The 142,859-nt window shown below is 36.3% G+C and overlaps 3 protein-coding genes and 4 non-coding genes across 8 annotated transcripts; 3 read left to right on the top strand and 4 right to left on the bottom strand.

Annotated features, from left to right (window-relative positions):
- The first annotated feature begins 10,068 nt into the window (after window positions 1-10,068).
- On the top strand, window positions 10,069-17,346 carry LOC126696981 (uncharacterized). Its single transcript, XM_050393767.1, has 7 exons — window positions 10,069-10,236; window positions 11,451-11,787; window positions 11,874-11,967; window positions 12,335-12,456; window positions 12,620-12,769; window positions 16,141-16,239; window positions 16,985-17,346. Exons 2-7 carry the CDS (start codon window positions 11,467-11,469, stop codon window positions 17,024-17,026), a joined length of 828 nt encoding a protein of 275 aa, XP_050249724.1. The 5' UTR covers window positions 10,069-10,236; window positions 11,451-11,466; the 3' UTR covers window positions 17,027-17,346.
- Window positions 17,347-18,301: 955 nt separating this feature from the next.
- LOC126698017 (small nucleolar RNA R64/Z200 family) lies at window positions 18,302-18,393 on the bottom strand. The gene has a single exon (XR_007646378.1). It is a non-coding gene; the product is annotated as a small nucleolar RNA R64/Z200 family (small nucleolar RNA).
- Window positions 18,394-18,752: 359 nt separating this feature from the next.
- On the bottom strand, window positions 18,753-18,832 carry LOC126698012 (small nucleolar RNA Z199). The gene has a single exon (XR_007646374.1). It is a non-coding gene; the product is annotated as a small nucleolar RNA Z199 (small nucleolar RNA).
- Window positions 18,833-31,053: 12,221 nt separating this feature from the next.
- Window positions 31,054-123,814, top strand: LOC126696980 (ethylene-responsive transcription factor ERF025-like). Of its 2 annotated transcripts, none has more exons than XM_050393766.1 (2): window positions 31,054-31,136; window positions 122,875-123,814. In XM_050393766.1, exons 1-2 carry the CDS (start codon window positions 31,093-31,095, stop codon window positions 123,494-123,496), a joined length of 666 nt encoding a protein of 221 aa, XP_050249723.1. In that variant the 5' UTR covers window positions 31,054-31,092; the 3' UTR covers window positions 123,497-123,814. The 2 variants fall into 2 exon arrangements, with proteins under 2 accessions (XP_050249723.1, XP_050249722.1); XM_050393765.1 differs by having other exon boundaries at window positions 31,093-31,292; window positions 123,031-123,814.
- On the top strand, window positions 80,562-81,687 carry LOC126696979 (ethylene-responsive transcription factor ERF025-like). The gene has a single exon (XM_050393764.1). The coding sequence runs from the start codon at window positions 80,663-80,665 to the stop codon at window positions 81,338-81,340; it is 678 nt and encodes a 225-aa protein (XP_050249721.1). The 5' UTR covers window positions 80,562-80,662; the 3' UTR covers window positions 81,341-81,687.
- On the bottom strand, window positions 110,609-110,700 carry LOC126698018 (small nucleolar RNA R64/Z200 family). The gene has a single exon (XR_007646379.1). It is a non-coding gene; the product is annotated as a small nucleolar RNA R64/Z200 family (small nucleolar RNA).
- On the bottom strand, window positions 111,042-111,121 carry LOC126698014 (small nucleolar RNA Z199). The gene has a single exon (XR_007646375.1). It is a non-coding gene; the product is annotated as a small nucleolar RNA Z199 (small nucleolar RNA).
- Window positions 123,815-142,859: the final 19,045 nt, after the last annotated feature.

The following is a 142,859-nucleotide window of genomic DNA, read 5'->3' as shown; positions in this document are numbered from 1 at the left end:
GAAACAGTTGGAGACTTGGAGGTGGGCCGTGGTATGATTATCGGTTAACGGGCTGTTTTTGTGCTGTGAAAGACGAAGGATCCCTAAACAATTGCCAGACTTTTTTATTCTCTCTCCCTATTTTAGCCTTTTTCTTGGTCGAAAAGCCAAACAATATGGTCAATATGCGCTGTAGGAAGGAATTGTTCCAACCTAAAGAAAAAGCATGACTTGCTTACAAGAATATGAAGATTTTTTAAATATAATAATGATAAAATAAATGAAGGAAAATTAGTCAGAATTGTGCTTGATTTTTTTTGTTTATAATACTTTACTAGGATGACCATAAATTTGGTGGGGTTTTTTTTTGTTTTTCAATTTTATTTTATAGTTTCTTCACACAATATTAACCTGACAAACGAGTTATGTCGAGCATATTCATATTCGATCCAGTCAGAGTGGATCAAACCAAATTTGAATTCAGAGTGGATCGAACTAAAATGGATTGCAAAACAATGTGGACTTTTATTGAATTTTTGACAAGTCAAGTCTACTCTGTATAATTTTTTTTTCCACGTATATGAAAACAAACCTATTGAAGTGGGCCCATGTGTGTGGCTTGAATTGCCACAAGCTCAAGTCAATTACAAGTAAACCAAATACAACTTGTAATAGGAAACCATAAGTCTAAGTTGGTCACAATTGACCAAATACAATTGATACAAGGAATCTTATATTGCCACTTAAGCATAGCAATATATAAGTGCTAGTGTGCAGCAATTATAATGGACAATTCCTAAAAACCTAGCAACAGTCGCATAAGAAGAAGAATAATGTTTTCCTGTCTTGTGGGTGAGAGAGAGCTAGGCTGCATTGGGATTTGAGTTTCTTGGGAGTGTTCTTGTACACTATTGTATTTTCCTATTTTTATAGTGAAATTTATCCGTCATCGTCGTGGAGGTAGGCAATTTGCTAAACCATGTAAATTCTTGTGTTCTTTGTGTGTGCTTGTTATTTAATTTCTGTTTATTTACTGTTATTGATTTGAGTCCTGAGGTGCTATCTGCACAATAAATGGTATCAGAGTCAGGTTAGGATTCAATCCTTTGAATATAGTAAAGATGTCAAGCACAAAGTATGATGTAGAGAAGTTTTGTGGTAAGGGAAATTTTTCACTTTGGCAAAGGCGGATGAAGGATCTCCTAATTCAACAAGGAGTTCATAAGGCCTTGCTTGGGAAGGAGAAAAAACCGGAAACAATGAAGGATGTAGAATGGGTAGAGATGGATGAGAAAGCAGCTAGCACTATTCGTCTTAACCTAGGTGATGAGGTCATTCACAACATCCTAAAAGCAAAGACCGCAAATGAGGTTTGGGAAAAACTAGAAGGTCTTTATATGAGAAAGAGTCTGACGAACAAGTTGTACGTGAAGAAGCAACTGTATAGTTTGCATATGAAGAAGGGTTCTAATCTGTTGGAGCATCTCAACACATTTAACATGTTGAACACCCAATTGTCAATTCTTGGGGTGAATTATGAGGACAAAGATAAAGCGTTACTCTTATTAGCATTGCTTCCTACTTCTTTTGATTATCTAATGACTTCATTGATGTACGGGAAAGAGACTATAGTACTTGAGGAGGTGACTGGTGCTCTCTTGTCACATATGAAGATGAAGAAAGATGGTGATGGTTCTCAAGCTAATGGACTTATTGTAAAATATGAGTCAAGTAATAGGGGTAGAAGTAAATCAAGAGGACGGAGCTCCAACAAGAACAAATCACAGTCTAAATCACGTGCAAAGAAAGATGTAGAGTGCTTTTATTGTCACAAGAAAGGGCACTGTAAGAATCAATGTAAAGAGTTGAAAGAGCATTTAAAGGATAAGAAAAATGGTAAAAAACCCCTAGAATCAGCTAGTATTGCTGAAGAAACATTAGATGACAGTGAAGTTGTTGCATATTTACTTTTAGTTTCATCAGGTAATAATGTTCTATTGGAATCTTGGGTTTTAGATTCAGCATGCTCATATCATATGACTCCAAAAAAAGATTGGTTTGACACATATAAGCTTTGCAACGGTGGTATGGTCCAAATGGGTAATGATGCTACATGCCCAGTTATTGGGATTGGTACCGTGAAGATCAAGATGTTTGATAGAGTTATGAGAGTTCTTAGTAATGTCAGACATGTTCCAGACCTTAGAAAGAATTTAATTTCTTTAGGAGTATTGGATGATTTGGGCTATTCATACTCATCAAAGGGTGGAATCATGAAGATTACCAAAGGTGCTTTGATGGTGATGAAGGGATAGAAAGTAAGTGCACTTTACAGATTGATTGGGAACACAGTTGTAGGAAGAGTTGCAGTCACCACTTCGATGGAGTCCAGCATTGACGACACAAAATTATGGCATATGCGACTTGGCCATATTGGTGAACGTGGTATGTTAGAGTTGCACAGAAGAAATTTATTGAAAGAGGTGAAGACATGCAAGCTAGACTTCTGCAAGTATTGTGTATATGGGAAGCAGCATAGAGTCAATTTCAAGACAGGCTCTCATACAAGTAAGGGTGTTCTTGACTACATTCATTCAGATGTTTGGGGTCCAGTAATAGTTTCTTCTCATAACGATGCTCAATATTTCGTTAGTTTCATTGATGACTTCTCTAGAAAGGTATGGATTTATTTTATGAAGTATAAGTTTGATGTGTTTGGCATATTTAAAAAGTGGAAAGTACAGGTTGAGAATCAGACTGGTAGGAAAATAAAATATCTTAGAACAGATAATGGACAAGAGAATAGAGATAAAGAATTCATAAGATTTTGTGAATTAGAAGGCATTACTCGTCACTTCATAGTTATAGGAACTCCACAGCAGAATGGGGTTGTAGAGAGAATGAACAGAACCTTAGCAAAAATAGCCAAATACATGAGATTGAATGCAGGATTGCCTAAGGTGTTCTGAGTAGAGACAGTTAACACAGCAAGCTTCATTATTAATAGATCTCCATCATCAGCAATAGATTTTAAGATTCCAAAAGATGTTTGGTCAGGTAGACCAGTTGATTATTCGAGTCTAAAAATCTTTGGTTGTCCAGCTTATGTGCATGTGCAGAGTGGAGAGCATTCTAAATTGGATTCGAAGTCAAGAAAATGTGCATTTCTTGGTTTTGAAAAAGGTGTTAAAGGCTACAGGTTTTGGGATCCAATCTCAAAGAAAACGTTGATCAGCAAAGATGTCATATTTGATAAAACCTTTATGTTGAAAGAGAATGAAGCAGAAACATGTGATGATAGTCCACAGGAGAAATTAACTATTGAGGTGGAATTTGATGAGAATAGTTCACCCAATGATAAGGGTGATGCTGAGATTGATCCATAGCAGCAATAAGAAGGGTCTTATTCAATTGCTAAAGGTAGAGAGAAGCGGGTTCACAAAGCACCACAGAGATATGGCTTTAAAGACATGGTTAGTTTTGCTCTCATAACTAGTGGTGGAGATCCATTCTCTTTCAAGGAGGCTATAAATAGGAAAGACAATGATAAATGGCTTGTAGCAATGTTAGAAGAGATGGAGTCACTACAGAAGAATAAGACTTGGGAATTAGTGAAATTGCCCAGGGGAAAGAAGGCTATTGGTTGCAAGTGGATATTCCGCAAGAAAGAAGCATTGTCAGAAAAGGAAGGTGAAAAATTTAAGACACGGTTAGTTGCTAAGAGTTACTCACAAAAAGAAGGAATTGATTATAATGAGATTTTTTCACCAGTTGTGAAGCACACCTCAGTTCGAGTAATCCTAAGATTTGTGACAATGCATGACATGGAGTTAGAGTAGCTAGATGTGAAGATCGCATTCCTCCATGGAGATTTAGAAGAAGAGATTTACATGCAACAACCCGAAGGCTTCAAAGAACCTAGCAAGGAAGATTCTATTTGTCTGTTGAAGAGATCATTATATGGCTTGAAGCAATCTCCCAGGCAATGGTACAAACAGTTTGATTCATTCATGGTCACACATGGGTACATGCGCTGTGAGTATGACTGTTGTGTTTATTTTAGGGTACTTGCTGATGGCTCATATATATTTCTTGCTTTATATGTTGATGATATGTTAGTAGCTGCAAAGAGTAAGCAAGAAATTGTAAAGTTGAAGTCTTTGTTGAGTAGTGAATTTGACATGAAGGATTTTGGAGCTGCCAAGAAGATCCTTGGGATAGAAATTCACTGAGATAAAGGGGCTGGTAAATTATAGTTATCTCAGAAGGGATATCTTAAGAAGGTGTTAGGGAGGTTTAGTATGCTTGATGCAAAACCTGTCAGTACACTGCTTTCTGCCCATTTCAAATTATCCTCACAATTGTGTCCAAATTCAGATGTGGAGTCAAAGTATATGTCTAAAATGCCATATGTGAATGCAGTTGGGTGTCTCATGTATTGATGGTGTGCACTAGGCTTGATATTTCTCATGCAGTCAATGTGGTCAGTAGATATATGGCAGATCCAAGCAAAGAGCATTGGAATGCAGTAAAGTGGATCTTTAAATATCTTACAGGCACTCGTGATTTCGGTATCCTATTTGATTAGAGAGCTAGTACAGAAGTTGTGGGTTATGTGGATTCCGACTATGCAGGGGACCTTGATTCTAGAAAGTCCATGACAGGCTATGTGTTTATGTTTGTTGGTGGCCCAATTTGCTGGAAGTCTACACTACAAGATGTAGTTACTTTATCCACTATAGAAGCAAAATATATGGCGATGATAGAGGTAGGAAAAGAAGCCGTTTGGCTTAGTGGACTGGTTAGTGAGCTTGGTTTCAAGCAAGATAGCATGGTGCTACATTGTGATAGTCATAGTGCAATTCATTTGGCGAAGAATCAGGTATATGGTGCAAGAACAAAGCATATTGTTGTGCGGTATCACAAGATCAGAGAATGGGTTTCGTCTGGTGATATTTCTTTGTCAAAGATTCTTACTAGTGAGAATGCCTTTGATATGTTAACAAAGCCAATTCCAATAGACAAGTTCAAGCACTGCTTGGACTTGATTGGTGTTTTCAGTTTGTGAGCCCTTAAGGGCTAAGGTGGAGGTAATGGAGGAGTTTGCTCGTGTAGCCTGATCAATTCAAGCTAAGGTGGAGATTTGTTGAAGTGGGCCCATGCGTGTGGCTTGAATTGCCACAAATCCAAGTCAATTACAAGTAAACCAAATACAACTTGTAATAGGAAACTGTAAGTCTAAGTCGGTCACAATTGACCGAATACAATTGATACAAGGAATCCTATATTGCCGACTTAAGCATAGCAATATATAAGTGCTAGTGTGCGGCAATTATAATGGACAATACCTAAAAACCTAGCAGCAACCGCATAAGAAGAAGAATAGTGTTTTCTTGTCTTGTGGGTGAGAGAGAGTTAGGGTGTATTAGGATTTGGGTTTCTTGAGAGTGTTTTTGTGCACTATTGTATCTCCCTATTTTTATAGTGAAATTTCTCTGTCGTCACCGTGGAGGTTAGGCAGTTTGCCAAACCACGAAAATTCTTGTGTTCTTTGTGTGTGTTTGTTATTTAATTTTCGCTTATTTACTGCTATTGATTTAAGTCTTGAGGTGCTATCTGCACAACAAAACCTTCGCCTCTACCAACCTCTAAAAATGTTTAAATAATTGAAAATTTTGGCAGTTTTAACTTGACGGATTGAATGGGTTAGTTTTAGTTATGTGTTTTATACTAAACTTTCAATTTTATTTTACAATTTACAAGTAAATTTAAGAAGTTGTATTTACTCTAAATTGTATAATTCGCTGAAATAAAATCATAGGAAGTGACCCACTTTCCCATAGATTAAAGGACGCATGTTTTAAGTTATGTGTACATTCTAACATTTTTTTTTTTCAAAAATTATGAGTACACCATTTCATGTCACTATATATATATATATATATATATATATATATAACAGGTTGGATTGGGTCTTTGGTGGTTTTAAAAGAACTCAACCACTGCTTTAATAGTTAAACCTGCTCAATTTGTTTGAAAATCAATTTCATATCCATGCAATGTCGGGGCGAGTCGAACAATTTGGGAGAATTGAGTGGAATTGTTGTGCATGCTTACCTAGTTATCTAAAAATGCATTATTATGGCAAGATTACACGTCGATTGTGGGTGATAGTGTTTATTTGGTCCAAGAGTTTAAAAAAAAAGTCATGTTAACGGATGCCTTAAAGCAGTTGTTAATAAACCATAATAGGAAAGTTTTGACATTACTTTCATAAGAAATATAAAAAGTTGTTAACAACATTTATTATTTTATCATTCTCCCAATAAAATGTTTTTAAAAATAGATCACTTAAAAAAATACAATAATATCTCACAAAAAAAAATAATAATAACACGAAAAAAAAAATGTATTACACAATATTATATTTACTATTTAACATTACAATATAGTATTGAAAACTAAATAAAAAATTAATATAAAAGTTGAAAAACAAAATAAAATAAAATAATATATATATAAAATTCCCTAGTCGCATGGAGAAATTATGTGGTATGATGTGCAACATTCTAGTCGTGAATGCAAGAATGTTATCCAAGCATGATGTAACCTAATAAAAAATTATGATAGAAAATTAAAATAACAAAAGTCAATTAGGTATTTTTTTTTAAACTTTCAACAACAAAATTTTGGTTGGACTAGTATTTTAAACCTTGAAACTTAAGCGATATAGTTTTACCTAACACGAAGTTTTATAAAAATAATTTTATTATACTTATGAAGAATCACATGATAGGAATTTAAGGCTAAGTTTGGATTGCAAGAAAAATGAAAGTTGGAGCGTCAGGCGTTTTTTTTTGTGGGTCCTGTGCACTGGTCACAGGACCTGCAAATACAGAAAAACCAAATGTTAAGTTAAAATTGGGTCTCACGGCACTATTCACACATTTAAAAATTATTTTTCTACAGTGTTTTCAGTTTTCAATAATAAGCGATATCCAAATAGACCATAAGTGTGTATAACCACTGCGCACTCGCACCAGGGACAGACCTACAAGGGGGGCCCAGGTGGGCCCCCCTAGCCCTAGAAAAAAAAAAGCAAACGAAAATTTGGGCCCCCTAACCCAAAGAAAGAAAAAAAAATCTTTTTAATAGTTATATATATATATATATTTATTTATTTATTTTTAGAGTTATGCCTTACTCTTCCAAAAACTTAGGATCCGTTTGGTACATGTGTTTAAAAACTGAAAATTGTTGTTTGAAAGCATTTGTGGAAATACGTGTGGGTGAAAAAGTATGTAGAAATACGTGTAATATTGTTTAAAAACTGAAAATTGATGTTTGAAAACACAAACCAAACACCCCCTTAGACTCTTTCCCTTTTAATTAGTCTTGCCCAACTAGCAACCGCCTAACTAGAAAACTTAACAAAAACAAAATTTTAAAACAAAAAATCTCGGTCAGCCCAATATTAGAGTATTAGCATTAGATGTTCTAAATGGTAAATATACAGTATTTAAAACACCAAATACCAAAAACACTATTGTATGAGACATTTCAAATGCTATGTAGCAAAAGTAAGTTTTGGTTTGTGAAAATAATTTTTTTCTTTTGCTTTTTTTGCAACAGTTGATACTCTTAAGAAACAATATTATTTTGTGTTTTTTGTCTTTGTTGGTAAATGATTGCATCTAATGTATTAAGAAACAACGATTTTGTGTATTGATCTTGGTTTATATATAGTTTGTTAGTACTATATGGATATCTATTTGGATTTTTTTTCTTATACTTCGGCCCCCTTAGCTTGAAATCATAGGTCCGCCCTTGACTTGCGCACCCTTGGCGTGATAGTCATTTCATAAGTATAAGTGCTTATGGGGCGTGAGGTGTGGGGGGCAAGGATCGGGGTTCAAGTTTTTAAGAGAGAGTTTCACACATATATACATTTAGATTAGACTAAAGTATGATTTCTATCTTGTATATATAAAAAAGAAAAAAAAAAAAAGGTGTGTACATATAAAATGAAGATAAATTTCTACATGGAATAACATACTTGAGAAAACCACAACGTAACTCTTGTTTTGGTCCTCACAGCTACCCTTTTATTTATTTATTTATTTTATATATATATATATATATATAGGAAACTTGTAACTTTATCATCATGAGTAATAGCCGACTCAATCAACGATGGATTTTCTTCTATCCAAGTTACAAAATTATCACTATTGACTAGGGGTGTCCAACAGACCCGGTGACCCGCTCAACCCGGCCAACCCGCCCGATTCCGACCCACCACCACCCGATCCGACGACTCCGGCGGTCGGACGCGGGTTTCGAACTGTCAAACCCGACCCCCGGCAGGTCGGTTGGCGGTTTTGCATTTCAAAACCCGTGAAACTCGACCCGAACCGATACCTTTAACGTTTCCGGCGAAATATTACGCAACCCAAACCAATCTCCGATACCTTTAAACGTTTCCGGCGAAATATTAAGCAACCCAGACCAAATCTCCAAACCTTTAACGTTTCCGGCGAAATATTCAGCATACGAGATCAAAGACGGCGAGATCTCGACGTTATCCGACGAAATCTAGGCCAGATCTCGTCGAATCTGGCCAGATTTCGGCCAGATCTCGCCGGATTGGCCAGATTTCGGCTTCGGCGATGAAACCCGAAACCGACAAGACCCAAACCGAAAAATCCGGCTAGTCGTCCGGGTCGGTTTCGGGTCAAATTTTAATCCACCCGACTAAATCGGGTCGGTTCCGGGTTGGGCACAAACCCGACCCGGCCCGACCCGTGGACACCCCTACTATTGACTATATCTTTAGCATATTTAGCCAAAATATGTGCTAGCTTATTACCTTGACACCTCACATGGAATACTTGAGCTACTCTAAAATCCTGGAGTTGATGATATACCCAACTAAGATATTTGAGATAATCATAGGTGATGTGCATAAACTGAGAGAGCATCAGACATGATCTTGGAATCACATTCAAGGATCACTTCCCTTATACCAACATCCCAAGCAAATCAAACCCCGACCTCCATAGCTTGGGGCTCAATTTCCAAAGGTCCTCACGGTTACCTTTGTTCATAAAATTTGTCGCTATTCACATATGTGATACAAAATTGGTTTACGGTACCTAACAAGAACTGTATAGACTGTAATGGAAGAAAGGATTAACTTGACAATATTAAAGTCTAAGGATTAAATTTTTTTTTAAAGTAAATAAAAACAACAATTTACCCAAACTTAAAATGTGCGATTTTGATTTTGGTATATATATTTCTCAAACATTACATGAATTAGCAATAGATTTTGTTTATATTCACAAAGAAAGGACTGAGATTAATAAAAGAGTATTAATCATATGGATACCATATATTAAGAATAGTTAATTTTTTTTTTTTTTTTTTTGGGTATAATTCTATAGTTGAGTGCGAAAGAATTTGAATTCTAGATGTTTTCCTTAGAAACACCAACATGTGCGGATGTGCCAATTGAGCTATTAAGGTCCTTAGCAAAAATGACTATAATTTAATTATGGTGAATTGTCACTTTTATCTTTTAAGTTTCATTGTGGGTTTTAGTAAGTTTAGCTCCTAAAGTCTTTCATCATGGAATAAGAAATCTGAAATTTATTGCCCTCTTCCATCAAAAACAAATTAACATCTTCTTAACATCTTCAACTGATAATAAAAAGTTATTATCATAAAGGATCGCCATGTATTAAAACTCGTTTTCAGGACAAGCTGAAATGCTAGTACACCAGAAGTTACAAGTTACAACAAGCTCAGATCTGTACAAACTGTGCACGCCACAATTCAAATTTGTTGAAGAAATACGGTGAGATTTTATTTACACAATTGATTCACAAGCCACGTGTACTATGACAGGCTTGGCACTGCCCAAACTATTCACATTATTTCAGACCCTGCAGGATTTGTACCATTTTTTTTTTGTTTTTTTTGTGTGTTTGACATTTTGCTCGCGTGCCCAATAGCCGTTTTTAACGTAAAAGGTAGCGGCAGTGAGTACTACTAGTGAATAGCGATCCACCGAGCCTGAGCTGATCTAAAATCTAAAATCATTATTTTAATAAGACTAGAAAAATAATCCCCCCAAAGCCAAAGCCAAAGCCATTGGACTGGTAGTTTACTTTAAATCACTTTATCCAGCTTCCAGTTTTCCTCATCAAATTACCGAAAGAATCATATTTCTGATATTCGTAGCCATTATTCCAGGTAAAATTCTAAGCATTTCTCTCTCTCTCTCTCTCTCTCTCTCTCTCTCTCTCTCTCTCTCTCTATTTTAAATTCCTACTTGTTCAGTATTAGTTGCCAGTTGATCTGTTTCGAATTTTTGTAACTGAAGACTTTTTTTTTTTTGAAAAAGTCGATTCACATTCTGTTTGGTTCCTGAGAAAAACCGAAGAAAAAGGAAATTGTCAAAGATAGTTGAGCTGCCTGTTGGTACTCGAAGCTATCAATATAGATCTTGTTGCTTCTTTCATTTTCTCAAGAACCAAACGGAGCGCTAAGGTGCGAAATCACTCAAGTGTAGTATTAATAGGGTTAAGACTTAAGATCACCTATGTGCCATTACTAACTGTGACAATTTAAAAATAAAAAATAAAAAATCTCATCCAAAGTATTCTTAAGATTAGATGACAACGAAAATCAGGGGGAAAAAATAAAGATCAGTCTCAGCTCTATCAGGGGGCATAGTGTAATTTATGAAAACAAGAGGGAAGTTTCTGACTAGTTTGTAGACCTGGTGGGAGATTGCTCAAATTTGTAATGTACTGTTTGATAAGCATTAGGAAGGAGTTTTGCCTGGTTTAGAAAAAAAAAAAAAAATTGGCAAGAATAAGGAAGGCATTTCATGTTATGTCTGCTATGCTTATGAATTTAAATCACTTCAGCTTAGCCAAAATCCAAAATATTAACATTCAGGTTTTTGTTTTCTGTTTTAATATTCATTCTTAATTTCACGGTTCAAGAGCGAATGTGGGTGGTATGAACAGAATATGAGGGCTTGAGTCACTCAAATATGGCCTGATTCTTTCTGGATTTGAAATGGTGATATGGTATGCAGTGTACTACCAAAATGTCTTAAAATACAATCTCTTTCACTCTCACTAATAATATTGTCTGAGAGCAGTTATGGTCCAAGAGTGAACAAAAGAACTTGTGAATCCAGTTTTATATGTCACTTGTGGGTGCATTTGATTATTGTAGGGCCTTTAAACCTCATTCCGAATCTTGATATGCTAGCATTTAGTAATGTGACAGCTTGATTTCTCAGCAAAATATTTTGAATAAGCAACTGATTGGACTGATCATTTGCTTTGTTGGTTAAAATGTTGCACCTAAAAAGGAAAATAATGTTGCATTGGTTATGGTATTATTACTATTGTTGGTTTTAGTAATGAATTTTTGTGTCTCTTAATATCTAGTTTTGAGCTGGAAGAAATGTTGATGGGTCATACGGATGGTCTATCAGAACGGAGGTCATCAAAGGATCATCTACTTAGTGATCCTGAATCCGAGTTATATGTAGATGAAGCTGCAGATTGTTCTGAACAGATACTGTACTTTGCTTCCTTTGAAGAACTTGCAAGAAATAGTGTTAAGTATGACACTGTTATATGGCTTTCTATATCACTGATGCTGGTCTTAGCTTGGGGAGTGGGCATCATTATGCTGCTATATCTGCCCATTAGGAGATACGTGCTTCAGAAGGATATTTCCTCACGCAAACTGTATGTTACACCTAGTGAGATAGTCTACAAGGTATGTGAATTGTTTGGATTGTTCTCTCGTTATTTTTTAAAGAAAAAATTAGTGTAGATGTAATTTTTTCATTTCTCTCTATGAAGGTCTCGAGGCCTTCTTATATACCTTTTCGGGGCACTGTGACAATCGAGAAGCATGTTCCACTTTCCATGGTAATTGATATCATTATTGAACAAGGTACCAGTGCAAGCCTTTTCAGATGCTTCTGTAATATGATTACTAAAATAACGATTTCAGATCACATTCATATACTGTTCTTCTCTGTTAATATTGATTCTGTACCCATGAAGAGTTTCTGATAGGATAGGTACTTAAGGAGAGAGAGAGAGAGAGAGAGAGAGAGAGAGATTTACTAACCCATTCTCTAATTTTCTTCCTTTAAAAAAATTGCATTTTCATCATTGGCATCTGCATAAATATCTTGATTATATGAGCTCATATGGATTTGGTTCTTTTGTCTGTTGGGTGCGCAATATATATTTTCTATAACAAATGCTTCATTTAGAAAGAGGTTTATGGTGTTTTAACATTCTATTCTCAATAGGTTGCTTGCAATCAGTATATGGAATCCATACCTTTAGAGTTGAAAGTATAGCCCAGGGAAAAGCTGCACCTGTGGATGAACTACAGGTTCAAGGGGTTTCTAATCCTGGACTTCTGAGAAAGGTAGTTTAAGATTTTTCTTCTTCTTCTAGTTTGTTATCCATTGGACTACTGCTAGTCTATTCTTCACATTCACTGTTTCATGGGTTGCAGATGTTTAGTATCACATTATTAAAAAGGGCACAGTTAATAGATAAAAAACTTAAATGAATTGCATGTCTTGCAGGTCATTGTAACAGAAGCTTCAAAGGTTATACAAGATGTTGGTAGAGGTTGGAAGCCTATGGTTCTAACCGTTGAAGGGGAAAACATGGGTCGTATGGGTTCTTTGTCTGAGGGACCAGCTGTTTTGAGATCTCCATCCAAAAATTGGAAGGTAATTATTAAACTCTTGAAGATCATAGATTCATCATTTTCATTTTTCCTCACTTTTTAAAATCGCTTGGAGGTAAAATCAACATCCAATCCCCCCCCCCCCTTCTTCAGAGAAGGCAAAAGAAAAGAAACTTAAGGCATTTCAACTCAATAATTCTTGGCCTGATGACTGCAGTGCTACCAAAACTCTTAACACTCTTGAATGCTACAAATAATGCTTGTAACAGCACAACTGCTTTAAAATTTTATTGGACTAGCATGATACTCAGGTTTTGGTCGGTTCATAATCAACGTCAGCCTGAGCTGATTTAAATTGGTTGAAATCACCTTGCAAGATGGGGGGCATGAAGCTTTATAAGGTCTCTCAGAGAAGCTCATTTTCATTATTAGTTCTTTTCCTTCTCCCATGTTGGTTGGAGAATGGAGCTATCATGGTTGATCCCTGAATGTGTGCTTTGGTAGTTGCGATTATATATGATGTATGACAAATTGGAGAATTTGTCTACAATGCTTGTGGTGGGTTAAGGTTTAGGAGGATTTATGGATCTAGGTTTAAAATTTTTTGCAAGGGTTAGGATTAGGGTTCAAGAATAAATAGTGTTTGTAGAGAAGAGAAAGATTTGTTATGGGGTTGAAAAGAGGTAAGAAGAAACGGAAACCAAATCTGCCCACAAACTGTGAATTGTGTGCATGAACAGTAGTGCAAACCATGCGCAAGAGAGAGAGAGAGAGAGAGAGAGAGAGAGAGGGACGAATAATAAGGCCAACATGTTTCAATACTCAAAACAAATACCAACTTATCCAAAAAAGAATCAAAACAAAATCAACTCCTTTTATTCTTTTAAGTACATTGAACACAAATATAAATAGTCTTTCTTGTATTAGTAAAATATTAGGACTCTTAGTTTGACTAGTAAACTAAAAAAAAAAAAAAAAAAATTATGACATGTAACTTCACCAAGGTAGGGCCCTTTGGACCCATCGTGGGGAGTAAACCAAGGATACACAATTCCACTCGCCAAAAACGTGTATTAGGTAATCCAGGAGAACTCCAAATAGTAGTAAACGAAAAACATAATAAGATAATAATAACAACTAATCTAGACCCAAAGTAAGAAAACCTAAGATACTTAGGATCTAATAAGTTATTCTAGGCTCAACAAAATTATCAAAATATTCTTTAGTCTACAAAATTGTTGAAATTAAAGTTTTACACCTAAATACAAAATTGGCCATAACTGTTAAATAAAAACCCAAATTAAAAGAAGGTTTTAACCCTAGGATACATCTGAACTTTTTAAAACCCATGACTTTTACTACAATTGGACTTCACATGTGGGTCCAATAAAATAAATCTTGAATAAACTAATTTGCAAAGTAGCCACAAATTAATTTTCCATGGTTACATCAAGATTGGTGCAGAAGCAGAACCGATGTTTATGGTAAAAGAGTCTGGTATTTAGTGCTTGAGGATCTGAGGAAGCAGTCTTTAATCCTATATGAGGGTTTTCATGCAATTTCCTTGCTCATATGGTGGACATTTGAAAATTTTGTTTCTAGTCAGCTATTATGTTCTAAAGATTTAGTAGCACAGGATCTGTTTATTCTACATTATATGATCATATTGAGGTGTTTCACTCTTTTATCAACTTCATAGAAATTTCAGTGGCGATGGGTGAGAGTTCTTGGCTTATTCCCTCTTGGATTCTTTGAATCGTAGTATGCATGCTGGTTGGGGTGTCCCATAAACATCCTGTTCCATATCTGACTTCTGAGACATGTCTGAAGTCTCAATAGTAATGAATAGGGAGTGATTGGTTTGAGTCCAGGAGATTAGAACTAACCTTCTGAACTAGGGAAGGTTAGTTTCAAATCAGAAATGCTACACATGAGAAAAGGGGTGTGGTAAGAATGGTTTTAAAAGAAAATTTCATGCAAGCTTTTGGAATGTTTGTTTCTGGGCTGAGTTTGTGTTTCATTCGGTCTATAGATGTGGACTTAGTTTGTAGTCGCTGAATCAAAGAAAAGATAAGACTGGCAGTTTTGAAAGTAGAAAATTTTCCCCTATCTTTGGTTCCTGAGAAACGAATGTATTGAGTGTAGCTGTGCTCATATATTTGGTTGGCATTTAATATATATTATTAAATTGCTTGGAGACCAAATAACAGAAAATGTAAAACAAGAATCATATCAGTACCTTATTCTAGTTTCTCAGTAACTTGTCGAATTTGTGACTTCTTGGTAGCTTGAGTGATTTTTCAAAAAGGTTTTGTCTAAAGAAAAAAAATGATAAAACAAAACAAGAGAGGTTATTCGTTGGTATGCTGGTGTTGTCTGTGCTGTTGTAGTGGAGAGATAGTTTATCTTTTTTTTTTTTTCATTGTTCTGTTGTGTGGGAGTTGTCGAGTTTTGTTTTCAATTCTTTTGGAATTGATTGGGTATTACTAGGAAAGGTCATTGATCTTCTATCTGGCTAGAGGAATTGGGTCTGTAAGCAGTCTTCAAATATCTGGAATATCGTCCCCTTATATTTGATGTGGATATTATGGAGAGAATGTGATTGGTATATTTTTGAGGATGTGAAGCATACTGGTACCCAAGTGCTAGATTTGTTTAGTAGATCTTTGCTGGATTGGTCCCGTGCCATAGCTGAATTCAAAGAGTCTCTAAGCTTGTGTACATAATTTTTGATTCTTTGTAATTCTTTTGGCTTCTCCTTGTTCATCTTGTTCATGGAGTGGTCTTTTTTGATAAAAGCATATTATTAGTTATCAAAAAAAAAATAATAATAATAATCTATGGGTCGAAGCTAGATATTTTTTACTTGAAGGAGTTGGAACACACGTACATGCACATAAAAGTCAATTCTTGCAATTGAAAGTCAATTGCAGCTATAAATATATAAAATCTGAAAACTCTTATTTTCTGGGGGCCACTAGGACAGCCTGAAAGTCCATTATAGCTATAAATCTATAAAATCTAAAAACTCTTTCTTTTGAGGTGGGAGGAGAGGGATGGACTAGCTCAAATTTTTGAGGAGCCAACTCTTAGATTTGTTGGCCTAACCCTAAGCATCAAAATGGTTCTGCCTCTATTCAGCTGAATCTGCAAGGTAATGGTTAAATTACCTTGTTTTTTTATCTTTCTTCTCTATCAGTCATCAATTAAAATAGAAGCACACTAATATCACATCGCCATACTGTTGCTTGTTTGTGGGTTTTTTCATTCTTTTATTTCTTCTAATTTTTCTGTCAAGAATGCTATATTGAAGATACTATTTTCTATCCACTGAGTTTTTTGTTTTTATGCAGATTCATGCATTCTAGAAAACTACACTTTATGCCACTAACCAAAAAAAAAACACTTTTTCAGATGACAGCTTCACCACGCCATGCCTCAATGGAACGCAGAGGCATACTTACTGGGGAACTGCTGCTAAATAAACTTGAAGAAGTCAATAAATCAGTAAAGGTAAAATACCTTTCCTTGTTTTCTTCATGGTGTATGGAGTTTATAAAAACAAATGGATTTTTCATGGTAAAAGTTAACAGACATTGGTTTAGGAAATTTTTAGAAATTTTTTATGGGAATAGAAAAAAGTAACTAAATTTTGTGACAACTTTTTATATTTCCCATGAAAATAGTATTAAAACTTTCTTAAAACGGTCCATTACCAAATGCCCTAAGGGCACCCAACCGGAACCTTTTTATTTATGACAAAAAATCGTCCAACCCCCCTTTCTCCGTTCAAGTCACTTTGCGCTTTCTTTCTGCATAATGGGGACAAGTTTTGGAACTCTGAAAAAGGCCTTAAATCAAATGTGAACTTACGTTAAGATGCATTCCAAAGGGATAATCTATGATGGGATGCTACCTCATAATAAATTATCAATCTTGAATGTATGGTGCTCAACTATATGTTATCCCCATTTTAAATCCCATACAGAAGAAAAATGTCACCATTTCATCTTGTTTGCAGACACAAACTTCCATCTTTTGGAACATTGTGCACAAGCAATCTCTCTAATTTGTCCAAGTTCAGTAACTGTTTAGATATATATATATATATACTGGGGGTCTTAAAAGTCACTCTCTGTCTCTGTCTCTGTCTCTATATATATATACACACTTTTTTTTTCCCGCTTTGAATAATTCTTTGTTGGTTTACATAATTCCCAGCATATACTTACATCATCTTTCTTAACTCCATGACCAGAAAATCGAGTTGCTTATAGAGAAGTCTCATGCCTCCCCTTAAGGCCGTTGAATTGTCAAGTATCCTTACTTTGCAAATCCCAAATTTTGGCAATCAGCAAACTGGAGAAGGAAGTGAATCTCGTTAGCTGTTACTTCATCTGTAACTACAAGCTTAGGGATATGGTAAATTATTATCAGATAATCACCAATCCAGTTGTGTCATTTCTTACCATGTGTATAGATTTACAATAGGAATTCTAAGCAAGATTTTTGTTTTGAACCTCAGCCATTGAGCTTTTACTTTCCTGAACAATTTTTTTGGTTACTGTTTGGTTTTGTTATTTGGGTTTAATATTGCAGAGATAATTCATATGATTCTCATCTGATATCTAACTTTCCCTTCCAACTTCCAAGTGCATCAATCAATTCTCTAGCCGCTGGAATGATGGATCTGGTCTGAAAAATCCCAACAGGAAATTAAGTTAAGACTGCGCTAGGTTGAAGTCCTTACAACTTACAAGTCTAAATCCAAACACAAAGTGGAAAGAATATGACAATTTCTTTAGAACAAAAAAAAAATTCTAAAAACTTGCTCATGAGGTAATTTACTTATTTTCATGCCAGACTGATTGATTGTAAACAAAATCTTCGTATGGCTGATTACTTGGGCTTATGGAATGGGATGTTGGTGTTAGGATTGAAGCTTGATTTGATCATTGAGGAGATTACCCTTTGAGAGTGGTATACGCAACTACGTAACTAAAGGTAGCAACTTTAATTCCTAATTCAGCCTCCTCCAGTAGGTACAAGACCAAAACTTTCAATGAGTTTCAAAGAACTAAATCAACTCTAATTATGGGTTTCAATTAGCTTAATCGGTAATTGTACAAGAGATCTTAAGTTCAATTTCCGCTCCCTAAAAATTGATTAAAGAGTGAACAATATAGATTGAAACTGTTTTACTCAAATGTGCTTCTTAGATACCTTAATTCCCTATTTTATTTTATTTTTGAGTGCTCTATATTCCTTAATTCAGAAGTGACAAGATTGGTCCCAAGCCATTATGGCCATGGGATATGAGGACTTCTGGGTAGCGAACAATATAGGTTCCCTATTTTATTTTATTTTTGAATGCTCTATATACCTTAATTCAGAAGGAACAGGATTGGTTCCGAGCCATTATGGCCATGGACTTCTGGGTTCTTATGTTGCTTGTTATAAGAGAGAAAGAAAGCCATTGTCAACTGAATTAGACAATACAAAAAGTCAATAAGTTGCAACTATGGTAGTCAGCTTCACATAGACAGCCAGAACAACAGTGCCAGCAGTTATATATAATCTGCTCAGAAACATGAATATAATCTCATAGATCTTTTAAGATCTCTGAAGTCTGACATGTGATAGTTTCATGATTCATCACAGCAACTCAAAACCAAAACAAACCAAACCAAACCAATATCAAACACACCAAATTATCTGTCTTGAAGTATTTCATAAAGGTCCCAATTTGATTCCTTAAAAACCATGTGCTTATCACAAAGGTTAGGGTTTAAAACAATAATAGAAGCACTAAAAATCTAAAACGTAAAAACATATATCAGAAATAAGAAGGTTCTTGTAGAGAGATCAGAGAGTGTGTGCTAAATGGGTTTGTCGGTCATGGTTAATCAGAAACATGGACCAATATTTTTCTCATCATATCTCGTAATTGATCCACCAATTCTGAACCAAAAAAAAAAAAAAAAAAAATATTAAAAAGAAAAGAGAAAGTGAGTGGAACGAAAAGAAATCATCAGAGACTTAAATACAAGTAATCACGAAATTAATCGATCATTTTGTTGCAGTTATTTCTATCCTCATCTGATTTCACTTCGTTCCCATGACCCAATAAACGTAATCAGTATAACACTATTATTCACAATTATCAGTATATCTACCAAAACCCTAAATGTGAGAGAGTGAGAGAGAGAGAGAGATGTTGGAGAGGACTGTTGAGGTTTAGAGCTAATTTATATATAGGCGCTGCTGAGAGCGAGGGGGTTTGCCTAGATCGAGATATAGTATTATAGTCATAGTTAAATTTACACTGTTGGATTAAACTGGGCTTTAATAGTTTGCATTAGTGCAGGTTTGGACTTCCAACTTTTCGTTTTATGTTCAGACCATCCCATTTGGGTCAACCTGGCCCATAAAAAGCCTCTAAATCTAGTTCTCTTATAGGGTGAAAGCCCTTTATGTTATAAAAAAAAATAAAAAATGACAAAACTTAAATACAGTACCTTAGACATTGTCTCTTAATTTTCCTCTTAAAATTCAGTCATGTGATTTTTTTCTTATGGAATAAAAGTTTATTTTAAAGTAAATATGACAATGGAGTGGAGTTGGATCATAGGTCCTTATTTCCCTCCTCGTCCTCTCTCTTCGGGATGAAAGAAGAGAGGTTGGGTCTTGGGTGGGTTTGAATGTATTTTACTAATCTTAATGAGATGGCTCCAACATTGATGAGTATAAATTTTCTTCCAATGTTGTTTTTGGTTGAGAAATCCATTACCCATTAGGGCTATGTAAAAAAGGCACCTAACCTACCAACCTGCACCGACCTAACCCAACCCAACCCAACTCATGCGGGTTGGCTTGGGTGAGTTAGATAGCTAATTTAGCAAGTTGAGTTGAATAACGGGATGAGATATTTCTAATCTGCCATAACCCAACCCGCGCGCACACACACACTTTGTCATGTTGCAAAAATCTACCTCATATATGCTCCCACTTTATTTCTCTCATCTCTTTCTCTTTCTTTTTATTTTTTCATTTTCACATTTCTCTTCCCTAATAAACTCTAGCCGCATTCTCTAATATTTTGTTATTATTTTTTCTCTTTGTACATGTCTAATTTCAAATTTTGAGAAGTTTTCTTTTCTGTATAATAAAATTTCAATCATTCTAATAAAAAAATAATGTAGTATTTGTAATTATTTTTAATAAAAATGACAAATTTTTCTTTCCTTTTTTTATTAGAGGGAGCAAACTATTATCCAGTTTAATTGAAATAATTTCATTTAGTCTCTCTAAAAAAAATTCAAGTCAATTGAATTTGCCAACCGGCTCAACCAGCCAAGTTGAAATTGTTAGGATTTTCAACTGACCCACTAGATTTATAGATTGGTGGGTCGGCGACAGATTGGAATTTTTCCAACTTGTCATTGGTAGGTTGGTTATAAATATTGCCCTCCACCCACCCATCCCAACCCATGCACACCCCTACTACCCATACTAGAATATTTATAAGTTTTCATTTCCTGATCACTTGTGAAACATGTGGTTTTGTTAATTTGTAGTACATATTTCTTGTAGCTTACACTTTAAAATTTTGGTTCAATTTATTTATTTATTTTAAATTTTTTGTTGCTTGTTCATTGTCTCCTATTGTGGCAGGTTAAATGAAGAGTAATTTGTATTATTGAATTTAGATTCAACTGGTAACATGTTTACGATAATAATTAAACAATCTCTCCCCCTTTATTTTGTGTGTGTCATGATTTAGGGATTTGAGATCCAAATTTAGTATCTTAGATTTTTTTTTTAGAATACTAAGTATTAACACACACACACACAGGGAGAGAGGAGAAAGTTTTTTAAAGAAACTTAAAGTGGTGTATATATCTTAAATTTAGATGGACTAAGATTTTTTTGTTTGCTACTTTTTTTAATAGATACGATAGTATTTTAAATTTATGGCATATGTTCCATATCAATTACTCTTTATTATTAGGTCAAGAGACACCAATTAGTGTTTTGTGTGGGTGGGAATTGAATTTAGATCTTTTATACAATAACAAAAGACTTAACTTTTTTTTAATAAAAATAAAGGCAATGTGGTAATTCACTATTAGTCATGCTCATATTTTTCATCCACTAATTAACTGTAGGGATTGTTTTAATATAATATCAAAAGGTTATGGACTATTAAATATCAAATTGATACATGATGTAATTGTAGTTGTACTCTGATTATGTAATGTATTATAAACTCGGCTTAAAACACTATTATTATTTTCATGTGTGTTTTAATAAGTAATACTGTTTACTAAAAAAAAAAAAAAATTGATACATGATGTAGACATTAAGAACCAAAATAGTAATTTATTTTACCCTTTATGGGCTAGATTCTAAAATAATAATAATAAACCGAATATATATGGGCTTAAAAAAATAAAATAAAAATAAACATATTTGGGCTTAAAAAAAAAAAACCTGAATAGATATGTTGTTGTTTTTTCTAAAGCAAAATTCAAAAAAGCCCAAATCCAAACTTTAAATGGGCTTTAAATATATGCATCTTCTTTTAATCTTTATTTTTTTTTCAACCACAAAATTAAGAAAAACCCAAATCCAAAATTGGAATTGACAGTTATCCACTTTGGTAGTTGATACCCAACTAACCCAACCTCTCAGTTTCTCCTTAGCCAATTGCCAGTTTGCCGCCTATAATTCTGTTCCCCATTTTCCCAAACCCATTGTGCCATTTCCTTACTTTCAGTCAATGTGAGAAATTCTGGCAGTGACAGGCCTCTAACTGACACTGGCAACAGAAGTTTCCCAAACCAAAATAGAAAAATTTGCAAAAAGAAAGAAGCCCGTCCCATTCCAATTATCAAAGAACCAATCATAATCTTCCAATTGCATAAAAAAAAAAGCTTAAAAAACAGCCCGAACATTTCCCTGGAGAGAGTTAATAGAGATATGAGTAGTAGGAAGAGAGTTTTGGCCATGGGAGGCACTGGTAATTTGGGACAACACCCATTGCAAGGCTTTTCGGAGAACTAAGGCAACCCATGTTGGCGTGAGTGTGTGTTCTAAACATTTTTATTATTATTTATTTATTAGTTGTTGAGAATTTATGAGTATAATAGTCGTTGGACAATTATGAAAAAAATAGCCGTTGGCCAATAATTGATAATATAGTTGTTGGTCTTTTATGGATCATTATTAACCAATAATTATAGACTTATTATTGTCATGAATAGCCTATATAATATTCATTATCACACCATTTCCTATAAGACTATTTTATTACTCTATATTTCAAATGATAAAATTTAAGTACAATACTTAGGTGATATTTCTTAGGTTCTCTTCTTAATACTCAGTCATGTGGCTTTTTTCTCATGGGATAGAAGTGTATTTTTAGTTAAGTACAACCACATGGCTGAATCTTAAAACGAGAAATTTAAGGAACAACACTTAAGTATTGTACTTAAGTTTTGCCCTATCAAAATATATTATTTCTAATATCTTTTTCTCTTACATATTTTTCTACAATTTATATTTGTCCTAAGAAAAGGAAATAAAGAGTTATTCTTGAACCTTCATTAGTGGAAGTGTGTCCATCACGAAGGTTGACTCTATAGCCTAATTCTAAAGGATTTTTTGGCCAGGAGAACCAATCAGACCGAGTTTTACTGTTGGTGACACGAATCAACATTTAAGAACAACACTTTCACAACGTGATTTTATAGCATTGTAAGATTGTTCCTTTATATATATATATATATATATATATATATGTTCTTGTTAATTTGCATTCTAGATAAAATATACTTGAGATAATATTTGTTGTATTAAACTTGTTTGTTCTATGATATAATTCCAACCCCCTATATGTGTATGATCTTGCATTCACCTACCACTCTAACCTCTTCCTCAACCTCTGGTTGATGCCATTCCTCATTTGCTTGCTTTCCATGTTGATTTGAAAACTGGGCAAGGATTTGATGCCAAATCACACTCATTTGGCCAGGTCTGTTCCGTTTTCACCCAAAACAACAACTATGTTTGCTATTGTTAGTTCACTTTTGATTGCTGGGTGTTTTGATGTGATCTAGGAGATCTATTTGTTTAAAAGAAAAATAGTAATAGATTATGGGCATTTTTTGCATGCTGCATGATGCGTTTAAAAGTGCACTAGAAACAAACAACTCAAGGTGCCTGTACCTGGGAATCTTTTAGTCTTTTTTATGGATTCTATTGATTCATGCCGCTTTTCTTTTTTGGTACCAAGAAATTTATTGGAAATAAGGAAAGTAGTATAACTGAATTACTATCTTCCTTTTTCACATTGTCATTGCCATTAGTGGTCTAGGCAGAATTCAGAAAATTTGAAATGGTAAAAAGTTTTGTCTACTGACACTTAACATAAATGTGATATGAATCTAATTTACTGTTTCTGGTTAAAAAGAAGAAGAAGAAGAAGAAGAATAGATTTTTAAATTTTAAATACAGATGAACTTCTATCTGTGTTTCAAGTGCTGACAAGTATGACATGCTCAATTCACTTGTCAACTCATCAAGGTAAGTACTGCTGAAATTATTGTAGGAAATAAAAGTAGATAATGTAATTACTATTAATTGTTATGTATTCTTATTGTTTGTATATATGGATTTTTATGTTTTAAATTTTGATGGATTCGGTTAATTTATACCATTAGAGTATATATTAATAATCTATTTTAGTTATTTTTTATTTTCCAATAAAAAAGTTTCTTAAAATAGTTTATTAATGTATACTCTAAGGACATACGTTAGTAAAACCTAACTTTTATTAATATTATTTTCATATCTATAAATAATGAATACTTAAAATATATGAAGTGATGAAAATCAAAATAAGTTCGTGAGTTTTTCTTTACATACATTTTACCTTGCTGAAGTCACTTTGGAAATGTTCTGCACTGTCTTGAACTACTTTTCAAAAATAAAATATTGATATAGCTTACAAGGTGATGATAATTGTTACAAACACAAAACACACAATATCTACTGTGAGGACACGATTTGTAACGACCCGTAACAGTGTTGGGTTCGCACGTAAAAAAGGCCCAAACAATATCATTTGTAGAGTGTGGGTTTGAAAGGCTAAGCCTTGGTCACCAGATGGTGGTTTTTCGTGGTATTCATACATAGTTAAATCGTGTTCGCCCTAAGAGTCTTTCTCCTGGAGGCGGGCTGGGAGGCTCTGGTTTTTGGCCATTTTTCCCAGCCCTTTTCTTGGTGCATTAACCTTTACATTATATAGCCCTTCTTTATTGATCTTAGCCCTCCACTTGTCGGTCAGGCAGGTGCCTACTTCTGTACCTGTCCCATCAGCTGTCCCTCCTTGCTTTATGTTAGTCGCGATGATCGAAGTTACCTTGTCCAGAAGTCTTTTCTCATTAACATGGTCAGGATGCTGGCGAGTGCATTTAATGTGGAGGGGACGTATTTACCCTGAACTAGTTTTGCACCGTACCCCCCATGTGGGTCCCATTCCACTCGTATCTCCTTCAGGGGGCTTTTTGGGGGCGGCCTTCGTCGAGAAGTTGCACTTCCCCTTGAAGTCCTGGAATGCCGAGGATAGGATCGTCCTCAGCTGTTCCCTTTGACACCTCGGCCTTTCACCATTTGTCCTCGGCACACACCCTCCTCGGCATGGGCCCTGAGCCCTAATAGAGCGTGGGCCGGATCATAAGATCCCCGGCCCCACACTTACTTTTTCTTTTATACTAGCATGTGTTCCTTATCTTTCGTCCACGTGTAGGGTCGACTTTTCCAAGACTGATACTTGTCCCATCAGCCCATATCCAGAGTGGTTGGGGGTGGTTGTAAAAGCTGGAGAGTATGGCTCTGTCAGGTGCAGAGTATTGAATGGCAGTAAGGGTAGCTTTCCCTGGTCGTTATTCTTTCCAGTGTATCCTTCTCTATTGACCTAGATATTTTAGATTTTTCCCAAGCTGCTCTTATACCGTTTTTGCCTTTTCTTCCAATGAGACCTCGGACATGCCGAGAACCGAATCGTTCTCGACTATGTCCCAAGACTATTTTGTACTTGTATTACCGAGCCTGGGCTATAATCCTCCTCGGCTCGGGCCTTTGGGCCCCAATGAATAAATGGGCCAGGGCCATAAATTATTGGGCCCCACATCTACAATCTAAATGCATTAATAGAAATTGATTGGATAGAGAGATTTCAGTGTATGTTGTCATCAACAACACGGCAACGTACACCTCTGAAACTTTGTCTGCAAAAATGAGTAATTGCACCCCATTTGATTTAGTTAGGTTGGGAAATTTATGTATGTTTTAGATAACAATGTTAACATCATGTTTAAAATTTTTGTAGCGGAAGCCCTAATTTGGTAACTAGAAAATTTGTGACTCGTTTTTGTAAAGTGATTTTTTTTTAATATACAAAAAGAAAAAAGAAAAAAGAAAAAAAAAGGAAGCTACAAAATTAGAATCTACATCTCATGAACTTTCGAATAACAAATGATTTATTTATTTTTATATGTTGGATGAGAATTGAGAGAGATGTGAAAAATCAAAGTTTTGGAAAATTAGGACTCTAAAAGTAGAAGATGACCCTTTAAAATTACACCCGTGATCTTTTGGACAAGAGAGACTGGGATCCACTCCACCATGTCAAAATGACCAAATGGTTGATCTAATTAGGTTTGTAAATTTTTGATAGATTTTAATAAGTTTTTTCCACGATAATTGTCACTTTTGGTTTATTAAAACCCACTTAGAGTTTTCTAAGTTTAGTTGGAGGTGAAATAGGAAGAATAAAAAAGAAATGAGAGAAAATAAGTTTTTAAGTTGTTTAGTAAGAAAAGAAAAATAGGATGATTTTTTTGTGACACCCAAGCATTTTCTTCTCTAACTCACCACCAAAAGCAAATCTCTCTAAAATAAAAGGAAAACACGATAAAAAAACTTGGTTATTGCCCCAGCCAATTGCTTTTACAAAATTAACCACATTCTTTAACTATAGTCACGTTACAATCTTCCTCTTGCTTCCGTCAATCTTTTTGTCTTTTTCTTCATTTGTTTGTTAGTCACGATAAGCTTTGTCTTTTTCTTCGGATGTTTGTCTTTATTTTTTAATTTTTATTTTGGCATGATTTTTGTTTTATTAAACTTGATGAGATTTTTTATTGATTATTTGTTTATTTTTTAATTGAATACAAATTTTTTTAATAAAAACAAATGAGTTAATCTATACTAATTTTATTTTTGTTCTTAATCAAATAAATAACTTTTTTATATCTGCCATTTAAAATTTATTTAAATTTATCACTAACAACCCGCTTAGAATTATCATTTAAATTTTATATTTTAAATATATAAAATTTCTCTATATTTTAAGATTGATTCACAAACAAAATAATGCTTCCTCCGCCATAATTTCACAACGAATCATACCTGGAAGCATGTCGGTACTGGTTCAGATTAGACACAAAACTGAAATTACTTTTTCACCCCTATCAACAACTTCGCACTCTTAGGATTTGAAATATTGTTTGCCGGTGCCTGGTTTATATGCTTGTTTACGCAATCAACGAGGGATGATATCAATCCTCCACATCCAAATTGGCCGACATGTGGTCAAGAGATACCCTTTTCTAGAATGAAAATAAGTCCTAGACTGTCTCAGTCTAAATAGTGTATCATGTGGCTCTTCGGATGTACCAGCCTCAGACGGTGGAGCACTCCACGGCTAGGGAGGACAAGAGTTCATGGAATAAATTGAAAATTGAAAATATTATAATAAAATAATTTATAAATATGTAAATAGTATCAGATTTATTTTTAATATTTTTTAAGTTTATAAACAGTATTAAACAGTGCTGTTGTCCCCTGAAACAGTACTGCCTGCAGGAAAAAATAAAAAAATAAAAAATAAAACGCAAAACGCAAAACGTGAGTTTCGGCCGAATCCAAACCCACACATAGAAACTGCCCATTCCTCCGAGAGACCGTAATTTTGTGTGGCGGGCGTGCTCAGATATTCTACCTACCTGAGCCAACCTTTTTCGTCAAAAAGTTCCGCTTGATCCGAAATGCATAGTATGTGGATAGGACAGTGAAACGGTTGGACATATTCCGTGGGAATGTCCATTGGCACGTAATGTTTGGGCAGTCGTACATGGAAAGCTGCAAAAGTGTGGGGCGGTTGTACAAAGTTTCTATCTCTTACCTCGAAATGGTGGAAATACTTGATCTGAAGTTATGGGCAACGGTGGGCATGGTCTATTTGGAATGCTATAAACTGGTTTCACTTCGAAGCAACTCAAACTCACCCCACTGAGATACTTAAAGGAGCTGCGACATTATGGGAGGACTGCTAGAGGCTAGCTTGAAGCTTACCTCGTTGCTAAGCTCCTCAGGGCAGAGTTGTCAAAACTTGAATGAGATCGTGAATTGATTTATGATTTTTTCGGTATAGTGTATCATAATATATACAAATACCTATTAAAAAAAAGTGATAGATATACATATATAAAAAATATGTTCTTTATAAATTTGAAATATATTTAACTAATGATCAATTTAACCATTACTTATTTCAAAATATTTAACAAAACTAACTAAACAAACCAAATTAACTTATGTTTATAACATACAAATTGAAATTGATTAAACTCGGAAATAATAATAAATGATATATGAGCCAAAATAATAAATTCTTTTCATTGTTTTGCCTAATCAATTTCGTCTAAGTCAATGTTATCATCATACTCATAATCTTGCAAAATTATTTATTCATTGACGTTTTTTCATCATCATCAACATTTACTATCTCTTTTCTTGTTCTTTTATTCCAATAATTTTTTATTGGCACTATAGCTTCTTAGACTTATAACAAAATATTAAAAAAAAAAATTATACTTTCATTTAATACATTATTCATAACATAGAAAATAAATTTGCAAATATGAAAGTGAATCGTCAAGTGTGTAGTCCAAATTTTGTAGGAGAAAGAGAATAGGGGGAAAAATTCTCATGTACATGTTATTTTATTGGACTCAATTAAGTATCCCAATAATCTGCGTTAAAAAAGAGTCCAACAACTTTTTAAATCAAATAAAAACACAAATTTTAATAAATTTTTTTTTTTAAAAAATTTATTTTAAACCCGCATATCTATATATCGTACTATAAGTAGGATTCAATGACACGATATAATTCATACGATATGCACCTATATATATTGAATGATTTGTAGGCACTTACGATACGCCCTTACAAACATAATTTTTTTGTACAAATTACGATACAAATCGCGTTTTGTATGATTATAACAACTATTTCTAAGTGCACTCTTTTGTTCCTTTCTTCTCATTTTTGACATAAGATTGAATTTATAGTTGTTTTTGTTTTGTACTCTTTCTTTTCTTTTGGTTTATGTTGTTTGGCAGCCACTTAAGTTGGCCACTGTGTTTAGACCCAGTCCTTTTCTTTATACACTTTTTCCCTCGTATCAGTAAACTTTCTATCTTTACAGTCAAGAAAGAAATGAAAAATGATTTTTTTTTAGAAGAATGACCTCAAAACGTTATTGAAAGAAAAATTAGTCATAATCGACTACAAGAACATCATGAAGGTGGGAGAGAACATCCTCCATCCACACTGATAAAATTCTAACATGTCTAACATGTTTAGCTCGGTTGTGAGCTATAGTATCACCTACTCTACAAGTATTAAAAAAATAACTATTGAAAGCTACTATGGTAGGTTACACAGCTGTTATGGTAGGTTACACTGTTGCAAGGAGATGTCTAAAGGATGCCAGAGACTCATCTTCGCTGTTGAGATCATTAATAACCACCACAGGACCTCCCTCAAGAATTAAGGAAGAGAGACCAAGGTCATAAGCAAAAAGGATTGCTCGAACTACTGCCATAGGTTCAATATCATTGGACATGGGAGGGAGAGGGGCTTTCTTCAAGAGGGATGCGCATGAACTAACCCTTGGTTGTCTCGAACTTCAACACCCAAACCTACCTTTTTAGGAGATTAGGCAGAAGCATGTGGGAGTAATGCTAATAAAATTTATAGAATCTGGGTAGCAGAGGGAATAATTTGAGATATGGGTTAATCCTTTGAGCTTGTTTTGAGTTGGTTTCTATAATAGTGAATAGACCAAACTAGCATAGCAAACCAAGAAGCTAGTGAAAGTTTTATTTTGCCGAAACAACCATGTCGAAGAAGAATTCCAAATCATAGTTACTAAATCCAAACCACTAGTTAAACCATAAAACTCGTGAACCAAAGCACTATTTGGAATGTTTTGGTGTAAAATACTGGATATACAATCACCCATTATCAAACCGTGTAAACCGATGGATTGCAAGGGTTACTATTTTTAACTTGCGAATAAAAAAAAAAATACCTTGTATATATGTGAAAGAACTCAAAAAGATTGAACTAAACTACTGATGTCACTAAAGTTTGAAGTTTTTTTTTTTTTTTTTTTTTTTTTTTTTTTTTTTTTTTTGAGAAACCACTAAAGTTTGAAGTTATTGGTTGTATTTGGAGATTTAAATAATTTTGTTATTCTCTAGGGTTTAATGATTAAGCTAAATATTTATTTTGAATTTCTATGAGATATTGGGGTATGTTGTTTCAAGACTTTTGAATTATACAACTTGATTATTGGATGATTTATGTGAATGGTGTGTTTATTTTTTTTATTCTCTAACTTTATGTCATATGATGTAATTTTTTTATTGTTATAATTTATTAATTTACCCAAATGAAATATTTTTATTTAATTTTAGCTCATTTTCATAATTATAAAATATATTATTTGATTAATTAATAAACTTACAATTCAACTAATGAACTATTGGTTGAACCAAGGAACCAATTATTTAGCCAAGTCAACCTCCGGCCGGTACGGTTTTGATATGTATGTTCCAAATAGGTGTGAGGTCTGGGCAAGACCAAATAGAATGTAAAACATCTTCTAAAGATTATTTAGAGTTGTCACACTTGTTTTCAAAAAGGACTCTATGCTGACACAAACTCTATTTTACTAGGACAGCTTTCTTATTAGCTCTCTATACTTATACATGAACTTACTATTTTTTTTTTATCAATACATGGTCACATTACCATTATAACAAAAAATTGTGAAAATTTTTATAATTCCAGCATTTTGCAATCGCTGTTCCTAACACAGAAACAGGATCGGTCTGCCTCGTACCAGTATCAATCAAAATTAAAAAGTAGAGCTCGTCCTTTTCCATTCAAAAAAACAAAAAGAAAAAAAGAAAAAGAAAAGAAAGTAGAGCACTAGTGCACTAGAGAGGAATTCAGGAATTGATATGATGCAGATCACAATCACAGCTAATCCCCGTCATTGTGTCTAATACGTGTACCCACTTTCAGCCAAAAATGACGTCGGACCAATAGCTTCAGCCAAAAGTTTCCTACCCTTCTGTCCCACCGTTTCACTTCCTCTATTTTTTTAATATATATATATATATATATATATATATATATATATATATATATATACCATATCCAAATTCTACACTGACTCAATATAAGTGGATATCTTTTGTGAAACTTCTCCCTCGAAGATTTGAGCCCGGAAACCTCTACTCTCACAAAAACTTTATACTCTCTTTAACCAAAAAAAAAAAAAACTTTATACTCTTATAATTTATAGAACCCCAATAAATTAATATAAAATACATAATAATGAAATCGATAGGTGAAGAATGTTAAAAAAATTACATATATGTCAAGATTTTTATATAACTTAATTGGTTGATATGTTTTGGTATTTTATACTGAGACATTTACGGTATAAAATCACTCTATTAAATATTAGATTATCAACATACAAATTTTATTATATAAAATTTACAAATTAAGGTGTTATTAATTATAATTGGTGAAATTATTATTATTATTATTATTTGTAGATATTTTGATTTGGTAAACTCTAAGTAGATATTTGAACTATTTTTTGCCGTTGATTGCACGCTAGTTTAACTTAATAGGTAAATATTTGAATTATTTATCAACGTTGATTGCACAGTAGTTAATGAACTCTATATAAGAAAATTTTGCGGTATAACCTTTCACACATTTTACTCACTTTTCTCTATAATAAAACTTTAAAGAGACATTATAAACCTTTTTTTTTTTTTGGTAATTATTATTATTATTATTTTTTGGTAATTATTCTTAAATCCGTACTAAACCCAAAAAATTATATGTATCCCAATTGAACCCAAAAAACCAAAAACAAAAAAAACCAAAAAACAAAGGGGGTGGTCAACAGTACAAGGAAAAATGGCCAAGAATCCTAACGTGCGCCGAAATAACCCATTTAGAACCTCTAATGTGCGCCGGGAGGAAACAACCCTGAACGGTAATACCACAGCAACAATATCTACTTCAATCACCACTGCCACGTCACCGATATCTGTATCGGAAGGGTTTTCGGGTCAACCCGGGTCGTCGTCCAGTAGTACTACTGCTAAGCAAAAGAGGTTTCGGGGCGCTCGGAGTCGGAGCGGAAAATGGGTATCCGAGATACGCCAGCCCCGTAAAGCCACGCGCATTTGGCTCGGCACGTACCCGACGCGGGACATGGCAGCGACGGCATACGACGTGGCGGCTTTGGCTCTGAAGGGGCCCGATACGGTTTTAAACTTCCCGGACCTGATTCTTTGGTACCCGATACCACTTTCGACGTCACCTGTTGACATACGCGCCGCTGCGGAGAAGATGATGGAAAGATCCTCGGAGAGCAGTCACGAAGCGACACATCTTAGAAGCACTGAGGATGAGTACTTCATTGACGAAGAAGAGTTGCTGAATATGCCGAGTTTGCTGGTGAATATGGCAGAGGGGATGCTCTTAACTCCGCCTAGAATTCAGTCAAAGTCGTCTTCTGATGAATCTGGCGATGATGGGGATGGGTTATGGAGTTACTCCTATTAACTAAACCTTATAGTGTGTGAAAAATCGCTGTACTGAGTATTGTATATGTGTGTTTTGATTTGTTTGTTCTTGTTCTTATTTTTTGTTTTTTTAAACTAGCTATCGGACGAACTTCCTCTATGTGCTGGGTATGTAACTATGAACCACTACAACATTCTTCGTCCCTTTAGCTATAGCTAGAAGAATTAATTAGATTGCTTGTGCTGCTAATTAGGATCTTTCTTGGTGGCTGGTTCTGTTTGTGTATATACTATATACCTTGTATTATATGTTAAGGCACTTCTTTGATTCTATGTTTTGGTATAGTCCAAAGAGACTTTGGTTTATTTTGACCTTTTTTTTTCTTCAAGAGGTATATTTTCTTTATAGGAGGGTATAGCACTATAAAGAATTTTCGTTATGAAACATAATTTATTAGTAGTTTTCATGATTGTCTTTTTTGAGGCCATGGATTCTCAAAGACTTATCTTGAGATCTGTACGTCGGCGTTTTCTTTGTCTTCTTCTGAATTCTGATCATATATTGGCAGTAAGCTAAGCCTTGCACTCAAAAGGCCTAAATATTTTAGCAAGAACATAAACATACTCAAAAGGGCACACTTGAGCGTCTGAATCTTTGGGTTATTATGATCAAGAGTGTTTTTGTTGTAGATTGTGGGAGAGAAGAGGGAAAAAAAAGGGAAAAGGGAAGAAACATGCCAAACTTATTTTTATAATATAAAATTTGAAAAAAAAAAAAAAAACGCGGGAGAAATTATCCTGTTTATTACCATTTCTTCTTACGTAAGAATGTTCCATAGGATGTGAGCCTATCTTACGTAAGAAGAAAAAGTAGGGAATAGATGCATTAATTGAAAATTTCATGCAATAAGAGGGTTTTTTTTTCTTTTTTTAATTTTTTTTTTGCACCAAGGTCGTATTCATAAACATCTCTCCATTGTAGAGACCTCCTATATAGCCTTGCCAAATTAATTATTTCATTGGACCTTATAGATCTATTAGAAGTTAGAACTGTGCTAAACAGGAAAAGTTTGCTTCTTTAAGCTAAACCAACAGAGTAATAGTGTAAAACTGCAAAATATAAAGAACTCCATTGTAGAAGAAATAAGTGAGCTCGTTTTATGGAAAGTACCAATTGCTAAGTATGAAACATATATGTAACTAGGATTACTCATGCGTATATCCTATCATACACTTCACACCACCCCGGGCCCAAAAAATAAAAAACCAGCGGACTTTCTTGTAGTTATACAAGCATATGGGTCCAAAAAAAAAAAAAAAAAAAAAAAAAAAATTCCATTGTTCACATCTACCCCACATAAAAGAAGGAGGTTGGGGGAGTAGTTAAAAAAAAAAAAAATACAAAAACAAAAACACATTTTTTTTTCCCTTAAAAAGTTCTTAACTTCTTATCAAAAAAAAAAAAAAAAAAAAAAAAAAAATCTTAACTTCTTATCCGTGAATAGTTGAATACCTGAACTTTTCGGCCTTCGATGGTCAAAATTCCTAGACACAAGGCAAAAATTGTGCCAAATCTGAGTTGGCTTATCTTCTTCTTCTTCTTTTAGAACAAGAATGATTTTTCCAAGTTACTTTATGCCTGGGGATTTAAATATGACTATCTATTAAAGATATTTTGTAAGTGGAGATTATTTTAAGTGTTTTTTTGGATTAAAGTAAGATGATTTTTTATGTTACACAGCGGTAATCTCTATAGAAATTAGTAAAAAAGTGCTATTTTTTTATATATTATTTTTAATTTGGTCACATATTTGTTGATGATGCCGAAAATCGTTAGTAAGTAACACAATGCTTTTGCGCTCGAGACTATACCTGCGAAATAAAGACAAAGAAAATCCTAGGAGAGTACTAGTGTGGTACCGGCCAAAGACCCTTTGAAGGTTAAGTTAGAAAATTTTCACAACTCTAGAGTGTCAAAGCTAGAGGAATTATGTGTACCATTGTTTGTGAGAGTATTGAGATTTTTATAGTAGCATAGGATTGAGATTCGTTTCTTGGTTTGGAAGATCTTTCCTTATGGTAGAGATCTTCTTTAATTTGTGTATCTTACGGGATCTTTTCCTTATAGGACCCTCTTGATTAGGGTTAAGCGTGGGGCACAAGATATTTCCATATATATGCTTATGCGTGGAGGTCAAGTCATGTCAGCCCTGTCAACTTATCCTCTTCAGCTTCCCCCCGTCAACTTCATATCCCGTCAATATACTATAGTCGTCTCATCCAAATGGTTGTTGTCTTCACGGTGCAGTCGTCAGCTTTGAGGTGGAATCGTCGACCTTCACTCTATCGTGGTTAGGCTGTGAATGTGCAAGTGAGGCTGACGAGTTCATTAGGACCGTCGCCTCAACCTAATATGGATGACTTCATCAAGACCACAGAATTATCCTTATCATCTGCATATAGTATTTTAATGGAGATAGGAATATTGAGGTGGAGGAGGTCAGTCCACCGTAGATAATGACTCAGTTTTGCTGTGATACCGATGAAGGAGGTCGGTTGGTGTGGTGGCCGGTGGAGTGTTAGGGTTGTTATTAATTGGGGAGTACTTTGTGAGTGGGTCTGGGTTTGGGTTTTACTTGGTTGGGATTATTTGCAAAAATTTTTCTTTTTCTTTGTAATGTTAAAAAGCTGCCAGCCTGTCTAAGTTTAGAGCCATGTAAAATTATAAAATAAAATATGTCCACTTTAGCTTTTTGTGACCACATAGTTTAAGCAAATTAATGGGACAATAATGGAATGGTTGATTTGATTTTTTTTTTAATTTATTAATATGTCAATTGTTGCAGTGCTCTTGGCTATATTCTCACCATCTTTGTCTCTATTCTTCTTTCCTCTTTAAAAATTAAAGATTAAAATAAGACATTGATCAAAATCCAAAGATTAAACACACACACACACACATATATATATATATATATATATATATTTTGATAATCTGCCATTTCATTAGATTAAGCAGAACAACAGGAGGTACAATGATCTTGCCGACAAGCTTTCAAGATAAAGGGAGGCAAATTATAGTTATTACACAAGAAACCTACTTTAAGAGCAATAGCATATTTAGCAGCAAAATGAGCTGCTGAGTATAGAGATCTCTTAACTCAGCAAAACTCACAATTATCAAAAGATACACTCATGTCAGCAGCATCATGAATGATGGAGGAGACGGACCAATCAGTTGGTTCTTCTGCTTTGAACAGGGCATTAAAACATATTTTTGAATCCCCCCCCCCCCCCCACAATGATGTTGCACCAATTTTAAGCGATAGCCAAGTTTAGTGCCCACAGAATTGTAGTTGCTTCAGCTTGAGTAGGAGTGCATAAATCATGAATTTTAGCCCATACCTTTAACACCTCTCCAAACTCATTTCTTGCTACCACGACTAAGGAGGTGAAAGCCTGTGAGACAGTAGCATCCACATTTAGTTTTACATAGTATTTAGGAGGGGAAATCCATGAAGTCAATTCCTCTCTCCTATCTTTGTCCTGCTTATGGTCCAAAGTATTAAGATATTCCTTTACTCTGTTTTCTGCAATGCATATGGTAGAAATGATGTTCACCTCACTGCCATAATGCCATACCTGATTCCTGAGATGCCAGATCACCTCCATTGTGACTACCATTTGAAGTGTACTCAACTCATCCAAGTTCAAGACCACTTTGAGGATGTCCTCGTTTGATGCAATATTCATTTTGTCAGTTCTTATGCCCTAACTGTAGCCAAACTAGATGGCCCTTGCTACATGGCAATGAAAAAATAGATGAGTTGCTATTTCTGGTTCTCTGTCACAAAACACACAGTTTGGATCAGAAGTCCCTATTCTTTTCGCCAAGTTGTTTTTGGTTGGTAACACATTGGACCCTTCTCCATAGTAACATTTTGATTCTGTCATGAGCTTTGATCTTCCATATTTTTTGCCATTGCTTTATGGAACTTCCACAAGGAGGGTCTTGGTTAGCTTTATATGCAGATTTCACAAAAAATGCCCCTTTGTTGTTCGGAACCTATATTAGCTTATCAACTCTGCGTCTCAAAGGAATATGTATTTTTTTGGATGGCTTCAACTGACTCAGAATTAAATAGCTCATTTAGCATAGGTAGATTCCAGCAATGATCCTCTGTAGATATCAAGTTAGACACCGTCAAAGGATTTCGTTGAATTGAGTCATCCTTTGGAGTTGGTTTAAACCCAACTAGCCAAGGAATCCAAGGGTCCACCCACATAGTAATGGAAGCACCATTTCCAACAAGGTAACAAGCTCCCTTAGCAATAAGGGGTTTGGTTTTCTCAATTGCTTTCCAAAATTGGAGAAGCATTTTTGGAAGGTTCACTTTGAAGCCAATTCTCTCTAACCTTGTATTTGCTTCTTAGTAAGTTCGTACACAAGCTATCCCTTTTTGAGGCAATCATCCGAGCAAGTTTAGCCAAGAGAGCTTTATTAAAATCCTTACTCTTTTTGAATCCCATCCCTCCAATTCCTTAGGTAGACATAGTTTTTCCCAAGCCAACCAAGCTAAATACCTTCCATTTGGGTTTTTTGGATTCCACCAAAATTTTCTAGTCAAAGCATCTAACTTATCACATGCCTTAGTAGGGATGTCAAAAGTAGACATTGTGTATGTAGGTAAAGCTTGAGCCACCGTTTTAATTAGAGTGGATCTTCCCGCCCATGATACAGTCTTACTTCTCCACCCTTTCAGTTTGGCTTCCAACCTTTCTTATAAGAACTTAAAGTCCTTTGCTGAAGCCTTGGTAAGGAATAAAGGAGCCCCCAAGTAAATAGAGTCTGTTTTAAGACTTTTCATCTGTAGAATATGCTTTATACCCCAGCAAGTCTGCTGGTGGGTGAGTTTAGGGAATATAACCCCTAATTTTGCTCTGTTAAGCAATTGTTTAGACCACCAAAAATATTTTTCCAAGCAGTCATTAATGGCATTAGCTTCCCTCCTACATGCTTTTGAGAATAGAACAATATCATCCGCGTACATTACATGTGTGATGGGAGTGTTGCCAATACTAGCCTTACCCCCATTAATATTCTTCTCCATAAATTCCTTCTCTAAAATTCGTGAAAGAACTTCTTGGCATAATATGAATAGGTAAGGGGATAGCGGGTCCCCTTGCCTTAACCCTCTTTTAGGTCTAAATTTCCCTGTCTTTCCCCCATTTATTAGTAACTCAAAGGACACTGTTGATACACATTCAAAGATCCACTTCACAAATTTTTCATCAAACCCAAAGTTCTTGAGTACTACTTGGAGGAAATTCCAATTCACTCTATCATAAGCCTTTTGAAGATCAATTTTGACAACCATTAACCCAGATTTAACTTTTCTTGTCTTAAAACTATACAGCATTTCTTGAACAATAATATGGTTTTTGGCAATCAACCTTCCCGGAATAAATGCAGCTTGTGTGGAGGAGATAAGCTTATGCAGAATTCTTCTCAATCTAAACATTAACAGTTTAGTAATTATTTTATACACAACATTACATAAACTTATAGGCCTATAATGATTAAATGATGTAGGGCTTTGTGATTTTGGAATAAGAACAATAAAAGAGTTAATTACCTTAGCTGGCATTCTTCATGCTTGAAAAAATGATGTGACAGCTCTTATAACGGACCCTCCCACAATTGCCCAATATTTTTTGTAGAATAGTACAAGAAAGCCATTTGGTCCTGGGGCTTTTAGAGCTTGCATCTGGAATAGCTCCTTCTTGATCTCAGACTGAGTTGGTACTCCGCATAATTCAATATTTTCTTCTTCAATGATGCATGGAGTGATTAGATTATCCAAATTTTCTGGAAAGTCTACTTCCTCTTCAGTGGAAAGTACAAAGTGCTTTTGGATCTCCCTTCAGTGGCAGCTCCAGAAATTTTTCCCAAGGTGTTCCTTAAGAAATATAAATTACACAATCTAATAAAAAGAGAAATTCATATATTGACAACAACAACAATAAAAAAAAACACGCAAAAGAATAATTCTAGCAAAAGAATAAACAATAAACTATAAGTTCATTTGAAATATTAATAAAATTATTAATTATTGTTGTTTAGTTGTTTCATTAATTTGTTTGTCTTTTATAAACTATAATTTGTTATATTGTTGTTTCATTAATTATAAAATTATTAATTGTTGTTTAGCCTAACATAGTAACATAATTTAATTTGTTTATCTTTTATAATTTATTAGTTAATTAAATTATTAATTATTTTTTATTAGTTGCTTCCCCCAATTAATTATTGGTTAATTAAATGATTGTTTATTAATTATTAGTTGCATTGCTGCATTAGCACACAACCACACACCCCATGTGCATTTACCCCAACCCTATGCCCCCATCCACCCCCCAATTCAACAAACAAGCCCCAATGCCCCATGGCCCCCAATCACAAGACTAGAGCTAATTAGATAAAGCCAATTAATTGTATCTCACCAAAAGACACCAACACCAACACTAAAAGACAATTAATTATATCTCACCAACACCAACACCAACGAATAGAGCCAAAAAAAAGGGCAAATATTATTAAATTTATAAACTAAAGCTAAGCAAAAGCAATAGACAATCACAGATAAAGTCTTAAAGAGAGAGAGAGAGAGAGAGAGAGAGAGTCTCATTTCATAATTTCATTTCACTTTCATTCTTGATTCTTCAGATAAAGAGAGAGAGACTGAGATAGAGATGAAATACCTTGGGCTTGAGGTTGAGGGAGTAGGGAGGCCTGAGGTTGAGGGGCGGCGCTGTCGAGCAGCACGTCGAGGCGAGGAAGACCGATCTTCGATTCGATGTGTTCTGCCGTTCTGGAGCTCGAGTTTGAGGCCCGATTTGGCGATATCCTTCTCCGTCTGTTGGCTGTTGTCGTTCATTCAATGGCGGCGATCTCCTGCTCCGTCCATTGGGTTAGGTTTTTTTCTTTAGCTTAGGTTTCTTTCTTTCTTTCTTTCAACATCTATTAGTGTTTGGTACTTGCGCCGTCAGTTGGTTTCTGATTTCAGTATATTGGGTTTTGGTTTGTTTGTTTGTTTGTTTGTTTGTTTTTTTTTTTTTTTGAGAATTCGTGGGTTTGCTACCATCTATAATCTGTTGGGCTTGCTATGGGCTTACCGTCCGTTGCCTTTTTTTTTTTAGAATCTGTGGGCTTGTCACTTACTCTGTTACAATTTTTTTTTTCATATTTTACTTCAAAATTTGTTTTTGGGCTTTTTTTTTTCTTGCTTGAAAGTAGAACAAATAATTTTTTATTTTTTATTTTTTATTTATTTGAGGGTGTTCCTAATTTTGATTGAGGGTGTTCCTAATTTTTTTAAAGGGTAAAAAAAAAATTTATTATATATAAATTTATTTTTTATTTTTTATTTTTTCAAGTCAGGGTGTTCCTAGGAACACCCTGGACTGAACGTGGCACCGCCACTATCTCCCTTCTGTCTGTTATCCATTCCCCAGAGTCATTCTTTACTGCATCTTTTGAGTTTCTTCTTCTCCTTATGATGGTAGATAGATGGAAAAATTTTGAGTTCTTGTCCCCCTCCTTGAGCCAAACTTCTTTGGATTTTGTTTCCAAAATATTTCATTTCTCAGGAGCCACTCATTAAGTTTAGCTTGGAGATGAGCTTCCTTTCTACAGTTCTCCTTCGTGCAATCCACTTTTTATATCTCTTGGATTTTGGTTAGCAACACGTCTATTCTCCTTTGGCAGTGACCAAACACTTCTTTGTTCCATTTCTTTAAAGCCATTTGGGTGTTTTGTTGTTCCATTTATAGTTTTAAGAATTCTGAGCCTTCCACCTCTTCTTTCCAAGCTTCATCAATAACTCCGTAGCACTTTGTATCCCTTGTCCAAGCAGCCTCAAATCTAAATGGTCTAGGAAAGTAATGATTAGCCGGCTGTGTGTCCAAAAGGATAGGACAATGATAAAAATTTATGGCACCCAAATGGTGAATGGTTGCCATTGGAAAAGCTAATCTCCAAGACATGCTGGATATACCCCTGTACAGCCTCTCCCTTATGACATTCTTTCCCCATCTTTTTTTCCTCCAGGTGAATCTACTTCCAGAGTACCCCAAATCAATAGCTCCTAATTCAAAAAGAATGTCCTTCAAAAAATTTGGGGACATTGAGCTCTCAGCTCTTCCCCCATCCTTTTCTTCACTGTCCAAGACAATGTTGAAATCTCTGAAGCAAATCCAAGGCTCTTGAAATGACTCAAATAAAGCACAAAGGTTCTCCCAAGCCTTTCTCTTCTTGGCTGCATAAGGTGGTCCATAAAAGCTAACCAAATACCAGTCTCCACTAGGGTCCATAATTTTAACTGCAATCATATACTTATTAAACTCCACCACTTCAATTTGCACATTGTTCTTCCACATTAAACATAATCCCTCTGCTCTACCCTTTGCCTCAATTACCACCTTTTCATTAAAACCAACCCTTCTCTTTACATATTCCATACATTCTTCATTTGCTTTCGTTTCACACAAAAAAATTATATATGACTTATGGTCTCTTTTTTGAGCTCTGAGGGCTCTCATTGTTGAGGCATTGCAAATGCCTCTACAATTCCATCCTAAACCTCTCATATTGAAAGCAACCAACTTAACACTTCTTTTACAGTAACCCAAAATAGAGCCAAACAACTGAAAACCAAAATAATCACAACAAAATAGCACGGAGGCTAGTAGACAACAATTTACCTTGCAAGTATCTTTGGCTGTCGGACTGAAATAGAACATCCAACGACTATGACTTCAAAGATGACGATGATAGCACCACAAACAATGCAGCTACTAGACCCACTCGGGGTAGAAAAATGACCCACACCAGCCAAGAAAAGGCCCATTGACAGGGCGATGCAAGCCCACAATGGCGGAGGGAGACCCATTATTGGGCGGAGCACACGGGCGATGCGTGACCCACTAAAAGGAGTAGTCCAGCCCACCAAAGAGGCAGATAAGGCCACACTTCAGAGCATAGCTCATGAATGCAACAGTAAATCACTTGAGCGTACAATAGTAGGCACCTTCTATCATGCGCCGAGAGAGCTAGGCTGAACCTTATATATTTTTTAATTAAAAAAAAAAAAATATATATATATATATATATATATGTTTGGTCTTTTATGTTTGATTATTAAAAAGTTAAGCTAAAACATAATAACATGTTAGTGAACAAACTCGTGAGAAATAGTTTGGCAATATACAAAATTTAAATACAATTTAAACATTATATGTGAACTATAATTATTTATTGAAAATGAGTCTTTGAATAATTGATTAAAACCCAACTTTTTACTGGCATGAAACATGTAAGTACTGTAGGAAAATCTGGTTTTGTATCTCATACAAAACACACAACGAAAGCAACAAACACGGATCTACTTCAATCATGAAAGATAACATATAACCATGAATTCTAGAATAAAGAATAGAAAGCGTACCTTGATGCAGTGAATTTCAAAACCACGACTTGAGAATACCTTTAATCTTCATCTCGATTCCACATGGTGCCCAAGATGTGTGGTCTCTCAATCAGTCTTTTGTACATAGACTCTCAAAGAAAAATCCTTCTTCTTCTCTTTATGGAGAAAAAAACTGATTTCTTTTCTTTTCAATATACGTACGTTAAAACTACTCTCATAGTTTCTTTATTTAATAACTCTTATTCAATAATGACTGATTATCTAATTGGGTTAGCCTTTTTGGGCCTACCCAATTGGGCTTTAGTTTGTAGCTTGAGATGGGACCAAAGGGAACAAATAAGACTCTAGCTCCAATGGGCCTTGGGCTTTTCTGTCAACTCTTAACAAGTCCAAAGTTACAATTATTATATTCAATACCACTATAAGAATATAATTGCACTCTAGGCCTTATTAATAAATTATATCCCAAGACTTTATTATACATGCAACCCCTTCATTAAAATATTCGTAGTAATACAAAGTCATGAATATAGACTGTCACTTTGAAGATTACTACATCTTAATCCTTGAGTACCCGGTTTAATCCTTAATGTTATTTATCATATATTTATGAAATCCAATTTCATAAATATATACTTTAGTAACTCCTTACTAAAGTGGTTGGGCCCAACACTTTGAATAACCAAACCCATTAAACTTATCTCAAGGGAATATTTTATATCTTCGTTAAGAGATTATGAATTCTATCTTGAGAATATATGTTCCATCAACACTAAATATGACTGCCCAACGTACTGAGGTTTTGATCGTGTCTTATAGATCTCACTCCTGATATATCAAAGCAGCCTACAGCTCATGATCAGGTCCATTATTCTCTCAGGATTTAGAGTTTATGTAAATAGAAGTCGTGAGATTTATTATTCATTTGACAGTCGTTAGGAGAATAATAAATCTCACAGCGGTCCAGTTCAATATGTCTTAACTCTTAAAACATATCAACATATCAACTAGAAGTCTCCACTTCCATGATCAAGACAAATCATCTTAGTTGATATGTTATAATCTTCGCAGATGAAATGCCCAATTTCATCATCGACTACGAACTAAAATTCTGAGTTTACAAAGAACTTGTGATTTATATCTTTCTGTGACTTTTCACATAAATCACATACTATGCATCTCATGGACTAAGATAATGTCCCATTATTTCATAAATAGTTTCATATAATTAAACAACTTAATTATTTATGACATGCCAATAAATTGGATTTTAGGACATAAACCCCAATAATCTCCCACTTGCCCTCAAAGACAATTTACCATATATCCGACACTTATCTCCCTTTAGAGTAATTTATAATCACTCTAAGGCAAGGCTTGGAAACAAGTTTCAACCAGATTTATTGCATAAATTACCTTTTCTACTACTACTTCTCACGTACTCGTATCTCTCTAATGAGATAATACTTACACTTAATGTGTATCTTCACCACCTAGGATGAATACATATCTTGAAGTCCAACTTCATGAATCACAATCAAACTACAAGTCAATATTTGTACATCCAGTAACTATCAAAACCTCACTTTTGTGGACAAACATATAATCCCTCATTCTCCTAAGATATTTGAGTATATGCTTTACTCCTATTAAATTAAGTGATCTTTGATTCAATTGATATTTGCTTACCATACCCACCGCAAAATAGATATTTAGCTTAGTATATAGCATGTCATAAAGACTTCCTTTTGATATGGTATAAGGAACCGTCTTAATATGATCTTCCTTTTATATGTCTTAGGACTATAGTCCTATATAAAGGAACTTCAAACTTAAAAGGAAAGAATCCTTTCTTGAAGGAATACATGCTATACTTGGCTAGAATCTAATCTATTTAAGCAATTTGAGATAGACCCAACATCCTAATTTCTGAATTTTAACAAAGTTTAATTCTTAGGATGTGACTAGTCTTTCCCAAGTACTTTATATCAAACTGGATTAGACAACAAAAAATTCCATTGATGACAATAACTCTACGTCATTCTAAATGATTAGAATGTCATCAACATACATTAAGAAATTTATTATTCTATATAACTTTTACACACATAAGGCATTTAAATACTTGATCAAAATCAAACAATTTGATTGCTTGATCAAATATGATATTTTATGGTCTAGATGCTTGCTTTAGTCCATAAATGGACTTTAAGCAACTTGCATTCTAAACACTACTAGTTATTTGCTATGTACAAGTCTAGTTACATCATATAGATGTCTTCCTCAAGATTGCTACTAAAAGAAGCTTTCTTGATATCCATTGCCATATTTCATCCAAATGAAATATAATGAATAAGAGAATCTAGATAGAGTCAGACTTAACTATTGGTGAAAAAATCTTTTCATAGTCGAACCATTTCTTTTTGAATAGATCCTTTCGCCATTAGTCTTGACTTTGAAGATTTGCACCTTCAATTCTATCAATCTCATTTTCTTGTAGGCCTATTTGAAAACAATAGGCTTAATGCCATTAGGTGCCTCTACAAGTTCAGACTTTAAATAGAATCTAATTCTATTCACATAACCTTGATCCAGTAATACATATTCATATCATCTATTGCCTTTACGTAGGACCAAGGATCAAATTCATATCCTTGTGGAATAACTACAAAAGTTTATTTCAAAAGTATGAATTTGTTTAATAATCCTCCCACTACGATATTGTACTGGTGTAATAGTTATCTACAGAATAATGTCTTGTGGTGTATCTAATACAATCATCTCATTTCCAAATGTATTTTATAGTTGTACTACATCAAATATTGACATTTTTCTTCTAGAACAATCTACCTTTTAAAAGAGCCCTATTCCTCCTTTATGTATGAACTAAATTAAAGAAGTCATTGGAACTTCATTCCTTTACAAAAAGGAACCCTAGATTATATTAATAAGATCTAGACATAAGTGCCAAAACATACATTACCAAAGGATGGAAACTTTCTCTTGAAAAAGTAAAACATATAAATTTCCATCTAGTAGACAATCATGGACAAAGCTTAGTATTACCAAACCAGAAACACTTTCCTTTAGTCATACTTTTAAGTCTAATTTCCTTTAGGCAACTATTAGGGCAAGTAGCTTGCCCAACTGTTTGGTATTATAATTCTTCTTCTTACCACCCTTACCTTTCGGTTTAGGCTAAGAATTTGAATTAAATCATATTGATCCTAGCCTTAGCTTTTAGGATGTCTTCTGTTGTGTAGAACTCACTCATCAATTCAGGTAACATAAAAAGAATTTAGTTTCAAAACAATCTGAATTGATCAAATGATTCTAACAAGGACTTGTAGATCATATCCACATGAGATTAACATTTAATCTCTTCATCCAAGAATTCCAATTCATTTTAAAATAAAACATTTTCATAAAATGATGTAGAATTGGAACTCCTTAAGCTTTTCTTAGCACTCAATATGATTCATACCAAAACATCTCATTTAGACTTAATATAAAGTCTAAGTCTTGTACTAACCCTTGCATCTCATGCTGTAGCATAATTGAGATAGAAGCCAATGAACATATTAGAGCCTGTTTGGGTAAGCTTTTTTCTCCGTCACTCAATTTCCATCACTCATCACTCATAACTCATAACTCATCACTCATCACTCATCACTCATTTTTTCACACTCATTTGGCAACATCACTTTTATTTTCATCACTCAATTTTTTCACACTATTCATAGGTCCCACACCTGTCAGCCAGTACAGTTTTTTTTTTCTTTTTTAGTACCCAACTCACCGAAGCTAATATATAAAAAAAAAAAAAAAAACACCAAACCGAACAGCCAACCCAGGAAAAGAAAAAGAAAAAAAGAAAAAAAAAAAAAAAGAACAACTCCAACCCACAAAAAAAAAAAAAAAAAAACCGAACAGCCAACCCAGGAAAAGAAAAAGAAAAAAAAAAAAAAAAAGAACAACGCCAACCCAGAAAAAAAAAAAAAAAAAAAAAGTCAAAAAGTGGTCAAAAGTTGCGGTTGTGGGTCCCTCATGTGTGTTTATTTACGGAAATGCCATTGAGTTATGAGTTATGGAAACTGAAAACAGTCTTTTGTTGTTTTCAGTTTCCATAACTCATAACTCAAAAATCAGAGAATTGAGTGATGGAAACAGAGTTATGGAAACAGAGTTATCGTTTGGCCAAACAACCTTTTTACTATGGGTCCCACTATTTTTGAGTTATGAGTTATGGAAACAGAGAATTGAGTTATCAAAAAACTCAATCCAAACAGCCTCTTAGCATTTCAATGGAAACTATGATCACATCATAAGCTATCTTCCATAAATGCATCATGTATAGAAAATTATGACAATGCTGAATCAAAACATAAATATGTACTTCAGCTCCTTTAAGCACCATGTCCAAAATTATTTCTTAGTTAATGTGATTCAACTAAAATAGTAGCTAGAGGACAAAATTTATGACAACTTTATTTTGAAAATATGAACTTAAATACTAGGACATTATCATTTTGCATCCATGACCATATAGTATGGAACCCAAAAAACATACTATACTAGGTGCAACGACAACCTAATCCCTCAATTAATATTCCTCGGAAGCGAGGTCATACCAATCACTATGATCAGGCGAGAATTATTCTCATTATTAATGCTATCATGGTAACTCTTACCAAACAAAAATAATTTGCTGCTTTTCCTTTGGCCTCTAAGTAATAATGACATAGCTCTGAAGGGAGGTTAACATTACACTTAGTCTAGTGTTCACCATTGCCTAGAATCCATGTGAGTCACCAAGTAACTCCACGGAAGCGTGGTCGTTCTCAATGTAAAAACACACTTCATCTATCATAAAGAAGTTTAACCTGTAGTACCATGAATTAAACACCCTCCGAAGGGAGCAAGGCATGTACGCCAAGGCGAGGTGCCTAATCACACTACTATAAACCGGCAATGGAGGTCGTGAGATCCAACCCTTGTATCTCTCTCCCACTAGAAATTTTAAAACAAGTGGATTGTCTTGAAATCATTGTGATCTAATCACAATTTTAACCCTACACATCAAATGTGTTTAATTGTTTAAATTCAATGTGATGTTACTAAGTCACGTTGCAATAGCGTAACGAACATTCGCGCAATCACAAAGAAGTTTAACCTTGTAATCCGTGAAGTAAATACCCTCCGCATGGAATGCAAGACTCGAAGTCAAGACAAGGTATCTATTCACATTACAATAAACTTAACAAAAGGGTTATATCAAGCACTCCCACTCATTATTTGGGTTTTTCTTTTAAATAATTGTGATCCCATCACAACTAATAACCTTGCACTTGATAAAGACTCTAATCTCATTAGAATCACTAACTAAAATGGAAGCCCTAAACTATTTAGGATTCCTTAAACACTAATGAATCAAAAATAGTTATATAGAACTCTATCCTTAATTTACTAGATAAAGTATTCTAATCTCATTAGAAACTATATAACTTTAATTAGAATTTTAATCTCATTAAAAACCTCTAATTAAAATAAATTAAAGACTTTTAATCATAAAAAAAATTTAGGACTAAGAGTTCTATTTAACTAACATTTTTGATCTCATTAGGTCTTTTAGTTAGAACCATGTGTAATCATATCACACATTGCCTTACACCTTATACATTTGAAAACATTTAGAAAAAATTCAAAATTCCCTTCAAATGCATTTTCGCGAGAATCTCGCGACTAAGCTCTTCCCGTGAAAATGGGTTAAGGAAAAATAGTGAAAACACAAAATTCAGACAGAAACTTTCGCTACTGTCTCGTGGGTATCTCGCGACTTAACGCTTCCCGCAAAAACGAGTTAAGCAAAAAATTGAAAACACATAAAATTCACACAGAAACTTTCGCTACTGTCTCACGACTATTTTGCTAGTAAAGCTTAACCGCGAAAATTTTTGTGCTTTAGTGGCATTTTTCGTGAGTAGTCTCGCGAGAAGCTTACCCGCGAAAAACCCGTGTTTTCAGTTTTTCAAGGGTAAAACTGAATTGTTTTCAAAATTTTCAAGTAACTGTTTTTGACATCTTCATTGTTCTTCCATCAAAAACACCTTTTGATTTTATCAACGAAGATTTACAGATCATACATTAGGGTTTTCAATATTAAGATCAAGAACCCTAATAACGCTAGAAACCCTTGAAAACATAATCCTAATCTCATTAGGAATAAATTTCATAATCCTAGCATTAATATACAGTTTGATCATAAATATATATATATCACTAAACTAACATCTGTACATGTATAATGAATATATACATGTTCATTATTCAATATAATAATAATTCAATCATACATGTACGTCCACGTCCAGTGAAAAATCAAAAAACAACCAACAATGTTTATTATAAAGCTTTAACAAACATATAATCAAAAGCATGTTAACGGCAGATTGAATATCCCACATGGGCCCACCAAATACTTTTGTAAAACAACATATCATGCCAAGATATACGTTAATGGCAACACTAATTATTGAATAAAAACAATAACTATGCCAAGTAAATCCAACCGGTGCAAAACGAAGTACACGCACATGACAGTTATATTCATATCTTTAAACCTTAAGCCATAGCCTCAACTATTGAAACTACTTCAGAATCAACAATCAATATATTAATCATGGCATCTGGTTTTAACTAACAGTGGTTCTAAAACAAAATTATGCAGAAACATTTACTGCAAAAAACTAAAACATCAAGAAAACGATTTTTCTTTAATTCTAAAACTCAATCACATGTTATACAAACATGAAATTGAAGACCGCTCTGATACCATTTGTAGGAAAATCTGGTTTTGTATCTCATACAAAACACACAACGAAAGCAACAAACACGGATCTACTTCAATCATGAAAGATAACATATAACCATGAATTCTAGAATAAAGAATAGAAAGCGTACCTTGATGCAGTGAATTTCAAAATCACGACTTGAGAATACCTTAAATCTTCATCTCAATTCCACATGGTGCCCAAGATGTGTGGTCTCTCAATCAGTCTTTTGTACATAAACTCTCAAAGAAAAATCCTTCTTCTTCTCTTTATGGAGAAAAAACTGATTTCTTTTCTTTTCATCATACATACGTTAAAACTACTCTCATAATTTCTTTATTTAATAACTCTTATTAAATAATGACTGATTATCTAATTGGGTTAGCCTTTTTGGGCCTACCCAATTGGGCTTTAGTTTGTGACTTGAGATGGGATCAAAGGGAACAAATAAGACTCTAGTTCCAATGGACCTTGGGCTTTTCTGTCAACTCTTGACAAGTCCAAAATTACCATTAATTATATTCAATACCACCATAAGAATATAATTGCACTCTAGGCCTTATTAATAAATTATATCCCAAAACTTTATTATATATGCAACCCCTTCATTAAAATATTCTTAGTAATACAAAGTCATGAATATAGACTGCCACTTTGAAAATTACTACATCTTAATCCTTGAGTACCCGGTTTAATCCTTAATGTTATTCATCATATATTTATGAAATCCAATTTCATAAATATATACTTTAGTAACTCCTTACTAAAATGGTTGGGTCCAACACTTTAAATAACCAAACTCATTAAACTTATCTCAAGGGAATATTTTATATCTCCGTTAAGAGATTATGAATTCCATCTTAAGAATATATGTTCCATCAACACTAAATGTGGCTACCCAACATACTGAGGTTTTGATCGTGTCTTATAGATCTCACTCCCGATATATCAAAGTAACCTACAGCTCATGATCAGGTCCATTATTCTTTCAGGATTTAGAGTTGATGTAAATAGAAGTCGTGAGATTTATTATTCATTTGACAGTCGTTAGGAGAATAATAAATCTCACAGCGGTCCAGTTCAATATGTCTTAAATCTTAAAACATATCAACATATCAACTAGAAGTCTCCACTTCCATGATCAAGACAAATCATCTTAGTTGATATGTTATAGTCTTCGCAGATGAAATGCCCAATTTCATCACCGACTACAAACTAAAATTCTGAGTTTACAAAGAACTTGTGATTTATATCTTTTTGTGACTTTTCACATAAATCACATACTATGCAACTCATAAACTAAGATAATGTCCCATTAGTTCATAAATAGTATCATATAATTAAACAACTTAATTATTTATGACATGCCAATAAATTGGATTTTAGGGCATAAACCCCAACAAGTACAACTTAACAACCCGACACGACACATGTGGATTGGATTAGGAAGGTTAGATTGAAAAAACTCTCCCTAACTCATGTACACGCCTACACAAAATCTAGCTTAGCGATAAACTCGAACTCAACTGATATTCTAAATAAAATAAAATGAATTAATATTAAACTTTCAAAACTCTACATAATTAACAAGAGTTTTGTATCTCAAGAGCATTGTTTGTTCTTCTTTACCAGAAAAATCATGGTTGAAATCTCCTTTCCATTGTAGTAACTTTCGAATTATTAAAGAAATTGTGAGAGACCGCGCTCCCGGTCCGTTTTATAGGATGTTGGGCCAAACCCAACTGAATGGGTAGAGTCGTGTTATTGCCTCTCAAAATGGAGATTCGACTAATTTTATTTTCTCCTTTAGATTAAGGGTTTTACAATGAAGTCGACACTTATTTAATTATTGGAAAAATAAGAAAACCAAAATTAGAAAATTCCTCATTTTATTAATTTGTAATTGAATTTACATTGATCATAGGAAAATTACATGGCTTTGGTCTTAGATACAATCTAAGATAAAGTACATGGCTTTGTTTTCTAGTTACAATCTAAAAATCGAAAATTACATGGATAAACATTTGATCTACTAACCCTTAATTTAAACTTGGAGGCTATGTTACAAGGTGGGAAGGTGTTAGACACCCACCGGTAAAACCGGTCTTCTAGACTATGGTAACCAACATTCATATCACATCATCCAATATGTTATTAATCAATTTGCATTTTGAGTTTAAAGTGTGTGCATGTAATAAATCCTAATTCAATTTATTAAGCATTTCATTTGGATTGAAAAATAAATTCTAGGGAATGTGTGTGGATGGTGTTATCCTAGATTCAAGAATTTAAAAGAATTATTAAACAAACATATTTTTTCATGTTTTTGATGTGGATTTAAGATCGAAACTAGTGTTATGCATGAACACGTGATGAACAACCAAGAACATATAAAAAACACATAAGAACATTTAAGAACATTCAAATATATTCAAGAGAATTTAAATAGTTACTATCATGCTTTAATCCTAAATTTTTATCATGGCAACACAAGAAACAAGTTAGGGAAAGAGATTATACCTTCATGCAAGATCTATATGGTGGAGGAGGAGACTCTTGATAGAGATCCTAAAGGTGGAGAAAAAGAAGAGTTAGGAGAGGAAGAGTGAGTTTCACTCAATACCTTGGGTCTTAGAAAGACCAAGATATGACAAGACTACACAACTTCACTAAAACTCAAAAGAGGGGAAGAGAGGGGTTTTTTTTGTGTCTTGAAAGGAAGGAGAGAAGGGGTTTATATAGTAGTGGTGGAGGAAATATGAATGGAAGGCCATTTAATGAGGGTTGACAAAGAATCCTGAACCTAGATCTCATTTTAGCCTTTGGAGAAATTTGGTGCATTAAATGTGGAGATTGATGAGAGTGAGGAGCAAGCAAAGTTCGGTTTTCCCGTAGCTGTTGTAACAGCCTGTAGAACCAACTTCGAAAAATCATCTCTAACTCAATTATGATTGGAATTGTCTCATTCTTGTGCTCAAATTGAAGCCCCGGATGTCTAGTTTTTGAGAAAATCAACCTCATTCACAGATTCAAAATATTCTAAGAAATATTGATGAAATAGTGAGTAGAGGTTATTTGTTAGAAAATGGTTTCAGCACAATTAACATTAATAGGTCTTAAATTAGCTCCCAATTAACATTAAATGGCTCCAATCACTCCCATTTCAGACTTAACTGGTTCTAAATTTACTCTAATTAAAAGATAATTGCACAAATTACTCATTAAATAATTAATATTTAACTATCTAGTTAATTAGGTGTGTGCAACCCTATCATATAATGTAGTCCTAACCAATCAAATTATGACATATCATTGATCTAAAATTGATTATACTTATAACCAATTGAAATCAATTGTTCATAATCACATATAGTCGGACTCAATTTGTGATGGTGCACCTCAGCCATTAAAACTTGATTTGATGATAACTTTCAATCTGGTGGTCCGATTCAGGCTTATGACCAGTCGTTTTAATCGTTACAACATCAAGATCATTTTGGTGAAATGAGATTAAGGATTTAATGACCAGAATCAAGATGCATATTTCCAAGGTGAAATTACCCTTTTACCCTCCATGTAAGGTTAAATGCGGGTTGCAAAATAGAGTGTCAACAAAAATAAATAAAAACCTCAACTTGACTTTCAATCTTTAGAGTACTATTGAGTAGATTAAATTGGTATTATGTAAACTGAACTTTAGGCATCGATCCAAAATCCTCTCGGCCAATAACCTGAGTGGAGCAAAAAAGTCAGACAAAGTTAACTGTTCGAATTGTTTAGACTTGTTAATTAATAATGAAAATATTATTGTTATTATTATTTTTTGGCTGAAAAAAGTCAAACTTATAGTCGTTGTGCATATCCACTAGCCACAAAATGAACGGTGCTAAACGCTGCAGTACGTAGGATATTTGACGATAATGACACAAAAATAAATTAGAAAGACATTTGGGTAATTAAGAGTTGATAACAATTTATTTAACTAAAATTGAAAACCTTTTGTTAAAAGTATTGTAAATAAGAGTAAAAACTAGCTAAAATAATATTGTGAGATCCATGAATAGTATTAAAAAGTATAGTAAAACTTATAAATAGTAGAAAAAATAAACTGAATAGTAACATAAATAAACTAAATAATAGAATGAGTTGACTTTAAACTCTAATTCCAAACGCATACTAAGGGTCCGTTTACTGTTTAGGAATAACTTATTTAATTGAAATTGAGAACTTTTTACTAAAAATACTATAGGTAAAACTAAAAATTAACTAAAATAGTACAATAAAGCTCATGAATAATATCAAAAAAATACAATGAGACCTATAAATAATAATAATAATAAAATACTACCCATATAAGCTACCCAACGCAAGCCAGTGTTTATACTGATGTCTTCTCACCAAACAGGACAACTGCTGAAGATATTTTAGGACAAAATTGAAAATATATAGAAAATTAACTGTTCTAGGTGCGAAAGACGACGAAATGTTAAAGAAAGATAACGAAAAAAATTAGTTGTAATCTATTTTTAGCAAGACAAAAAAGAGCTAATCTAAAAAATATATTTAAATATATCCATATGTAGACAAGATCATCATTATATTATAGATAATTCTTTTAAAGTATGGGTGGGATGATTAGCAAAAGTCAAAAATGTTTTTAAAATACTGCCACTTCAACTGTCGTGTTGATGATAATAATTGACAATCGATAACTGAAAGAGAAAGCATACCAACCTTTTCTTTTCAATGTGGATTTTACACATTAAGAATGTGTTACGTTAACTTTTAAGAATGTGTTACGTTAAGATTCCTATGATCAACTTTTAAGAATGTGTTATGTTATTTTTTTTTTTTAATTTTAATTTTGTATTTGTGTTAGTTTTATTCCGTGTCAATTTAATTGTAATTTAATACTTAATTCTTTGTATTTATGGGCTACTTTTGTAATCAGGTTGGGTTTGAGTATCTAATGTAGTGCTGTTAGAATTGCAAGACAATATTGAAACTCACAAAATAGAAACATGACACTTTTAAAAATTCGTTCTAATTTTAGATTTGTGAGACAATTACCAGTTCGCAATTGCAAAATTTTCGATCATTAGAAAAAAAGAAAAGAAAAAAGTTATTTAGATCATTTACTACTAGCCCCTTCCCACTATAAATACCTATCATTTCCCACGAATTAAACCCTAAGCACCCACCTGATAGGTGAGATAATTGTATTCATTATTAAGAGAGTCAAACACCATCAATTTTCTACACTCTTCAATCTCACCATAGCTAAACCGTGAGAGTAGATTATCTCAATCACAATCATCACCATCCATTGAGTTTTGTAAGTGAATTGAATTGTTCGGAGCCTGGAACCATTGGAGCTTGCCAATTTCAACCATGGTGGGGTTGAAGGTTTTAATTAGATAAATTATCATAATGAAATTATATATATATGGAAAAAAAATTATATTTTAAACCTCTAATTTAGATACATGTACATTTAAAGGAACAATTTAAACCTTAAGATTTCAAAGATTAATAAATTAAATTGCAATTTATTTAAGTATAATGGAATTGTGTTTGGACTCATAAAAATAAAAATGAAAAAACTCTGGAGTTTTATTTGTCAATTTTGAAACCATATGGTTTAATATGTTACACTAAGAAATTATATACTTTTTTTAAAATACTTTTTTTTTTTAATTGTATCATTGCAAACATGAAAAGATTTAATTCATTGTGAATTCTTTTTTTTAAGTAAACAAAAATACTTGTAGGGGCTGGGTTCGAGCACTTCTCTTGTTGGATGAATGGTCTCAAGCCCAACTAGGCCAATACAATAAATTTGTAGAGAATGGGTTTAAGAACTAGGTCCTAGTTTGGATTATAACAACTGGACACGGTTACATATGGGCTGAATAACAAGGATATGGATTAAAGCATGAAATTTTGTTCTCGGGCGTTTCGTCTGAGGAACTTAGTATCCTTCTTCTTCCTTCAGTACTAAGTTACAGAGGTTTTCAAGACCATGCAGGCTACTACCGTTTCCTCCTTTTTCTCTCCTCCTCCCTTTTTGTGTGATCCCCTATTCTTGGAGGGTCTCTCACATTATATACTTCTTTCCAGTCGATCTTGACCCTCCACCTGTTAATCATGCAGGTCATTACTCGAGTGCTCGTCCCGTCAGTCACCTTCCCAAACCCTCTGTGAGTTGCGGTAACCAAGGCCGCACTGTTCAGGGGTCATTTCCTCATTAATGCGGCCAGAACGTTAGTTGGGTGCATTCAATGCGGAGGTGACAGTTTCTCCTTGGATTGCTCCTGCACCATACGCCCATAGGTATCCTACTGTACTTGTCCTTCTCCTGGGGGCACTCTGGGAGGCTGCCTTTGCCGGCATGCTGTTCTTTCCTCTTGGGATTTGGGGATGCCAAGAGCAGGATCGTCCTCGGCAACGTTTCTAGGCTATTTAGGCTTTCTTTGTTCGTCCTCGACCATTTCTCCCTCCTCGGCGTGGGTCTTGGGCTCAGTATAAAGTGGGCTGGGGTTGTCAAATTCTTTGACCCCACAATAGCCCCTCAAAATCCTGCTGTCCAACTCCTCGAATGGAGAGGAGGGTTTTGGTGACATCGGGCCTCTGTCATGGCTTGTCAAGTCTTGTCCTCCATCAATGCCAAAGCCTCTTCGCTTGCCTAAGGCACGTTCTTGGCGCCTTGGTATATGAAGTGTGTCTTCATTAAATTCTGGCGGCTCTGTGCTCCCCACGTTCAACGGTACGATGATAATCTAACGGTGGAGAGTTCCTTACGTTTATGGGCGGGAAAACCCGCACAGTTACTTTTAATGGGAGGTATAAATACCCATTTGAATTGATTTGTCTCTTTACCTTTGCACATAAGAGTTCTTGCGCACATATCCTGGGTTCAGTCAAACTTCCAACCAAACTCAAGCTCTTTCCAGCATAAAAAGCCTGTTCGAGGAGCTTTTCCTCATTTCTGTAAGTTTTCTTCTCTCTCCAACTCGCGTTTTCTCTCTTCTAAGTTTCTTTTTCTCTTGTTCCTCTCCTTCTTTCGTCATTCCCTGAGTTTCTTTAGCTGTTTCTAGAGATGGGTAAATTTAAAAAGTTGGTTGAGACCAAAGAGGCGATGGAAAAATTCATCACCGATTATAGGATACCTCCCACTGTAGGTTTGAGGCACTGTGAGGAAAGGGAATGGCATTTTAGGAGAAACAAGGGCGAGGTGGTGATTCCCCTAATCGCCTTCGTAGAAGGTGGTGTGAGAATCCCTATGGGGCCAGTAATGAGGGATTACCTTAGGCACTTCCGATTAGCTCTCACCCAGTGTGCTGCTAATGTGTTTAGGATCCTGGGTTGTGTGGATGCTTTAAACGAGAAAATGGAGTTAAGATTAACCCATCATGATGTAAACTGGTGCTACAACCTCCAACTCCTGAAGGGCAAATCCTACTATATGAAGACGAGGGACGATAAGGTTCAGCTTATTCAGTGCCTCCCTGAGTCCAGCAAAGGGTTAAACAAGGACTTTCTCATTGTGTTTGGGGAGTGGCATGATGGCCTTCATTGCCCAACAGAGGAGGGGGAACCAGGTGGGGTATAGAGAGTAGGAGAGGGCTAATCTTCTATGCCATCATAATTTGCACGGTTCGGTTACTAATATGAACATGTCTTCTTTTTGCAGATCCACACGCCTTTCAACGATACTTTCACCTGACCAACCGGGGAGATTTAGAGACTATCCTCAAGGCGGCGGTTTTTGTAAACGAAGCTGACAACCAAGTCAGAGCCGCTCACAAGATCTTAGGGTACAATCCCATCCAGAAGTCATTTGCCGCTCCGAAGTACGTGATCAGAGCTAACGATCCTCGACTTCAGAAAATCATTGTAGTAGAGCACGAATTTTTGATTCCCGAAGGATCTCCTGTCCCAGAGGGCATCCCGTTGGTAGGCTCTTCTTCGTCACACCAAGCAGCGGAGGCCGAGGGTGATTTGGGTTTGTTCGAAGAAGGATTCGGTGTGTTTGACCAAGCTAGTCCGTCCAAGGATCCTTCTGGTGACTTGGGTGACCCCGATTTGTCCGAGGTGGATCTCTTGTCAGTGGGGACATCTTCTCAGGCGGAGATAGGCTTTAAAAGAAAGCCCCCGACCAGCCTGTTCGACCTGATTGAGGGCCAGCCGGGGAAGGATGCACCAGGGAAGTCATAATCCAACCTTCCTCCTCCTCCACCATAGCCTCAGCCTGTTCAGACCAAGTCATCTCCCTCCCGATCGCAGCCACCCTCTCCCCGATCCAAACTTCCTGTTCCTCCCCAATTGACTCTGCCTCCTCGGCCTGAACCCACCGACCCAAAGAGGAAGAGAAGTGCCAAGGGTAAAGATCTAATGGATGGGGGGAAGTCTCGCTCCTCTCAAGAGGAGGGTGAAGCCCCGCGAGCTCAAAAGTAATTAAAAATTAGGCATCAAGGCCATGGAAAAGAGGTCGATGCCCAACCTGCGCCCTAGGCTTAGCTTCCTGCCCCAATGCTTCATGGGGAGCCGCTGATGGACAACGCTTCCCTAAGGGACTTCTAGGGCGGCGAAGGCACTTATGTGGCCGACGCATTGGAGAGGACCCTGTTGCTCCCTATTGATATGGACGAGTTGAGGAATCTAAGGAGGCAAAAGGTCTTCCTCAATATCAAGAGGTATTTGGGCATGGTAAGGTTTCTTACACTTGTGACTCCGTTGATTTCTGCTCCTTGATCTTCTATTTATCGTGTGTTTGTTTCGATTGGCAGTCTGTCCAAGCTACCTATAGGCTGGAAGAGGACGCCAAGGAGCAGAGCAAGTCTATGGAAATTGAGCGTAATAAGCGCGTGGAAGCTGCGCGGACCCTCAAAAACTCCGAGGCTGACCTCATGAAGGCCAGGGAGGAGCTAAAGGAGATGACCAGGGCCAGGGATAGTGTAGAAGCAGGCTGGGCTGGCGCCTAAAGACAGGCCGAGGACCAGATGAGGCGCTTGCTCAAAGCTGAGGAACAATTGAAGATTGCCAAGGAGCAGATCGATGATTTAAAAAAGAAGCTGTCCGAGGCAGAAAGGGTTAAGGGCATCGCGGAATGGGCTAGGGACGAAGCCTTGAAGGCCAAGACAGAGGCGGAATTCGCTAGGACAGAGGCCGAGAGTTCGAAGGAGAAAGTCGAGGAGGAGGCTTATGACACGGGGGTGGCTGAGACCCAGGCCACTCTCAAGGCTCAAATCCCTGGAGTATGCAGGCTCTACTGCTCCCAAGTCTGGAATGAAGCCCTCAAACAAGCTGAGGTTGAGGCTTCATCCGTTCTGTGGAAGGTGGAGAAGGTATACTACCCTCCGGCCATCCGTGAGGCCGCCCCTGCTAGCTCCGAGACTGAGAGTGCTCCAGAGGAGGCTGAGAATGCTCGGCCTGAAGCTGCTTTGGCTGCTGCTACTCCTAACGAGCTAGCAGAGGGGGGTGAGCTTCCTGGGGCGACCGAAACACATGGAAGTTTGAATCCTGAAGCGCCCCAGGAGACTGCCGAGCCTACAGCCGGCGCTCAGGCCTCTCATGCTGAGGAGCCAGCTCTTTTGGTTCAGCCCCTTCAGACCGGACCCCGACTGATGTCTCCAAGGGTCCTGAAGCCACTCCTGCTCAGCTCCTTAAGGAAGGGGCCAAGATAAAGTTGAAGAAGTAGGCATCCCAGTTAACTCTTGTATTGGTTCCTGTTTAGTTTTTAGTTAGTTCTCTTTTGTTTTAAGGATCTTGGAATTGTTTGTAATTAAAATTTTCAACTACATGTATGAAATTCCTTTCTTTCTTTTTCTTTTGAATTATGCGTTTATTGCCATCACCGCTATTGTTATTACTGCAAACCTTGTGTCTTGTGAATTGGTTATCCTAACGGGTATGAATGGTTGCGTACATAATATATTTGAAATTAAACCCCTAAATTCTAACTCGTCAGCGTCAAGGGGATGCTTAATTTGCGTCTACCCATGTTTTTAGGGGGCTGAGTGTATGATCCGAGGTACCGAGCGTGTACTTAAGCCACATTCACAACCTTTACAAACCTTGAAGTATCTAGTTTCCCCATAGGCTTGAGTCCGAGGACCATGCAAGACCTTGGTTATGTCCAGTACTTAGATTTTCCTTGAAGTAACTAGTTTCCCCATAGGTTCGAGTCCGAGGACCATGCAAGACCTTGGTTCAATCTAGTACTTAGATTCTTCTTTTGAAGTAGCTAGTTTCCCCATAGGTTTGAGTCCGAGGACCATGCAAGACCTTGGTTCTGTCTAGTACTTAGATTCTTCTTTTGAAGTAGCTAGTTTCCCCATAGGTTTGAGTCTGAGGACCATGCAAGACCTTGGTTCTGTCTAGTACTTAGATTCTTCTTTTGAAGTAACTAGTTTCCCATAGGTTTGAGTCTGAAGACCATGCAAGACCTTAGTTCTGTCTAGTACTTAGATTTTCCTTGAAGTAACTAGTTTCCCCATAGGTTTGAGTCTGAGGACCATGCAAGACCTTGGTTCTATCTAGTATTTGAGTTTTTCTCGGAGTAGCTAGTTTCCCCATAGGTTTGAGTCCGAGGACCATGTAAGACCTTTGTTCTGTCTAGTGCTTGAGTTTTTCTCGGAGTAGCTAGTTTCCGCATAGATTTGAGTCCGAGGACCATGCAAGACCTTGGTTCTGTCTAATACTTGGATTTTTCTCGGAGTAACTAGTTTCCCTATAGGTTTGAGTCTGAGGACCATGCAAGACCTTGGTTCTGTCTTCTCAGGTTATTTACATTCCATGGACGAGCTACAACCTTTCCATTTGAGTCTTCTAGGTAGTAGGCTCCTATTCCTGCCACTGAAGTAATTCGGTATGGCCCTTTTATGTGATGTGTGAAAGGCAACTTGGAGAGTTGATCCAATGCCCTACTCATGGCATCGTTTCCCAAGCCCCTAGGAGATGGGCTTCTGTGCCTACGCCTTTGGTAGTATTCTTCTTCGTGGGAAAAGGTCTCACTTGGGGGAGTCCTCGATCTTCATCTATAGTCGTCGTCACTTTCATCGTCGGAAGGCATGTCAGGCCTAGAACGAGATTGCATTTGCTGTGCATGGTGCAGTTTTCTCTTCAAATCGTCTATTTCTCGCTGCATGGCCCGCTTATCGTTCTGTTTCTAAGACATATGGCTCCTAACTTCTTCTGGTTACGGGGCCCGGTTGTTATTCTGTCTCTGAAGCGTGTGACTGCCCGCATAAGAGTAGCTTTTGCTGGTTTTAGTGGTGTTTATGCTCTCCTCTCAAAACCTTCCATTCTCTTTGTTTCGATCACGTTCGGGGTCAGGAAAGCATCCTGTTGTTGGGATTTGGCTGGTTCGGGCTGATGGGAGCCTGCTTGATGAGGGCCTTATCCTACCATGCCTAATTGTTGCCCCTACTAACACACAAGTTCTCCCCACAGACGGCGCCAATTGTAGGAGCCGGGTTCGAGCACTTCTCCTGTTGGATGAATGGTCTTAAGCCCAACTAGCCCAATACAATAAATTTGTAGAGAATGAATTTAAGAACTAGGTCCTAGTTTGGATTATAACAACTAGACACGGTTACATATGGGCTGAATAACAAGGATATGGATTAAAGCATGAAATTTTGTCCTCGGGCGTTTCGTCTGAGGAACTTAGTATCCTTCTTCTTCCTTCAGTACTAAGTTACAGAGGTTTCCAAGACCATGCAGGCTACTACCGTTTCCTCCTTTTTCTCTCCTCCTCCCCTTTTTTTGTGATCCCCCATTCTTGGAGGGTCTCTCACATTATATACTTCTTTCCAGTCGATCTTGACCCTCCACTTGTTGATCATGCAGGTCATTACTCGAGTGCTCGTCCCATCAACCACCTTCCCAAACCCTTTGTGAGTTGTGGCTACCAAGGCCGCACTGTTCAGGGGTCATTTCCTCATTAATGCGGCCAGAACGTTAGTTGGGTGCATTCAATGCGGAGGTGACAGTTTCTCCTTGGATTGCTCCTGCACCATACGCCCATGGGTATCCTACTAGCAGTAGTAGCAAGGAACTCCCTTAGCGAGGTGATCAAAGTATAACTTTACCATGGAGGATGGCAACAAACTACACAACTTCGTCCTAGGTTTGGAAGCCACCCTTGACTGGGTTCATCAAGCTAAATGTGGATACTGCAACTAGACCATCAAGAATTGCACTAGCAGTAGTAGCAAGGAACTCCCTCAGCGAGGTGATCAAAGTTTGGGCTAAACATCACCATAGCTGCACCCCCATCCAAGCGGAAGCAAATGCAATCCAATGGGCAGTCAACCTAGCCTTTAATGAATGGTGGAAACAAGTAATCATCGAGAGCGATTCCAAGATGTGTATGGATTCACTGTCTGACAAGCCTTCTGTGCCTAACTGGGCCATCAGCAATGATATTGTTAATATCCTAAACTCTGTATCAGTTTTTCTTAGTTGCTCTTTTGTTTGGGTTCGTAAATCTTGTAATTTTGCAGCATATAATGCTGCAAAGCTAGCTTTAAATTCTGCATCACCTTTGTGTTTTAACAAGGAGAATCTACCTGAGGTTCTCCTCTCTACTTGTGTGGTAGACTCCCATGCTGTAGTATCTTTTTTTCGTATGAATGACATTGAAGTTTAGCAACCAAAAAAAAAAAAAAAAAAAAAAAAATTCCTTTTTCACATTGTCAAGTTCAGAATTGAAAATAATACGACTTTTAGTTATCACATATGGAGGTCCATATCTTAGCCATTGTGGTCTAGGCGGAATTCAGAAAATCTGAAATGGTAAAAAGCTTTGTCTGTTGACACTTAACACAAATGTGATATGAATCTAATTTACTGTTTCTGGTTAAAAAGAAGAAGAAGAAGAATAGATTTTTAAATTTTAAATATAGATGAACTTCTATTTGTGTTTCAAGTGCTGACAAGTATGACATGCTCAATTCACTTGTCAACTCATCAAGGTAAAAACTGTTGAAATTACTCTAGGAAATAAAAGTAGATAATGTAATTACTATTTTTTTGTGAGAGAGTTTCAATCTATGGCGTCCGCTCTTGATGATAACTCTTTTATCATCAGACCAAGACACCAATCAGTTTTTGGCGTAGGTAGGGATTGAACCCTAGATCTCTTATACAACCATCAGAGCCTTTACCAGTTGAATTGACTGGAACCCATGTAATTATTATTAATTGTTATGTATTCTTACTGTTTGTATATATGGATTTTATGTTTTAAATTTTGATGGATTCAGTTAATGTATACCATTAGAGTATTGTGGGGCCAAGGAATTTGACAACCCCGGCCCACTTTGTACTGGGCCCAAGGCCCGTGCCGAGAAGGGAGAAATAGCTGAGGACGGACAAAGAAAGCCCAAATGACCTAGAAACGTTGCCGAGGACAATCCTGCTCTCGGCATCCCAGATCCCAAGAGGATAGAACAACACACCGGCAAAGGCAACCTCCCAGAGTGCCCCTAGAAGAAGGATAAGTACAGTAGGATACCCCTAGACGTATGGTGCAGGAGCAATCCAAGGAGAAACTGTCACCTCCGCATTGAATGCGCCCAACTAACGTTCTGGCCACATTAATGAGGAAATGACCCCTAAATAGTGTGGCCTTGGTTGTCGCAACTCACAGAGGGTTTGAGAAGGTGGCTGATAGGACGAGCACTCGAGTAGTGACCTACATGATCAACAGGTGGAGGGCCAAGATCGACTGGAAAGAAGTATATAATGTGAGAGACCCTCCAAGAATGGGGGGTGCGGAAAAATAGTAGGAAGAGAGAAAAAGGAGGAAGCTGTGGCAATTTGCATGATCTTGAAAACCCCTGTAACCTAATACTGAAAGAAGAAGAAGAAGAATATTGAGTTCCTCGGATGAAACGCCTGAGGACAAAATTCCACACTTCAACCCATTTCCTCGTTACTCAGCCCACACCTAACTGTGTCTAGTGATTGTGGTTTGGACTAAGACCTAATTCTTAAACCCGTTCTCTAAAAATTCATTGTATTGGGCTAGCTGGGCTTGAGACCTTTCGTCCAATAGAAGGAGCTCTCGAACCCAGTCCCTACAATTGGCGCCGTTTGTAGGAAGAACTTGTATGTTAGTAAGGATAACGATCAGGCATGATAGGATTAGGCCCTCATCAAGCAAGCTCCCATCAGCCCGAACCAACCAAATTCCAACAACAGGGTAACTTTCCTAACCCCGAATGTGTTCGAAATGAAGAGAATGGAAGGTTTCGAGAGGGTAGCATAAACACCACTCAGACTAGCAAGAGCCACTCTCGCGCGGGCAGTCACGTGCTTCAAAGACAAAATAACAACCGGGCCCCATAACTAGAAGAAGTTAGGAGCCATATGTCTCAGAAACAGAACGATAGGCGGTCCATGCAGCGAGAAATAGACGATCTGAAGAGAAAGCTGCACCATGCACAGCAAAGGCAGTCTCGTTCTAGGCTTGACATGCCCTCCGACGATGAAAGTGACGATGACTATAGACGAATATCGAGGACTCCCCCAAGTAAGACCCTCTCCCATGAAGAAGAGCACTACCGGAGGCGTAGGCACAGAAGCCCATCTCCTAGGGGCTTGGGAAACGATACCATGAGCAGGGCATTAGATCAGCTTTCCAAGTCGCCTTTTACGCATCACATAGAAGGGGCCATACTTCCTCAACGGTTCCAACAGCCAACCTTCACCATTTACGATGGTAAAATAGACCTTGTGGAGCATGTGAGCCAGTTCACCCAAAGGATGGCTGTCCATTCTAGGAACGAGGCGTTGATGTGCAAGATTTTCCCGTCCAGGCAGCTGACCCAAGCTTTGGCTCCCGCTTCGTTACGAACCGTAGAGCCCCTCGGCCTTTGAGCGCTTTGTTGTCGCTATCCATGCATGACGGAGAAATCTTAAAGGCCTACTCAGACAGATATTGGGAGGCGTACAATGAAATGGAAGACAATTTTGACAATGTTGCCATTATCACTTTCAAAAATAGCCTCCCAGCTGATCACGACCTGAGGAAGTCTCTGACTAGCAAACCCGCCACCAGTATGCGCCAACTGATGGATCGGATCGACAAGTATAAGTGGGTGGAGGAAGACCAGTTGCAGGGAAGAGGAAAAGAGAAGGTTATCCTTCAGGAGAGGAGGAAGACCACGGGCATACCACGGAGAACTGCAAAAACCTCTGGAACCACCTGGACCAGTTAATCCGGGAAGGAAAGCTGAAGCACCTTCTGCATCATTCCAGTGGTCATCAAGGCCATCAAGAAGCCAGGAGGGATGTTACCCTAAGGCCACCTACAGGAACGATCAATGTAATCGTGGTCGAACTAGGGAGAACAGGCACGCGCCCTGCACAAGTGTTATCGGTGGCTCAACTACCTGTCGATGAGTCCCAGCCAGGGTCGAAGAGAGCTAGGATGAACTTTCGTCCCGTCTTGAGTTTTTCAGAGGAGGACAAGGTCGGGACCATCCAGCCCCACGACGATGCATTGCTGATCACCCTCAGAATCAGGGACTATGATGTGAAAAGAGTGATGGTGGATGGCGGTAGTGCGGCCGAGGTTATGTACCCCAACCTCTACAAGGGGCTGGGGTTGAAACCAGAAGATTTGATGCCCTACAACTCCCCTCTGATGAGCTTCGATGGGAAGCTTGTCATTCTGATGGGCATGATTAGGCTGCCCATTCAGACCGGCCCAGAGATAGTGGAGGTGAACTTCATCGTAGTAGACACCTACTCCCCCTATATGACCATCGTCGGTAGGCCTTGGCTCCATACCTTAAGGGCTGCTGCTTCCTCGTTGCACTAGAAGGTGAAATTCCCGTTAGGGGACCAAGTTCTTGAAATCCATGGTTGCCAACCCATGGCGAGGCAATGCGTGGTAACGGCCGTCTCACATCGGCTCGATGCGGAGTCCTCGGCCTCCGCTGAGAAGAATTTACTGCCAAGGAGGCTAAATGCGAAGATTTAGAAGAGGTGGCTATTGGAGGCAACCCGGAGAAATTCTTTCGGGTAGGGGCTCAATTGCCTCTTCAGGAGAAGGAGGAGCTGATTGAGTTTCTTAAAAGAAATATTGATGTGTTTGCATTGGATGCCTGTGATGCCCTCGGGTTCGACCTAGCCTTCATCTGTCATCACCTCAATGTCAACCCAGCCATCACTCCTAAGAAGCAACTGCCCCGTCGCCCGTCAAAAGAGCATGCCAATGCGATTAGGGAAGAAGTGGCGAAGCTTAAGCGTGCTGGGACTATCAAAGAAGTCTTTTACCCCGAATGGTTGGCCAACATTGTAGTGGTCAAGAAGAAAAGTGGGAAATGGCGAGTTTGTGTGGATTTCACAGACCTAAATAAAGCGTGCCCTAAAGACCCGTTCCCTATGCCTGGGATAGATCAGCTAATGGATGCGACAACAGGCCATCCTCAGATGAGCTTCCTAGATGCCTTTCAAGGCTATCATCAAATACCACTAGTGCTGGAAGATCAGGAGAAAACAGCCTTCGTGACACCAACTGGGAATTACCACTATAAGGTAATGGCGTTTGGTCTGAAGAACGCAGGATCCACTTATCAAAGGATGATGACAAGAATGTTCGAGCCATAATTAGGCAAGAGCATCGAAATCTATGTCGATGACATGGTGGTAAAGAGTAAAATGGTGTTCGAGCATTTAGGGGATCTCGGCAGCACCTTTGGCATCTTGAGGAAGCATAAGCTGCGCCTGAATGCTTCCAAATGCTCATTTGGTGTGGGGTCAGGCAAGTTTTTGGGCTACATGGTTACCCATAGGGGAATCGAGGTTAACCCCGACCAGATCAAGGCTATAAACGACCTGAAACCACCACAAAATGCAAAAGAGGTCCAAAAGCTTACTAGGATGATCGCAGCCCTCAATCAATTTATTTCCAGGTCGGCAAATAGATGTAAACCGTTCTATCTCTTGATCAACAAGTGGAAGGGGTTTGAGTGGTCCGAGGACTGTGTTGTGGCTTTCCAGCAACTCAAGGAGTACCTATCCCGGCCGCCTATCATGTCCAGTCCCGAAGCCGATGAAGTTCTGTATGCATATATTGCTGTGGCCCCCCATGCTGTGACCTTAGTGCTAATACGGGATGACAATAGCATCCAAAAGCCAGTCTATTACGTGAGTAAGTTGCTGCATGAAGCAGAGGTCAGATACCTACCCCTGGAGAAGGCCATACTGGCTGTGGTCCACGCTATGCGAAAGCTTCCCCATTATTTCCAAGCCCACACGGTGGTTGTTCTAACCCAACTACCCTTGAAGTCTGTACTTCGAACCGCTGATTACACCGGAAGGATTGCCATATGGAGCACAATTTTGGGAGCTTTTGACATCAAATACATGCCTCGGACCTCTATAAAGGGCCAGGTCCTAGCTGACTTAGTAGCCGAATTTGCTGAACCACCAGTAGAAATAGTGGCAAAGGTGCAGAACATGGATGGAAAATCGGTTGGAGTAATCTCTACACCAGGACCCCCATGTTGGAAGGTGTACATTGATGGCGCAGCAAATCAAAGGAGATCCGGAGTGGGGCTAGTCCTAATATCTCCCGAGGAAACCATCATAGAGAAGTCCTTAAGACTTGGGTTCTCAGCCACGAACAACGAAACCGAGTATGAGGCCCTGCTACAAGGAATTGCCATGGTACAGAAAATGGGAGGAAAAGCAGTGGAGATGTTCTTGGACTCAAGACTGGTAGTGGGCCAAGTAAAGGGAGAATTAGAGGCCATAGATGTAAGGATGCAAGAGTACTTAAGCCATTCAAACGCCTACAGCCGGGCTTCGACTTTTTCAGCTTGTCGCGCGTCCCCAGGAGTGGAAACACCCATGCAGATTCATTGGCCACGCTTGCCACCTCCTCGGCAGTGGATCTGCCCCGAATTATTCTCGTCGAGCATTTGGACAGAGCGAATGAAGTAGCCAAAGGCATGGTCCATGTTCATGAGGTTAGAGCGGGCCCTAGCTGGATGGACCCTGTGGTGAGGTTCCTCAAAGATGACATCTTGCCCGAGGAAAAGTCGGAGGCAGAGAAAATATAAAGAAAAGCTCCTCGGTTCTGGTTGTCCAAGGACCACAAATTGTACAGATGCTCATATTCCAGGCCATATTTACTGTGTGTCCACCCTGAGGCATCAGAACTACTGTTTGAAGAGCTGCACGAAGGGATCTGCGGGAGTCACACAGGAGGAAGATCTCTGTCGCACCGAGCCATTACCTAGGGATACTGGTGGCCGGGGATGCAGAAAGAGGCCCTAGAATACATTAAAAAGTGTGACCAGTGCCAAAGGTTCGCCCCGAATATTCATTAGCCAGGCGGGATCCTCAACCCTCTATCCAGCCCATGGCCGTTCGCCTAGTGGGGCCTGGATATTGTGGGACCTTTCCCAAAGGCAGCAGGAAATAAGAGATATCTACTGGTCGGCACAAATTACTCCACCAAATGGGTTGAAGCTGAGCCCCTGGCCAACATCAGGGATGTGGATGCTAAGAAGTTCATCTGGAGAAACATTGTTACACGATTCGGGGTCCCTTGCACCCTCATTTCAAACAATGGACTCCAATTTGACAGCAAGGCCTTCAGAAGATACTGTTGCAAGCTGGGGATCACTAACAGGTACTCAACTCCAACTTATTCTTAGGGAAACGGGTAAGCCGAGGCTGTCAACAAGGTCATAGTTAACGGGCTTAAGAAGAGGCTGGATGACGCCAAAGGAAGATGGGTGGAAGAGCTACCGCACGTCTTATGGACTTACCGGACTACACCACGGCGGTCAACAGGGGAGACACCTTTTGCCATGACCTATGGGGCCGAGACTGTTATCCCTCTAGAGGCAAACTTCCCAACACTGAGGACGAGCTCCTTCACCCAGGACAGTAACGACGAACTACTGGGGAAGAACCTAGATCTGATCGATGAACGAAGAGAAAGGGCAATGGTCCAGTTAGCCTATTACCACCAGAAGCTCAAACAGGGATATGATGCCAATGTGAAGCTTAGATTGCTAGCCCCGGGGGACTTAGTGCTGAGGAAAGTTGTGGGTACTGCCAAAAACCCATCCTGGGGAAGCCTTGGACCCAACTGGGAAGGGTCATACCGAATTACTTCAGTTGCGGGAATAGGAGCATACTACTTGGAAGACTTAGATTAGAAAGCTGTACCTCGTCCATGGAATGTAAATAACCTGAGAAGGGAGCTAATTGGAAGTGCCTAAGGTAATCCCTCAATACTGGCCTCATGGGGATTCTCACACCCCCTTCTATAAAGGCGAGTAAGGGAATCACCACCTCACCCGTGTTTCTCTTAAAGTGCCATTCCCCTTCCTCACAATGCCTCAAACCTATATTGGGGGGTATCCTATAATCGACGATGACTTTTCCATCGCTTCTTCAGTCTCAACCAACTTCTTTAGTTTACCTATCTATAGAAACCACTAAAGAGACTCAAGGGATGACAAAAGAAGGGGAGGAATGAGAGAAAGATAAATTTAGAAGAGAGAAAACGCAAGTTGGAGAGAGAAGAAAACTTACAGAAATGAGGAAAAGCTCCTCGGTTAGGCTTTTTATGTTGGAGAGAGACTTGAATTTGGCTAGAAGTTTGACTGAACCAGGATGTGTGCGCAAGAACTCTTAAGTGCAAAGGTGAAGAGACAAATCAGTTCAAATGGGTATTTATACTTCCCATTAAAAGTAACAATGCGGGTTTTCCCGCCCATAAAGGTAAGGAAATCTCCACTGTTGGATCACCATCGCACCGTTGAACGTGGGGAGCACAGAGCTGCCAGCATTTAATGAAGACACACTTCGTATACCAAGGCGCTAGGAACGTGTCTTAAGCAAACGAAGAGGCTCTGGCATTGATGGAGGACAAGACTTAACAAGCCATGACAGAGGCCCGATGTCACCAAAACCCTCCTCTCCGTTCGAGAAGCCGGACAACAGGATTTTGAGGGGCTATTGTGGGGCCAAGGAATTTGACAACCCCGGCCCACTTTGTACTGGGCCCAAGGCCCATGCTGAGAAGGGAGAAATAGCCGAGGACGGACAAAGAAAGCCCAAATGGCCTAAAAACATTGTCGAGGACGATCCTGCTCTCAGCATCCTAGATCCCAAGAGGAGAGAACAGCACACAGGCAAAAGTAGCCTCCCAGAGTGCCCCCAGGAGAAGGATAATTACAGTAGGATACCCATAGGCGTATGGTGCAGGAGCAATCCAAGGAGAAACTATCACCTCCGCATTGAATGCGCCCAACTAACGTTCTGGCCGCATTAATGAGGAAATGACCCCTGAACAGTGTGGCCTTGGTTGCCGCAACTCACAGAGGGTTTGGGAAGGTGGCTGATGGGACGAGCACTTGAGTAGTGACCTGCATGATCAACAGGTGGAGGGCCAAGATCGACTGGAAAGAAGTATATAATGTGAGAGACCCTCCAAGAGTGAGGGGCGCGGAAAAATAGTGGGAAGAGAGAAAAAGGAGGAAGCTGTGGCAGTCTGCATGATCTTGAAAACCCCTGTAACCTAGTACTGAAAGAAGAAGAAGAAGAATACTGAGTTCCTCGGACGAAACGCCCGAGGACAAAATTCCATACTTCAACCCATTTCCTCGTTACTCAGCCCACACCTAACTGTGTCTAGTGATTGTGGTTTGGACTAAGACCTAGTTCTTAAACCCATTTTCTAAAAATTCATTGTATTGGGCTTGTTGGGTTTGAGACCTTTCGTCCAATAGAAGGAGCGCTCGAACCCAGTCCCTACAAGTATATATTAATAATCTATTTTAGTTATTTTTTATTTTTTTATAAAAGGTTTCTTAAAATTATTCATTAATGTATACTCTAACGGCATACATTAGTAAAACCCAACTTTTATTAGTATTATTTTCATATCTATAAATAATGAATACTTAAAATATATGAAGTGTGGAAAATCAAAATAAGTACATAAAAACTATAGTTTTTCCTTACATATATTTTACCCTCCTGAAGTCACTTTGGAAATGTTCTGCACTGTCTTGAATTCCTTTTCACAAATAAAATATTGATATAGCTTACCAGGTGATAATTGTTATAAACACAAAGCACACAATATCTACAATCTAAATGCATTAATAGAAATTGATTGGAGAGAGAGATTTCAGTGTATGTTGTTGTCAACAACACGGCAACACCTCTAAAATTTTGTCTGCAAAAATGAGTAATTGCACCCCATTTGATTTAGTTAGGTTAGGAAATTTATGTATGTTTTAGATAACAATGTTAACATCATGTTTTAAAATTTGGGAAATGCTAACGAGTGCTTTTAGGGCACTGGTTAAGAATCCAGTTAAAGAAAGTTTTTATGGGAAAGGAAAAAAAAAAAATTAATGTTTTGACAGCTTTTTTCATTTCTCATAAAAGTGATGTCAAAACTTTCCTAGAATAGATTGTTAACGAGTGCCCTTAGGGCACTCGTTAGCATGACCCTTAAATTTTTTGTAGCGGAAGCCCTAATTTGATAACTAGAAAATTTGTGACTCGTTTTTGTAAAGTAAATTAGTATATATATATATATATATATATATATATAAAGGAAGCTACAAAATTAGAATCTACATCTCATAAACTTTCAAACAACAAATGATTTTTTATTTTTTATTTTTTTTTTATATGTTGGATGAGAATTGAGAGATGTGAGAAACCAAAGTTTTGGAAAATTAGGACTCTAAAAGTAGAAGATGACCCTTTAGAATTACACCTGTGATCTCTTGGACAAGAGAGACTGGGATCCACTCCACCCATGTCAAGATGACCAAATGGTTAACCTAATTAGGTTAGTAAATTCTTGATAGATCTTAATATGTTTTTTCTACGACAATTGTCACTTTTGATTTATTAAAACCCACTTAGGGTTTTCAAAGTTTGGTTGGAGGTGAAATAAGAAGTGTAGGGTCACATTTTTCAGCCCGAGCCCAAGATGCATGGGACCTCAAACCAGTGAGCCCGGTACAATGAATTTGTAGAGAGTGGGCCAAAGAGCTAGGCTTTAGTGTATGGACAACGGTTAATACGATGTTCTTCACGATCAAGCTAAGATGGACTGAGTTTACCAGAGAGGATTGGTCCTCAGCACGATCCGATGAGCTTTTTCTGGTGCCTCTGGTGCGTTGGGGGTCTCAGCCCTCCTTTCTATCTCCCTCTACTCCCTTTTTATAGTGGTTACCTTCCTCCTGAATGGGGTTCCTAGGGTAGGTACTTGTCCTATCAGCCCTCCCCTCCAGTTGTTGGGAGTGGTTGTAAAGGCAGAAAAACATGGCTATGTCAAGCACAAGGCACTGAATGAAATCATTGAACTTTTCCCTTTAACATTTCCATTTTCTCCGTTGTCTTTTTCTGCTTTAGTACTTTTCCTGTTCCTTGGAATGATTTGGAGTGTCATTACCAGTGGCAGGTTGCCCCCTTTGTCCTCGGCTACATCCATGTTGAGGAGGGTTCTTCCCATGGCCGATGAGGGGTTTTTCCTTGGACTGGGCCCTTGGACCAATGTGGACATTGACATGGACCTCCTGGTCTTTTACCCGCCCCCCACAATAGCCCCTCAAAATCCTGCTGTCCGGCTCCTCGGACGGAGATGAGGGTTTTGGTGACATCGGGCCTCTGTCATGGCTTGCCAGATCTTGTCCTCCATTAATGTTAAAGTCTCTTCGCTTGCCTGAGGCACGTTCCTAGCTGTGAGACATTCTTTTAGTTTATCCAAATCGCGTTCCTGCCGTTTTGGTGCACGAGCCGCGCTTTCATTAAGGTCTCTTCACGGGGTGACGCAAATCCAACGGCTGAAGATTGCTTTGGAAATTGAGCGAGATTTATCTCGCTTGTAATTCCTTCTTTGAGATTTGGGCGAATTGGTTGCCACCAGGTTTGCCCCTTATATAAGACACATGGGGGGAGATTATTCTCCTTTATTCGCAGACCCTTGAGTTTTTCAGGCTTCTAACTCTCCAAATGTTCCCAAAGTCCCCACTATAATAGTGATTGAGATTTAGGGAGTGAAATGGTCAAGGATAGGGTGAGGGTAAAGGAACCAAACCCTCTTCAGAAGCCTAGGGTGTCTCCGAGATTTGGAATGACCCAGTCAGGGCAAGGGAGACAGAGGCCAAAGATATTTCTCCCCCTCGACTAGACAAGAAAGAAGTCTCTTTTCCTTCAGCCAAAATCCGAAACAGGTGCGGGTCGCATCAGATTTTTGGTGCGACAAAATTTGGACTTTCATCCGGTGCCGTGTGTCACGTGTATGCGGGTTTGGATTTCCCATCGCCGGTACCATCCATACTTGCTCGATTGATACTAGAGTAATACTTGCTCGATTGCTGCTAAAGCAATAGTTGTTCGATTACTGTTAGAGCAAGTATGGAGATTTGGCGTTCCTGCTTCTTCTTCTCTTCCACCGCCGATGTCATCCATACTTGCTCGATTGCTTCTGGAGCAAGATTGAGGATTTATCATTCCCGTGGATTGTTTTTTTTTTAGTTATCTTCCGATATTGGCTTGTCTAAGCCCTTTTATGTACATTTTACTTCTTCTTTATCTAATAAAAAGACGATTTCATTTCATTTTGCGTACCCTTTCTTTTCTGCAATAATTATTTTATGAATGGATGTGTTGGTGTCTTTTCTTTTGAATAGTACTTAGAACTAATGCCATTGACGGTAAAGAGTCTTCATTCTGAACTTATCAAAACTGACGAGCACGACAATGCCGACTTTAAGTAAGTTAACTATATAAGACTAACCAGGAAAACAACCGCATGTTCTGTACTACGAACAGGGTGACCGCCCGAGGATGTGTATCCTAAAGTAAACCGTCCGAGGGGATTGTCGGGTACTAGGGTTCTTTTCCACGTTTTCGATGATATTTATAGCTTCAACTTGCTTTAGGTTTCTTGTCCGAGGACCGAGGCATGATTGAACTTAGCTTGAACGCTTAGAAAGGTACCATCGCATGTTAGTTTCCATAAAGCCTAAGGTCTGAGGACTACGCAAGACCTTTATTCCGCCTAGGACTTAGGTTTTTCTCGAAGTAGCTAGTTTTCCATAGGTTTGAGTCCGAGGACTATGCAAGACCTTGGTTCTGTCTAATACTTAGGTTCTTCTTGGAGTAGCTAATTTCCCCATAGGTTTGAGTCTGAGGACCATGCAAGACCTTGGTTCTGTCTAGTACTTAGATTTTCTTAGAGTAGCTAGTTTCCCCATAGGTTTGAGTCCGAGGACCATGCAAGACCTTGGTTTTGTCTAGTACTTAGGTTCTTCTTGGAGTAGCTAGTTTCCCCATAGGTTTGAGTCCGAGGACCATGCAAGACCTTGGTTCTGTCTAGCACTTAGATTCTTCTTGGAGTAGCTAGTTTCCCCATAGGTTTGAGTCCGAGGACCATGCAAGACGTTGATTCTGTCTAGTACTTAGATTCTTCTTGGAGTAGCTAGTTTCCCCATAGGTTTGAGTTTGAGGACCATGCAAGACCTTGGTTCTGTCTAGGACTTAGATTTTCTTAGAGTAGCTAGTCTCCCCATAGGTTTGAGTTTGAGGACCATGCAAGACCTTGGTTCTGTCTAGGACTTAGATTTTCTTAAAGTAGCTAGTCTCCCCATAGGTTTGAGTCCGAGAACCATGCAAGATCTTGGTTCTGTCTAGCACTTAGATTCTTCTTGGAGTAGCTAGTTTCCCCATAGGTTTGAGTCCGAGGACCATGCAAGACCTTGGTTCTGTCTAGTACTTAAGTTCTTTTTGGAGTAGCTAGTTTCTTCAGAGGTTTGAGTCCGAGAACCATGCAAGACCTTGGTTCTGTCTAGCACTTAGATTCTTCTTGGAGTAGCTAGTTTCCCTATAGGTTTAAGTCCGAGGACCATGTAAGACCTTGGTTCTGTCTAGTACTTAGGTTCTTCTTGGAGTAGCTAGTTTCCCCATAGGTTTGAGTCCGAGGACCATGCAAAACCTTGGTTCTGTCTAACACTTAGATTCTTCTTGGAGTAGCTAGTTTCCCCACAGGTTTGAGTCCGAGGACCATGCAAGACCTTAGTTCTGTTTAGTACTTAGATTCTTCTTGGAGTAGCTAGTTTCCCCATAGGTTTGAGTCTGAGGACCATGCAAGACCTTGGTTCTGTCTAGTACTTAGGTTCTTCTTGGAGTAGCTAGTTTCCCGATAGGTTTGAGTCCGAGGACCATGCAAGACCTTGTTTCTGTTTAGTACTTAGGTTCTTCTTAGAGTAGCTAGTTTCCCCATAGGTTTGAGTCCGAGGACCATGCAAGACCTTGATTCTGTCTAACACTTAGATTCTTCTTGGAGTAACTAGTTTCCCCATAGGTTTGAGTCCGAGGACCATGTAAGACCTTGGTTCTGTCTAATACTTAGATTCTCTTAGAGTAGCTAGTTTTCCCATAGGTTTGAGTTCGAGGACCATGCAAGACTTTGGTTCTGTTTATTCTTAGGTTCTTTAGAAAGTTGTTAATGCGCATTAATTTCCTCAAAGCCGGAGGTCCGGGGACCCGACATAGCTAAGGTTCTGTTTAACCGCTTCAAAAGATTCTGGTTTGGCCCACAGTTTCTTTCTCCGAAGGGAATTCAGCGAACCGGACTACTAGGCCAGCGAGAATTAGCCCCTTGACAAGTGCACAGGGCACACATCTGCCGACAGAAGACCCTAGAACCGCGCTCTGATTAGCAATCCTTCCTGCGTAATCAACGCTTCGAAGTGTAGACCTAAGTGGAAGCTGAGTCAGGACAATGACGGTGTGTTCTTGGAAATGATGGGGAGGCTTTCGTGTAGCTTGTATCACCACCAAGATGGTCTTCTCCCCCTGATAGGAGTTTGATCCTACCATGATTAATCGTTGCAGTCACTAACACACAAGCTCTTCCCACAGACGGCGCCAATTATAGGGTCACGTTTTTCAGCCCGAGCCCAAGATGCATGGGACCTCAGACTAGTGAGCCCGGTACAATGAATTTGTAGAGAGTAGGCCAAAGAGCTAGGTTTTAGTGTATGGACAATGGTTAATACGGTGTTCTTCATGATCAAGCTGAGATAGATTGAGTTTACCAGAGAGGATTGGTCCTTGGCACGGCCTGAGGAGCTTTTTCTGGTGCCTCTGGTGCGTTGGGGGTCTCAGCCCCCCCTTCTGTCTCCCTCCACTCCCTTTTTATAGTAGTTTCCTTTCTCCTGAATGGAGTTTCTAGGGTAGGTACTTGTCCCATCAGCCCTCCCCTCCAGTTGTTGGGAGTGGTTGTAAAGGCAGAAAAGTATGGCTATGTCAGGCACAAGGCCTTGAATGAAATCATGACAGTTTTTCCCTCTGACATTTCCATTTTCTCCGTTGTCATTTTCTGCTTTAGTACTTTTCCTGTTCCGTGGAATAATCTGGAGTGTCATTACCAGTGGCAGGTTGCCCCCCTTTGTTCTCGACTACATCCATGCCGAGGAGGGTTCTTCCCATGACCGAAGAGGGGTTTTTCCTTGGACTGGGCCCTTAGCCCAATGTGGATATTGACATAGACCTCCTGGTCTTTTACCCCCCCCCCCCCCCCCCACCCCCCACGAGAAGAATAAAAAAGAAATGAGAGAAAATAAGTTCTTAATTTGTTTAGTAAAGAGAAAAAAATAGGATGATTTTTTTGTGACATCCAAGCATTTTCTTCTCTAACTCACCAAAAGCAAATCTCTCCAAAATGAGAGGGAAACACAGTAAAAAACTTGGTTATTGCTCCAGCCAATTGCTTTTACAAAATTAACCACATTCTTTTTCTTCATTTGTTTGTTGGTCACATTAAGTTTTGTCTTTTTTTTTTTTTTTTTTTTTTTCCGATGTTTGTCTTTATTTTTATCTCTAGGCAGTTTTATTTTTATCTCTGGGCAGTAACATCTCGTACTGCCCATATTTTGGTTATTTCTTTTTTCTTTTTTAACTGGATATGGTTGGGTTTTTTATTTTTTATTTCTTTGCTTTTTATTTTTTAAATTTGGCATGATTTTTTTTTATTAAACTTAATGAGATTTTTTATTGATTATTTGTTTATTTTTTAATTGAACACCAATTTTTTTAATAAAAACATATAAGTCAATTTATACTAATTTTGCTTTTGTTCCCACTAAATAAATGAGTTTTTCATATTTATTATTTAAGATTTGTTTAAATCTATCCTAATAACTTAATCCTTAAAATTTATTATAAAAATGTTATGAATATGAAATTTCTCTCTATTTTATAATTGATTCACAAACAAAATAATGCTTCCTCCACGATAATTTCGCAACGAATCATACCTGGAAGCATGTCGGAACTGGTTCAGATTAGACACAAAACTGAAATTACTTTTTCACCCCTATCAACATCTACGCACTCTTAGGATTTGAAATATTGTTCGCCGGTGCCTGGTGGCCATCGCCGTCGTTGAAACCTCCTCTACGGCCACTGGAATTTCATCATCATCGTCAGCTATAGCTTGTTCTCAGTTTTGGGTCTCTAATTCAAAGCCATATCCGTTCGGGTGGTAGTATAGTACCGAGCTCGAGTTTCATAGGAAGAAGGACCGGTTGAAGAGTTAGTGGTCACTGCGGAGCTCTCCAAGTCATTCTCCCTCAGTTTCGGGTTACGGACTCTCAGCTCACTGCCCCTCTTTCAGGTATTTTTTTTTGCTACTGGGTGTTTGATAAATTGACTGAGAGAACTGAAGATTAATGTGTTTTGGGGAAAATTATTTGGCTGAAGGTGTGGATTTTGTGAAAGCGTTTTGGGAAGCAACCAAATTATAATAAATAAAAAAACACAAATCAAAGAGAACCATAAAACCATCGGGAAAAAAATAAAAATGCAAACCTCCAGGATATCAAACAAAACATCAGATCTGATGAAACCCACCAGAAAAAAAAAAAAAAAAAAAAAAAAAAAAAAAAAAAAAAAAAAAACCTATGAAAACCACAAAAGAAATCACCTTCTGTAGCTCTTTAAAGACCAGTAAGAGACTCTGATGCCAAAACTATAAGGGTTAGTAGTCACAAGTGGCTCCCTCATCCCCCGTTTTTCAGACCTGGAGAAGATAAGTCGATGAAGGTTTGTGCCCTTATTTACCCACTCACAAGGCAATGGAACCGTTATATATATATACTACAAGCCATGTTTACGCAGTCAACGAGGGATGATATCTATCCTCCACATCCAAATTGGCCGACATGTGGTCAAGAGATAAACTTTTCTAGAATGAAAATAAGTCCTAGACTGTCTCAGTCTAAATAGTGTATCATGTGGCTCTTCGGATGTACCAGCCTCAGACGGTGGAACACTCCACGGCTATAGGGAGGACAAGAGTTCATGGAAGAAACTATAGAAGCTGCACATTCCTCCGAAAGTCCGTAATTTTGTGCAGCGGGCGTGCTCGGATATTCTACCTACCTGAGCCAACCTTTTTCGTCAAAAGGTCCCGCTTGATCCGAAATGCACAGTATGTGGATAGGACAGTGAAACGGTTGGACATATTCTGTGGGAATGTCCATTGGCACGTAATGTTTGGGCAGTCGTACATGGAAAGCTGCAAAAGTGTGGGGCGGTTGTACAAAGTTTCTATCTCTTACCTCGAAAATGGTGGAAAAACTTGATCTGAAGTTATGGGCAACGGTGGGCATGGTCTATTTGGAATGCTAGAAACTGGTTTCACTTTGAAGCAACTCAAACTCACCCCACTGAGATACTTAAAGGAGCTACGACATTATGGGAGGACTACTAAAGGCTAGCTTGAAGCTTTACCTCGTTGCTAAGCACCTCAGTGCAGAGTTGTCAAAACTTCTTGAATTAGATTGTGAATGATTTTTTTGGGTATCGTGTATCATTGTATATACAAATACCTATTAAAAAAAGTTATAGATATATATATATATATATATATAAAAACTCGGAAATAATAGTACATGATATATGAGCCAAAATAATAAATTCTTTTCATTATTTTATCTAATTAATTTCATCTAAGTCAATGTTATCATCATGCTCGTAATCTTGAAAAATTATTTATTCATTGACATTTTTTCATCATCATCAACATTTACTATCTCTTTTCTTGTTCTTTTATTCCAATAATTTTTTATTGGCACTATAGCTTCTTAGACTTATAACAAAATATTAAAAAAAAAAAATTTATACTTTCATTTAATACATTATTCATAACATAGAAAATAAATTTGCAAATATGAAAGTGAATCGTCAAGTGTGTAGTCCAAATTTTGTATGAGAAAGAGAATTGGGGGAAAAATCTCATGTACATGTTATTTTATTGGACTCAATTAAGTATCCCAATAATTTGCGTTAAAAAAGAGTCCAACAACTTTTTAAATCAAATAAAGACACAAATTTTAATAAATTTTTTTTAAAAAAATTTATTTTAAACCTGCATGTCTATATATCGTACTATAGGTACGATTCAACGACACGATATAATTCATACGATATGCACCTATATATATTGAATGATTCATAAGCACTTACGATACGCCCTTACAAACATAAATTTTTTGTATACATTACGATACATATCGCGTTTTGTATGATTATAACAACTATGTCTAAGTGCGCTCTTTTGTTTCTTTCTTCTCGTTTTTGACATAAGATTGAATTTATAGTTGTTTTTGTTTTGTACTCTTTCTTTTCTTTTGGTTTATGTTGTTTGGCAGCCACTGAGTTGGCCACTGTGTTTAGACCCAGTCCTTTTCTTTATATACTTTTTTCCTCGTATCAGTATACTTTCTATCTTTACAGTCAAGAAAGAAATGAAAAATGATTTTCTTTTAGAAGAATGACCTCAAAACGTTATTGAAAGAAAAATTAGTCATAATCAATTACAAGAACATCATGAAGGCGGGAGAGAACATCCTCCATCCACACCGATAAAATTCTAACATGTCTAACATGTTTAGCTCGGTTGTGAGCTACAGTATCACCTACTCTATGAGTATTAAAAAAATAACTATTGAAAGCTACTATGGTAGGTTACACTGTTGCTATGGTAGGTTACACTGCTGCAAGGAGATGTCTAAAGGATGCCAAAGACTCATCTTCGCTATTGAGATCATTAATAACCACCACGGGACCTCCCTCAAGAATTAAGGAAGAGAGACCAAGGTCATGAGCAAAAAGGATAGCTTAAACTACCGCCATAGCTTCAATATCATCGGACATGGGAGGGAGAGGGGCTTTCTTCAAGAGGGATGCATGAACTAACCCTTGGTTGTCTCGAACTTCAACACCCAAACCTACCTCTTTAGAAGCTTTGAACATTGCTCTATCAAAATTAACTTTAAACAAGGGAGCAAGAGGAGGAACGTACCGAGTTTGATTAGGAGATTGGGCAGAAGCATGTGGGAGTAACGCTAATAAAATTTATAGAATTTGGGTAGCAGAGGGAATAATTTGAGATATGGGTTAATCCTTTGAGCTTGTTCTGAGTTGGTTTCTACAGTATTGGATAGACCAAACTAGCATAGCAAACCAAGAAGCTAGTGGAAGTTTTATTTTGCCGAAACAACCATGTTGGAGAAGAATTCCAAATCAAAGTTACTAAATCCAAACCATTAGTTAAACCATAAAACTTGTGAACCAAAGCACTATTTGGAATGGTTTGGTGTAAAATACAGGATATACAATCACCCATTATCAAACCGTGTAAACCGATGAATTGCAAGGGTTACTATTTTTGACTTGCGAATAATAAAAAATACCTTGTATATATGTGAAAAAACTCAAAAAGATTAACTAAACTACTGATGTCACTAAATTTTGAAATTATCGGTTGTATTTGGAGATTTAAATAATTTTGTTATTCTCTAAGGTTTAATGATTAGGCTAAATATTTATTTTGAATTTCTATGAGATATTGGGGTATGTTGTTTCAAGACTTTTGAATTATACAACTTGATTATTGGATGGTTTATGTGAATGGTGTGTTTATTTTTTTTTTATTCTCTAACTTTATGTCATATGATGTAATTTTTTTATTGTTATAATTTATTAATTTACCCAAATGAAATATTTTTATTTAATTTTAGCTCATTTTCATTATTATAAAATATATCATTTGATTAATTAATAAACTTACAATTCAACCAATGAACTATTGGCTGAACCAAGGAACCAATTATTTAGCCAAGTCAACCTCCGGCCGGTACGGTTTTGATATGTATGTTCCAAATAGGTGTGAGGTCTGGGCAAGACCAAATAAAATGTAAAACATCTTCTAAAGATTATTTAGAGTTGTCACACTTGTTTTCAAAAAGGATTCTATGCCGACACAAACTCTATTTTACTCGGACAGCTTCCTTATTAGCCCTCCATATTTATACATGAACTGACTATTATTTTCTTTACCAATCATACATTGTCACAGTATAATTATAACGAAAAGTTGTGAAATTTTGTATGATTCCAGCATTTTGCTATCGCTGTTCCTAACACAGAAACAGGATCGGTCTGCCTCGTACCAGTATCAATCAAAATTAAAAAGTAGAGCTCGTCCTTTTCCATTCAAAAAAAGAAAAAGAAAAAAAGAAAATGAAAAGAAAGTAGAGCACTAGTGCGCTAGAGAGGAATTCAAAGAATTGATATGATGCAGATCACGATCACAGCTAATCCTCGTCATTGAGTCTAATACGTGTACCCACTTTGAGCCACACAAAAATGATGTCGGACCAATAGCTTCAGCCAAAAGTTTCCTACCCTTCTGTCCCACCGTTTCACTTCCTCTATTTTTTTAATATATATATATATATATATATATATTTACCATATCCAAATTCTACACTGACTCAATATAAGTGCATATCTTTTGTGAAACTTCTCCCTCGAAGATTTGAGCCCGGAAACCTCTACTCTCACAAAAACTTTATACTCTTATAATTTATAAAACCCCAATAAATTAATATAAAATACATAATAATGAAATTGATAGGTGAAGAATATTAAAAAAATTTACATATATGTCAAGATTTTTATATAACTTTTTTTTTTTTTTTTTGGAGAAACGATTTTTATATAACTTAATTGGTTGATATGTTTTGGTATTTTATACCGAGACATTTACGGTATAAAATCACTCTATTAAGTATTAGATTATCAACATACAAATTTTATTATATAAAATTTACAAATTAAGGTATTATTAATTATAATTGGTGAAATTATTATTATTATTATTATTATTATTATTTGTAGATATTTTGATTTGGTAAACTCTAAGTAGATATTTGAACTATTTTTTTGCCGTTGATTGCACGCTAGTTTAACTTAATAGGTAAATATTTGAATTATTTATCAACGTTGATTGCACAGTAGTTAATGAACTCTATATAAGAAAATTTTGCGCTATAACCTTTCACACATTTTACTCACTTTTCTCTATAATAAAACTTTAAAGAGACATTATAAACCTTTTTTTTTGGGGTAATTATTCTTTTTTTTTTTTTTTGGGTAATTATTCTTAAATCCGTACTAAACCCAAAAAATTATATGTATCCCAATTGAACCCAAAAAAACAAAAAAGAAAAACAAAAAAACCAAAAAACAAAGGGGGTGGTCAACAGTACAAGGAAAAATGGCCAAGAATCCTAACGTGCGCCGAAATAACCCAAATAGAACCGCTAATGTGCGCCGGGAGGAAACAACCCTGAACGGTAATACCACAGCAACAATATCTACTTCAATCACCACTGCCACGTCACCGATATCTGTATCGGAAGGGTTTTCGGGTCAACCCGGGTCGTCGTCCAGTAGTACTACTGCTAAGCAAAAGAAGTTTCGGGGCGCTCGGAGTCGGAGCGGCAAATGGGTATCCGAGATACGCCAGCCCCGTAAAGCCACCCGCATTTGGCTCGGCACGTACCCGACGCGGGACATGGCGGCGACGGCGTACGACGTGGCGGCTTTGGCTCTGAAGGGGCCCGATACGGTTTTAAACTTCCCGGACCTGATTCTTTGGTACCCGATACCGCTTTCGTCGTCGCCTGTTGACATACGCGCCGCTGCGGCGAGTGCTGCTGAGGCGATGATGGGAAGATCCTCGGAGAGCAGTCACGAAGCGACACATCTTAGAAGCACTGAGGATGAGTACTTCATTGACGAAGAAGAGTTGCTGAATATGCCGAGTTTGCTGGTGAATATGGCAGAAGGGATGCTCTTAACTCCGCCTAGAATTCAGTCAAAGTCGTCTTCTGATGAATCTGGCGATGATGGAAATGGAGATGGAGATGGGTTATGGAGTTACTCCTATTAACTAAACCTCATAGTGTGTGAAAAATCGCTGTACTGAGTATTGTATATGTGAGTATTGTATATGTGTGTTTTGATTTGTTTGTTCTTGTTCTTATTTTTTGTTTTTTTAAACTAGCTATCGGACGAACTTCCTCTATGTGCTGGGTATGTAACTATGAACCAGTACAACATTGTTCGTCGCTTTAGCTGTAGCTTGAAGAATTAATTAGATTGCTTGTGCTGCTAATTACGATCTTTCTTGGTGGCTGGTTCTGTTTGTGTATATACTATATACCTTGTATTATATGTTAAGGCACTTCTTTGATTCTATGTTTTGGTATAGTCCAAAGAGACTTTGGTTTAGTTTGACCTTTTTTTTCTTCAAGAGGTATATTTTCTTTATAGGAGGGTATAGCACTACAAAGAATTTTCGTTATGAAACATAATTTATTAGTAGTTTTCATGATTGTCTTTTTTGAGGCCCTGGATTCTCAAAGACTTGTCTTGAGATCTGTACGTCGGCGTTTTCTTTGTCTTCTTCTGATCATATATTGGCAGTATGCCAAGCCTTGCACTCAAAAGGCCTAAATATTTTAGCAAGAACATAAAGATACTCAAAAGGGCCTAGTTAACTGAAACACTTGAGCGTCTGAATCTTTGGGTTATTATGATCAAGAGTGTTTTTGTTGTAGATTGTGGGAGAGAAGAGGAAAAAAAATGGGAAAAGGGAAGAAACATGCAAAACTTATTTTTATAAGATAAAATTTGAAAAAAAAAAACGCGGGAGAAATTATCCTGTTTATTACCATTTCTTCTTACGTAAGAATGTTCCATAGGATGTGGGGCCTATCTTACGTAAGAAGAAAAAGTAGGGAATAGATGCATTAATTGAAAATTTCATGCAATAAGAGGGTTTTTTTTTTTTTTTTTTAATTTTTTTTTAGCACCAAGGTCGTATTCATAAACATCTCTCCATTGTAGACACCTCCTATATAGCCTTGCCAAATTAATTATTTCATTGGACCTTATAGATCTATTAGAAGTTAGAACTGTGCTAAACAGGAAAAGTTTGCTTCTTTAAGCTAAACCAACAGAGTAATAGTGTAAAACTGCAAAATATAAAGAACTCCATTGTAGAAGAAATAAGTGAGCTCGTTTTATGAAAAGTACCAATTGCTAAGTATGAAACATATATGTAACTAGGATTACTCATGCGTATATCCTATCATACACTTCACACCACCCCGGGCCCAAAAAATAAAAAACCAGCGGACTTTCTTGTAGTTATTCAAGCATATGGGTCCAAAAAAAAAAATCCAGTCTTCACATCTACCCCACATAAAAGAAGGAGGATGGGGGAGTAGTTAAAAAAAAAAATACAAATACAGAAACACTTTTTTTTTTCCCTTAAAAAGTTCTTAACTTCTTATCAAAAAAAAAAATCTTAACTTCTTATCCGTGAATAGTTAAATACCTGAACTTTTCGGCCTTCAATGATCAAAATTCCCAGACACAAGGCAAAAATTGTGCCAAATATCAACTTCCATCATTTTGAGCAAAAACTGTGCCAAATCTGAGTTGACTTATCTTCTTCTTCTCCTTCTTCTTTTAGAACAAGAATGATTTTTCCAAGTTACTTTATGCCTGGGAATTTAAATATGACTATCTATTAAAGATATTTTGTAAGTGGAGATTATTTTAAGTGTTTTTTTGGATTAAAGTAAGATTATTTTTTATGTTACACAGCGGTAATCTCTATAGAAATTAGTAAAAAAGTACTATTTTTTATATATTATTTTTAATTTGGTCACATGTTTTTTATGATACTGAAAATTGTCAGTAAGCATTGTACTCTAGACCATACCTGCAAAACAAAAACAAAGAAAACCCTAAGAGAGTACCAGTGTGGTACCGGTCAAAGACCTTCTAAGTTAGAAAATTTTCACAACTCTAGAGTGTCAGACTTAGGGGAATTATGCGTACCTTGGTTTGTGAGGGTCTTGGAGTTTTTATAGTAGCATGGGGTTGAGATTCGTTTCTTGGTTTAGAAGATCTTTTCTTGTGGGAGAGATCTTCTTTAATTTGTGTATCTTACGAGATCTTTTCCTTATAGGACTCTCTTGATTAGGGTTAAACGTGAGGCACAAGATATTTCCATATATATGCTTATGCGTGGAGATTAAGTCATGTCAGCCCCGTCAGCTTATCCTCTTCAGCTTCCCCCGTCAACTTCATATCCCGTCAATATACTATAGTCATCTCATCCAAATGGTTGTTGTCTTCAGGGTGCAGTCGTCAGCTTTGAGGTGGAACCGTTGACCTTCACTCTATCATGATTTGGCCGTGAATGTGCAAGCGAGGCTGACGAGTTCATTAGGACCGTCGCCTCAACCTAATATGGATGACTTCATCAAGACCATAGAATTATCCTTATCATCTGTATATAGTATTTTAATGGAGATAGGAATATTGAGGTGGAGGAGGTCGGTCCACCGTGGATAATGACTCAGTTTTGCGGTGGTACCGACAAGGGAGGTGGGTTGGTGTGGTGGCCGGTGGAGTGTCAGGGTGGTTATTAATTGGGGAGTACTTTGTGAGTGGATCTGGGTTTGGGTTTTACTTGGTTGGGATTATTTGCAACTTTTTTCTTTTTCTTTGTAATGTTAAAAAACTGCCAGCCTGTCTAAGTTTAAAGCCATGTAAAATTATAAAATTAAATTATATAAAATATGTCCACTTTAGCTTTTTGTGACCACATAGTTCAAGCAAATTAATGGGACAATAATGGAATGGTTGATTTGATTTGATTTTTTTTTAATTTATTAATATGTCAACAGTTGTAGTGCTCTTGCCTATATTCTCACCATCTTTGTCTCTATTCTTCTTTCCTTTTTAAAGATTAAAGATTAAAATAAGACATTGATCAAATTACAAAGATTAAACACACACACACAAATATATATATATATATATATATATTGATAATCTGCCATTTCATTAGATTAAGCAGAACAACTGGAGGTACAAAAATCTTGCCTACAAGCTTTCAAGATAAGGGGAGGCAAATCACAGTTATTACACAAGAAACCTACTTTAAGAGCAATAGCATATTTAGCAGCAAAATGAGCTGTTGAGATAGAGATCTCTTGACCTAGCAAAACTCACAATTATCAAAAGATACACTCATGTCAGCAGCATCACGAATGATGGAGGAGATGGATCAATCAGTTAGTTCTTCTGCTTTGGACAGGGCATTAAAACATATTTTTGAATCCCCCTCCACAATGATGTTGCACCAATTTTCAGCGATAGCCAAGTTTAGTGCCCACAGAATTACAACTGCTTCAGCTTGAGTAGGAGTGCATAAATCATGAATTTTAACCCATACCTTTAACACCTTTCCAAACTCATTTCTTGCTATCACGACTAAGGAGGTGAAAGCCTATGAGACAGCAGCATCCACATTTAGTTTTATATAGTTTTTAGGAGGGGAAATCCATGAAGTCAATTCCTCTCTCCTATCTTTGTCCTGCTTATGGTCCAAAGCATTAAGATATTCCTTTACTCTGTTTTCTGCAATGCATCTAGCAGAAATGATGTTCACCTCACTACCATAATGCCATACCTGATTCCTAAGATGCCAGATCGCCTCCATAGTGACTGTCATTTGAAGTGTACTCAACTCATCCAAGTTCAAGACCACTTTAAGGATGTCCTCGTTTGATGCAATATTCATTTTGTCAATTCTTATGCCCTAGCTACAGCCAAACTAGATGGCCCTTCCTTGCTACTTGGCAATGAAAAAATAGATGAGTTGCTATTTCAGGTTCTCTATCATAAAACACAGAATTTGGATTAGAAGTCCCTATTCTTTTCGCCAAGTTGTTTTTGGTTGGTAACACATTGGACCCAATTCTCCATAGTAACATTTTGATTCTGTCCTGAGCTTTGATCTTCCATATTTTTTGCCATTACATTATGGAACTTCCACAAGGAGGGTCTTGGTTAGCTTTATATGCAGATTTTACAAAAAATGCCCCTTTGTTGTTTGGAACCTAGATTAGCTTATGAGCTCTGCCTCTCAAAGGAATATGTATTTTTTTGGATGGCTTCAACTGACTCAGAATTAAATAGCTCATTTAGCATAGGTAGATTCCAGCAATGATCCTTAGTAGATATCAAGTTAGACACCGTCAAAGGATTTCGTTGAATTGAGTCATCCTTTGGAGTTGGTTTAAACCCAACTAGCCAAGGAATCCAAGGGTCCACCCACACATTAATGGAAGCACCATTTCCAACAAGGTAACAAGCTCCCTTAGCAATAAGGGGTTTGGTTTTCTCAATTGCTTTCCAAATTGGAGAAGCATTTTTGGAAGGTTCACTTCGAAGCCAATTCTCTCTGACCTTGTATTTGCTTCTTAGTAAGTTCATACACAAGCTATCCCTTTTTGAGGCAATCATCCGAGCAAGTTTAGCCAAGAGAGCTTTATTAAAATCCTTGCTCTTTTAGAATCCCATCCCTCCAATTCCTTTAGGTAGACATAGTTTTTCCCAAGCCAAATATCTTCCATTTAGGTTTTTTGGATTCCACCAAAATTTTCTAGTCATCTAACTTATCACACGCCTTAGTAGGGATGTCAAAAGTAGACATTGTGTATGTAGGTTAAGCTTGAGCCACCATTTTAATTAGAGTGGATATTCTTGCCCATGATAAAGTCTTACTTCTCCACCCTTTCAGTTTGGCTTCCAACCTCTCTTGTAAGAACTTAAAGTCCTTTGCTGGAGCCTTGGTAAGTAATAAAGGAGCCCCCAAGTAAATAGAGTTTGTTTTAAGACTTTTCGTCTGTAGAATATGCTTTATGCCTCAGCAAGTCTGCTGGTGGGTGAGTTTAGAGAATATAACCCCTAATTTTGCTCTGTTAAGCAGTTGTTCAGACCACCTACAATATTTTTCCAAGCAGTCATTAATGGCATTAGCTTCCCTCCTACATGCTTTTGAGAATAGAACAATATCATCCGCGTACATTACATGTATGATGGGAGTGTTGCCAATACTAGCCTTACACCCACTAATATTCTTCTCCATAAATTCATTCTCTAAAATTCGTGAAAGAACTTCTTGGCATAATATGAATAGGTAAGGGGATAGCGGTCCCCTTGCCTTAACCCTATTTTAGGTCTAAATTGCCCTGTCTTTCCCCCATTTATTAGTAACTCAAAGGACACTGTTGATACACATTCAAGGATCCATTTCACAAATTTTTCATCAAACCCAAAGTTCTTGAGTACTACTTGGAGGAAATTCCAATTCACTCTATCATAAGCCTTTTCAAGATCAATTTTGACAGCCATTAACCCAGATTTAACTTTTCTTGTCTTAAAACTATGCAACATTTCTTGAACAATAATCTGGTTTTCGGCAATCCACCTTCCTGGAATAAATGCAGCTTGTGTGGGGGAGATAAGCTTATGCAAAATTTTCCTCAATCTAGACATTAATAGTTTAGTAATTATTTTATACACAACATTACATAAACTTATAGGCCTATAATGATTAAATGATGTAGGGCTTTGTGATTTTGGAATAAGAACAATAAAAGAGTTATTTACCTTAGCTGGCATTCTTCTTGCTTGAAAAAATGATGTGACAGCTCTTATAACAGACTCTCCCACAATTGCCCAATATTTTTTGTAGAATAGTACAAGAAAGCCATTTGGTCTTGGGACTTTTAGAGCTTGCATCTGGAATAGCTTCTTCATGATCTCGGACTGAGTTGGTACTCCGCATAATTTAATATTTTCTTCTTCAGTGATGCATAGAGTGATTAGATTATCCAAATTTTTTGGAAAGTCTACTTCCTTTTCATTAAATAAGGTCTTGAATTTTTCCACAAAGTGCTTTTGGATCTCCCTTCAGTGGCAGCTCCAGATATTTTTCCCAGGGTGTTCCTTAAAAAGCATAAATTACACAATCCAATAAAAAGATAAATTCATATATTGACAACAACAACAATAAAAAAACACGCAAAAGAATAATTCTAGAAAAAAATAAACAATAAACTATAAGTTCATTTGAAATATTAATAAAATTATTAATTATTGTTATTTAGTTGTTTCATTAATTTGTTTGTCTTTTATAAACTATAATTTGTTATATTGTTGTTTCATTAATTATAAAATTATTAATTATTGTTTAGCCTAACATAGTAACATAATTTAATTTTTTTTTATTATCTTTTTTAATGTATTAGTTAATTAAATTATTAATTATTTTTTATTAGTTGCTTCCCCCAATTAATCATTGGTTAATTAAATGATTGTTTATTAATTATTAGTTGCATTGCTGCATTAGCACACAACCACACACCCCATGTGCATTTACCCCAGCCCCATGCCCCCATCCACCCCCCAACTCAACAGACAAGCCCTAATGCCCCATGGCCCCCAATCACAAGACTAGAGCCAATTAATTGTATCTCACCAAAAGACACCAACACCAACACTAAAAGACAATTAATTGTATTTCACCAACACCAACGAATAGAGCCAAAAAAAGGGCAAATATTAATAAATTTATAAACTAAAGCTAAGCAAAAGCAACAGACAATCATAGATAAAGTCTTAAAGAGAGAGAGAGAGAGAGAGAGAGTCTCATTTCCTAATTTCATTTCACTTTCATACTTGATTCTTCAGATAAAGAGAGACAGATTGAGACAGAGATGAAATACCTTGGGCTTGAGGTTGAGGGAGCAGGGAGGCCTAAGGTTGAGGGGCGGCACGGTCGGGCAACACGTCAAGGCGAGGAAGACCGATCTCCGATCCGATGTGTTCTGCCGTTCTGGAACTCGAGTTTGAGGCCTGATCTGGTGATCTCCTTCTCCATCTGTTGGTTGTTGTCGTTCGTTCAGTGGTGGCGATCTCCTTCTCCGTCCATTGGGTTAGGTTTTTTTCTTTAGGTTAGGTTTCTTTCTTTCTTTCAACATCTATTAGTGTTTGGTACTTGCGTCGTCCGTTGGTTTCTAATTTTAGTATATTGGGTTTTGGTTTGTTTAGTTTTTTTTTTTTTTTGAGAATTCGTGGGTTTGCTACCATCTGTAATTTGTTGCGCTTGCCATCCGTCCTTTTTTTTTAGAATTCGTGGGCTTGCCGCTTGCTCTGTTATAATTTTTTTTTTTTTCATATTTTACTGCAAAATTTTTTTTTGGGCTTTTTTTTTTTTTTTTTTGCTTGAAAGTAGAACAAATAATTTTTTTTTTATTTGAGGGTGTTCCTAATTTTTTTTAAAGGGTAAACAAATAAAAAATTTTAATTATTATATATATATATATATATTTTTTAGGTCAGGGTGTTCCTGGGAACACCCTGGACTGAACGTGGCACCACCACTGTTTCCCTTCTATCTGTGATCCATTCCCCAGAATCATTCTTTATAGCATCTATTGAGTTTCTTCTTCTCCTTATGATGGTAGATAGATGGAAAAATTTTGAGTTCTTGTCCCCCTCCTTGAGCCAAACTTTTTTGGATTTTGTTTCCAAAGTATTTCATTTTTTCAGGAGCCACTCATTAAGTTCAGCTTGGAGATGAGCTTCCTTTCTACAGTTCTCCTTCGTGCAATCTGCTTTTTGTATCTCTTGGATTTTGGTTAGCAGCACGTCTATTCTCCTTTGGCAGTGACCAAACACTTCTTTGTTCCATTTCTTTAAAGCCATTTGGGTGTTTTGTTGTTTCATTCATAGTTTTAAGAATTCTGAGCCCTCCACCTCTTCTTTCCAAGCTTCATCAATAACTCCATAGCACTTTGTATCCCTTGTCCAAGCAGCCTCAAATCTAAATAGTCTAGGAAAGTAATGATCAGCCGGCTGTGTGTCCAAAAGGATAGGACGATGATCAAAATTTATGGCACCCAAATGGTGAATGGTTGCCTTTGGAAAAGCTAATCTCCAGGACATGCTAGATATACCCCTGTACAGCCTCTCCCTTATGACATTCTTTCCCCATCTTTTTTTCCTCCAGGTGAATCTACTTCTAGAGTACCCCAAAGCAATAGCTCCTAATTCGAAAAGAATGTCCTTCAAAAATTTGGGGACATTGAGCTCTCAGCTCTTCCCCCATCCTTTTCTTCACAATCCAAGACAATGTTGAAATCTCCAAAGCAAATCCAAGGCTCTTGAAATGACTCAAATATATCACAAAGGTTCTCCCAAGCCTTTCTCTTCTTGGCTGCATAAGGTGGTCCATAAAAGCCAACCAAATACCAGTCTCCACCAAGCTCCATAATTTTAACCGCAATCATATACTTATTAAACTCCACCACTTCAATTTGCACATTGTTCTTCCACATTAAACATAATCCCCCTGCTCTACCCTTTGCCTTAATTACCACCTTTTCATTAAAACCAACCCTTCTCTTTACATATTCCATATGTTCTTCATTTGCTTTCATTTCACACAAAAAAAATTATATCTAGCTAATAATCTCTTTTTTGAGCTTTGAGGGCTCTCACCGTCAAGGCATTGCAAATGCCTCTACAATTCCATCCTAAAGCTCTCATATTGAAAGCAAACAACCCAACACTTCTTTTACAGTAACCCAAAACACAGCCAAAAAACTGAAAACCAAAATAATCACAACAAAATAGCACGATGGCTAGTAGACAGCGATTTATCTTGCGAGTATCTTTGGCTGCCAGACTGAAATAGAACACCCAACGACTATGACTTCAAAGATGATGATGATAGCACCACAAACAATGCAGCTACTAGACCCACTCGAGGTAGAAAAATGACCCACACCGGCCAAGAAAAGGCCCACTGACAGGGCGGAGCAAGCCCACAATGGCGAAGGGAGACCCATTACTGGGCAGAGCACACGGGCGACGCGTGACCCACTTAAAGGAGTAGTCCGGCCCACCAAAGAGGCAGATAAGGTGACACTTCAGAGCACAGCTCATGAATGCGACAGTAAATCACTCGAGCGTACAATAGTAGGCACCTTCTATCATGCGCCGAGAGAGCTAGGCTGAACCTTATATATTTTTTAATTTAAAATATGTATATGTTTGATCTTTTATGTTTGATTATTAAAAAGTTAAGCTAAAACATAATAACATGTTAGTGAACAAACTTTTGAGAAATAGTTTGGCAATATACAAAATTTAAATACAATTTAAACATTATATGTGAACTGTAATTTTTTTTTTTTTTTTTGAGAAGCATGTGAACTGTAATTATTTATTGAAAATAAGTCTTTGAATAATTGATTAAAACCCAACTTTTTACTGGCATGAAACATGTAAGTACAACTTAACAACCTGACTCGACACATGTGGATTGGATTAGGAAGATTAGATTGAAAAAACTCCCCAACCCAACTCATGTACATGCCTACACTTAATCTAGCTTAACGATAAACTCAAACTCAACTATTCTAAATAAAATAAAATGAATTAATATTGAACTTTCAAAACTCGACTTAATTAACAAGAGTTTTGTATCTCATAAGCATTGTTTGTTCTTCTTTACCAGAAAAATCATGGTTGAAATCTCCTTTCCATTATAGTAACTTTTGAATTATTAAAGAAATAAATAAAAACCTCAACTTGACTTTCAATCTTTAGAGTCCTATTGAGTAGATTGAATTGGTATTATGTAAACTGAACTTTAGGTTCATCGATCCAAAATCCTCTCGGCCAATAACCTGAGTGGAACAACAAAGTCGGACAAAGTTAACTGTTCGAATTGTTTAGACTTGTTAATTAATAATGAAAATATTATTGTTATTATTATTTTTTGGCTGAAAAATTCGAACTTATAGTCGTTGTGCATATCCACTAGCCACAAAATGAACGGTACTACACGCTGCAGTACGTAGGATATTTGACAATGATGACACAAAAATAAATTATAAAGGCATTTTGGTAATTAAGAGTTGATAACAACTTATTTAGCTAATATTGAAATTTTTTTTTGTTAAAAATATTGTAAATAAGAGTAAAATCTAGCCGAAATAATACATTAAAATCCATGAATAGTATTAAAAAGTATAGTAAAACTTATAAATAATAACAAAAATAAACTGAATAGTAACAAAAATAAACTAAATAGTAAAATAAGCTGAAACTCTAATTTCAAACGCAAACTAAAGGTCCGTTTAAAAACAATTTATTTAACTGAAACTGAGTACTTTTTACTAAAAATACTATAGATAAAACTAAAAGTTAACTAAAATAGTGCAATAAGACTCATGAATAATACCAAAAAATATAATAAGACCCATAAATAATAATATATAAAATATATATATATATAAAAAAAAAAAAAAAAACACTACCCATATAAGCTACCCAACGCAAGCCGGTGTTTATAATGATGTTTTAACTTTTATGCGTGTGAAGCAAGCAATGAATGTTGTGCTTTGCTTAGCTCTTCATACACAAAACACATGGCCAAAATGGCCCATTAGCATTAATTTTTGAAATATTTAGCAACAGAGCACTGTTTCGGAAATAATTAGGGAAATACCATTTTTTCTAGTACTCGAGCTTGGTGAGCTCGAGTACCATGTTTTTTTAATCCACTGTCGCCCCATATTCAAGGAGCCCTATAGTGGCGTTTTTAAGCCCTATAATGACGTTTTCGGGCCCTATAGCGGCGTTTTTAAGCCCCCATACCAGGTTAAGGGGCCCTATAGTGACGTTTTCGGTCCCAATAGCGGTGTTTTCCTGCAAAATTTTTTTTATAAGTCCCCATAACAGGTTCAAGGGGCCCTATAGTGGCGTTTTTAAGCCCTATAGTGACGTTTTTGGGCCCTATAGCGGCGTTTTCCTGCAAAATTTTTTTATAAGTCCCCATAACAGGTTCAAGGGGCCCTATAGTGGCGTTTTTAAGCCCTATAGTGACGTTTTCGGGCCCTATAGCGGCATTTTTTTTTTTTGAGAAGATGTTTGACCAGTAAAAAACATGGTACTCGAGCTCACCAAGCTCGAGTACCAGAAAAAGTGGTATTTCCCTAATTATTTCCGAAACAGTGCTCTGTTGCTAAATATTTCAAAAAAACATGCTAATGGGCCATTTTGGCCCAAAACACATTATGAGAATAGTAAAAGAAGACTGATGGAAGGAATGATGAATCTTTAGCAGGACAATTGACTGTCTTCTCACCAAACAGGACAACTGCTGAAGATATTTTAGGACAAAATTGAAAATATATAGAAAATTAACTGTTCTAGGTGCGAAAGACGACGAAATGTTAAAGAAAGATAACGAAAAAAATTAGCTGTAATCTATTTTTAGCAAGACAAAAAAGAGCTAATCTAAAAAATATATTTAAATATATCCATATGTAGACAAGATCATCATTATATTATAGATCATTCTTTTAAAGTATGGGTGGGATGATTAGCAAAAGTCAAAAATGTTTTTAAAATACTGCCACTTCAACTGTCGTGTTGATGATAACAATAGACAATGGATAACTGAAAGAGAAAGCATACCAACCTTTTCTTTTCACTGTGGATTTTACACATTAAGAATGTGTTACGTTAACGTTTAAGAATGTGTTACTTTTTTTTTTTAAATTTTAATTTTGTATATTTGTTAGATTTATTCCTAGTCAATTTAATTATAATTTCATACTTAATTCTTTGTATTTATGGGCTACTTTTATAATCGGGTTGGGTTTGAGTATCTAATATAGTAATGTTGTTAGAATTGCAAGACATTGAAACCTGCAAAATAGAAACATGACACTTTTAAAAATTCGTTCTAATTTTAGATTTGTAAGACAATTACCCATTCACACTTGCAAAATTTTTCGATCATCAGAAAAAAAAAATAAATAAAAAAAGTTATTTAGATCATTTACTACCAACCCCTTCCCACTATAAATACCTATCATTTCCCATGAATTAAACCCTAAGCACCCACTTTATAGGTGAGATAATTGTATCCATTATTAAGAGAGCCGAACACCATCAATTTTCTACACTCTTCCATCTCACCATAGCTAAACCGTGAGAGTAGATTATCTCAATCACAATCATCACCATCCATTGAGTTTTGTAAGTGAATTGAATTGTTGGGAGCCTGGGAACCATTGGAGCTTGCCAATTTCAACCATGGTGGGGTTGAAGGTTTTAATTAGATAAATTCTCATAATGAAATTATATATATATATATATATATGGAAAAAAAATATTTTAAACTTATAATTTAGAAACATGTACTTTTAAAGGAACAATTTAAATCTTAAGATTTCAAAGATTAATAAATTAAATTGCAATTTATTTAAGTATAATGGAATTGTGTTTGGACTTATAAAAATGAAAATGAAAAAACTCTGGAGTTTTATTTGTCAATTTTGAAACCATATGGTTTAATATGTTACACTAATAAATTATATACTTTTTTTTTAATTGTATCATTGCAAACATGAAAAGATTTAATTCATTGTAAATTCTTTTTTTTTTCAAGTAAACAATAATACTTATTAAAACACATATGAAAATAGTAATATTAGTGTTTTATTTAGGTTTATAATATATTATATAATCAGAGTACAATTACAAAATTGCCTAACCTTTGTGAATTTTAGTTAGCTTAAACCTACACTAAAAACTGATTGATGTTTTAGTTAGATGACAAGATTAATAATTATAAAGTGAATATCATAAATTAAAATTCTATCATCCCTATTAAAATGTTTATAAAAAATAGAGCACATAATCAGAAAAGGACAAAAGTAAAGCAAAGGTTGTCTCCTCATATTATTTCCACACAGCCCCACCCAACGAAGTGCCTTTTACTGCTTTTACTTAGTTTTATTATAGGTAAAGTATAGTCCTCGTATCAATCATGCATCATCCGTGTAACAGTGAATTCATAAACTTATTTATATTAATTAGTTTACATAAGAGAGGAGAAATATACGATTTAATCTAGAGACTGTTGATGGATAGCTATCCACTGACCAAGGATTTAGTTGAAGATTTTGACAAGAGAACTAGAGGTCCCAGATTTATTATTTCATTTATTACTTGCAAATTCATTTCACATAGGGTGTGTTTGTTTTGGGTGAAAATCACTTCCGGAAATACTTTTCTGGAAATGAGGCTGTTTGGTTGGTCTGGAAAATTCTATTTTCCGGAAATTGAAATCCGTTGACCGAAAAAAAATGCCTTTGACCACGGAAATCATTTTACACTTCCATTTTCACTTCAAAGTATTTCCGGAAAAAGAGAGACAGAGAGAGAGAGAGAGCGCGCGTGCGCACGAGAGGAGAAGAAACATTCCAGTTAGTCCGACGATCGCCGGTGAACTCCGAGCTCCAGTCCGTGCCGATCTCGCGAGCTCCAGTCCGACGACCGCGATCCAAGATCGCGATCAAGGCTTCGCAAGATCGCGATCGACGCTTCGCAAGATCGCGATCGACGCTTCGCGAGATCGCACCGTCTATCACGATCTCGCGAAGATCGAGATCGCGCCGTCGATCGCGATCTCGCGAAGCGTCGATCGCGATCTCGCGAAGCGTCGATCGCGATCTCGCGAAGCGTCGATCGCGATCTCGCGAAGCGTCGATCGCGATCTCGCTTTCGCGAGATCGCGCCGTTGATTGCGATCTCGCCATCGCGAGATCGCGCCGGTGAGATCGTGATCTCGGATCGCGATCGTTGATTTTTTTTCCTGGGTTTGTTTTTTCCTTCTTCTTTCCCAAACACCAGAAAATATTTTCCGGAAAATTTTAATTTTGAAATGTAACCAAACACATGAAAACATTTTCTTTTCTAGAAAATAGCATTTCCGGAAAATGGAATATTTTCCGGAAATGCTTTTACATGAACCAAACACAGCCATAGTGAATATATATTGGGTTGAGTTCAAGTTACACCTGATGTAACTCTAAACAATATTTCGCCACTCAATATGTTTTTAATTGAATGCGAATTTTGACAAATTTAACGTTAGATTATATTATCTTCGTATATTCTCCATACTTGCAAATTTTCATGGTGATAAAAGATTAATAGTCATGTCATCAATCAATTGTTTAAATTCAAATTTCTATAGTTTAAAATAATGCATAAAATATGAGTTTATAGATCGAATAGTAAACTTACATCCAATTGAAATGAAAATTAGCAAGAATGTTAAAAACATGTAATTCAACGGTGGAATTTCGAAAATATGAATTCTATAACAAGTTATTGTGTGGTGTAATATTACTTTGAGTTATACTAGCTATAACTTGAATCTAACTCATATATATATATATATATATATATATTCTCAAATCTCAACAATTGAGATTCAAATCATGTGTGTTGAGGATTCATTTCTATTCTTGTGGGTTTTTGTTCCTTTGGATATTTGGACTCAGATTTTTTTATTCCACAGACTTATTATTATCTTTTTTTTTTTGGTAAACTGGAATTGCATTAAAAAGAACTACACAGCAAAGGAAGGAGCAGGACACAGCCTGTTTACATGCACACCAATGGCATCATCCTCCATAATACTAAGTAAGTCCACAGGTGGACTATGAAAAACAATAAAATCACCCTCAATAGAGGTACCTACTTTAGCTAGGAAATCTGCACATCTATTAGCCTCTCTATAAACATGCCTACAACGAGTTTGGGGAATCCGGCTAATCATGTATTTGCAATCCTCCATAATAGAAGAGACAATAGATTTTGAGTAGTCTTTTGAATTCAAAGCATCCACAATGGTTTTCGAATCTAGATCAATAAGCACAGCTTGGGCTTGGTATTGTAAGCAAAGTTGAAGCCCATCACGAAGAGCCCATAATTCTGCCTGGAAGCTAGAAGTTTTCCCAATTATTATTATCAAGGTCATGCTTTTCGGCCGGTGAGGTGTATCTGTTCCGTATTCGATTCTTGCTGTAATTTTTTTTTTTTTTTTGGTAAAAATTCTTGCTGTAATTATTGTATTATATAACTCTCTCTCTTTTGGTGGAGGGTCCATCATTTTTTTGTCTCTTCTACTTTGTTTCGAGTGCAAGATAAAGTATTCTTAAAAAAAAAGAAGAAGAGTGCAAGATAAAGACTTTAAAAATGTTCGTTTGTGAACAGATTTTTTAATTTTTTTGCTTAATATTTTCTAAAATATAGTTGTACATTAAAGAATGAGATCTCCTGCGCCTCCAAGCCCATTAGCTTGGGCCGATGAATGATAAATAACGTGTCACCCATCCGACCTAAATCAATCATCCTAAGAAGCAATAGTGGAGCTATAAAATATTATAATTTTTTTCAAGATCAAGTTAAATATATCAATAATTTTTAATAAATAAAATAAAACACACACTCAATAATTTTTCTTTTTGCTTTCAATTTTTTTTTCTTTTCTTTTTGTATCTTTTCTTCTAATGGGAAAGAGCCATCTATGGATTCTTATATCCCTATTCCTAATTCTCCGTACCCAAAATGAAAAATAGTTTGTTTTTAAAAAATAAATAGATTTCTATTAATGTGATTTACTAATATATTTTTGGAAGCATGTATTTTCAATGCTCCTAAACTTACTCTGCTTAATTATCTACTCAAGAGTTCTATCCTGACTTTGCCATTGGAGAATGTTACGGGCTGACATGGCATTGCATGGGATGGGACAATCCAAAGTGGCAACAGTTGCATAAGATTAGAATTGTCTCTGTTTTGTATTTTCAAATAGAGCATTGGTCTAGGATAGGTGTTATTTTATCTCATTGTTTTACGATAGCTGAAGCCCATCTCTTTCTCATTGTTACGTTGGAATTTCTATCGTGCAAAGGTCCTATATGAGACCCACGAATAGTAATTGTAAGGACCTTGTTTGCAGCACAAGCCCAAGATATATGTGACCTTAACCCAATGAGCCCAGCACAATAAATTTGTAGAAAGTGGGTAGAAAAACTAGGTCCTAATGAATTTGACAACGGCTAGTATGGATTTGGAAGATGATCGAGCAAGAACAAAGAAAATAAAACTGAATTACTTCATTGTCCGAGAAGGAAACACTTGTATAAATTGATTACAATTGAATACAAGAACAATTTAGATTGCTACAGTGTTCTCTCTCTATTTTTCCGATCCCTTTCTCATGGAGGATCTCTTACATTATATAACTCCTTTTGGGTCATCTTGATCCTACACTTGTTGATCATCTGAGCTCCTACTTGAGTACTCGTCCCATCAGACACCCTATCTGGTTGTCTATGAGTTGTGGTAGCCAAGGCAGCATTGTTCAGAGGTCTTCTCCACATAAATGTGGCCAGAAAAGTAGCTGCAGTACATTTAATGCGGTCGTAGTAGCTTTCCCTTAGATATATTTGAGTTTCCATCTTTCTCGTATGTTCATGAGGCACGTTCCTATCATTGGAGTTTCTTGAAGGGTCACTCTAATTATTGGAATACATACTTGAGTTGCATTCATCATATCCAAGGAGGAGTTTTTCCTCGGACCACCTTCCACCCGTTTCTTACTCATGAGATTTTAAATTGGAACATCTACTAAATATGTGTCTCTCCTCAGACCATTCAACGTCCTCGAACAAAGTCTAAGGCCCAATATATGATTTTGGGCCCTTATCCTTACAATAGCCCCTCAAAACTCTAGTTTTTCCCTCTCATCTGAGGAGAAAAAGTGGGGTTTTGATTTTTAAGAGATAAGGCCAATTGATTTCTTGATTCACACGTGGGGGAGTACCGTTTTACGTGCCTCATAATTGTTACTGACATTTTGAAACCTGCGAAGCATCATTAATTGTTCCAGGCAGCGTCCTGTCCCCCGCATCCAACGGTGGCACATAGATCCAACAGTTAACGTTTCTTCTAGAATTTTGAGCGGGATTATTCCCACTCATTTTCTCCCTCTATATAAAGCCCTAAGGGAACTCGTTTTCTTCTTTACTTCACAAATCTTCAAGTGCTCTAGAGAATTCTAGCGCCCCATCTCACAAAATACTCTAAACTCCTGAGCCTCCATAACTCTAGAAATCTTTGAAAATCTTCCTAAAAGTTCCAGAGATCAACATACTTATTCTCGTGAGTCTTTATTTCTTTATATTCTTCTTTTTCTTCTCAGCCTTCCTCCTCGGCCTTTCTTTTTTAGAAGCCTTTCTCCGCGTCATTTCTGTTTATTTAGATGGGTAGATTCAAGCACTTAGTAGACTCACCGGTTGGTATGGAGGGTTTTAGGACCAAAACAGGGGGTGGTTTTAGAGTATTGTCCCCCGGACCGAATACTTATTGACAGAAACGTGAGTCAAGTCGTCATTCCCATGATTGCTTTCATAGAGGAAGGAATGACGCTTCCCATAGGTAGGATAACCAAAGATTACCTGATTAACCACAAACTAACTCCCTATCAGTGCGCCCCCAACCTATTTAGGGTCCTGGGTTGCGTAGACGCTTTCAACGAGCAGATGGGCTTGGGGCTCACGTGGCATGATGTGGTTCACATGTACAACTGCCACAAGCTCGCCAGCACGGGATATTATTTCAAGTCCTGGTCCGACGTCGTCAGAATGATATCGTGCCTTCCTAAGTCAAACAAGGGCATGAAGGACGACTTCCTTATTGTTTCCGGGGGGTGGAGTGACGGTCTTCACTGCCCAACTCGAGTGGAAGATCCAGGTGGGGTACCCTAGGATTAGGTCCCTTAGCAACGATTTTAGTCCTCTTAAATACTATATTTTTTTTTATAACTGTCTTAATATTTCGCCTTCTCGGATAATATTTTTTATTTTTCTAACCACTATTTCCTCCTCGAACATTTTTGCAGATAAAAACCATGTTGCTCCGAGGCTTAGCCATGTTAATGTACCGGGTCTTAACAAATTACTGAGGTTCAAGATATTCATCAACAAAGATGGATAGTTATGGGCTGCTCACCTAATTTTGGACTACGAATCCCTATCTTGCATATTCTAGGACATTGGCCAGGCAATAAGGGCTGGTAACTCTAGATTGGCGCGTATAGACGTCTCTAAGTCGGGGTTCTTGGCTCGGAGAGACCTTCCCCCTGTTGTGCTGCCACCCCAACATGTTCCTCAATTAGTAGCTGCTCCGAGAGAGGAGTCAGCCTCGTCTCGACATTCTCTAGACGCTGAGATCGACCAGTTCCACTTTGAAGAAGAGGAAAGGGCTCCGAAAGGGCTTGTAGAGCTTTCAGACTTCGAGTCTAAGTCTGACATATTTTCTGCAGTTCATCATCTGAGGTTAATAGTCGCTTGGCCAGACACTAGTTCCGAGGAAGGAGAAGGAATGGATTTGAGGCAAAGGCCGGGCTTAAAGGGTTTGATAGCCAATAGGAGTAAGGGGTCTTCTTCAAAGGACGTCCCCAAAACTCAAGTCCTTACAAATCTTCTTCCTCCTCCTCCTCCACCTGTCACCACAGTCAGGTTGCTCCCCAATCCTGATTTAAAAAAGAAGAGAAAGGTGCCGGAAGCGGAGGAGGGGGAGATGGTTCCTCCGAAGGGTGCAAAACAGCCCAAGAACGCCAAGGATAAATGGGCTTCCTCCGTGGAGAGTAGGGAGGAGACCAGCGTTGATACACGCCGAGGGGTGTGCACATGGGCTCCTAAGCTAGAAGTGGGGGGTGCTCTAATTCCCTAAGACGCCACCATTTGGGAGTCTCAAAGGGGACACGCCACCTAACTCGCCAAGGCCCTAAAGCAGCCCCTCCTTCTTCCTAGAGACATGGAGGGCCTTAGACACACCAGGCAACAAAACATGTTTATGTCTTTGAAGAGAGATCTCGCCATGGTAAGTTAGTCAACACCCTTCTGATTTCGACGCTAGAACGTATGTTTATTCATATACATATGCACCTGATCACTTTGCTATTATTATGTAGGTCACTCAACAAGTTTTCGTGGCCGAGGAGGAGGTAAGGAATGCTCGAGATGAGGTTATTGCTGAGGCCCACTCCCGAGCTAATGTTGAGAGGGCCCTTGGAGCACTTAAAGAGGAGCATGCTGAATTGATCAAGAAGCTGAAGGAAGCTGAGAGCGCACGCTTGAGTGCTGAGGCAGGTTTAAAAACTGTTGAAGCCCAAGCCGAGGACCAGCGAAAAAGCTTTACACAACAGAGCTCGAATTGGCTACCCAAAAGCAATTTGTTGCGAATCTTAAGGCCGAACTGAAAAAGGCCAAAGATGCAGCTGAAAGGGCAGTTTGTGCGGCCAAAGAAGCCACCGAGGTTGTGGAGAAAACGTCCTATGAACATAGGGTGATGGATACTGGGGCTCAGCTAGGAGAGGAGGTGGCCATAATGTGTAGGGACTACTGTATTGAGTCCTGGGGAGTAGCAATGGACCGGGCGGGAGTCCCTGCAGACTCTGAGCTAAGGAGGTCCGAGAGCATCTTTCTCCCGGGGGATATCTGAGAGATTCCAACAGAACTTCCTCCATCCAGTGCCCTTCCTTTGCCTCCTCCTAAGCGGCCTCTCGTCATTCAAGACTCTTCTTTTGATGCTGAGGTTGCAATTGAGACCGAGAAAGGCAAGGAGGTGCCATCACCAGCTCAAGCCAGCCAGTCAGAAGATCAACTCACAATCAAGGATGTGGTCTCTAAAGCCAAGGATGCTGAAGAAGCTAACCTCCAAGCAGTTGGCTCCAAAGGGGACTCTCACCCATCCAAGGCCTAGATGTAGGATTTGTTTTTGTTTTCGTTGCCATTATTTGTAACATATGTCTTCCTTTTAATCAATGGAAAGACTTCTCTTTTTATTCCATGTGTTTTTATTTTTTTATGCCTTTAAGATTATGACCATTGCTAGCAAACTCAAACTGTTATAACAATTTCTCTAATAGAATCTAATAACAGCAACTTATCATTGACTTAAATAATTTGACTAAATATCAGCAATGAAAAGATTTGCCACATACCTGCACTGTGAATTGATCCTCTTGTAATGAAGATCGAATCTAATATAGGTAAGTATCTTTCTTCGTAAAAAAAAAAAAAAAAAAAGGGGGCAAACATGCTACACTCTGCCCCACACTTAAAACAAACAACTGAGGATTCTTAGCCCATTCAAAACCAACAATCCGAGGAGTTTGGGCGTAATCCCGGACTTGTTTCATCAATTAGTGAAGGACAAATAAGATATTGAATGTTAATTTCACCCGTGTATGTGGTCCAAGAGACTTGACATGTTTTAGGATCTGTTTAACACTTATAAAGATGCCATAGAGTGTTAATTTCCCCAAAACATCTGGTCCGAGGACTCAGACATGACTAAAGTTCTGTTTAATAACTTATAAAGATGTCATAGAGTGTTAATTTCCCTAAAGTATCTGGTCCGAGAACTCAGGGATGACTAAGGTTCTGTTTAATCACTTATAAAGATGCCATAGAGTGTTAATTTCCCAAAGCATCTGATCCGAGGACTCAGGCATGACTAAGGTTCTGTTTAATCACTTATAAAGATACCGTTGAGTGTTAATTTCCCCAAAACATCTGGTCCAAGGACTCAGGCATGACTAAGATTTTGTTTAATCACTTATAAAGATGCCATTGAGTGTTAATTTCCTCAAAGTATCTGGTCCGAGGACTCAGGCATGACTAAGGTTCTGTTTAATCACTTATAAAGATGCCATTGAGTGTTAATTTCACTCAAGTATGTGGTTCGAGAGACCTAACATAATTTAGGATCTGTTTAACACTTATAAAGATGAACAAATAATGGGAAGTGCCATGCCTTTATACAACAAATGGACATATTGATAAAGGAAACTTTCATTAATAATAATACTTTTTCAGGTTGTTTACATTCTAAGGGCGCAGTATTACATGTTCATCTAAGTCTTCTAGAAAATATGCTCCTATACCAGCCACCGAGGTGATGCGATATGGTTCTTCCCAATTGGGCCCTAGCTTTCCCCATACTGGGTTCTTTGCAGCACCCAGAACTTTTCTCAATACCAAGTCACCAGGCACTAATGGCCTCAATTTTATGTTGGCATCATAACCTTGCTTGAGTTTATGTTGGTAGTATGCCAACTGAACCATTACACTTTCTCTTCTTTCTTCAATAAAGTTTAAACTCTTTTCTAGTAATTCATTGTTATTGCTCGGACTGAATGAGCTGGTCTTTAGCGTTGGGAAACCAGTTTCTAAAGGAATGACAGCCTCTAATCCCTAAGTCATTGAAAAAGGGGTCTCCCCTATTGACCTTCAAGGTGTGGTTCGATATATCCACAAGACATGTGGCAGTTCTTCCACCCATTTTCCCTTCGCATCATCCAACCTCTTCTTGAGTCCATTCACTATGACTTTGTTAACAGTCTCGGCTTATCCATTCCCTTAGGGATATCTTTTTGTAATTCCCAAATCATAGCAGTATCTTCTGAAAGATTTGCTATCAAACTAAAGGCCATTGTTTAAGATGAGGGTGCGAGAGATCTCGAACTGAGTAACAATGTTTTTCCAGAAAAATTTCTTGGTGTCCATGTCTTTGATATTCGCCAATGGCTTAGCTTCAACCCATTTAGTAAAGTAGTCCGTGTCGACCAGCAAATACCTCTTGTTCCCTGTGACCTTGGGGAATGGACCGACGATATCTAAGCCCTATTGAGCAAAAGGCCAAGGGCTGGATAGGGGGTTAAGGCTTCCTCCTAGTTGATGCATATTTGGTGCAAATTTTTGGTATTGATCACACTTCCTCACATGTTCTTGCGCTTCTTTCTGCATATTCGGCCATTAATAGCCCTGAGTGATGGCTCTATGAGATAAAGATCTGCCTCTTGTGTGGCTTCCACAAATCCCTTCATGTAATTCCTCAAGGAGCGGCTCTGATGCCTCAGGGTGAACGCAGAGTAGATACGGCCCAGAAAAAGAGCACTTGTATAGTTTTGGTCCTCAGATAGCCAGAAACGAAGCGCCTTTCTCCGTATTTTTTCAACTTCTGTTTTGTCCTCTGACAAGATGTCCTCTTTTTAAAATAGTACTATGTGATCCATCCAACTAGGCCCTGCTTGACTTGGTGAACATAGACCATCTTTCCCTTTACCTCTATGGGTTTGCACAAGTCTTCTATAAGGATAACCCAAGGTAGGCTCTGCGCTGAGGAGGTTGCAAGCGTGGCTAAGGAATCGGTATGTGTGTTTCCATTTCTGGGGACGTGTAGTAGGCTGAAGGATTCAAATCCTGATTGCAAATGCCTAACTTGACTTAATTACCCTTACATCCTCTCATCTCTTGCCTCTAGTTCGCCCTTCACCTGGCCAACAACTAGTCTTGAGTCCGAAAACATCTTTACTGATTTTCTTCTCATTCTTTGAACCATGGACATTCCCTCCAGCAAAACTTTATATTCAGCCTCATTATTTGTGGCCGAAAAGCCCAATCTTAATGATTTCTCGATGGTGAGCTTTTCAGGTGAGACCAGAACTAGCCCCACTCCAGATCCCCTTTGGTTTATTGCTCCATCAACATATACCTTCCAAAACGGAGGTTCTTGTAAGGAGATTGTGCTGATTGATTTTTCATCCATGTGTCGTGCTTTTGTTACTTCTTCTAATGAGGGTTCAGCGAACTCGACCACTAGGTCTGCGAGGACCTGGCCCTTGATAGAGGCACGAGGCATGTATTTGATGTCAAAAGCCCCTAGGACTGTGCCCCATTTAGCGATCCTGCCCGTGTAATTAGCACTTCAAAGTATAGTTCTAACTGGAAGCTGAGTCAGCATGACAACTGTATGTGCTTGAAAGTAATGGGGGAGCTTTCGTGTGCCATGCACTACTGCTAAGATGGCCTTCTCTAGTGGTAAATAACGAATCTCGGCCTCATGCAGTGATTTGCTCACATAATAAACTGGTCGTTGTATGCCACTATCAACCTGTATCAACTCCAAACTTACAGCATGAGGGACCACCGCGATATAAGAAAACAAGACCTCATCTGCCTTAGGACTGGACATGATAGGTGGTCGAGATAGGTATTCTTTAAGTTGCTGAAATGCCAAAGCACACTCCTCGGTCCACTCAAATCCCTTCCATTTATTCATCAATAAGAAGAAGGGTCAGCATCTGTCTGCGGACCGAGAGATAAACCGGTTCAAAGTAGCAGTCATTCCAGTTAGCTTCTGAATTTTTTTGGGATTCCGAGGTGGTTGTAGACTGTTTGTCGCTTTAATTTGATCGGGATTGACCTCGATTCCCTAGTAAGTCACCATATAGCCCAAAAACTTGCCTGATCCCACACCAAAAGAGCACTTGGAAGCATTAAGGCGTAGCTTGTGCTTCCTTAGAATTTCAAAAATGTTTCCAAGATCTCCCACATGCTCAAGCACCACCTTGCTCTTCACTACCATGTCATTTATGTAGACCTCAAAATTCTTGCCCAACTGGGGTTCAAACATTTTAGTCATCATCCTTTGATACGTGGATCCCGCATTTTTCAAGCCAAAGGGTATCATCTTGTAATGGTAATTTCTAGTGGGAGTGACAAAAGTTGTCTTCTTTTGATCGTCCAGAGCTAGTGGTATTTGATTGTATCCTTGAAAGGCATCTAAAAAGCTCATCCAAGCATGGCCTACAGTAGCATTTACTAGTTGGTCTATTCGAGGCATAAGGAAGGGATCTTTTGGGCAAGTTTTGTTTAAGTCCGTGAAATCTACACATACTCACAATTTCCCATTCTTCTTTTTCACTACCACAGTATTGGCTAACCACTCAGGATAGAAAACTTCCTTGATAACCCTTGCCTGCTTAAACTTTGTCACCTCATCTTTGATAGCATCAAAATGATCTCTAGATGAGCGCCGAGGAGGTTGCTTTTTGGGGGTAACGGATGGATTGACATTTAGATAGTGGCAAATGAAGTTTGGGTCCACCCCTGAAGCTTCATAGGCACTCCACGCGAATACATCCACATTTTTTCTAAGGAACTCAATTAGCTCTTCCCTCTCTTGGGGAGGTAGCTGGGAACCGACCTGAAAGAACTTCTTCGGATCATTGCCAATAATAATCTTTTCTAGATCTTCGCATTTCGCTTCTTCGGTTAATCCATTATCAGGCAATACCAGAGTTTTTGATTGTTATAAGCCCCTTTTAGCAGAGGCCGAGGACTCAGCATTGGGCTGATGTAAGATGGCAGCCACCATGCACTGCCTAGCCACGGACTGATTCCCCATAATCTCTTTAGCCTGGCCATCCGACGGATATTTCACCTTCTGGTGCAGGGTAGAAGAGACGGCTCCTAAGGCATGAAGCCAAGGTCTAGCCATAATAACTATGTAAGGTGAGTAAGGGTCCACCACAATGAAATCCACTTCCACCACATCCGAACCGGTCTGTATGGGCAGTCCAATCTGACCTCTTGGAGTAATAGTCTTCCCCTCAAAACTTTCTAGAGGGGAAACATACGCCGTTAGGTCCTCGGGTTTCAAATTCAGCCTTTTATACAGGTCAGGGTACATTATCTCAACAGCACTTCCCTGGTCTACCAATACTTTCTTTACATCATACCCCCTATCCTGAGTGTGACTACCAAAGCATCGTCATGGGGTTGAATAGTTTCAATCTTATCGTCAGCAGAGAAGCCCAGAACCAGTGGGATCTCTATTCTGGCTCTTTTTGGCTCTAAATTGCTGTCCTCAGTGGATAGCCTAGCCACAGAAATCACTCTGGAAGGGCAAGAACCGGTCCTACCAGGGGCAACAAAGATGACATTGATCGTTCCCAGAGGAGGTCTCAAAGAAGCATCTCTCCGGGGATCTGAACCTGTTTGCCTTACTTGGCCACTGGAATGGTGCAGTAGCTACTTCAACTTCCCTTCTCGGACCAACTGGTCTAGATGGTCCCACAAATTCTTGCAATCTTCTGTAGTGTGCCCCTAGTCCTGATGGTATTGGCAATAAAGGCTCTGGTTGTGTCTCATGGGGTTTCCAACCATCTTGTTCGGCCATTTGATCGGCCATTTAAAGAACGGCTTGTTCTTAATCTTCTCTGGAACCTAATGCACCGATTCTCGGAATACTACATTAACCGTCTGGGTGTTGGTAGACCCTGATTAACCAGCAAAATCTCTCCGAGGTCGGTTGTTATTGAATGGGTTCGACTTGAAATCCCTCCTTTCCTAAGAGATAACCTTAGCTTTTCCTTTACCCAGTTGCTAGTCTTCCTCAACCATTTTATACTTGTCAATCCGGTCCATGAGTTGACGCAGGCTGGTGACAGGCTTTCCTGTTAGGGACTTCCTTAAACCATGCTCGGTTGGGAGGCCACTCTTAAAAGTACTTATGTCGACGTCATCAAAGTCACCATCTATCTCATTATACATCTCCTAGTACCTGTTCGAGTATGCTTTCAGGGTTTCCCCTTCTCGCATGGACAAAGACAGTAGGGAGTTTAAAGGTCGAGGAACCCTGGTACATGTTATAAAACGAGAGCCAAATACCCGAGTGAGCTCCTTGAAGGAACCTATGGAATCTGCCCTTAGGCCGTCGAACCATCTCATCGCCACGGGTCCCAGACTGGATGGGAACACCTTGCACATCAAGGTTTTGTCCTTAGAATGGACAGCCATTCTTTGACTGAAATGACTCACATGCTCCACTGGGTCCGTTCGCCTATTGTAGATGATGAATGTTGGCTAATGGAAACGTCGAGGAAGAGTTGCCCCTTCAATCCTATGCGTGAAGGGCGATTTGGAAATCTAGTTCAGAGCTTTGCTCATAGCATCATTTCCTAGCCCTCTGTGAGTTGGGCTCTTACATCTGTGTTTATGGTGGTGCTCCTCTTCATATGAGAAGGATTTACTAGGAGGAGTCCTTGATCTACGTTGATAATTGCTATCCTTCTCATCGTCGGAAGAGGAATCAGATGGGGAAGAAGTTCGTCTTCGTTGTGCATGGCATAACTTCCTCTTTAGATGGTCGATCTCCCTTTGCATGACTTTATTATGTTACTCTTGAGAGACGTGACTCCCAATTCGAGAATGGCTTTTGCTTGTATGCGTAGTGTGCACGCTGCCCTCTTGATCTCTCCTACGCTCAAGGTTGGCGAAAGGATTTTCATGTTAGGATGCTATGGATTCTGCCTGGTGTGGACCTGAACCTACCATAGTTGACCGTTGTTTTCACTATCACACAAGTTCCTCCCACAGACAGCACCAATTGTAAGGATCCTGTTTGCAGCCCAAGCCAAAGATATATGTGACCTTGGCCCAATGAGCCCAGTACAATAAATTTGTAGAGAGTGGGTCGAAGAACTAGGTCCTAATGAATTTGACAACAGCTAGTATGGATTTGGAAGATGATCGAGCAAGAACAAAGAAAAAAAACTGAATCACTTCACTGTCCGAGAAGGACACACTTATATAAATTGATCACAATTGAATACAAGAACAATTTAGATTGCTACAGTGTTCTCTCTCTATTTTTTCGATCCTTTTTTCATGGAGGATCTCTCACATTATATAGTTCCCTTTGGGCCATCTTGATCCTACATTTGTTGATCATCTAAGTTTCTACTTGAGTACCCGTCCCATCAGACACCCTCTCTGGCTTTTTGTGAGTTGTGGTAGTTAAGGCAGCATTGTTTAGAGGTCTTCTCCACATAAATGTAGCCAGAAAAGTAGCTGCAGTACATTTAATGCGATGGTAATAGCTTTCCCTTAGATATTTTTGGGTTTCCTTCTTTCTCATATGTTCATGAGACACGTTCTTATCATTGGAGTTTCTTGAAGGGTCACTCTTTTTGCTGAAATACATACTTGAGCTACATTTATCATATTCGAGGAGAAATTTCTCCTCGAACCACCTTCCACCCGTTTCTTACTCATGAGATTTTAAATTGGAACATCTACTAAATATGTGTCTCTCCTTAGACCGTTCAACGTCCTTGGACAAAGCCCAAGGTCCAATATATGATTTTGAGCTCTTATCCCTACAATAATAGAACATGATCAAAATATTTGAGTAAAAATCAAGTTTTTGCTCGTTAAGGAGGTCACAGTTATCCCTCAAAGTATAACAAAAAATGTATCTCCCTTCTCTACTGTTTTATGTCCGAAGTTGTATCAAAGTACTTTTCATCAACTCCACAAGTTGGTCTCAACCTCTGAGGTACAGTAAGTAGGCATCTCCTCATTTTGTGTTGGTCCTAAATGTGCACGATAATGAGTAGTGATCACATACTACAACCTCGTGTCTATTGATAATGAATTGTATATGAATGCAAATGAGGGTTGGTATTTATAAGAAAAGTTGCACCCCTTGGCAATAGACACATGTATGAACAGATACATCAACCCCCAGAGACACAGCCTTACCCAAATACTGATTATTCTTTACAAAAACAAATATTGCGTATTTGAAGCAACACTATTCACTGATTGTATGTGTAATAGTGCAATATATTATAATGTGATCACCCATTACAACCATAAACAAACATTTTGCAGGTGTTGCGTTTGCTATTAAGTGTATTAATCAATTACATTTTTACAACTGACCAAGGCCATTGTCTTTGAGTGTGAAAGACCCTGCTATGCCCAACAAGACCGGTTTCAAACCTTTCTTTTTTATTTCAATTGGCAATATGGATGATCTTTTGATTTTGTGACTATTGACTGCATTGTAAGATAACCCGAATATGGGTTGGTGGAGTTTGATTGGAGTGTGGTAGGACACCGTAGATTGGTAGCAAGAGGGGAGAGTGGGGCAGTTTTGGGTTTAACGGTGAGTTAGTTTGAGTTTTTTTTTTTTTTAAATGAAAATATTTATTTTTTTAGTGGCTGATGAGGTGACATAATCTTAACCTTTTATTTTAAAAAGAAGATGGGGATTAAACGAATTCTATCTGGTAGAATACCCTAAGAATTTTAGAAAATCTTAATCCTTAAACTTGTGATGTTCTCTTATACCCTCTATGTAAAGATGTAAGACATGTGAGAGCAATGATTTTAAGTAGGGATGACAACAGAATAGTGTTGGATCATGGGTTCTTAGTCCCCGTCTCGTCTCGTCATTTCTTCGGGATAACGGGATAAGAGTAAGAAGGTTGGGTGAAGGACAGATTTGGAGGTATTTTACTAACCCTATTGATGACGTAAAGATAAAACAACAAAGGAAATGAAGACCGCAAGAGTACTAAAAAAAAGAAGGATAAACAAGTGTGAACATTGTAAATATTGTTTCCACTACCTAGAAATCAAAGTTTTCTTCCAATGTTGTTTATGGTTGAAAATTAATTCCACTACCTAGAACTAGAATATTTATAAGTTTTCATTACTCACCACCTGATCACTTGTGAAACACATGGTTTTGTTAAATATGAATTCTTACCATATGTGTATAGATTTACAATAGCAATTCTAAGCAAGATTTTTGTTTTGAACCTCAGCCATTGTGCTTTTACTTTTCTGAACAATTTTTTTGGTTATTGTTTTGTTTTGTTATTTGGGTTTAATATTGCAGAGATAATTCATATGATTCTCATCTGATATCTAACTTTCCCTTTCAACTTCCAAGTGCATCAATCAATTCTCTAGCCGCTGGAATGATGGATCTGGTCTGAAAAATCCCAACAGGAAATTAAGACTTCTCTAGGTTGAAGTCCTTACAACTTACAAGTCTAAATCCAAACACAAAATGGAAAGAATATGACAATTTTTTTAGAACAAAAAAAAAAAATTCTAAAAACTTTGCTTATGAGGTAATTTACTAATTTTTATGCCAGACTGATTGATTGTAAACAAAATCTTCGTATGGCTGATTACTTGGGCATATGGAATGGGATGTTGTTGGTGTTACGATTGAAGCTTGATTTGATTATTGAGGAGATTACCCTTTAAGAGTGGTATAAGCAACTACGTAACTAAAGGTAGCAACTGTAATTCCTAATTCAGCCTCTTCCAGTAGGTATAAGACCAGAACTTTCAATAAGTTTCAAATAACTAAATCCACTCAAATTGTAAGTTCCAATTAGCTTAACCGGTAATTGTATTATAAGAGATTTGAATTTCAATTTCCGCCAACTAAAAAACTGATTAAAGAGGGGACAATAAAAGTTGAAACTCTTTTAACTCAAATGTATTTCTTAGATACCTTAATTCTCTATTTTATTTTATTTTGGAATGCTCTATATACCTTAATTCAGAAGTAACAGGATTGGTTCCGAGTTATTATGGGCCATGGACTTCTGGGTTCTTATGTTGCTTGTTATAAGAGAGAAAGAAAGCCATTGTCAACTGAATCAGACAATACAAAGAGTCAATAAGTTGCAACTATGGTAGTCAGCTTCACATAGACAGCCAGGACAACAGTGCCAGCAGTTATATATAATCTGCTCAGAAACATGAATATAATCTCATAGATCTTTTAAGATCTCTGAAGTCTGACATGTGATAGTTACATGATTCATCACAGCAACTCAAAACCAAACCAAACCAATATCAAACACACCAAATTATCTGTCTTGAAGTATTTCATAAAGGTCCCAATTTGATTCCTTAAAAACCATGTGCTTATCACAAAGGTTAGGGTTTAAAACAATAATAGAAGCACTAAAAATCTAAAACGTAAAATCATATATCAAAAATAAGAAGGTTCTTGTAGAGAGATCAGAGAGTGTGCTAAATGGGTTTGTCGGTCATGGTTAATCAGAAACACGGACCAATATTTTTCTCATCATATCTCGTCATTGAACCACCAATTCTGAACCAAAAAAAAAATTAAATATTAAAAAAAAAAAAAAAGAGAGTGGAACGAAAAGAAATCATCAGAGACTTAAATACAAGTAATCACGAAACTGATCGATCATTTTGTTGCAGTTATTTCTATCCTCATCTGATTTCACTTCGTTCCCATGACCCAATAAACGGAATCAGCATAACGCTATTATTCACAATTATCAGTATATCTACCAAATCCCTAGAGGGGAGAGAGAGAGAGATGTTGGGGATGAGTGGTGACCGGTGAGGTTTAGAGTTAATTTATATAGGCGCTGCTGAGCGCGAGGGGGTTGCCCTAAATCGAGGTATAGTATTATAGTCATAGTCAAATTTACACCGTTGGATTAAACTGGGCTTTAATAGTTTGCATTAGTGCAGGTTTGGGCTTCCAACATTTCGTCTTGACTTCAAACCATCCCATTTGGGTCGACCTGGCCCATAAAAAGCCTCTAAATCTAGTTCTATTTATAGGTGAAAGCCCTCTATGTTAAAAAAGAAAAAAAAAGAAAAAAAAAAAAGACAAAAGACAAAACTTAGATACAATACTGTAGACGTTGTTTCTTAAATTTTCCTTTTAAAATTCAGTCATGTGGTTTTTTTCTCATGGGATAGAAGTTTATTTTTAAGTAGAGATGACAATGGAGTGGGGTTAGATCATGGGTCCTTATTTCTCTCCCTGTCCTTTCTCTTCGGGATGAAAGAAGAGAGGTTGGGTCCTGGGTGGGTTTGAATGTATTTTACTAATCTTAATGAGATGGCTCCAACATTGATGACTATAAATTTTCCTCCAATGTTGTTTTTGGTTGAGAAATCCATTACCCATTAAGGCTATGCAAAAAAGGCGCCTAACCTACCAACCGGCACTGACCCAACCCAGCCCAACTCATGCAAGTCGGCTTGGGTGAGTTAGATAGATAATTTAGTAGGTCAAGTTGAATAATGGGGATGAGATATTTCTAATCTGCTATAACCCGAGCTGCCCACATATACACACACATACACACTTTGTCATGTTGCAAAAATCTACCTCATATACACTCCCACTTTATTTCCCTCATCTCTTTCTCTTTCTTTTTATTTTTTCATTTTCACATTTCTCTTCCCTAATAAACTCTAGCCGCATTCTCTAATATTTTTTTATTATTTTTTTCTCTTTGTACATGTCTAATTTCAAATTTTGAGAAGTTTTTCTTTTCTGTGTAATAAAATTTCAATCATTCTAATAAAAAAATAATGTATTATTTGTAATTATTTTTAATAAAAATGACAAATTTTTCTTTCATTTTTTTATTAAAGGGAGCAAACTATTATCCAATTTAATTGAAATAATTTCATTTAATCTCTCTAAAAAAAAAATTCAAGTCAATTGAATTTGCCAACCGGCTCAACCAGCCAAGTTGAAACTAATAGGATTTTCAACCGACCCACTAGATTTATAGATTGGTGGGTCGGTGATGGATTGGAATTTTTCCAACCCATCATTGGTAGGTTGGTTATAAATATTGCCCTCCACCCACCCATCCCAACCCATGCACACCCCTACTACCCATTATTACTAGAATATTTATAAGTTTTCATTACCTAATCACTTGTGAAACACATGGTTTTGTTAATTTGTATTACATATTTCTTGTAGCTTACACTTTAAAATTTTGGTTCAATTTATTTATTTATTTTAGATTTTTTGTTGCTTGTTCATGGCCTTCTATTGTGGCTGGTTAAATGAAGAGTAATTTGTATTATTGAATTTAGATTCAACTAATAACATGTTTACGATAATAATTAAACAATCTCTCCCCCTTTATTTTGTGTGTGTGTCATGATTTAGAGATTTGAGATCCAACTTCAGTATCTTCTATTTAGATGGACTAAGATTTTTTTGTTTGTCACTTTTTTTAATAGATACGATAGTATTTCAAACTTATGGCATCTATTCCATATTAATTACTCTTTATTATTAGGTCAAGAGACACCAATTAGTGCTTTGTGTGGGTGGGAATTGAATTTAGATCTTTTATACAATAACAAAAGACTTAAAATTTTTTAATATAAATAAAGGCAATGTGGCAATTCACTGTTAGTCATGCTCATATTTTTCATCCACTAATTAACTGTAGGGACTGTTTTAATATAATATCGAAAAGTTAGGGACTATTAAAAATCAAATTGATACATGATGTAGACATTAAGAACCAAAATAGTAATTTATTTTACCCTTTATAGGCTAGATTCTAAAATAATAATAATAAACTGAATATATATGGGCTTAACAAAATAAAAAAATAAAAAAACATAAAATAAAAATTAACATATTTGGGCTTAAAAAAAAAAACAAAACAAAACGAATAGATATGTTGTTTTTTCTAAAACAAAATTAAGAACAACCCAAATCCAAACTTTAAATGGGCTTTAAATATATGTATCTTCTTTTAATCTTTTTTTTTTTTTCAACCACAAAATTAAGAAAAATCCAAATCCAAAATCGGAATTGACACTTATCCACTTTGGTAGTTGATACCCAACTAACCCAACCTCTCAGTTTCTCCTTAGCCAATTGCCAATTTGCCGCCCATAATTCTGTTCCCTATTTTCCCAAACCCATTGTGCCATTTCCTTACTTTCAGGCAATGTGAAAAACTTTGGCAGTGACAGGCCTCTGACTGACACTGACAACAGAAGTTTCCCAAACCAAAATAGAAAAATTTGCAAAAAGAAAGAAGCCCGTCCCATTCCAGTTATCAAAGAACCAATCATAATCTTCCAATTGCATAAAAAAAAGCTTTAAAAACAGCCCCAACATTTCCATGGTGAGAGTAATTAGAGATATGAGTAGTAGGAAGAGAGTTTTGGCCATGGTAGGCACTGGCAATTTGGGACAACACCCATTGCAAGGCTTTTCAGAGAACTAAGGCAACCCATGTTGGCATGAGTGTGTATTCCAAACACTTTTATTATTATTTATTTATTAGTTGTTGAGAATTTATGAGTATAATAGTCGTTGGACAATTATGAAAAAAATAGTCATTGGCCAATAATGGATAATATAGTCGTTGGTCTTTTATGGATCATTATTAACTAATAATTATAGACTTATTATTGTCATGAATGGTCTATATAATATTCATTATCACACCATTTCCTATAAGACTATTTTATTACTCTATATTTCAAATGATAAAATTTAAATACAATACTTAGGTGATGTTTCATAGGTTCTCCTCTTAATACTCAGTCACTTGGCTTTTTTTGCATGGGATAAAAGTGTATTTTTAGTTAAGTACAACCACATAACTGAATCTCAAAATGAGAAACTTAAGGAACAATACTTAAATATTGTACCTAAGTTTTACTCTATTTCAAAATATATTATTTCTAATATCTTTTCCTCCCACATATTTTTCTACAATTTATATTTGGTCTAAGAAAAGGAAATAAATGGATATTCTTGAACCTTCGTGAGTGGAAGTGCGTTCATTACGAAGGTTGACTCTATAGTCTAATTCTAAAAGGTTGTTTGGCCAAGAGAATCAGTCGGACCGAGTTTTACTATTGGTGGCATGAATCAACCTTTAATGACAACACTTTCACAACATGATTTTATAGCATTATAAGATTGTTCCTCTCTCTCTCTCTCTCTCTCTCTCTCTCTCTCTCTCTCTCTCTCTCTCTCTCTCTCTCTCTCTCTCTCTCTCTCTATAAATATATATATATATATATATATATTTGTTCTTGTTAATTTGCATTCTAGATAAAATATACTTGAGATAATACTTGAGATAATATTCGTGAGTGGAAGTGCGTTCATTACGAAGGTTGACTCTATAGTCTAATTCTAAAAGGTTGTTTGGCCAAGAGAATCAGTCGGACCGAGTTTTACTATTGGTGGCACGAATCAACCTTTAATGACAACACTTTCACAGCATGATTTTATAGCATTATAAGATTGTTCCTCTCTCTCTCTCTCTCTCTCTCTCTATATATATATATATATATATATTTGTTCTTGTTAATTTGCATTCTAGATAAAATATACTTGAGATAATATTTGTTGTATTAAACTTGTTTATTCTATGATATAATTCCAATCCCCCATATGTATATGATCTTGCATTCACCTACCCCTCTAACCTCTTCCTCAACCTCTGCTTGATGCCATTCCTCATTTGCTTGCTTTCCATGTTGATTTGGAAACTGGGCAAGGATTTGATGCCAAATCACACTCATTTGGCCAGGTCTGTTCCGTTTTCACCTGAAACAAGAACTATGTTCGCTATTGTTAGTTCACTTTTGATTACTGGATTGCAAACTAGAGAAATTTATTATTTTGGATTGTGGGTGTTTTTGTTCATAATGTGGTCTAGGAGATCTATTTGTTTAAAAGAAAAACAGTAATAGATTATGGGCATTTTCTGCATGCTGCATTATGCGTTTAAAAGTGCACTAGAAACAAACAACTCAAGGTGCCTGTACCTAGGAATCTTTTAGTCTTTTGAATGGATTCTATTGATTCATGCCGCTTTTCTTTTTTGGCAACAAGAAATTTATTGGAAATAAGAAAAGTAGTATAACTGAATTGCTATCTTCCTTTTTCACATTGTCAAGTTCAGAATTGAAAATAATACGACTTTTAGTTATCACATATGAAGGTCCATATCTTAGCCATTGGTGGTCTAGGCAGAATTCAGAAAATCTGAAATGGTAAAAAGCTTTGTTTGCTGACACTTAACATAAATGTGATATGAATCTAATTTACTGTTTCTGGTTAAAAAGAAGAAGAAGAATAGATTTTTAAATTTTAAATACAGATGAACTTCTATCTGTGTTTCAAGTGCCGACAAGTATGACATGCTCGATTTACTTGTCAACTCATCAAGGTAAGTACTGCTGAAATTACTGTAGGAAATAAAAGTAGATAATGTAATTACTTTTTTCTTTTAAAAGAGTTTCAATTTATGACGTCCGCTCCTGATAATAGCTCTTTTATTAGACTAAGACACCAATCAGTTTTTGGTGTAGACAAGGATTGAACCCTAAATCTCTTATACAACTATCAGAGATTTTACCAGTTGAGCTGACTGGAACCCACATAATTACTATTAATTGTTATGTATTCTTACTGTTTGCATATATGGATTTTTATGTTTTAAATTTTGATGGATTAGGTTAATGTATACCATTAGAGTATATATTAATAATTTATTTTAGTTATTTTTTATTTTTCTATAAAAAATTTTTAAAATGATTTATTAATGTATACTCTAAGGGTATACATTAGTAAAACCCAACTTTTATTAGTATTATTTTCATATCTATAAATAATGAATACTTAAAATATATGAAGTGTTGAAAATCAAAATAAGTGCATAAAAACTATAGTTTTTCTTTACATATATTTTACCCTGCTGAAGTCACTTTGGAAATGTTCTGCGTTGTCTTGAACTCCTTTTCACAAATAAAATATTGATATAGCTTACCAGGTGATAATTGTTACAAACACAAAGCACACAATATCTACAATCTAAATGCATTAATAGAAATTGATTGGAGAGAGAGATTTTAGTGTATGTTGTTATCATTGTTAAAAATATGGTTATATCATTTGATTTAGTTAGGTTAGTAAATTTATGTATGTTTTAGATAACAATGTTAACATCATGTTTTAAAATTTTTGTTGCGGAAGCCCGAATTTGATAACTAGAAAATTTGTGACTCGTTTTTGTAAAGTAAATTAGTTTTTTTTTTTTTTTTTTTTACTATATATATATATAAAAAGGAAGCTACAAAATTAGAATCTACATCTCATAAACTTTCAAACAACAAATGATTTATATATATATATATATGTTGGATGAGAATTGAGAGATATGTGAGAAATCAAAGTTTTGGAAAATTAGGACTCTAAAAGTAGAAGATGACTCTTTGGTATTACACTTGTGATCTCTTAGACAAGAGAGACTGGGATCTACTCCACCCATGTCAAGATGACCAAATGGTTGGCCTAATTAGGTTTGTAAATTCTTGATAGATCTTAATATGTTTTTTCTACGACAATTGTCACTTTTGATTTATTAAAACCCACTTAAGGTTTTCTAAGTTTGGTTGGAGGTGAAATAAGAAGAATAAAAAAGAAAGCAGAGAAAATAAGTTTTTAAGTTGTTTAGTAAGGAGAGAAAAATAGTATAATTTTTTTGTGACACCCAAGCATTTTCTTCTCTAACTCACCACCAAAAGCAAATCTCTCAAAAATGAGAGGAAAAGACAATAAAAAACTTGGTTATTGCTCCAGCCAATTGCTTTTACAAAATTAATCACATTCTTTAACTACAGTCACGTTACAATCTTCCTCTTGCTTCCATCAATCTTTTTGTCTTTTTCTTCATTTGTTTGTTAGTCACTTTAAGCTTTGTCTTTTTCTTCTGATGTTTGTCTTTATTTCTATCTATGGGCAGTAAAATCTAGTACCGCCTATATTTTGGTTACTTCTTTTTTCTTTTTTAACTGGTTGGGTTTTTTATTTTTTATTTCTTTGCTTTTTATTTTTTATTTTTTAATTTGGCATGATTTTTGTTTTATTAAACTTAATGAGATTTTTTATTGATTATTTGTTTATTTGTTAATTGAACACAAATTTTTTTAATAAAAACATATAAGTCAATTTATAATGATTTTACTTTTGTTCTCACCTAACTAAATGAGTTTTTCATATTTGTCATTTAAGATTTGTTTAAATCTCTCGTTAACAATCTTTTATTTAAAATTTATTATAAAAATATTATAAATATAAAATCTCTCTATATTTTATAATTGATTCACAAATAATTTCACAACGAATCATACCTGGAAGTATGTCGGTACCGGTTCAGATTAGACACAAAACTGAAATTACTTTTTCACCCTATCAACAACGTCGCACTCTTAGGATTTGAAATATTGTTCGCCGGTGCCTGGTGGCCATCGCCGTCGTTGAAACCTCCTCTACGGCCAATGGAATTTCATCATCATCGTCAGCTATAGCTTGTTCTCAGTTTTGGGTCTCTAATTCAAAGCCATATCCGTTCGGGTTTCAGAGGAAGAAGGACGGGTTGAAGAGTTAGTGGTCACTGCGGACTGCGGAGCTCTCCAAGTCATTCTCCCTCAGTTTCGGGTTACGGACTCTCAGCTCACTGCCCCTCTTTCAGGTATTTTTTTTGCTACTGGGTGTTTGATAAATTGACTGAGAGAACTGAAGATTAATGTGTTTTGGGGAAAATTATTTGGCTGAAGGTGTGGATTTTGTGTAAGCGTTTTGGGAACCAACCAAATTATAATAAATAAAAAAACACAAATCAAAGAGAACCCTAAAACCATCGAAAAAAAAGGAAAAGGCAAACCTCCAGGATATCAAACAAAACATCAGATCTGATGAAACCCACAGGGAAAAAAAAACAAAACAAAAACAAAAACAAAAAAAAACCCATGAAAACCACAAAAGAAATCACCTTCTGTAACTCTTTAAGGACCAGTAAGAGACTCTGATGCCAAACTATAAGGGTTAGTAGTCACAAGTGGCTCCCTCATCCCCCGCTTTTCAGACCTGGAGAGGATAAGTCGATGAAGGTTTGTGCCCTTATTGACCCACTCACAAGGCAATGGAACCGTTATATATATATATATATATGCTACAAGCCATGTTTACGCAGTCAACGAGGGATGATATCTATCCTCCACATCCAAATTGGCCGACATGTGGTCAAGAGATAAACTTTTCTACAATGAAAGTAAGTCCTAGACTCTCTCAGTCAAAATAGTGTACCATGTGGCTCTTCGGAAGGACCAGCCTCAAACGGTGGAGCACTCCAGCTAGGGAGGACAAGAGTTCATGGAATAAACTATATATAGAAGCTGCACATTCCTCCGAAAGTCCGTAATTTTGTGTGGCGGGCGTGCTCAGATATTCTACCTACCTGAGCCAACCGTTTTCGTCAAAAGGTCCCGCTTGATCCGAAATGCATAGTGTGTGGATAGGACAGTGAAACGGTTGGACATATTCTGTGGGAATGTCCATTGGCACGTAATGTTTGGGCAGTCGTACATGGAAAGCTGCAAAAGTGTGGGGCGGTTGACAAAGTTTCTATCTCTTACCTCGAAAATGGTGGAAAAACTTGATCTGAAGTTATGGGCAGGTGGGCATGGTCTATTTGGAATGCTATAAACTGGTTTCACTTTGAAGGAACTCAAACTCAACCAACTGAGATACTTAAAGGAGTTACGACATTATGGGAGGACCACTGAAGGCTAGCTTGAAGCTTTACCTCGTTGCTAAGCACCTCAGTGCAGAGTTGTCAAAACTTCTTGAATTAGATTGTGAATCGATTTATGATTTTTTTGGGGATCGTATATCATAATATATATAAATACCTACTAAAAAAAAGTTATATATATATATATATAAAGTATATTCAATATAAATTAGGAATATATTTAACTAATGATCAATTTAACCATTACTTATTTCAAAATATTTAACAAAACTAACTAAACAAACCAAATTAACATAAGTTTAAAACATACAAATTGAAATTGATTAAACTCGGAAATAATAATATATGATATATGAGCCAAAATAATAAATTATTTTCATTGTTTTGCCTAATCAATTTCGTCTAAGTCATTATTATTATCATGCTCATAATCTTGCAAAATTATTTATTCATTGACATTTTTTTTATCATCATCAACATTTACTATCTCTTTTCTTGTTCTTTTATTCCAATAATTTTTTATTGGCATTGTAGCTTCTTAGACTTATAACAAAATATATAAAAATTATACTTTCATTCAATACATTGTTCATAACATAGAAAATAAATTTGCAAATATGAAAGTGAATCGTCAAGTGTATAGTCCAAATTTTGTAGGAGAAAGAGAATAGGGGGAAAAATCTCATGTACATGTTATTTTATTGGACTCAATTAAGTATCCCAATAATTTGTGTTAAAAAAGAGTCCAACAACTTTTTAAATCAAATAAAAACACAAATTTTAATAATTTTTTTTTAAAAAAAATTATTTTAAACCTACATGTCTATATATCGTATTATAGGTAGGATTCAATGACACAATATAATTCATATGATATGCACCTATATATATTGAATGATTCATAGGCATTTACGATACGCCCTTACAAACATAATTTTTTGTACACATTACGATATGTATTGCGTTTTTGTATGATTATAACAACTATGTCTAAGTGTGCTCTTGGGAGGCAGAGGGGCTTTCTTCAAGAGGGATGCATGAACTAACCCTTGGCTGTCTCGAACTTCAACATCCAAACCTATCTCTTTCGAAGCTTTGAACACTGCTCTATCAAAATTAACTTTAAACAAGGGAGCAGGAGGAGGAACCTATCGAGTTTGATTAGGAGATTGGGCAGAAGCATGTGGGAGTAATGCTAATAAAATTTACAGAATTTGGGTAGCAAAGGGAATAATTTGAGATATTGGTTAATCCTTTGAGCTTGTTTTCAGTTGGTTTCTACAATATTGGATAGACCAAACTAGCAGAGCAAACCACTCCAAATCTTTTCCATCCTTCTCAATATAGTGTATCAGATCTAAGAAACTAGTGAAAGTTTTATTTTGCCGAAACAACCTTGTCGGAGTAGAATTCCAAATCATAGTTACTAAATCCAAACCACTAGTTAAACCGTAAAACTCGTGAACCAAAGCACTATTTGGAATGGTTTGGTGTAAAATACCAGATATGCAATCACCCATTATCAATCTGTGTAAATCGATGGATTGAAGGGTTATTATTTTTAACTTGCGGATAAAATAAAATTAAAAAAAAAAAAAAAAAACCTTGTATATATGTGAAAAAACTCAAAAAGATTGAACTAAACTACTGATGTCACTAAAGTTTGAAGTTATCGGTTGTATTGAGAGATTTAAATAATTTTGTTATTCTCTAGGGTTTAATGATTAAGCTAAATATTTATATTGAATTTCTATGAGATATTGGGGTATGTTGTTTCAAGACTTTTGAATTATATAACTTGATTATTGGATGATTTATGTGAATGGTGTATTTATTTTTTTATATTCTCTAACTTTATGTCATATGATATAATTTTTTTATTGTTATAATTTATTTTTTTGAGAAAGTTATTTTTATAATTTATTAATTTACCCAAATGGAGTATTTTTATTTAATTTTAGCTCCTTTCCATAATTATAAAATATATTATTTGATTAATTAATAAACTTACAATTCAACCAATGAACCAATTATTTAGCCAAGTCAACCTCCGTTACGGTTTTGATATGTATGTTCCAAATAGGTGTGAGGTCTGGGCAAGACCAAATAGAATGTAAAACATCTTCTAAAGATTAATTACAGGTGTCACACTTGTTTTAAAAAAGGATTCTATGCCGACATGAAACTCTATTTTACTCCGACAGCTTCCTTATTAGCTCTCTATACTTATACATGACTCATTATTTTTTTTCTTTACCAATTATACTCTATTACATTATAACTATAATAAAAAGTTGTGAAAAATTTTATGGTTCCAGCTTTTGCAATCGCTGTTCCTAACACAGAAACAGGAACGGTCTGCCTCGTACCAGTATCAATCAAAATAAAAAAAAGTAGAGCTCTCCCTTTTCCATTAAAAAAAAAAAAAAAGAAAAAAAAGAAAAAGAAAAGAAAGTAGAGCACTAGTGCACTGTGCACTAGAGCACAATAAAAAGTCGCAATGAGTATTCATACAACCTGCCAAAAGGTAAAAATAATGGTAAGCATGACCTAGATTAATTATCGGCAATTGTTGTTATAATTGGATTTTATCCTTCATCAACATCGTTAAAGCATAAGTAAAACCCAAGATATTTTCAATGCACGAGAGAGGAATTCGGGAATTGATATCATGGTGGAGCCAGTAGATCACGATCACGGCTAATCCCCGTCATTGAGTCTAACACGTGTACCCACTTTCAGCCACACAAAATTGATGTCGGACCAATAGCTTCAGCCACAAGTTTCCTACCTTCTGTCCCACCGTTTCACTTCCTCTATTTTTTTAATATATATATATATATATTTACCATATCCAAATTCTACACTGAATCAATATAAGTGCATATCTTTTGTGAAACTTCTACCTCGAAGATTTGAACCCGGAAACCTCTACTCTCACAAAAACTTTATACTCTTATAATTTATAAAACCCCAATAATAAATTAATATAAAATACATAATAATGAAATCGGTAGGTGAAGAATATTAAAAAAATTACATATATGTCAAGATTTTTATATAACTTAATTGGTTGATATGTTTTGGTATTTTTAATTTATTTGGTTTACAATAATCCTTAAGTATTAAATTATTAACATATAAATTTAATTATATAAAATTTACAAATTAAGGTGTCATTAATTATAATTGGTGAAATTATTATTATTATTATTTGTAGATATTTTGATTGGTAAACTCTTAAGTAGATAAGTAGATATTTGAACTATTTTTTTGCCGTTGATTGCACGCTAGTTTAACTTAATAAGTAAATATTTGAATTATTTATCAACGTTGATCGCACATTGCACAGTAGTTGATGAACTCTATATAAGAAAATTATGCGGTATAACCTATCACACATTTTACTCACTTTTCTCTAGAATAAAACTTTAAAGAGACGTTATAAACTTTTTTTTTTTTTTTTTTGGATAATTATTCTTACGTCCGTACTAAACCCAAAAAATTATATGTAGCCCAATTGAACCCAAAAAAACAAAAAAAAAGAAAAAAACCAAAAAACAAAGGGGGTGGTCAACAGTACAAGGAAAAATGGCCAAGAACCCTAACGTGCGCCGAAATAACCCATTTAGAACCTCTAATGTGCGCCGGGAGGAAACAACCCTGAACGGTAATACCACAGCAACAATATCTACTTCAATCACCACCGCCACGTCACCGATATCTGTATCGGAAGGGTTTTCGGATCAACCCGGGTCGTCGTCCAGTTGTAGTACTGCTAAGCAAAAGAGGTTTCGGGGCGCTCGGAGTCGGAGCGGCAAATGGGTATCCGAGATACGCCAGCCCCGTAAAGCCACGCGCATTTGGCTCGGCACGTACCCGACGCGGGACATGGCGGCGACGGCATACGACGTGGCGGCTTTGGCTCTGAAGGGGCCCGATACGGTGTTAAACTTCCCGGACCTGATTCTTTGGTACCCGATACCGCTTTCGTCGTCGCCTGTTGACATACGCGCCGCTGCGGCGAGTGCTGCTGAGAAGATGATGGAAAGATCCTCGGAGAGCGGTCACGAAGCGACACATCTTAGAAGCACTGAGGATGAGTACTTCATTGACGAAGAAGAGTTGTTGAATATGCCGAGTTTGCTGGTGAATATGGCCGAAGGGATGCTCTTAACTCCGCCTCGAATTCAGTCAAAGTCGTCTTCTGATGAATCTGGTGGTGATGGAGATGGGTTATGGAGTTACTCCTATTAACTAAACCTTAGTGTGTGAGAAATCGCTGTACTGAGTATTGTATATGTGTGTTTTGTTTTGTCTTGCTTTGATTTGTTTGTTCTTGTTCTTGTTTTTTGTTTTTTTTTTTTAAACTAGCTATCGGACGAACTTCCTCTATGTGCTGGGTATGTAACTATGAACCGGCACAACATTGTTCGTCGTTTTAGCTATTAGCTAGAAGCCTAGAAGAATTAATTAGATTGCTTGTGCGGCTAATTAGGATCTTTCTTGGTGGCTGGTTCTGTTTGTGTATATCCTATAAACCTTGTATTATATGTTAAGGCACTTCTTTGATTCTATGTTTTGGTAAAGTCCAAAGAGACTTCGGTTTATTTTGACCTTTTTTATTTTTTTCTTCAAGAGGTACCATATTTTCTTTATAGGAGGGTATAGCACTACAACTACAAAGAATTTTCGTTAAGAAACATAATTTATTGGTAGTTTTCGTGATTGTCTTTTTTGAGGCCATAGATTCTCAAAGACTTGTCTTAAGATCTGTACCTCGGCGTTTTCTTTGTCTTGGCAGTATGCTAAGCCTTGCACTCAAAGGCCTAAATATTTTAGCGAGAACATAAACAAACTCAAAAGGGCCTAGTTAACTGAAACACTTGAGCGTCTGAATCTTTGGGTTATTATGATCAAGAGTGTTTTTGTTGTAGATTGTAGGAGAGAAGAGGGAAGAAAATAAATAATTAAAGGAAAAAAACATGCAAAACTTATTTTTATAATATAAAGTTTGAACCACTAAAAAGCGCGGGAGAAATTACTCTGTTTACTACACTTTCTTCTTACGTAAGAAGGTTCCATAAAAGATGGGGTCCATCTTACGTCAGAAGAAAAAGTAGTACACTGGATGCATTAATTGAATATTTTCTTGCAAAAAGGGGGATTTTTTATTTTTGATTTATTTTTTTAGCACCAAGGTCGTATTCATAAACATCTCTCCATTGTAGACACCTCCTATATGGCCTTGCCAAATTAATTATTTCATTAGACCTTATAGATCTATTAGATGTTAGAACTGTGCTAAACAGGAAAAGTTTGCTTCTTTAAGCGAAACCTACAGAGTAATTGTGGCAAACTGCAAAATATAAAGAACTCCATTGTAGAAGAAATAAGTGAGCTCGTTTTATGAAAAGTTCCAATTGCTAAGTATGAAACATATATGTAATTAGGATTACTCATGCGTATATCCTATCATACACTTCACACCACCCCGGGCCCAAAAAAAAAAAAAAAAAAAAAACCAGCAGACTTTCTTGTAGTTATTCAAGCATATGGGTCCAAAACAAAAACAAAAAAAAATTTCCAGTGTACACATCTACCCCACATAAAAGGAGGAGGTTGGGGGAGTAGTTAAAAAAATATATATACAAAAACAAAAACACATTTTTTTCCCTTAAAAAGTTCCTAACTTCTTATCAAAAAAAAAAATCTTAACTTCTTATCCGTGAATAGTTAAATACCTGAACTTTTCGGCCTTCAATGGTCAAAATTCCCAGACACAAGGCGAAAATTGTGCCAAATATCAACTTCCATCATTTTGAGCAAAAATTGTGCCAAATCTGAGTGACTTATTATCTTCTTCTTCTTTTCTTCTTTTAGAACAAGAATGATTTTCCAAGTTCTTTATGGCTGGGGATTTAAATATGACTATTAAAGATATTTTTGTAAGTGGATATTATTTTAAGTGTTTTTTTGGATTAAAGTAAGATTATTTTTTGTGCTACACAGCGGTAATCTCAATAGAAATTAGTACAAAAGTACTATTTTTCTTTATATATTATTTTTAATTTGGTCACATGTTTGTATATAGTATTTTAATGGGGATAGGAATATTGAGACGGAGGAGGTCGGTCCACCGTGGATAATGACTCTGGTACCGACGAGGGAGGTGGATTGGTGTGGTGTCCGGTTGAGTGTCAGGATAGTTATTAATTGGGGAGTATTTTGTGAGTGGGCCTGGGTTTGGGTTTTACTTGGTTGGGATTGTTTGCAACTTTTTTCTTTTCCTTTGTAATGTTAAAAAGCTGCCAGCCTGTCTAAGTTTGGAGCCATGTAAAATTATTAAATTAAATTAAATAAAATGTGCACACTTTAGCTTTTTGTGACCCATAGTTTAAGCAAATTAATGGGCCAATAATGGAATGGCTGATTTGATTTTTTTTTTTTAATTTATTAATATGTCAACAGTTGTAGTGCTCTTGGCTATATTCTCACCATCTTTGTCCCTATTCTTCTTTCCTCTTTAAAGATTAAAGACTAAAATAAGACATAGATCAAAATAAGACATTGTCCACTGTGGCTCTTTTGACGTGGGGTTGGGGCCTCTTTGTTTTGTTTCTATTATTAGAGTTGAGGCTCTTTCTTTGCCTGTAGTTTTGTTTATTGGTTAATAAAATTTCTAGTTCATCAAAAAGATTAAGCATGTATATTTTTTAATTTAAAAAATATATATGTTTGATCTTTTATGTTTGATTATTAAAAAATCAAGCTAAAACGTAATAATGTGTCAGTGAACAAACTCATGAGAAATAGTTTGGCAATATTCGAAATTTAAATACAATTTAAACATTATATGTGAATTGTAATTATTTATTGAAAATGAGTCTTTGTATAATTGATTAAAACCCAACTTTTTACTAGCATGAAACATGTAAGTACAACTTAACAACCTGACCCGACACATGTGGATTGGATTAGGAAGGTTAGATTGAAAAAACTCTCCAACCCAACCCATGTACTCGCCTACACATAATCTAGCTTAGCGATAAACTCGAACTCAACTGATATTCTAAATAAAATAAAATGAATTAATATTGAACTTTCAAAAGTCGACTTAATTAACAAGAGATTTGTATATCAGGAGCATTTTTTGTTCTTCTTTACCAGAAAAATCAAGGTTGAAATCTCCTTTCTATTGTATTGTAGTAACTTTTGAACTATTAAAGAAATAAATAAAAACCTCAACTTGACTTTAAATCTTTAATCCTATTGAGTAGATTGAATTGGTATTATGTAAACTGAACTTTAGGTTCATCGATCCAAAATCCTCTCAGCCAATAACCTGAGTGGAACAAAAAAGTTGGACAAAGTCAATTGTTCGAATTGTTTAGACTTGTTAATTAATAATGAAAATATTATTGTTATTATTATTTTTTGGCTGAAAAAATTCGAACTTATAGTCGTTGTGCATGTCCACTAGCCACAAAATGAACGGTACTACACGCTGCAGTACGTAGGATATTTGCCAATAATGACACAAAAATAAATTAGAAAGACATTTTGGTAATTAAGAGTATTTTGATAATAATTTATTTAGTTAAAATTGAAAATTTTTTACTAAAAATATTATAAATAAAAGTAAAAACTAACTAAAATAATACAGTAAAACTCATGAATAGTATTAAAAAGTATAGTAAAACGTATAAATAGTAGTAAAAATAAGTTGAATAATAACAAAAATAAACTAAATAATAAAATGAGCTGACTTTAAATTCTAATTTCAAGTGCAAACTAAGGGTCCATTTGAAAATAACTTATTTAACTGAAATTGAAAACTTTTTACTAAAAGTACAATAAATAAAACTAAAAATTAACTAAAATAATGCAATAAACTCATAAATAATACTAAAAAAATACCTATAAACTACCTACCTATCAACGGTATCCGAACACACCTATTCTACCCAACGCAAGCCAGTGTTTATGCTGATGTTTTAACTTTTATGCGTGTGAAGCAAGCAATGAATGTTGTGCTTTGCTTAGCTCTTCAAACACAAAACACATTATGAGAATAAATAAATAAAAAGACTGATGGAGGTAATAATGAATCTCTGGCAGGACAGTTTACTGTCTTTTCACCAAACAGAACAACTGCTGAAGATATTTTAGGACAAAATTGAAAATATTTAGAAAATTAACTGTTCTAGGTGCAAAAGAGGAAGAAATGTTAAAGAAAGATAACGATAAAATCAGCAGTAATCTATTTTTAGCAAGACAAAAAAGAGCTAAGTTAAAAAATATATTTAAATATATCCATATGCATACAAGATCATCATCATATTATAGATAATTCTTTTAAAGTATGGGTGGGATGATTAGCAAAAGTCAAAAATGTTTTTAAAATACTGTCACTTCAACTGTCGTGTAGATGATAACAATTGACAATAGATAACTGAAAGAGAAAGCATACCAACCTTTTCTTTTCAATGTGGATTTTACACATTAAGAATGTGTTACGTTAAATTTAAGAATGTGTCACGTTAAGATTCCTACTATCAACTTTTAAGAATGTGTTATGTTAATTTTTTTTTTTAATTTTAATTTTAATTTCGTAATTGTGATAGTTTTATTCCATGTCAATTTAATTGTAATTTCATACTTAATTCTTTGTATTTGTAGGCTACTTTTATAATCGGGTTGAGTTTGAGAATCTAATGTAGTGCTGTTAGAACTAAGAATTAATTTGCAAAACATTGACACTTGCAAAATAGAAACATGACACTTTTAAAAATTCGTTCTAATTTTAGATTTGTAAGACAATTACCAGTTCGCACTTCAAAATTTTCGATCATCAGAAAAAAAAAGAAAAAGAAAAAAAAGGGTTATTTAGATCATTTACTACCAGTCCCTTCCCAATATAAATACCTATCATTTCCCATGAATTAAACTCTAAGCACCCACTTGATAGGTGAGATAATTGTATCCATTATTAAGAGAGCCAAACACCATCAATTTTCTACACTCTTCCATCTCACCATAGCTAAACCGTGAGAGTAGATTATCTCAATCACAGTCATCACCATCCATTGAGTTTTGTGAGTGAATTGAATTGTTGGGAGCCTGAGAACTTGGAGCTTGCCAATTGCAACCATGGTGGGGTTGAAGGTTTTAATTAGATAAATTCTCATAATGAAATTATATATATGTGGAAAAAAAATTATATTTTAAACCTATAATTTAGAAACATGTAGTTTTAAAGGAACAATTTAAACCTTAAGATTTCAAAGATAAATAAATTAAATTGCAATTCATTTAAGTATAATAATGAAATTGTGTTTGGACTTATAAAAATAAAAATGAAAAAATTCTGGAGATTTATTTGTCAATTTTGAAACCATATGGTTTAATATGTCACACTAATAAATTATATACTTTTTTAAAATACTTTTTTTTTTTTTAAATTGTATCATTGCAAACATGAGAAGATTTAATTATTTGTGAATTCTAGTTAACTTAAGTCTCCACTAAAAACTGATAAATGCTTTAGTCAGATAACAAGATTAATAATTATATAATGAATATCATAAGATGAAATCCTATCATATCTATTAAAATGTCTATAACAAATAGAGCACGTAATTAGAAAAGGACAAGGAGTAAAGCAAAGGTTGTCTCCCCATTCCACACAGCCTCATTCCACACAGCCCCACCCAACGAAGTGCCTTTTACTGCTTTTACTTAGTTTATTATAGGTAAAGTATAGTCCTCATATCAATCATGCATCATCCGTGTAACAGTGAGTTAATAAACTCATATTTAATTAGTTTACATAGGAGAGGAGAAATATACGATTTAATCTAGAGACTGTTGATGGATAGCTATCCACTGACCAAAGATTTTGTTGAAGATTTTGACAAGAGAACTGGAGGTCCCAGATTTCTTATTTCATTTTATTACTTGCAAATACATTTTAAATAGTATATATATATATATATATATTCTAAAATCTCAGCAATTGAGATTCAATCATGTGTGTTGAGGATTCATTTCTATACTTGTGGGTTTTTGTTCCTTAGGATATTTGGACTCAGATTCTTTTATTCCAAAGACTTATTATTAAAGGCCATGCTTTTCGGCCGGTGAGGTGTATCTGTTCCGGATTCGATTCTTGCTGTAATTATTGTAATTATAATATTATTATATATTATATTATATAACTGTCTCTCTTTTCGTGGACGGTCCATCATTTTTTGTCTCTTCTGCTTTGTATCGAGTGCAAGATAAAGACTTAAAAAATGTTCGCTAGTGAACAGACTTTTTAATTTGTTTTGCTTAATATGTGCTAAAATATAGTGGTACATTAAAGAATGAGATCTCGTGCGCCTCCAAGCCCATTAGTATTTAGCTTGAGCCAATGAATGATGAATACCGAATCAGCCATCCGACCTAAATCAATCATCCTAAGAAGCAATAGTGGAACTATAAAATATTGTAATTTTTTTTTCAAGATCAAGTTAAATATATCAATAATTTTTAATAAACAAAATACAACACACACACTCAATAATTTTTTTTTTAATCTTTTCTTCTAATGGGAAAAGAGTCATCTACGGATTCTTTGGCAAAATTTGTCAAATAGTAGATTTTTAGAAAAAATTTTGCTACATAACATGCTGATGAAACATTTTAATTAGTTGGACTGTTTTTGAAAATCGAGTTTAACAAACTCGAGTTCCAACTCATTCCCTCTTTAGATGAAGTCTGACATGGACAAAAAAAAAAAAAAAAAAAAAAGGTGGAACTCGAGTCTAAGAAACTCGAGTTCTATTTGTACAGAACTCAAGTTTCCTAAACTCAAGTTCCGTGTGAAAAAACTTGGAACTCGAGTTCCATTAAAAAAAAAAAAAAAAAACAGTCTAACTAAATAAAATGTTTCCTCCACATGCTTTTTTGCTAATATTTTTCCAAAAAGATGCTTTTCTGCAAATTTTCCCAGATTCTTCTATCCCTAATCCTAATTCTCCGTACTCAAAATGAAAAATAGTTTGTTTTTAAAAAATAAATAGATTTCTATTAATGTGATTTACTAATATATTTTTGGAAGCATGTATTTTCAATGCTCCTGCTCAATTATCTACTCAGAGTTCTATCCTGACTTTGCCATTGGAGTATGTTACGGGCTGACATGGCATTGCATGGGATGGGACAATCCAAAGTGGCAACAGTTGCATAAGATTAGAATTGTCTCTGTTTTGTATTTTCAAATAAAGCATTGGTCTAGGATAGGTGTTATTTTATCTCATTATTTTAGGATGGCTGAAGCTCATCTCTTTCTCATTGTTAAGTTGGAATTTCTATCGTTCAAAGGTCCTATATGAGACCCACGAATAGTAATAGAACATGATCAAAATATTTGAGTAAAAATCAAGCTTTTGCTCGTTAAGGAAGTCACGGTTATTCTTCGAAGTATAACGAAAAATGTATCTCCCTTCTCTACTGTTTTATGTTCGAAGTTGTATCAAAGTACTTTTCATCAACTCCACAAGTTGGTCTCAACCTCTGATGTATAGTAAGTAGGCATCTCCTCATTTTGTGTTGGTCCTAAATGTGCACGATAACAAGTAGTGATCACATACTACAGCTTGGTGTCTATCGATAACGAATTGTATATGAATGCAAGTGAGGGTAGGTATTTATAAGAAAAGTTGCACCCCTTGAGAATAGACACATATGTATGAACTAATACATCAACCCCCAGAGTTACAGTCTTACCCAAATACTGATTATTCTTTACAAAAACAAATATTGCGTCTTTGAAGCAACACTATTCACTTATTGTATGTGTAAAAGTACAATATATTATAGTGTGATCACTCATTACAACCACACACAAACATTTTGCAGGTGTTGCATTTGCTATTAAGTGTATTAATCAATTACATTTTTCACAACTGACCAAGGCCATTGTCTTTGAGTATGAAAGACCCTGCTATATATGCCCAACAAGACCGGTTTCAAACCTTTTTCTTTTTTATTTAATTGGCAATGATGATGTCGAAAATCGTCAGTAAGTCACACAATACTCACGTGCTCGAGACAATACTTGCGAAACAAAAACAAAGAAAACCATAGGAGAGTACTGGTGTAGTATCGGCCAAAGATCCTCTAGAGTACCAGAGCTGGGGGAATTATGCATACCTTGATTTGTGAGGGTCTTGGGGTTTTTATAGTAGCATGGGGTTGATATTCGCTTCTTGGCTTAGAAGTTCTTTTCTTATGGGAGAAATCTTCTTTAATTCGTATATCTTACGTGATCTTTTCCTTATAAGACTCTCTTGATTAGGGTTAAGTATAAGGCACAAGATATTTCCTTATATGCTTATGCGTGGAGGCCAAGCCATGTCAGCCTCGTCAAAGGTTCGCTTATCCTCTTCAGCTTCCCCCCGTCAACTTCATATCCCATCAATATATTCTAGTCGTCTCATTTAGATGTTTGTTGTCTTCAGGGTGTAGCCGTCAACTTTAAGGTGGAACCGTCGACTTTCACTCTGTTGTTAGGCCGTGAACGTGCAAGTGAGGTTGACGAGTTCATTAGGACCGTCGCTTCCACCTAATATTGATGACTTTATCAAAATCACAAAATTACCCTTATTAGGCAATATGGATGATCTTTTGATTTTGTGACTATTGACTGCAATATAAGATATTTGGGAAATATAAGAAGACCCAACCCGAATATGGGTTGGTGGTGGAGTTTGATTGGAGTATGGTAGAAGGACACCGAAGATTGGTAGCAAGAGGGGAGTGGGGCAGTTTTGTGTTTAACGGTGAGTTAGTTTGATTTTTTTTTTTTTAATGAAAATATTTATTTTTTTAGTGACTGATGAGGTGATGTAATCTTAGCCTTTTATTTTAAAAGGAAGGTGGGAATTAAACGAATTCTATCCGGTAGAATACCCTAAGAATTCTAGAGGATCTTGATCCTTAAACTTGTGTTGTTCTCTTATACCCTCTATGTAAAAATGTAAGACATGTGAGAGCAATGATTTTAAGTAGGGATGACAACAGAACAATGTTGGATCATTGGTCCTTAGTCCCCATCCCATCTCGTCCTTTCTTTGGGATAAGAGTAGGAAGGTCGGGTCCGAGACAGGTTTGGAGATATTTTACTAACTCTATTGATGATATAAAGATAAAACAACAAAGGAAATGAAGACCATGAGAGTACTAAAAAAAGAAGGATAAACAAGTGTGAACATTGTAAATATTGTTTCCACTACCTAGAAATCAAAGTTTTCTTCCAATGTTGTTTATGGTTGAAAATTAATTCCACTACCTAGAACTAGAATATTTATAAGTTTTCATTACTCACCACCTGATCACTTGTGAAACACATGGTTTTGTTAAATATTTTTTGTAGCTTACACTTTAAAATTTGGTTAATTAATTAATTTTTTTAAAAAAGAATTTTTTGTTGATTGTTCATGCTCTCCTCTTGTGATTGGTTCAACGAGGGCTAATTTGTATTATTAAATTTAGATTCAACTGATAGCATAATTTATGAGAATAATTAAACAGTCTTTCACCCTTCATCTTGTGTGTGTCGTGATTTAGGGATTTGAGATCCAAATTCAGTATCTCAGATTTAGATGAATTGGGTTTGTTTTTATTTTTTATTTAAATATGCTATAGTATGTCAAACTTATGAACTCTGCTCCATATTGATTGCTCTTTATTATTAGGCCAAGGGATATCAATTGATTTTTGGTATAAGTGGGAATTGAATCTCATATCTCTTATACGACAACGAAAGACTTAACATATTTTTAAACAAACAAAGGCAATGTGACAATCCACATGACATCAATATTAATATTTAAATATCTCCATTAGTTACGTTAGTATTTTTCATCCAATTTAATGGTAGAGACAATTTTAATACCATCTACTAACTATATAAAAAGAGCGAATAGCTCTTTCTACAATACCAATTTGTTTCTACAATACCAATTTGGTGAGTTTTTCAAAACTCACAGTTTTGCATATTACTTAAGCTGGTTTTTTTTTTTTTTTTTTTTCCTTCATCAGTACACTAGTTTCATTTTTTTTTCCTTTTCTTTTCTTTTAAATGTTTAGAGACATGTTACGTTCACAATATTGTTATTTGATGTTATGAATTTGCAAAAAAGTAATTTAATTTATTAATTCAAATTAGAACCAATAACAACTTACCACCTATGATTTGTTGTGAAATATTGTGAACGTAGCACTTCACAAATATTTATATGCGTTTACACAGTATTGTTATACTGGAACAACAAATTTTCACAATATTTATTTTCACAATTATTGAGGTGTCAATTTCTTATATGGCAAAAAAAAAAAGAAAAAAAGATTAGGACTAACCACAATTGAAAATAAATTTATTGTGAAAATGTTGTAACATCATGTTGTTGTCACAATATTTTCACAATTGCCGAGATCTTAGTTCCTTATAGAGATATATATATATAAATATATATATATATATATATATATATTTAATAAAAAAACGGTGAAGTCCACAATATTTTCACATTAATTTCACAACAAATCCTAGGTGCTAAGCTACTATTGATGCATAAAAAAAGTGATATTGATTGTGGGCCCAGTTTAAAATCAGTAATAACTTGTTGTAAGGATTGGTTTTCGTTCTTAGCCCAAAAGATGAATGGACTCAGGTCCAAATAGCCCAATACAATGAATTTGTAGAGAGTGGGCTTAAAAGCTAGACTTTGATGGATCAAACCATACGCATAATGAATCAAAGACACAAAAAAGCAAAGAAAGACAAGTTTAAAACAAGGAAATCCTTCCTTGGCGAAGTCCGAGGAGAATGATTCTTGAATTTACTTCTTTTGGACTTGGATACAATTTCAGTTCTTATTGCTACAGTGTGTTCTTTACAGATTTTCCGATCCCCTCTCCCTAGAGGATCTCTTACATTATATAGCTCCCCTTAGATGATCTTGGCCCTCCATTTGTTGATCGTCCAAGCCACTACTTGAGTATTTGTCCCATCAGACACCTTCCCAAGCTCCTTGTGAGTTAGGACAGTCAAGATAGCACTGTTCAGGGGTCTTTTCCATATAAATGTAGTCAGGATGTTTGGTGGGATGCATTAAATGTGGTGGTAGCCACCATTCCTTCAGTCATGTCAAGGCTAACCCCCTCCTCAAAACTCTTTCTCTACAATATGACCTCCTTTGGTAACGTGCTATTGACGTGACCTTATTATCCAAGCATGTGACCTCCTCAGTGCGATAATGGCCTCCTCGGCTATGGGTATGACACATGGCGCAAATACCTTATTTAAATTCTTGTACCCCACACTTGTCATCTATAATTTTTTGTGAAAATATTGTAAAAGTACGATTTCTTTTAGTATATATATATATATCACAACGAGACCTACCACAACTAAAATTTGTTACCTAAAATTTGTTGTGGAAATGTTATAGACGTTAATAATAAAATATCAAACAGGGACCTACCATAGCTAGAAATAAAAAGTATTATGAAAATATTGTGACATTTTATTGCATTTCTTGACTTCTTTTTTGGTTTAGTTAAAATTTGGTGAGTCAAAATTCACTATTTCAAGCATGATTTTCTTCCGTTGCCTTTTTGTTTTTTAATTTTTTTTAATGCATGGTTTAAAGTGGTTGGCTCAATTTAAAACCAATAACAATTTGCCACCTAGGATTTGTTGTGAAAATTGTGTAAAAATAGCATTACTCTAAAATAAAATAATAAAATATTAGACTAGGGCCCACCATAACTAAAAATAAATGTAATATGAAAATATCATGACATTTTGTTGTGTTTCTAGGCTTCTTTTTTGGTTTAGTCAATTTATTGAGCCAAAATTCACTTTTTTAAGCACAATTTTCTTGGGCTGATTTTTTTTAATCACGTTGTTTAAAGTTTAAAAAAAAAAAAAAAAAAAGACACACATAGTTTTACACACCAAAAAATAAAATTATGTAAAAATCATTTTTCCCCTTTTGTTTAGGGTAGTTTCATTCCCCCTTAAGCTTTAAAGTTGAATAATTTTATCCTTTATATTTTGTAAATGACTATATACCCCTACTGTTACTATTTTAGTTAAACCTTAATGAAATCTTATGACTCCTAGAATATTCCATTGTACAATGTCTTAAATATCCTACTAAATTTTAATGTCCCAAAAATTTTATTCGTGTATTTTGAGTTTTATGTGGTGGTCATGCTTGGAAAGTAAGAATGACAATGTCTATGATTTCTATTAGTTACTTAGAGAACACTAATTTGTTAGAGGTTTAAATCTTCTAGATTTATAAGTTTATCTAATGAAAACTTCAATGACATACGTATTTTTTTCCCTGCTTAAAAGGGTATTCATTAAAAATTAAATAAGCTAAAAATCGAAATTACACTCATCAATAAGATGACAAAGAAGGAAATATGAATATATATATATATATATATATTGTTGAGGAGCATGAATAGCAAACTATATATTCATTGTAGATGGTTGTAGGTATTTAATTTGATGAAAAGTTTCAATTGTAGCATATTTCATCATTTATTGTGAAATTTTAAATATTGTGACAATGTCTTATCAAAACTTAATTTTATTATTTTTTCTTGAGAGAGTTTTAACCTATGGCGTCCGCTCCTGATAGTAGCTCTTTATTATCAGACCAAGACCGCAATTAGTTTTTGGTGTAAGCGGGGATTGAACCCTAAATCTCTTATTTAACCATCAGAGATTTTGCCAAATGAGTTAACTGGAACCCATAATTGTTTATTATTAGAAGATGATAACATTCGTTATCATTCTTAGTAGAATTTTTTCATAAGTAAATATTGCCTTTAGTAAAATAGGATCTAAGAAATTATCATATTAAATAGATATTCATGTGTTAAATAGCTATACTAAATTTAAGTACCTGATTTCATACATCTTCAAAAAATATATATATATATATATATATATATCCCAATTTTCTTGCTTAAGGGGCAACACGTGCCTTGCACATGCAACCAAACCTAATATATATAAAAAGCGCCAATGTGCTACAGTAAAACTACAGTAACTTGATTTATTCAGTCCTTTGCATTGTTTCGTTGATTTTTTTTTTTTTTCCTTCGGGTAATATCGTCCGATCCACTCATTTTTTTATATAGAGCTGTTAGTTTACACAATAAATTGTCACAATATTTTCACAATTGTTGAAATGTTAATTCCTTATAAGTCAAAATAAAATATCATACAAGAACCAACCACAACTAAAAATAAAGGTATTAACTCCAAAAGAAGTGCAACATCTACAACAATTTTCACAACACTTTCATGATAAAAGTGTGAATGCGTAAAGTTACAGTAGTAGCTACATTGTTTTTTGGTTGGTTCAATTTTCAATGTTCACTGGCCTTTTTTTTCAGTAATGTCACCGAGTCAACACTTTTTTTCACCAATGTGTTGACAATAGTAGCTACATTTTTTTTTTTTTTTTGTTGGTTCAATTTTCATTGTTCATTGGCCTTTTTTTTGGGCAATGTCGCTCAGTCAACACTTTTTTTTGCCAATGTGTTGTAGCTACAGTAAAACTACAGTAACTTGGTTTATTCAGTCTTTTGCACTGTTTCACTACTTTTTCTTCCTTTTTTTTCACTTTTTTTTCCCCTTAGAGTAGTCCGATCCACTCCTTTTTATTTTTTATTTTATTTTATTTTATGTAGAACTACTAGTTAACACAATAAATAGTCACAGTATTTTCATAATTGTTGAGATGTTAATTCCTTATACGTCAAAATAAAATATCGTACAAGAACCAACCACAACTAAAAATAAAGGTACTGTGAAAAAAGAAGTGCTACATCGACAACAATTTTTACAACACTTACATAACAAAATTGTGAATGTGAAAAGCTATAGTAGTAGCTACATTTTTTTTTTTTTTGGTTGGTTCAATTTTTATTGTTCACTAGCCTTTTTTTTTTTTTTTTTTGGTAATATTGTCCAGTCAACACTTTTTTTTGCCAATGCGCTATAGCTACAATAAAACTACAGTAACTTGGTTAAGGCTATAAACGAGCTAAGTTTTGTCGAGTAGTGCATGTTCAAGTTTGGCTAGTCAGGAAAAATAAAAAAATCGAGCTTGGCTTGAGCTTAAGCTTGTGACAAGCCTAAAAATAGTGTTTGAGCTTGAGCTCATGGGAAAGCCAAAAAGTTTGAGTTTGGCTTGACTTGGCTTGATTAATTAGTCAAGCCAAAATTATACTTAATATCAAGCTCAAACTCGAGCTCAAGTCAAGTGTTTAAACTTGAGATCTTAAAAAATTACATTATTAAATGCTTAAATCTCTAAAATTAAGAAAAAAGAAAAAGGAAATAGTATACTCATTTTATCATGCATCTAGTCCTACTTATGATTAGCTATTATTCAAATTAATAATTTATATAATTAAATTCATTCATTCATCATTCCTTATTTACAGCTTCAGCAATTGTTCAAAATACAATTTTTACATTCACGTTAGATGGTGAAGGACTAGAAAAATACCTGTTTGTAACTATTATGAATGAGAAAATACTAACATGTTTTATAACTTTACTTTAGATGACTGATAGGGAAGGATCATAAGTGGCCTACTTAATTATTTATTTATTTTTAAATGTAACTATAGTGTAAAGTGGTTCTTTATCAATTTAAAGGGAAGAAAAAAATTAAGGTAATATAGGTAGTGGTCTCATGTTGGCCATGTCATTATTAAGATATGTGTAATGAGTATATTTAGGTAACACATATAAACTTATAAATGAGTCTATGCTTGAATTGTTGTGTATCAAGCCTAATAACTTACGAGCTTGTTCGTGAATGTAAGGTTGAATTTTATCAACCATCTTGTTGGCTTAATTTCTTGCCAAATTTGCTTGTATTTTAGCAATTAGTAACCCTGTATTTAAGTGAGAATCATGTAAGGGTAGTGTGTGAGAGAGTGTGAAGAAATGCTCAAGATTGTGCAAAGAAACAGGGACTCGCGACTGGATCTTGCTGGTAGCTCACGACTTGCAAGCCACTAGAAGTTGCACACGTGCCAAGCATGCAGAGAAGCTGAACCGTCGTGTCAACTGTAGCACTATAGGACAAAAAGTCTACTCTGGCCATTCAGTTACCTCGCGGCTGGAACTCGCGACTCAGTCAAGTCGCAAGGCCAAGCCGCCAACCAGCTCTGTTTTGAAAAACTGACTCTTCGCATTCCACTCTCACCCTAGTATATATACCCCTTATACCCACGAAATGTTGAGAGCTTCCAGAGAGAATTTTGAGAGAAAAACCCTAGAGAAAAACAAGATTGACTCATCCCCCATCTTCACATAGTGACTTTTCAAATTCCTCTACTCTCACTCTCTCCATTGTTACATCCTTGAGAGGTACATTACCAAAACCTTTTTTCACCATACCCACATCTATGAGAAGGCCATTTGGTTTTTGGGAAGCAGTTAGGAAGGGACCAATTTCATATTGGTTTATGCTATGGGTTATAGCGGAATTCGGTAAGCTAAAGAAGAAATAGGTTCGGCGCAACCTCGTTAGAGTAGGAGCTTGGAAGGCTTAGGTACACTAGGTAAATTAGATTTGGAGGGTCTTCTACTGTTCATATATCCCAACTACATTCTTTAGTGGATTATTTACCACTTGGAGGGCGGCGGAGAGGTTTTACGCAGAGGGTTTCGGTTTCCTCTTCGATAGCACATCGTTGTGTTGTCCTTGTATTTGCAACTCTCTTTCCTTAATCTTTGCCATTTAATTTCTGCTGTGGATGTGATTTTTTATTTGGTTTAGATTGTTTATCAATTCTGTATTAAACTTATATTCATATTCCGCACATTAATTGCTTGATATTAAGCTTGAATTGGTAATTTGTTAATTGGGGGTCTAAACGTTCATAGTGTTTTATACGCTATATGAACATTCAATTGATATCAGAGCGGGTTCACTTATATTGGTTTCATTACCTTAGTGCGATCCTTGACCACATATTGAGATGGACCGGTCTCAATCTTTAAATGTTCCACCATATTTTGATGGTAGCAACTATGCCTTTTGGAAGGTACGAATGAGAGCATTTTTGTGTTCAATAGATGAGGCTGTTTGGGATGCAGTTGAAATAGGTTGGACAAAGCCGGAGGCAGCCAAATCCACATGGGATAAGGCAGCCCTCGTGGCATCAAATGCTAATAGCAAAGCACTTAACACTATTTTTATGGCGTGTCTCCAGATGAGTTCCACCGGATTTCTTACATGACCATTGCCAAGGAGGCATAGCAGATATTGGAGACCACGTATGAGGAAACGAAGAAAGTTAAAGTGTGATGCCCCAATTTGATTGATTGTGTGAGATGTGTGGGTGTGTGATGAGTCCCACATCGGGTATTTACTAGGTAGACCTAAGTTTTATTAACAACTACAGAAAGCCTCAATAGTGACTAGTCCTTTTGAGGTGTAGCACAGATGTGGCTAGCGCTTTTCCTTAGGTCATATATATGGTATCAAAGCTGGCTTGGTAACCCCGTGTGGGCTCGGAGACACTACTCCATAAAGTGGACCCTAACAAGGACGTTAGGGATTTAAGTGGGGGAGATTGTGATGCTCCAATTTGATTGATTGTGTGATATGTGTGGGTGTGTGATGAGTCCCACATCGGGTATTTACTAGGTATACCTGAGCTTTATTAACAACTACAGGGAGCCTCAATAGTGACTAGTCCTTTTGAGGTGTAGCGTAAATGTGGCTAGCGTTTTTCCTTGAGTTGTTAATACCCCAATTTGATTGATTGTGTGATGTATGTGGGTGTGTGATGAGTCCCACATCGGGTATTTACTGGGTTGAACTGGGCTTTATTAACAACTACAGGGAGCCTCAATAGTGACTAGTCCTTTTGAGGTGTAGCGCAAATGTGGCTAGCGTTTTTCCTTGTATCGTTACATATGGTATCAGAGCCAACTCGGTAATCCCATGTGGGCTCAGAGACACTACCCCACAAAGTGGGCCCTAACAAGATCGTTAGGGATTTAAGTGGGGGAGATTGTGATACCCAATTTGATTGATTGTGTAATGTGTGTGGGTGTGTGTGTGTGATGAGTCCCACATCGGGTATTTACTGGGTTGAACTAAGCTTTATTAACAATTACAGGGAGCCTCAATAGTGACTAATCCTTTTGAGGTGTAGCACAGATGTGGCTAGCGCTTTTCCTTAGGTCGTAAGACACTAAGTTGCAGATGCTGACCACTCGGTTTGAGGAGTTGAGAATGAGTAAGGATGAGTCTTTTGACTCTTTCTATAGCAAGCTGAATGAAGTGGTCATCGGCAAGTTTAACTTGGGAGAGAAAACGAAGGACTCGAAAGTTGTACGAAAAATTCTTCGTTCATTGCCAGAGAGCTTCCGTGTAAAGGTGACTGCAATTGAGGAGAGTAAGGAACTTGATGAAATCAAAGTTCAAGAGCTGATTGGTTCTCTCCAAACGTATGAGCTTTCATTACCAAATCAAAGAAATACCAAATCACTTGCTCTTAAGATGATAAATGAAAGGGTAGAAGCTCACGGTTCATCGGATGAGGATGTAGTCGAAAAGGATGTTGCCTACCTTGCAAAGAATTTCCACAAATTTCTAAGGTTCAAGAATAGTGAGAAATTTGGTGATAAAGGGAAATTCATAAGTTTCGGAAAGAAGAAGAAGGACTTCAAAAGGAGAGAAGGGAAGGAGTCCCAATCTACTCAAGGAGTCACTTGTTTTGAGTGTAATGGACATGACCATTTCAAAAAGGAATGTCCCAATTACTTGAGATCGAAGGGCAAGGCGTATGCCACCACTCTCAGTGACTTAGATTCCTCCACCTCTGATTCGGAGGATAGCTATGATGAAGAAGGGAATTTCTCAGCGTTCATAACTGTTGCTCATGTTGAGTCTTCAGAGGACTTGAACTTGCTTGTGGAAGAGCTTAGAGAGCATAGTGATGAGGAATCCATGGGAATTGTAGAAGAATCAAATGCTGAAGAAGATGAAGATACAGTTGGTCTTCAAGAGAACTACAATTCACTCCTTAAGAAGTCGGGAGAATATGCAAGAGTGGCCAAGGCAACTGAGAAAAAGATGAAGAAAGTTGAGAAGGACTATAAAAGTCTCCTAGTGAGATATAAGGAGGCCAAATGTGAGATAGAAACGCTAAATGGTAAGCTAACCGAAGCTTACACTAAGGTAAAATTCCTTGAGCTTGAGGTGGTTCAAGCAAATGCCAAGGTAGAGCGAGTATCTACAAAGAAGCTTGATGATGTCATTTCCTCTCAAAAATCCTTCTCCGACAAAATCGGATTGGGATACACTGAAGAAAGTAGTTCAGCTGTGAATATCTCCAAAGAAGTGAAATTTGTGAAGGCCAAAGAGCCGGTTGTAGTTGCCCCTGTTGTGGAGAAGGAAAATGTTGAGAAGAAGAAGAAGAATGTGGCTGACCAACGGGTGTTGAACAAGCCTCGTAATCAATTTGTGGTCAGGTCTAAAGCCAAAGCAAAATCTCTTCCCCAATTGCAAAGAGGTCCTAGAATGAACCATGTGTGTCATCACTACAGACTTCAAGGGCACACTCAACCTAATTGTCATAAGCTGAGAGCATTAAGGAACGCAAGTAATCAAAGGTCAAGAGGACCAAGAAATGACAAGAGGACTAGGGTTGTTGAGCCATCAAGAGATCAAAATGGTGATCCCGGAATGATGGACGTGATGAAGATGATTAGTGCATTCACCAACTGCTTGGAAAGCTTCACTAGAAGGTTTGAAAGTCCTAACTCTCGTATCCAATCCTATAGGGATATCACCCCAAACGCACGTGACGTGTGGGTGATGAAGGGTACTCATGCATAATTTCTACAACATGTCCATGTATTAATACTTCCTATGTTGTGTGACTATGTTTGGTTATGTGCCTGTTGGTTGTTAAGTTGATTATTGGTTGTTTGTTTGCTTTTGCTTTAAATGCTTTTACATTGATGGTTTTGATCATTATTTTTTTTTTGTCAAAAAAAAAAATCCAAAAGCACATAAAAAGTAGAAAATCAAAAAGTTTGATCGACTTTGTTGAGTTTGTCTCATAACATGTTTTGCCTTGTACCTTTATACTAATGGCCTTGTGCATCTACGAGTATAGCTTGTTCCCTATGCACTTATATCATTGTGGGAGAACTTTTGACATCTATGTGACTGTTGTAAATAGATCTTCAAACTTGTCATGAATGATTAGTGAATGGTTTTGTTGATCTTGAGACATGCATAGACTTGTGCCTATATATCTTCCTACTCATTTATTTTATTATTTTTGCTTAAAAGAGCTCTCAAATGTAAATCTCCAAATGAAAAGAGATAATGAGCTGCAAAAGCCTGTCGCACATATTAGTATTTGACTATGAAAAAGGAAAAGCGACCTAAAATAAAATGTTTGATGCCCAAAGAGCCAAAGGCTAACTCATCAAATTGAAATATCAAAAATTTCAAGAATCGATCTCACAATGAGATGTATTGATTCAAAAAAAATC

Source organism: Quercus robur, chromosome 8 (genome assembly GCF_932294415.1).
Source record: "Quercus robur chromosome 8, dhQueRobu3.1, whole genome shotgun sequence".
NCBI classification, from domain to species: Eukaryota; Viridiplantae; Streptophyta; class Magnoliopsida; order Fagales; family Fagaceae; genus Quercus; species Quercus robur.
The sequence above is the reverse complement of the archived record's forward strand: the minus strand, read 5'-3'. Positions and strand labels throughout refer to the sequence as shown.

What these genes read in the sequence shown, in the direction of transcription:
- LOC126696979 (XM_050393764.1), top strand. Translation starts at nt 80,663, where the DNA reads ATGGCCAAGAATCCTAACGTGCGCCGAAATAACCCAAATAGAACCGCT.
- LOC126696981 (XM_050393767.1), top strand. Translation starts at nt 11,467, where the DNA reads ATGTTGATGGGTCATACGGATGGTCTATCAGAACGGAGGTCATCAAAG. An exon ending in CTAGTGAGATAGTCTACAAG is followed by an intron (nt 11,788 to 11,873) that starts GTATGTGAATTG and finishes CTCTCTATGAAG; the next exon opens with GTCTCGAGGCCTTCTTATAT. An exon ending in ATCCTGGACTTCTGAGAAAG is followed by an intron (nt 12,457 to 12,619) that starts GTAGTTTAAGAT and finishes CATGTCTTGCAG; the next exon opens with GTCATTGTAACAGAAGCTTC.
- LOC126696980 (XM_050393766.1), top strand. Translation starts at nt 31,093, where the DNA reads ATGGCCAAGAATCCTAACGTGCGCCGAAATAACCCATTTAGAAC. An exon ending in CGAAATAACCCATTTAGAAC is followed by an intron (nt 31,137 to 122,874) that starts CTCTAATGTGCG and finishes CCCATTTAGAAC; the next exon opens with CTCTAATGTGCGCCGGGAGG.